Source organism: Tasmannia lanceolata, unplaced genomic scaffold (genome assembly GCF_043159265.1).
Source record: "Tasmannia lanceolata isolate RefF3 unplaced genomic scaffold, GAP_Taslan_0.1 ptg000003l, whole genome shotgun sequence".
NCBI lineage: Eukaryota > Viridiplantae > Streptophyta > Magnoliopsida > Canellales > Winteraceae > Tasmannia > Tasmannia lanceolata.
The window spans coordinates 47,742,244-47,886,422 of record NW_027518680.1 but is presented as its reverse complement, the minus strand read 5'-3'; the positions used below and the strand labels follow the sequence as shown (position 1 = coordinate 47,886,422).

At 39.3% G+C, this 144,179-nt stretch overlaps 6 protein-coding genes across 10 annotated transcripts; 3 read left to right on the top strand and 3 right to left on the bottom strand.

Moving 5' to 3' along the window:
• Positions 1–18,462: 18,462 nt before the first annotated feature.
• Positions 18,463–19,701, bottom strand: LOC143869843 (protein FAR1-RELATED SEQUENCE 5-like). The gene has a single exon (XM_077376400.1). The coding sequence runs from the start codon at positions 19,699–19,701 to the stop codon at positions 18,463–18,465; it is 1,239 nt and encodes a 412-aa protein (XP_077232515.1).
• Positions 19,702–24,112: 4,411 nt separating this feature from the next.
• On the bottom strand, positions 24,113–24,760 carry LOC143869841 (uncharacterized). The gene has a single exon (XM_077376399.1). The coding sequence runs from the start codon at positions 24,758–24,760 to the stop codon at positions 24,113–24,115; it is 648 nt and encodes a 215-aa protein (XP_077232514.1).
• A 35,712-nt stretch (positions 24,761–60,472) lies between these two features.
• Positions 60,473–61,712, top strand: LOC143862649 (putative long-chain-alcohol O-fatty-acyltransferase 5). Its single transcript, XM_077373720.1, has one exon. The coding sequence runs from the start codon at positions 60,539–60,541 to the stop codon at positions 61,625–61,627; it is 1,089 nt and encodes a 362-aa protein (XP_077229835.1). The 5' UTR covers positions 60,473–60,538; the 3' UTR covers positions 61,628–61,712.
• Positions 61,713–64,203: 2,491 nt separating this feature from the next.
• Positions 64,204–96,333, top strand: LOC143855290 (cell division protein FtsZ homolog 1, chloroplastic-like). Of its 2 annotated transcripts, none has more exons than XM_077365496.1 (6): positions 64,204–64,841; positions 76,355–76,454; positions 76,673–76,902; positions 94,561–94,638; positions 95,489–95,722; positions 95,882–96,333. In XM_077365496.1, exons 1-6 carry the CDS (start codon positions 64,602–64,604, stop codon positions 96,134–96,136), a joined length of 1,137 nt encoding a protein of 378 aa, XP_077221611.1. In that variant the 5' UTR covers positions 64,204–64,601; the 3' UTR covers positions 96,137–96,333. The 2 variants fall into 2 exon arrangements, with proteins under 2 accessions (XP_077221611.1, XP_077221610.1); XM_077365495.1 differs by having other exon boundaries at positions 64,208–64,841; positions 94,471–94,638.
• Positions 96,334–101,086: 4,753 nt separating this feature from the next.
• Positions 101,087–122,407, top strand: LOC143855274 (serine/threonine-protein phosphatase PP-X isozyme 2). The gene is made up of 8 exons (XM_077365494.1): positions 101,087–101,377; positions 108,509–108,661; positions 117,905–117,967; positions 118,048–118,133; positions 118,249–118,324; positions 118,411–118,679; positions 121,573–121,651; positions 121,735–122,407. The coding sequence occupies exons 1-8, from the start codon at positions 101,237–101,239 to the stop codon at positions 121,783–121,785; spliced, it is 918 nt and encodes a 305-aa protein (XP_077221609.1). The 5' UTR covers positions 101,087–101,236; the 3' UTR covers positions 121,786–122,407.
• A 3,548-nt stretch (positions 122,408–125,955) lies between these two features.
• On the bottom strand, positions 125,956–143,298 carry LOC143862627 (mannan endo-1,4-beta-mannosidase 6-like). Of its 4 annotated transcripts, none has more exons than XM_077373695.1 (6): positions 142,896–143,298; positions 141,952–142,149; positions 134,475–134,597; positions 126,909–127,120; positions 126,707–126,777; positions 125,956–126,604 (listed from the first exon to the last, which is right to left on the bottom strand). In XM_077373695.1, exons 1-6 carry the CDS (start codon positions 143,280–143,282, stop codon positions 126,363–126,365), a joined length of 1,233 nt encoding a protein of 410 aa, XP_077229810.1. In that variant the 5' UTR covers positions 143,283–143,298; the 3' UTR covers positions 125,956–126,362. The 4 variants fall into 4 exon arrangements, with proteins under 4 accessions (XP_077229810.1, XP_077229828.1, XP_077229802.1 ...); XM_077373713.1 differs by having other exon boundaries at positions 125,956–126,556; XM_077373687.1 differs by having other exon boundaries at positions 125,956–126,777.
• Between the last annotated feature and the right edge of the window lie 881 nt (positions 143,299–144,179).

Genomic DNA, 144,179 nt, shown 5'->3' with positions numbered 1-144,179 from the left:
GAGATTTTTTTTCTTTTTTTGAAAATGTTTATTTAATTGGGTCGAGGGGTGCAACTCCAGACTCGGTGAGTCAGCCTGGCAACCTCTTAGAATGGAACTGAGTAGTCCTTCAAACATCACACCCCCAAGTGGGACCCCGATAGCTCGAGTTACAAGCAATTAGGGAGTTAAGATATAGTTTTCTACCTGTCGATGCCTCTTCTTTCCCCTACTTCACCATGAATTTGGGGTAGAAATCCTTGGATAAGCTGTTCTTGGGATTGCTTACCCTTTTTGTATAGTATACCCTACCCATCGGGGCTGTTCTTGATGCTAACGGAAGATGGCTTGCTATCCGAGGATAAAATAAACCCAGTGTTTTTGTAGCATACCTATCCATTGGGGCTGTTACTTATGTGAATAGAGGATAGCGTGCTATACAAGGATAATATTTCATATACTAGACTAAGCTCAACGTTAACCCCCAACACACAGATTTTCCTCTTACTTACCTTTACTCCTGAAGTGGATTCAAAGCATTAATGGATAACGTTAAACTTGTTCAATAGATGGCCATCAAATAAAAGGTTGTCGTCAACAAAATGCAAATACGAGATCCAAAATCCAATTGGTAAAGTTGGAAACCTTCTATGAGACCCAAGAATTTAGCTTTACTATGAAACTAGTTGCAGACCCGTGCGATGCACAGGGCGAGAAAAAAAAAATACTTTAAAACTGTTTTAAATAAAGATGCATTTTAAAAGAGATCCGTGAGGATAAATGTTGATAACCCTATAAAAAAAATTAAAAAAAAGCTATATGTACGAACAAATTTGGAATTAATGGGCGAGAAAAATTATAAATCAATTTTTATAAAGTCGTAGAAGCATAAACCAATATATAAATTAATTGCAAAAAAAATGCCTTTTCTTTATGAAATAAGACATAGCACAATAAAAAAAGAGTACCTGGTGTCTGTTATAATGGTAGATTTTGAGCAGAAGATATAGGGAAAGTTGTAGAAATGGGATGGATGAAGGGTAGAGGCAACGAAACTATATTTAAATAGGTATGGTAGATTTTGAGCAGAAGATATAGGGAAAATTGTAGAAATGGGATGGATGAAGGGTAGAGGCAACGAAACTATATTTAAATAGGTGGAGTTCAGGACGCATTTCTGAAAAGACATAACGTATGGGTGGGTATTTAGAAATTATGGATGGAAGGGTTGTGATCCTTCGTAGGGTTTGATTGGAGAGAGAGAGAGAGAGAGAGAGAGAGAGAGAGAGAGAGAGTAAAATGGTTAGAAAAGCTCTGTGAATAGATGCATTAACAAAAAGGGCTGAAATTATGGATTGAAGGGTTGTGATCCTTCATAGGGTTTGATTGGAGAGAGAGAGAGAGAGAGAGAGAGAGAGAATAAGACGGTTAGAAATGCATTAAAAAAAAGGCTGAAGTTAAAAAAAAGAAAAAGAAGGCTGAATGCGGTATGCAGAGGGGTGCCACACCCTCAGCGTACCACATCCAGCTTTATATATATTATATAGTTACTCAGCGCCAATGCACCCAAACAAAAGGAAGTTAGCAGTTTCCCTTGCTTTACTTTTCTTGAAATTAGATGATCTATTATCCAAGATAAAAATTCATCATGAAAATTTGTATTCCATGAACAAAATTAGTTGGCTAAGGGAGACGAACTTGCCCATAAACTTTTCTAATTTACTACTACAATAACAAGCTCACATACTCCTACAAGGAAAAAGTAGTTAAATTCTTTAATCTCCAAAATTTTGTTACCTTTTGTAAGGGATTGTGAAGGCTATAGAGGATGGCGACAATCAGAGAGCTTGCAAAGACCATTACAAGACCAAATCGCTAGGACACCAAGCATTAGTGTCATTGATAATTTATTCAAAAAGGGAAACGGCAAACACATCCAAGATCATGGCTGTAACGTGCTCGAAATTAAAAGCAGGCAGTTTCATCCACAAAAGATAAGATTAAATCATACCACAAGCTCTTTGAGGAGCCTAGATGATGTACCAAGAGCCTATATGATGTTCCAACTTCCAATAAGTACGTTCAGCCTAATTTCAGGACCTTAACACCTTAAGACTAAAAGGAACCAGCTTTACTCCATTCGTAGAAGACCATGATGCAATTATTCTTCAAATCTACTCCGAAAGTATAATTCATAGATGGCTAAGACCACAGTAAATTATACAGTTCTAGAATAGATAACTATTGGCAGATGAATTACATCAACATCCCTTCCTCCAGTCATTACTGGTAGTATAGGAAATACATATTTCAGTCTCCCTTTGTAATCCACACATACAATCCTCAGTCTTGATCCCAAACGAGACATATACGCTCAAATCACTGAATTGTTTTTTCCTTGAAGCATTAAATCTGCCAATAGAATATACAATTTATCCAGGCATGTATTTTAAACTATTCATGGTGGGAAACTATGCCATATTATCATCAAAATCTCACAGTAACTCTGTAAAATCAACTAAAACCAAGACCACATCAAAACAACATATTAATTGATTGATTTCAACACAAAAACAATTCGATTCCGAAATAGTAGCTGAAGAGAAGCGGATCAGGAGTATCTGTCGCTGCTACATTTCTAGGGCAACCGGCAACGACGAAAAGAAAATAACCGAGATGCCTGGAAATCAAGCACTAACCAAGCGTACATGGATTACATGATCTTGACCGTTGATATGGATCCATGACGGGCCATCTACGGATGATCAAGTGATTTTGTGATCCGATCAATTGGTCGCACCCTGATCGGACGATCCTAGGTCATTGATTCAGAAAGTACCATCAGATCATCTAGGGTCGTGGATTACGTGAAGGTGGTACTTCAAAAGTTCCACCCTTGATATTTGATCCAACAGCAGCCTCTTAAAAAGTGGGCTGCTGTTGGATCAAATATCAAGGGTGGTACCGTTTTGACTGTCTGTTTTGATTATTGTAGTTTTTTATCTTATGTATGGGGATCAAGATCATGTTGTTCCCCTCATGATGTTCTACAAGATCAACAGTTCTGGGTCCACTTCTGCTACTTTTACGAGATCCGATCCGTTGGTCGGACAAGCAAAACAGGTCCGGAAAATTATTGTTAGGGAACAATGTGACCGGATGATCCTAGGTCCTTGATCCATCCAACCATTTTTAGGGTTCCACCAACAAGCGCTAAACCGTTGATTTCTTTAGTTATGCGTGGATCAAGATCGCATGGATCCCCTCATGTTGTTCTATACAATCAACAATTATGGACAATTATGGGCCCGCTTGTGCTACTTCTATATGATCTAATCCATTTGTCCGACCGGCAATCACAAGTTCGGCCCATTACCATTGAGAACTGTTAGAGTTAGTGTTCTAAAAGCCAGTACATTTCGTATATCTTGTCACATTAAAATTATAAAAGAAATATTTCATGACATTTATTTGGTATTATCAGATTAAATATGTGTGATGTGCTTATTATCTGACACATATTCTTCCTTAGGTAGCAAAGTAGGAATACCCTGCTCAAGGATTCACATATCTTAAGGAGCAGGGAGATATGGTATTCCGGGTCTTTGCAGACCTTAAAAGTTCCTAGTTGGGGTCGAGATTGGACATCTCCTCTTGTACACAACCAGCACCAGTCTTGTCTACATGCACGCGTCGTGAAGTGGCTTATCTCAGTCACTGTGGCAGTAGACCCTAAGCAAGAAGAGTGGGTGAAACAATATGGATTGCGCACTGAATAAGATCACACTAGAATAGCACGTGGACCTCAGTTAGTAAGGTAACTCTACCAGATAGGACCTTTTACATGTCCTTAGACCTGAAGGGTATATTGGTCTGTGGGTCCGGCCTTGATTCATAGCCTATCTAACCGTGGTCCTTCTAGAGATCACAAGAGGGTAGTACTAGAGTCTTGGATAAACCCACAAAGCTAATAGTGACACCCGACATGAAATTCTCCACCCCAACTATAGGTATATCGTCTGCAATTTCGGTCAGAGCAGTAGGGCTATAACGATAGCTTGGCCAAGTAGATTTGATAAATAGTTTATCAAATGTTTTATTAAAGGGAAGTGATATTTATACCCTTTTGATCACCAGGGACACCCAACGCCAGTGTACGTGGCAATCAAATCCACTGGATTCTTCTGAGCTCAAGTACATTACCCCCCCTTTGTGTACGTGGCAATCAAATCCACTGGATTCTTCTAACCTCAAGTACATTAGCCCCCCTTTAGTCATTGATACACTGGCGTTGGGTGTCCTTGGTGATCAAAAGGGGCATAAATATCACTTCCCTTTATTAAAACATGTTTTTCAAATGATTTTGCAAATGCATTTACTGGCCCTAACTGCTTAGTTGGAAGGTATACCGCGAGGGGTCCAGGGGTAGTAGTTGTCCACCTCCCCTTTGTGATTTCGCCCGGGGGTTACAACCCTTACAATAACAACAACATGATCGGATGATACTAGGTCCTCGATCTATCACCCCACTTCTATGGAGCAGTCAATAAAAGTGAACATTCATTTTTACATTTCTTTATCTTACGCATGCGATCAAGACCATGTGCCCCCGACGATGTTCTACAAGATCAGTAGATAGTTATGGGCCCCACTTGTGCTACTTATATGTGATCCAATCCGTTTGTCCGATTGGAGGCCACAATCTGACGACTTGCAATCAAGAAAAACATAATCAGATAATCCCAGTATTTGATCCCCCAATCCTCTTCAGGGTTCCACCAACAAGAGATAAACTGTGGATTTATTGGTTCTTTATCAAATCCACCGGATTTGAGTCCATAATGGTTCATCATGATGTTATACAAGATCAATGTTTTTTATTGTGCATACATGAGCTTGTATGTGACCTTAGAATTGATTTTGAGTCTAAAACGAGGGATTTTCGCGGCTGATTTTTACAGGAGAGAACAGCCCGCAGGCTCACTCTTCAGCACCTGCAAAAGTCAGCCGTGAAATGGCTTTATGCAAAATTGCCTAGCAAATCCCCTGAAACGAATTATTAGATTCAGGGCACAGATAAATTCACCCCTTTAAGTCCCATTTCCCCCCTTTGCCCGTTTAATAGTTGTGAAGCCCACAATCGTCTCTCTCTCCCCTTTAAGTCCCCATTTCCCCCCTTTGCCCGTTTAATAGTTGTGAAGCCCACAATCCTCTCTCTCTCTCTCTCTATCTATACACGAACTCTGGCCCAACAATGAATGATTTAGATGTTTGATCAAGGTAAGCCACACTGTACGAAAGTATTTCGATATTTGAACAAAGGTAAGCCACACTCTGTTTTTCAAATGGAATAGTTTGGATCTTCAAATTAACCAAACAAAAACTCACCTTTCCCAAGTGCCCAAGAAAAAATTATAGGACAGTATCATCCTATTGATATGATTTTTGGGGTGTTGTCTATTTACATTGGGCCCAACAACCTATTGCTTTGGACTTTCAAACAAGGTGAGCCCCACTCTATTTAGGAAAAAAAGTATGTACACCTACGCACAGACCCCGTATAACATTATTTATTAAAAAACTTAGGGCTGCAACTCGAGCCAGGTTTTACCCGACCCGCATCGACCCGACCCGAAAATAGCTTGGGTCGGGTTCAGGTTTCATGGGTTTTGGGTCGAGCCGGGTTCAGCATTCAAAAGCCCGCATGAATCTCGGGTCGAGCCGGGTTTGAAGGGGCCCGACCCGACCCGACCCGAGTTACATAAGTTATAGTATGTACATTTTTTTCTATTGTTAGTTAAAAGTTAAAGGGATAATTACATTTACACCCCCTCTAGTTTCTGACACATCCACTTCCACCCCTATAGTTTAAAACGTGACAAATACACCCTTGTAGTTTCAATTTGTTTAAGGTTCGTCCATAGATTGAAGGGTTAGGATGATCCGATGGAGCTGATTTTTTGGGCCCTATCTATGTCAGGACCCATCAAATGAACGCTTTGGATCATCCAAACAATGTGGGCCCACATTATTTGGATGATTTTTTGGTAGTGTTTGGATTCGGGTAGGGGCCCACATTATTTGGATGATCCAAAGCGTTCATTTGATGGGTCCTGACATAGATATGGTGTGCCCAAAAAATCAGCTCCATCGGATCATCCTAACCCTTCAATCTATGGACGAACCTTCAACTGAGGGGGCAAACCTTAAACAAATTGAAACTACAGGGGTGTATTTGTCACGTTTTAAACTATAGGGGTAGAAGTGGATGTGTCAGAAACTAGAGGGGGTGTAAATGTAATTATCCCAAAATTAAAAGTGAAAACCCACGCACCCACTGTTACTGTATGTGAGTGTAATTTCTGCTTCTATGAGTTGAGTTGATTCAGCATTGTTTGATTGTAATTACAACATTGTTTGATTACAGCATTGTTTGATTGTAATTACAACATTGTTTGATTACAGCATTGTTTGATTACAGCATTGTTTGATTCAAGTGTGATGTGAGTGTAATTACATCATTGTTTGATTCAAGTGTAATGTGAGTGTAATTTCTGCTTCTATGAGTTGAGTTGCCTTGCCAAACAAGAATTTTCCTTAAAAATTTTTGTCAACGTGAAAAAACCCGACCCGACCCGAACCGACCCGAGATTTATCATGGGTAGGGCGGGGTTTGGGAATCGTGGGTTTCCGGAAAAAAACCCGACCCGACCCGAGATATTTCTCGCGTAGGGTTGGGTTCTCCAAAACCCGACCCGCCCGACCCGAGTTGCAGCCCTAAGAAAACTCATTCGGGCCCATCTTGCCCGAGGATCCAAAACATTCGTTTGTTGCATCCCAATTTAAATAGGCCTTTCTCCCAAAAGACATAAACTGTTCAATTGTTGGGCCGTAACGTAAATAGGTTGTACCTTGAAAGTCACCCCCTATGCTGATCTAACACTCTAATCTATAGAGGCTTATAGGGCATAACAAATAAATGGTTTGGATCTTCAAACTGAAGGAAGGTTATCCCCTTCCGATAAGATCGCTATGCGCAGCGGAACAAAAATCGCATAGAACTTTAAAATTTTCTTTTTGATCTTGTAATTGCTCAAGGTCCTAGAATCTAGATTGGTTAATTATGTTAATCAAATATAAAGAAATACCTCTTAAATAAGAAATCAATGAACCACTCTGCTTGATCTATTCTTCGAACGGTTGCGATCGTTCTGAATGCTGCAAACCCCGCAAGTTGAACCGATGGATTCGTTGCTTTACTCGAACTATTGTGGATGTGAATAACTCTTATTCACCTCTTTAAGGTCTGATCTAATCAGTACTCTTATAGTAGAGAACAAAGAAATTGATTGAAAGCTTTTCTCTTTGAAACTTTTTCAATTGGAAGAGAGATTGAGAGAGAGAGAGAGAGAGGAATGAAAATGAATTTTCACAAGCGAGGGGAGAGGGGTGGACGAATTTTTGAGTATTCCTTCTTGAAAAATTCATGCAGCCCTCTCTCATATATAGAAAATAGAATGTTGGTTTAATAAATCCTTCTTTCTCTCTCCCAATTCCTGTCCAATTAAGAAACCAACTTGAATTGAAACTCCTCGAATGAATGTGACTCTCCCAAACGTCCAAGGGTGTGTGGGGATGCCCAAGATACACAGGAGAATGTGTATTAATGTCTCTCTCCAACCCTTGTGGCCTTATCTCATAAGAGTTGGTGTTGGAAACAAATTACTTGCTTAGTAGATCCTACAATTTAACAATTCTTATCCAACAAGGAGTTTAAGTGCAACTCAGAGTCCTTGAGCATTTGTGACTCTTTTCCCCAGGTCTCCAACTGATTTAGGCTTGTGGTGAGCCCTACCATGCTTATCCAAATGTCTAGTCCTATCCTAATTCCGTTCCAATTCCTCAACTTTTGCAAAACCGGTTTGGGAATAACTATCCTCATTTGGATTACACATTATTATACTTATTATTAATCAAATTAATAATACATAATATTGTATAATAATTAAATAATTAATTAACAATTTAATTAATTAATAACTCGCATCCAATGAGAGTTATTTCGGCTCCAATTTGTCGTCGAAAAATTCTCTTACTGTTTCTTGTTAACTATTAACAAAGACACACACACACACACACACACACACACACACACACACACACATATATATATATATATATATATATATATATAGGAAATATTTTCTGCACGATACCTCAGATAAGTTATCTGAGCAAGAGCTCAAAAAAACATATGGGCCCACATTGTTTAGATGATCCAAAGCATTCATTTGGATAGTCCAAAGATAGATATAGTGTGCACAAAAAAATGGTCCACAGGATTATCCTAAACCTTCGATTTGTGGTGGTTAAAGTGGATGGGTATAAATCTCCACAAATCTGTCCATTTTTAACCTCCAAAAATCGAAGGGTTAGGATGACCCTATGGAGTTGATTTTTTGGACACACCCTATCTATGTGAGGGCCTATCAAATGAATGCTTTGGATCATCCAAACAATGTGGGCCCACATGATTTTTTGAGCTCTTGCTCAGATAACTTATCTGAGGTATCGCTCAAAAAATGTTTCCCATATATATGTATATCTACATATATATGGGGAAAGTGAGTATGAGCAGTCGCTCATATAGCCTTATATGCGCAGTCGCGCTTATTGTTTAAATACCGTGGATTTCAAATGATCCTGACCATTCCCTGACCTTTTCAGAAACCAGCGAAAAATCTATTCAACGTTCTCTCTCCCTCTCTCTTTCTCGACAGAAGTAGAGGGAACCGTAAACGCGCCCAAAATCCGCCCTCTCCTTCGTTCTCGACGGTAAAATTTGCTATCTCCGCGCGGTGTTTTCTCCTCCAACGAACCAGACGTCGTTCTCCTCCCCATGTAAGTTCTATATTTCATTTTTTGTCTTTTTTTCCCTTTTCTAGGGTTTCAATTAGGCTTTTTTGGTTTCTAGGGTTTTAACTGTTAGGGTTTTTCTTTGTAGGTTTCTCCTCCAACGAACCAGACGCCATTCTCCTCCCTAGGTAAGTTCTATATTTCATTTTTTGTCCGTTTTTTCCCTTTTCTAGGGTTTCAGTTAGGCTTTTTTGGTTTCTTGGGATTTAAGGGTGATGTATTTGGGGAAAATCGTAAATCATTGATGGTTTCCTCTATTTGTTTCTAGGGTTTCTAGGGAAAATCGTGAATCATTGATGTTTCTAGGGTATTTTTGTTTCTCCATCGAAAATCATAATTTTTTTTAGTGAGAATGTAGGGAGATTAAAGCTTTAGACAGAGAGGAAACCTATTGGGCTTTTCGAAAATCATAATTTTTTTTTCAGTGGAAACCTATTGGGTTTTTTGTTTCCAGGATTTTAAGGGTAATGTATTTAGGGAAAATCATTAATCATGTATGGTTTTCTCTCTTTTAATACTTTTATCTCTTTTCCCCTTTCATTTTCTAATCCAAAATCATGAATTTTTTATGGGTATCCATTCCTGTTAGCTTGTTGTGTTGAAGTTTTACAAAAAAATTTCATTTCTGTTAGAGTATGAACTGAGAGGATTTCACTAGTCTTTCAGTGGAAACCTATTGGGTTTTTTGTTCCCAGGGTTTTAAGGCTAATGTATTGAGGGAAATCATGAATCATTGATGGTTTTCTCTCCTTTAATGATTTTATCTCTTTTCCTCTTTCATTTTCTAATCCAAAATCATGGTTTTTTTTATGGGTATCCATTCCTGTTAGCTTGTAGTGTTGAAGATTTACAAAAAAAAATTCATTTCTGTTAGAGTATTAAGTATTGGAGTTACTGTTCTTTGCTTCTATGACAATTGTTTTCGGTTATGCAAGAAGAAAAAAATACTCTTTTGCTCGATTTTGTTTAGAAATTTTATGTTTTGATACATTTCTGATTCAGTTCTTGATTACATGGCTACTTTTTTTTTTCCTTTTGATAGTTATGTTATTTCAATCTATACCTTTTGGTTAAATCATCATAGTGATATTTCTAGTTCATGTTATTTCCCTTGGCTTTATGCAAATTGAGAGAGACTCAATTAATGGCATCCTCTGGCAATAGTAGTTCTAGTAGACGTGGTATACGAATTCTCACTAGAAACTGTAAATGTGACAAAAAAACATCTGTCCAGATAACGCAGACGGACGAGCACGGCAATAGAGACCGCTTGTTTTATGCTTGTGCCTTCTTCTGTGTAAGTAAACAGTGAATAATTGTAATTTTTAATGGTAGGTATAGTTTCAAATTCCTAACTCTTATACACATGCAGGAAGGAAGTACAAAGAAGTGCAATTATTTCCTTTGGTGCGAAGATATGGATAACAACGAAGTTGGTTCGAATAGGGATGGTTTGGGCGAATTGAAGAATGACATAGCCAAATTGAAGAATGACATGGATGAATTGGAGAATGACATGGGCGAATTGAAGAATAACATTGGCGAATTGAAGAATGGCTTGGGCGAATTGAAGAATGACAAGGCGAATTGATAAATTTGTTAGACAAATTGAAGGTGCATGCAGGCGAATGCTTCAAAGTATTCGAGAATGAATAATGGTGGATTAAAATTGGAGTTGTGGGGTTGTTTATCTTTCTTTTTTTATCTTTTTTGTGTCTATTTATCACTAAGTGATCTAGGCCAGTGTTATTTATTTTCCCTTTTCTGAATGTAGGATGGATTGAATCTTAGTCTAATTAAATTACTTTAGTTGAAATTTCTACTCGATGTAGCTAGAACTTATCTATTTGATGTCCCCTTTCTTAGCTTCTCTTTCGTGAGTTATTTTTTTCATGAATTGGTGTTTGTTATACAGATTGGGTTTGGTGATGCATAATGAAAATGATCCACGTTGCCGACCCCAACTAGTTTGGGACAAACGCTTTGTTGAGTAGTTTTTTTGAATGGTACTTGCTGATTAGCGTCTTAGGCTTTTTTAAATGGCAATTTAGCAAGCCTTTTCCGCATCTAAGGCTTTACATCTCAGATTGCACTAAGATCTCACCATTTTAATGAATTTCATCAATTAAAAGAGCTAAATCAAGACTCAAGAGGGAAAAGGGAAAACAGAATCCAAAAAGGACATGGAACCCAGTGAGGAGGAGTGAGCCTGCTCTGTATCAGTATTTGATCACCACATTTCACAACACAATTCTCAGGGCAATCCAGGCTTAGATTGAAATGTTCTTCTCTACCTCAGAAACATTCAATCAATTACTGTAATGTACAACAGACAATAGTAAGAATTTTCTCCATCAGTAGCCTTTTCCCATCATAATAGCCATTCATGATCATTGAATCCAATCTTTGCAAACGAGCCAAATCTTCTTAGCACCTGTCCTGATTACATAGGAACACCATGAACAAAACACAGCGAAAAACAACAGTAGAATGAAAGGGACTTTTTCCCCATTAAAGCCCTGTTCGTTTAAGATTTTCCCAACCTATTGTGAGTCCTCCCTCTCCACAAGCTTCGGTCTCTATCCGTTGGGCAGCACCCTGATAACCTCAAAACATTTAGACATACAAAGACACATGAACATGTAGTATGTACAAGTTCCATGTTCTGATAAATAGAAGAATATTTCAAACTCAGAACAAAGCAGTTTGAAGTAACACATTTTTGCACTGTTTTTTTACCCAAAACATTTCCATATCTCTCAGAAAGCTTCATCCAACATAAAAACAACATACAAGCAATTTTTTAAAAGGAAGTTACACCTACAAATAAACCATGTTTTTACAAAATATCATCCAAATCATAATGAGGGCTCTTGGCCACCGTACAAACAGCATACAAGCAGCCTATCATCCAATATTTGCCCTGTTTATGGCAATATATGTTTTCCTGAATGAAATAATGAGGGCTCTTGGCCACCGTTGGTCACATTGAACAGAACCTTGGTCACATCTTTAGTTTAGAACCTGAAAAGAAAGACAAATAGTTAGAAAATTTAACTAGTAAATGGGACTGATAAAGTTGAGTACCAAATTTAACTACTAAATAGGAACTCTGTATATCATAAAAAATATATGAGTAGAGAGAGGGAGCCAAAACAAAATAGGAGCTCTGTATCAATAAATGTTTCCAAAAAAATCTAGCACATACCTAACCAAATTTGCAAAATTAGGAAGCAATATTCTCCTGCATTGACTATTCATGTTCCTCTCCCAACTCCTCTTCATGTTCCTTATCCTCTTGCCCATCCCTTGAAGTCGTCTAATTCCAAGCAAGAAAACAAATAATTCAAATGGAAAAAAATAAAACAAATAATTCAACCTTGCACCATTTCCACTTCTCATCAACACTCAATCCAACCTTGTATACTGCCACAGCGCCATTCTTTTCCAACTTCGCATGATAACAATCAATACTATCCTTAAACTCCACCTGAAATATATTAAACATTGTCTTTGTATAACACTTACTAGCTTCTGTGGACCCCGATCCAAGAGAGGCGAGGGGACGGGCCCCACACGCTCGAGTCTCAGGATCATCCACGTGAATGGAGAGCTCTACCAAGGAACTCTCGAAAGAAGAATGCCTCTCACAGCATGAGTGGCGATATAAGGTAAGATACCTCTCGATTCGGGGACTAGCCCAGATTCGAGGCGTACCTTAAACAAAGAAGAGTCGTCATCCAAGGAAGTGGGCCAAGGATCCCATACTATGCTCTGTTGCAACGGATAACCAGAGATTATAAAAGAAAGGTTCGTGCCTGGTTACGAATTTGGAAGGTCCGAAGAGCACCCCGTCCGCCCAAGTGCAAGCACCTGGTCTCTTATGCCATTTATTATTGATTTTGAAGAGTTTTGGGCGAAAGTCATATGAAATGGGAACGAATATCTTCGAGAAGACGTCTATCTAATCATGCATGTCTCGGAGATGAATAATAAGCACACACAAAAGAAATAAAATAAGTGTCACCTAGGGGTAGCTAGATTCTGAGTGACAAGCCTAAAGAGCTAAGTTATGAGTGTCATACCTAATTGGTGTCTGAATTCTGGTGCGCAAACACATGCATGCTACAGCTAAAGGTATAGGATCTGTACATGAAAGTAAGAAAACACAGCAAAACATATAACACAAATCAACTCTATACATGACTGGACAAGATGAATCCTAAACTCTAATGTGACTTGACTCGGACCAAGATGGCCGTCTATCCCAGCTGCTCTACGTATCCCGGCCTCGGGAAGAATCAGAGTCAACGTAGTTCGATGACCTATTCTAACTACGATGCCTAACCATCTAGAACCACTATCCTAGACTCGATCCACTAGACTCGACTGATTTTTAAGCTTTTTGTACGATTGCTTAAATTCAGGTGAATTGTAATTTTTAGGACTCTCTATATGCCCTAACTAATGCAAGTTGGTTAGCCTTAAGCTAATGTAGGTGGGCCCTACATCCTATGTGTATCTAGGCTGTGCAACCTAATGAAAATCATGGGCTGACTATATGCTTCCTAGTCTAGCCATCAGTTCGACTAAATGTCTAACCGATCGACTCGAGGCCTCCTAACTCTAAGGACACTCACACGATAGGACACTCCATATCAATACAAATCAGGACAGTCTCCTAACTCTAAAACACCCCAAATATCTAGGACAGACTCCTAACTCTAGGGGAAGATCTTTTTGAAAAGGTTTTGAATAATTTTTGTATTTTTTGAAGGTTTGAAATATTTATTTTTAAAGGTTTGGCTGGACTTGGGATATGAATCCCAAGCTGCACTACGTACCCTGTGGAAGGGATCAAGCCAACGTAGTTCGGAACAGAATTCCTAACTACTCTCCTAATGATTCAAGATTTTTGAGATTTTTGGCTTTTCAGATGTTTTGATGTTTTTGATATTTCTGAATGTTTTTGAGTTTTTGACACAAGATGACTGAATCCTATCATCATAAGGGGAGGACAGACTCCTGATATCCCGCAAAGGTTGGACAGCATCCTATGCTTTGCGGGGGGGAATGAACAGAATAACAACTCTGCAAGGGTTGGACAGCATCCTATACCTTGCAGGAGTGGATAAAAATTACATGATTTGATGAGAGGTTGGAAAGAATCCTAACCCCTATGATGATAGGACAGACTCCTGAAAGATTGACTCTCTAACTAAAGACAGACTCTCTAGCTAAAGACAGACTCCTATACGAAATGACTGACTCTTTGATTAGTAATTCTAAAAAGGAGGTGCTAATGAGACAAGGCATGTCTCTTAAAAGAGAGGGAGGACAACTATGACCAATGAGACAAAGCCTGTCTCCAAATGATTTGACATTTTTACCGAGACATAGCTTGTCTCTTTAAAAGGGGTGGGCTCCAAGTATCCTTATCATTGCCCTTGCAATGATAAGAAGGGTACGGTTTTTAACAGACCAAGTCGGTCCTTAACCTAAAGGAGGTGTTCTATTTGAGACTTGGATAGTCTCCTATGTATAACTCGCTAATGAGACAAAGCTTGTCTCCAAAGGATTTGATTATGTTTTCGTGAGACATAGCTTGTCTCCCTAAAAGGGTTGGCGCTTTAATAAGACAAAGCCTGTCTCTAAACGGGTTTGACATTCATGCTGGGACATAGCTTGTCTCCCTTAAAAGGTGTAGGCTCCAGCTAGCACTATCATTACCCTTGCAATGAGAGGGGATTCTAATGTTTAAGGGATGCACATCTAAAAGACTTTGGCAAGTCTTTTAAATAAGAGAGAGGAGTGCTACTTGGACTAAGCAAGTCCCCTAATAATGGGCTTGGGCTAACGCCTTCATCGCCCTTTTTCACAATGAGAAAGGGGGAAGATGCTACTACCATTCTGCAAGCCTCTAAGGATATAACATCATTTTTAATAATGAAATAAACTAAAATAAAAAAAGTGTAATATAAGCTCAATCCCTATCAAAGTATGATGATGGAAATTGGGTGCCTCATAAAGATTATAATGCAAAACATGTCACTTGGCAATACCAATATGTAAGAGTAATAATAATCAAACAATAACCTGATAAGTAAATGTAATCAAATAAACCTTCCTATAAGAATATTAAAGGTGAAAACTCTATCATTACTGCTGCTCATTCTTCCCAAGCACATGAATAGTGCACTCATAAAAGCATCTTACCTTAAGCAATATGAGAATCATAGCACATGCCAATGAAATATTCTTCAAAACCTAAGCAATATAACTAAAAGAGAAACCATATGCAACCCATTGTGTTGAACCTGACACGTTGCTGTGTAAAGAATATAGAGGTGAATGCCTTTTTGTCACAAGTTACAAAAATCAATGGTATTAGTGATCATGCGGTGCAAAAAGCTCTAAGGTTTGAAGGTGAACCATCAATAGTCTTTCAATACAACTACGAGCAGCCATCCAACTGAATTATACATGTCTGAACTTATCAAGCTATCTGAAATTTGCACCCATTGCAAAAGGACATTGGCATAATTTCAAGCTTGATCGAACCAAATTGAGTACAAGTATATGATATCCTGCTCAATCACTCAATTCATCTCATAGATTTAATTTCTATTAAAATCATAGGGTAAACACAATATCACGACAAGAACACAACATGGAAATTGAACTCAATTTACCAATCTAAAGTTAATGAAATCAAAGCAGGGGACCAACACCTATTGATATTTAAACAAATGACCCTGCTAGTATTATAACAAACCTGAGAAAATTAGTAGGCTAAATTAATCATATGCCTCTACCAGATCAAGTATAATTTGTACAAACTATCACAGGAAATTCTCACTGATCGATATATTCACAAGCATATTTAGAACAACTGTTCTTAAAACACTATTTGTAAACAATTTTGCATACATTTCAAGGCAATTTTGTACAACTTAAAATCACATACATCATGTAAAGCCATGTCCAGATTATATCCCTATACGTTTACAAAACATCCTGAAATAATTATTTCATGAATTATTTATTTCAAATCCTAAAACTATTTGGATCTCAATTCATTCATCCCAATCCGAAACAAAGAAAATTAAGAAAACTATGAATCATAAACAGAGATAAAAATCAAATATAATGCTCATGATTAATCACTAAATGACTGGAACAAAGAGAAAAGAAAAGAAAATAAATAAATACCTGAGATTCGGGATTTGTGAAATTACCTTCCCCTTCAGCTAGAACGAGATCTCCATTGAGATTTTCCTCAAAAGTTGGTTGAAATCAAACAAAGAGGATGAATTTTCGACAAGAAAATTAAGGTTTGAAGCAAAGATCCCCTTCTTCTCTCGAATTTCTTTATCTGATTCTATGAAAATAACCAGATCTGGTGTAGATCACCCTCAATTCACAGAATTTCATTTAGAAAATGAAATTGATCTCAAGATAAGATGAATTTAAGCCATATCTAGTCTGAATCGATAGAAATAATAGCAATCGGAGCTTGTATAGGGATGACCCGAGAAGAAGAGAATAGTTGGAGCTCAGGTAAGGTTCTAAGATATGAATCTAAGGTTTCAATGAAGAATCGGGTAAGAAGAAATACAAAGAGAGAAACAGAGACTGAAAATTTAAACTACAAAGCAAAGAAAAAAATCTGATCGGATTTTCACCAGATAGATGATCGAGAAGATGATCGAAGGAATCAAGAACAAAACTAAAGCAAAAGCTAGGGCTTGCAGGTTTCTTTAAATGATAATGAAATTAAAGAATCTAATTGACGCTTAAGTGAAGGGAAGAAGAAAGAGAAGCCGGATTTTATGGCATGTCTGGAGAAGATTGCCGGATTCCGGCAAAAAATCGACGGAGATGATAAGGATTCAACGAGAACTCCTCTCTCTCTCTCTCTCTCTCTCTCTCTCTCTCTCTCTCTCTCTCTCTCTTTGGAATTTTTCTTTAAATCTCAAGGATCTGAGATTCGGAACCTCTTAGCGGCCAAAAACATGGCCAGAATCTGGATCTGTCGGTGAGAATGATCTTGCCGGAGTTTGAAATCTCGTCGGAGCGGAGGCTAGCCGTTGATCGATCGGAGAAGATGGGAAAAGGGGTTGGGGTTTCATGGGGAAGCTTTCTCTCTTTCTACTCCCTCTCTCTGCTGATTTTCCTCCTGATCAAAAAATGAACTCCTTCTATTTATATATAGATGGAAATGATGGTGGCTATGGGGAGCTCTTCCCTCTCTCAAACCCTCTCTATGTGCTCCCTGCTCTCCCTCTGACTTTATCGCCTCTCTCTCTGTTTTTCTCTCTATTTCAGAGATTTTTTTATTTTTTTATATTTTTTAGAAAATGAGAGCCCTATCCTTTTTATAACCGATTGCAATAAAGAAGGGGTGTGCTAATATCAGCACACCCTCATTTTGGTGAGTGCACTCCTTCCCTCCCTCTTTGCTATTTTTTTTTTAAAAAATGAGATCCCCCTCAACAGACCCTGTTTCGATGGCTTTAGCAAAGAAATGATATATTCCACCCCATTGGTCCTGGACAGCCATATGCTTGCTTTTTATTCTTTTATAAGGGGGTCTAAGTAATAAAAGGAGGTACTAAAAATAAGATGCCCTATTTCTTCTTTGAACATCACTTTATAGTTCTCATGAATTTTTAGACCTTGGGGTGATGTAGATCTCATTTTTCCTAATAACGGAGGAAATTGATGGTCAATGAAGGTTCGGTGAGTATTGGTAGAAAATCAAAATTTATTTTGGGTTGCTGTTGAGATGGAATGTGGGTTAGGTCTTCTAGTGGGGTAAAGGGAATTGATGCATTTGACCCCCATTTCTTCTAGGACAGCCCCTTATAGGTGTATATTGCCTTGGTTTGTAAGAAAATTTTTTTTAGTAAAAATTAGAGCTAACTCCGTACCTCTTTAGTTACCCAAGAACACCCTCCTGCTGCTATTTAGGCAATGAATTAATCTGACAAGATAGACCTCATATTGGATAAACTACCCCCCTTCTGCATTTGCACTACACTTCCTATCCCGGCTCATTTGCTAGGCAAATCTTGACGGATTTCGATGAAATTTTACAGGGACCTTGGTGGGACCCTAACCTAGCTTAGGGTGAAATTTGGAGTTTTAAAACATTGGTTTTGTTAGGTTTTGTTCAAACATGGGAGGTTTAGGGTACGGTCAAAATGGGGTGTCTACAGCTTCTTCTTCCAATTTACTCCTTGAAACCAATACAACCTTTGTAGTTTTAGACTTGAAATCTTCTTGGGACTCAGCTCTACGACGTTCAATAAGTGCCCTTTCATATTGTTCTACGAATTCTTTTAAGCTTGTATTCTGATTTACATATCCATCAAAGAAAGAACTGATGCTTTCACTGCGCGCACTAGATGTCATGCCAGCAGTGAATGTGTCTCTGAAATATGATGGCAACCAGTGAGTCTGTACATCCCACATTTTTGCTAACCATCCGTCTCCCTCAATCTTATATTTCTGAACCAAATTTTCCCATGCTACCTCACAGTCTTCTTTTTGTCTTGTGTAAACTCATTTCTTGTAATCCTTGGAAAAGTCATTAGTGGAATCTCGCACTAATGGAACATGCTCAAGCAAATGCTTACTAATGTGCCAAGAGCAAAATCTGTGCCCAGTATTTGGAGAGACGCTTCTGATAGTATTTCGCATCGCCCCATTTATATCTATTATAATACAACCAGGAGCTCTCCCAAACATACAATCCAACCACTGGTCAAATAGCCATGTAAATGTCTCTTCTGTTTCATCTGCTAGTAGTGCACATCCAAATAGGATGCTCTGCCTGTGGTGATTTACACCAGTAAATGGTGCAAAAGGCATCCTAAACTTGTTCGTCCTATACGTGACATCAAATACAATGACATCATTAAAGGTTAGATACGCATCTCTAGCTCGTGAATCGGCCCAAAACATTGATCGCAAGTTACCATTAATATCCAACTCCATTTTTAAAAAAAAATTTGGGTCTTCTGATTGTTTTGCTTGGAATTTCTTTGCTACCCAAACGCCTTCATGGCCCATATTATTCACCCTGTATTTTTTCAAATGGCAAACCACCTGATTTGTCGTTAGAGATTGACTCGATGTAACACTAATGGCCTTCGCAATATTAGCAGGATGTATCTCAGTCTTATTCAGGTCGTCTATCAAATTCTTATATGTGTGGTTCTTGATAACTTTGTTATGCGAACGATGCATTTGTCTTCTGGGTGGAGAAGTAAGCTCATGACAATGTACATCTTCAAAAGCTTTGACATTCCACTTCCCATCTTTGAATGAGATTTCCATCTTCGCTTTACAACCTTCCCTTACAGTCCGACGTGGCTTCACAACTCTATCAACCACCACATCTTTACCTTTAGTTCTTTTGAACCCCGCTCTATCACAAACAAATCTCTTAAATATCACTTTATTTGTTTTCTTCGACTTATAATTCGATGATTTTTGCACTCCAAAACCTTTGGCCAATCCATATAAATTATAAAACTCGTATGCATCATTTTCACTATCAAATATCTGACCCAAAAATGGTTTGTTAACCAGATTCCTCTCACCATCATCATCAATATCAACACATTCTACACCTCCCTCTTCATTGGGGTCTCCCTCCTCATCAACAAATATATTTCCCTCACTTTCATCATTTCCTAACACAAATGCTTGTGACGAGGTATCACCAACCATAATCAGTCTATTGGCATCAATATCGTCAATTGATAACCCAATACCTGTACAGTCTCTATCATCCATTAACTCTAGTACACTTCTTCAATCCCCTCACTTCAACATAATCAAGTAACATAAAAATCATATAAGCCAAATCAATGTAAAAAAGATAGTAATACATCAAAACATACACATAAGCACAATATATAGAGTTTGGACAGTTGAGTATTCATAAAGCATTTCACCTAGCCACTACGTATGAATTAAATGCTTGATTAAGTTTTGAATACAAATTGAATCGATATGGCAGTAGAAAAAGTGACAAATCTGAGAAATCCCAATCAATTCAAAATCTTCTCCGCATCCAAACGGCCCTTATGGTCTATTCAAATCACCAACTAAGCAATAGAAACAATAAAAGAAGCCATTTTACGAAAATTCCAAATCACAAAATACGAAAATTCGAAATCTCAAACAGTAGAGACCAACATAACTCCAAAGGAGGTGGTTTGCCGAAAATTATAGTATATGGATAACATCAGTAACTCCAAAGAGTCTATTCTATCATAACATCAGCATCGAAATCACAAAACCCATTAAAACACCAATCACAGAAGCCATTAAATCTGAAAAAAGAAAAAGAAAGGTGTTGAGAGGAGAAGAGATTAGAGAGAAAAGGAAGAAGTTAGGGTTTACTCCCCCTTACTTTAGTATTTATATATTAAGAGAACATACAAAGACCACTATGCCCTTAGGCTATGCAATACACCTTCTAACACCCCCCCTCAAGCTGGAATGTATATATTGTACATTCCAAGCTTGTTACATATGTCACTCAATTTTGTATAGCTTAAGGGCTTTGTGAACACATCTGCTAACTGATCAGCAGATCTCGTGAAAGAAACATGAATCTCGCCTCTTTGTATCCTTTGGCGAATGAAGTGGCAATCAACCTCTATATGCTTGGTTCTCTCATGAAAGACCGGATTGGTAGCTATATGAATTGCAGCTTGATTGTCACAATACAGCTGAGCTGGAGCAGATGAAGAGAAACCAATCTCTGAAAGGAGAGAACGTAACCAAATAAGCTCCCTGCTAGTATGAGACATAGCACGATACTCTGATTCGGCACTCGACTTGGAGACTATGTCCTGCTTCTTACTTTTCCACGACACTAGATTGCCACCAACAAAGGTGCAATATCCAGTGGTAGATCTCCTATCTGCTGGAGATCCTGCCCAGTCTGCATCACAGAAGCCTTCTACCCGGGTATGACCATGCTTCTTGAACATGAGTCCTTTCCCTGGTGCTTCTTTCAAGTAGCGAAGAATCTGAATCACTGCTGCCCAGTGAGAAGTACGGGGTGAGCTCATATGTTGGCTGACTGAGCCAACAGCAAATGATATATCTGGACGAGTGACTATAAGATATATGAGCTTACCCACCAGCCTCCTATATCTGCCAGGGTCATCTAATAAATCTCCTTCTTCTGGAAGAAGTTTTCCATTTGGGTCCATGGGAGCAGACGCAGGTTTCACTCCAAGGTGACCTGTCTCCTCAAGAAGATCTAGTACATATTTCCTCTGTGAGAGGGAGAGACCTCTAGTAGAATATGCAACCTCAATGCCAAGAAAGTATCTGAGACGACCCAAATCTTTGGTTGAAAACTCGTTCTGCAAGAAGGTTTTCAACCTGCGTATCCCCTCTGAATCACTGCCTGTAATGATGATGTCATCGACATATACTATCAATAGCACACAACCAGTAGTGGAATGAGAACTGAAGACGGAGTGATCAACTGCACATTGCTTCATGCCATAGTGCATGATAGCATCACTGAATCGTCCAAACCAGGCTCTAGGAGACTGCTTGAGACCGTATATAGACTTCCGCAACCGACATACTGAGGAGGACATCGCCCCCTGAACAACATACCCATGAGGTTGCTCCATATACACCTCCTCAGTAAGCTCACCATGTAAAAAGGCATTCTTGACATCTAACTGATGCAGAGGCCAGTCATGTGTAACTGCAAGAGATAGAAGAACACGAACAGACGGAATCTTAGCGACCGGCGAAAAAGTCTCTAAATAATCAACACCAAAGGTCTGAGTATAGCCTTTTGCCACCAACTGCGCCTTAAGGCGCTCAATAGTACCGTCAGGTAAGTGTTTGACGGCATAAACCCAGCGACAACCAATTGGTCGAGCCCCAGGAGGAAGAGGAACTAACTCCCATGTCTTATTGGCCTGGAGGGCCTCCATCTCAAGATCCATGGCCACACGCCATCCCGAATGATCAAGTGCAGCTGGTAAAGACTGTGGCAAAGAAACAGAGGACAAAGAGGAAACAAAACTTCGAAACATCGAGGTGAGAGAATCATATGAAATAACAGAGGAAATCGGGTGAGTAGTACTGTGAGAACGAGTACGAGAAGCAATGGAAGAATCTGAAGTAGGAGTAGGAGAGATAGGTACCTGAGATGTGGGGATGTGATCTCCGACTGCAAGGACGATGGCGCAGGCGGAGGAGGATGAGCTGTAGATCTCGGTCGACGAGGATGAGCTGTAGATCTCGGTCGACGAGGGTATGTCTGCGGAGGAGCGGGAGGAGGAGCCTCAGTAGCCTCAGGAGCCTGCAGTGAAGAGGAGGGATCACAAACAGGAATAGTCTCAGGAACTAATACAGGAGGGGAGAAGAGAGGAGCCTGAAGGGTGGGGAGGGGAAGAGGAAGGTCCGAGTCAGGACCTGTGGAAGGAGTCTCATGAGAAGATATAAAGTAGGACTCAGACTCGAAGAATGTGACATCAGCAGACACAAAGGACCGACGTAGGAGAGGACTGTAACAGTGATAACCTTTCTGGGTATGGGAGTACCCAAGAAAGATGCATCGTTCAGCCCGAGGGTCCAGCTTATCAAAGCCAGGACCAAGGTGGTGAACAAAACACACACACCCAAAGACCCTAGGGGTGATAGAAAAGGGGTCATGACCAGGGTATAACACATCAAAAGGGGAAGAGCCACCAAGAACCGAGGATGGAAGCCGGTTGGCAAGGTGGCATGCAGTAAGAACAGCATCACCCCAATAGCTCTTGGGAACTCGCATCTGAATAAGAAGAGAGCGAGCCCCATCAAGTAAAGAGCGCATCTTCCTTTCAGCCACACCATTCTGCTGAGAGATGTGAGCAGAGGAAGACTGGTGGAGAATACCCCGACTGGAAAGAAAATTCTGGAACCCATGGGTAGTGGAGAAATATTCTCTAGCATTATCTGTGGGCAAGCATTTGAGGGTACAATCAAACTGATTTGTAACCTCAGAATGAAAAGTACGAAAAGCAGAGAAAACCTCAGAACGATCATGAAGCAAATACAGCCAAGTCATGCGAGAATAGTCATCAATGAAAACAACAAAATATCTATATCCAAAAATAGAAGGAGTTCTCAGGGGACCCCATACATCAGAGTGCACTAAAGCAAAAGGGTGCGAGGTCCGACTAACAAGCCTAGAGGGAAAAGACACACGGTGGTGTTTTCCAAGTTCACAGGCCTCGTACTAAAAAGACTGAATAGGAACAGAAACTATAGAGGTGCGCCGTAATCGCTCAATGCATGGATGACCAAGGCGGCAGTGCCACTGGTAGGCGTCGACAAAACTGTGTAAAATGGTACGGGGGGGACCTCCATCCAGCCGATACAACCCATCTACCTCACGTCCTTTACCAATCGTCCTCCCAGTCGCAAGATCCTATAATAAGCAATAAGAAGGATAAAATGAGACATAGCAGTTAAGATATTTAGTGAGCTGACTGACTGAAAGTAAGTTAAAGGGAGACTGGGGAACACAAAGCACAGAGGAGAGGGTAAGACCAGGGTAGGGAGAGGTACTCCCTGTACCAGAAATTGGAGTAGTACGGCCATCAGCGAGGGTCATAGACTGAGAGGAAAGAGGGTGAAAAGACCTGAGTGATGATAGAGTACCTGTCACATGGTTCGAGGCTCCCGAATCAATGATCCAGGAGCTCGAGCTACTAAGAAGAGAGGCAGGAGTGCTACCTGACTTTGCAAAGCCAGCACTAGGAGGATGGGCGGCCAAGCGTAGGCGCTGGAGCTCATCATAGTCGGCCTGAGTGAAAGACTGTACAGCTGGGCTGGAGCCGGAGGAAGATGCTCGAGGATCAGAGTCGTCCAGAGTAGAAAGGTGCGCTGATCGCCCGAACAGAGATGGCGGCAGGGGACAACGCTCAGGATGTAGCACATAACAGGTCTCATCACGGTGGCCCTCGCGCCGGCAATGTGTACAATATGGACGAGGTCGGCCACCATATCCCATGCCACTAGAGAAATCCATACCCATGGTACGTCCGCCACGGCTAGAGTCACGGCCACGGCCTCGGCCAAACATCCCACCACCACGGGCAGGACGATCTCCTACTGCATATGTCGCGGTAGCATGACCATCAAAAGTAGCAGGAGTAAGAGAGGCTCCACCTAGACACTATTGTGCCCGCTGATAGACCTCCTCGAGGGAAGGCATAGTGCCAGAACCATAAATCTGCTGGCGAAAAAACATAAACTCGAGGCCCAAGGTCTCGAGAAACTGAACAATTCGAAGCTGATCCCGCTGCCGAGCGGCGACGTCTAAGTCAGTCGTCAAGGGCAGAAAAATGTCAAGCTGCTGACAGTGAGAGACGAACTGACCATAGTATGTAGAAAGCAGGGTGTCACCACGCCGAAGATGCATCCACTCAGAATATGTGGCACTAATACGGGAGAGGTTACCAACGCCTGAAAACATAACCGCAGTATGATCCCAAATCCTCTTTGCAGTCGGAAGCTGCATCATAGTCCCTGAAATCTGTGGGATCATACTCTGCCAGAGTAAACTACGGATATGAGCATCATCCGTTTCCCACTGTTCATAAGTGGGATCCAAAGCCGCAGGAGGGTCACGACGTATGGTGTAGACCTTCCTTTTGGCAATGAGATAAACTTCCACCGCCACTTTCCAATTCATGTAATTGGAGCCATCAAGCTTGACCGTGGTCATCGGGAGGAAGGAGGCATCACCCGATGAAGGGAAAATAGGGGTAGAAGAAGAAGAGGTTTGCCCGAGAGAGGGATTGTCTACAATAGAAGGATCCATAGAAGGAACGAAGGCAAAATAGACAACACACGACGTCAAAGTAAGGGACAAGAGAAATGAGAAGGCCTCTAGGGCATAAAGAGACCACTAAGTGTGGTAAGAGAATGTGGCGCGACTCCGACGAAGGAGAGGAGAAAAAAAAAGACATAATAGGGCCTCTAGGGCATAAATGGAGAAGATGAAAGGTCGGAGTCGCGGAGCGAAGAAGAAAAGAGGGGCGAAAGAAATTTAGACCATAGAGAGAAAGAGGGTTAGAACTTAGGGTGGTAGGGTTAGGGATTTAAGGTTTCATGAGGGATAGGAAATGGGATTAATAGGGAAAAATGAGGGTTTTAATGAGGGAAAGGAAGGGAATGGTGAAAATGGGAAGAAAGAGGAAGAGATTGGGGTGGAAGAGAGAGAGAGCGAGGGAGGATGAGGAGGAGGAGGAGCTGGGGCGGAAGGAAAAAAAAATTGGCTGGGGCGAGTGGGAAGGGTGGGCGAGAAGAAGGAGAAAAAGGAGGAGCGTGATGGAGGGAGGGAGGAGAGAAGAAGGAGAAGGGGAGCTTCTCCAATGGTCCCTAGGGCACAAAAACCCCTAGGGCTCTGATACCATGTTGAGAGGAGAAGAGATTAGAGAGAAAAGGAAGAAGTTAGGGTTTACTCCCCCTTACTTTAGTATTTATATATAAAGAGAACATACAAAGACCACTATGCCCTTAGGCTATGCAATACACCTTCTAACAAAAGGAAATACAATAATATTTTTATCACCATAAATAGTACAAAAAACTCAGTAAGAGACATTATTATCATCAAAACATTATTTTTCCCAAATACATTTGACATAACCCTCAAGGAAAACCACAAAAACCGTATAATGAAACCCTAGAAAAAAACCCTGCTAAATCAAACCGTAGAAAAGGAAAAAGAAGGGAGAAATAAACAAACTCTGCTAAATAAAAAAATCCTACAACTTACCTGCCGTTGAATCACGTCGAGATTAGAGATGAGAGTGTCCGAGTGGAGATAGGGGAGGGTTTTTCCCTTCGGCGAGAGGCCAGAGAGGAAAAGGGTTTCCACCGTCGAGATCGTGAGAGAGAGAGAGGTTAAGTCGTCGGCGAGAGGAAAAAGGGTTTCTGTCTAGAGCCAGGGTGAGACGAATTCGTCGACCTTCGATGAAAATCCACGTGGAGATGGCGGATTTTCAACGTCGGCAGAGAAGGGGAGAAGAGGGTTTTGGGCGATTCTAGGGTTACTTCCAGCAAGAGGGTTTTTCTCCGTCTGCTTCCGTCGAGGTCGAATAGATTTTTCATTTCGTTTATGAAAGGTCAGGGAATGACCAGGATTAAAAGCAATCGACGGATATTAACGCATAAGCGCTTCAGCGCATATAAGGCTATATGAGCGGCCGCTCAGTCACTTTCCCCTATATAAGGCTACACACACTTAATTAATATCCACATTGATAATGGATCATATTCGTCCGTGCAATTACATAAAATGCGGAACCCTGGTCCGTTTGGATGTTATCGAGTCATTCAAGTTATGAGTGGGATCGTCCCAGGTATCCGACGATTGATCCTACAGAACCCTATCGTGGGCCCCACTGCGATCTCGCTCTTTAGTTAAACTACACTCGCATTACGTCAATGGCTTCCATTGAGTATCACTAGTGGTCTTGAGGGTTTGCTCTAAGATATAGCTCTATCCAAATGTGGCTCTAAACTAGAATCACTATTAAATAGACTAAGACCCTAGATCGAGCCGACAGACCAATAAGATCCCTCAGGTCTAAGGACATGTGAAGGGTCATGTATAGAAGAACAACTTTATACTTTTTTGCCCACAAGTTGTTCTTTATTTAATCCGGTTCGGTTGCGCGATCCAATCGTCGCACCCACTCTTCTTGCTTAGGGTCAATTACCCAGATGGCCGAGATAAGTCACTTCACGACATGTGTATGTAGACGTCGGTGTAAGTTATTTCACCCACGTTTTCACATAAACGTCGGTAAAACCTTTTAGCGACAGTGAAAAATACAGCGGCGTTTTTTGACATATATAGTGACGGTCCGGAACGCCGGTGAAGGTCAACTTTCTTGTAGCTCTAGAATTATTTTTGTTAGGTAAGCTGAGATTGAACCTCCGATCCCAAGGTTGAAGAACAAAACCTTAACCAATTGAGCTAGAGGCTCAACCTCTATGGCTCTAGAATTTGTTGGTCTCTATGTTTAAAAAAGACAGATGATTGATAATCTTCAATGTAGAGGTCTTTGATGTATCACCAACGCATGCATCATGTGTTTGACATTGGAGGAGTTGTGAGATCACCTAATTTTGAAGTATTCATTTGCAGCTTTACTTTGGCATCCCCAATTTATATCGTTTGACCTTGTATTGGCTATGGTCTGATCCATTCCTTGTAAGAGGTCGAATCAAGTCGTAGTGTGGAACCATGAACTAGTGGAAACACTGTTGTTTATGCGTAAAGAGTAGATCGAATGGATTTTTAGGCACAAAAGGCTAAGAGTTTAGAGAAATAACAAAAATGATTATCTGGAGGTTAAAGAGGAGTTTAGGGCACTGTTTGGTTGCACAAAATCCTGGATTTTGTATGGGTTTTAGGTGCCATGTCATAAAAACCTTTGTTTAGTTGGCATTAGTGGAATGAAATCCCTGAAGACTACAAAGGATGTCTCATGGTTGTCTCCTTGTCTGGTGACGTGTCATGCTAGCAAACTCCCAACAAAAACCACCTTTGGGATCTCTCTCTCTCTCTCTCTCTCTCTCTCTCTCTCTCTCTATATATATATATATATATATATATATATATATATATATATATTGGCAATGGCACCCCCTACCACTACTTTACCACTATTCTATGAGGTTGACAACTAAACACTACACTACATACCACTATTCTACGAGATAATTACGAGGAGACTCCACTATTGGTAGACACGTTAGTTTTTTGGCACAGACCAATGTTGACACGTGTCGACACGAACACTGTGTAGACACGTGTCGACACCAGTTTTGACACGCCACAGAATTTTCTAAAGAGAAAAGTATGGAATGCGGGCATTAATTAAGGAAAAATTCGGATTTCGGGTACCAATTAAATTAATTATTAAACACGGGTGATTCTTCAAAAACGGGTGGGAAAAAGACCCCAATACCCTTCTGACAAGCCCCCCACTTTCGCACCTTTCTAGGGTGCACTTTACTCCTTTCCTTGATGAAGGAACCAAAGTAGAGTGACTGAGACCAACCTTTTCAGAACATCATATAGTAGGCCACCATTTCAATGGCACTATCCACCTATGCACCCACATCACAAATGGAAGAGCCTGTAGTAGATCCAGCATTAGCAGCAGCAGTCGTTGCATAGGCATCATTAGCAGCAGCACCAGCAGAGATACCAATAGCAAAGGCGGAGTCAGTAGCTAGAGAGGTAGGTCAGGCAATTCCATTTTGGGAGCCGAGCTGCCTGCCATGAAACTACTTAATAGTAGATTAATAGATCACTTCGGAATGGCATATACATCACACATACTCATGTAAAGACTATGGGTTTCTAGCAAACCACTGCTACATCTATTTCATTAGGAGCTGATGATCTTTTAACAATACCTTCTAAGGGATCGCTAGTCCAAGATGCTGAACAACAAAGTTTGTGACGAACATTAATATGTAAGCCATATTTGCTGATGATTTTATTGAGACACGTAATAAAGTAGCTACTTTAACGACTTATGGATCTACATTGTTTAGCTGTTTAAGCGACTTAGGAGGATCCTGTGTAAAAGTAGTTCCCGATTTTCCATTTCTTTCACTATTGAATCAATGAAGGCCTTTCTCCTACCAAGGGTCGGGGGTCCCCTGATGTTTAGGATTCAAAATCTGCTTCCTGCATGTCGGGGATGTACTTTTTTGCCACCACTCTCCTCGGTCGATATTATCCAGGTTAGTGATAGTTGTTTCTACCATCGACAAATAGAATCCATCAGACCCGGATCGTTGAATGATCCATTTACCATCCTTTCATAGGAGTCAAAAAATACTATGATGGTTCCGTTGCTTTATATATTTATCTTGTCTGTGATTCGGCAATCCCAAAGTTTCTTTATGATCCGATCAAATAAGGAAAAAATGATCTTTTTTTTTCAGAACCAAGATAGAGTCCTCGTATGTTGGTGCTTCCTTGATTCTCCTTTTCAATATTTTAGTATTTTCTTTGTAGGGAAAATCCCCTTATATTTAATGCATCTCACCCCCATTTACATCGGCGCACTTCCCAACGCTTCTTTTGGTTTGTCTGAATGTGTATTTGAACAGACAAAACCTTGGGTTCGTTTCAATCTTGGCCGTCAGAAATAACCAGAGGAATGGATGCTTAACACGTGTGAAAAAACTTTTTGGAATGCTGGCGCCTCTATATATAGCTGGTTTGGTTTGGATTTGAAATTTTCCTTTGAACCCAGAGTCCCTTGGGTTTGTTTAAATCTTGGCCGTCACCAATATGCTTAAACGGTCGGATCCACGACATGTGGTCATTAATAAGGAACAGTGGCGTCTTCTAATGATACCGCCGGCATTACTGAAATTTTTAAACCAATACCGTCCCAACCTTTGCGCTCTCCTATCATTTCAACAGTTTCCATCTCTCTGTATTTACCCTCTTCTTCATTCCAACTCTTTCATTTCTACTGTTTTTTTAACCCACCATTCCATTTGTTCATCAAACTTCCTCTATTCATCAAATCCTCTCCCCTCCAATCTAGAGGCAAAATGGCCGGTTCAAAGAAATCTAAGAAGGCCTCACCTACTAAACCAACTCCTCAGGTTCCTCCTGTGGAATCACCAGTGAAGCAGGGAAGGATGAAGAGATAGGTAGGATTTTTTACATGTTTAATGTTAAACTGTAAAGTATTGTGATATCTGAAACAAATGGGGACCCCACGGGAGTAACTTCCTTTTGTAGGTATATTTAAAGAGGAGTATTAGCTCTCCGGTGGGATAATCTCTATAATAATATTTGGTTAACTAGGAAAAGATCATTTAAAATATCGGTGGCGTTATCACCTTTCTGGTGCCGTTATCGCATCACCTTTCCTATCATTAACTGGGTAAATAAAATACTGGTGGCATTTCATATTCCCGGTGGCATTATCGCCTCACCATTCCTATCATTAACTGGGTAAATAAAATACCGGTGGCGCTATCATATTTCTGGTGGTGTAATCTCATTTCCGGTGGCGTTACATCCCTTACGGTTGCGTAATAATGAAGGATTAAGCACACTGGACCTGCACCTATGGATGGCATATCAATAAAAGATGTCAAACTATCACAACTCGAAAATCCGTCCAAGAGAACACCGCGTAGGAGACTTGGTCTTGTGGGACCCGATCTTGAAGCGGGCGACGGGATGAGACCCAGCGGCCTCTCGATCTCCACATGAGTTGGAAAGCTCCACAGTGGCTCTCTCAAATAATACCCTCACAGCATGAGTCTATGGCGTGCGATACCACTTGATTCGGAGTAGGAACTCAGAACCAAGTCGTACCTGACTATAACATCCCCACACAGGTCCAAGGATCTGATGGGAAGCTGAAAAGAAGAGTGGCCATCCAGGATTAGGCCTGGAACCCATAATGATCTCTGTGCAATGGATAACCAGAAAAGGAAAGGGTTATGCCTGGTTCGAGTGAGGAAGGTGTTAGGCACCCCACTCGCCCGAGTAACTCTATCTCTTATGCCATTTTTATTATTTTTGAAGAATTTTGGACGAAAACGTGTAATGGGAACCGGCATCTCCAAGAAGAACGGACTATCTAAGCATGCATGGACCGGGGATGGGCAATCACATCCACAAAAGGAAAAAACATCCATGACCTAAGGAGGGTCGATATCAGTATCACCTGACATTGGAATGAACACTAGAGTCCGACGTCTCCCCCTCTCAATATACATGCCATGTTCAATGAGTCAAATAAATCCTCACGTCACTCGTGGGGAGGTGGAGAAGACTAGTACCAATCCAATATCAGATAACCCTGATACCTGTCTCCACTAATCCTAACTCATCACATCTAGAAAAGCAGTGAACAATCACATGCATGCTACAGCTAAGCAGGTAAGCAAGTGATATATGAGCAAATAAAAAGATAATAAGCAGGTAATCAAGAAATAAGCAGATAATGACAAGGGAATAAAATCAAATCATGCTACAGCTAAGCATGTAAATAAATATGTGATCAAGATATAAAGCAAGCAAGTAATTTTACTGCTAAACATGTGATCAAAGCAATAAGGAAACATATACTGCTATAGATAAGCATGTGATCAGAATAATAAAGCAAACAATAACTAACAACATGCAAATGAACAAATGAGTATAAACATACAATATAAGCAAAGCTATGCCTAAACATGTCAACAGACAAGCCAAATAATCAAAGCATCGATAAAAAGGGTTTGCGGAAGAAAATTGGCTTGTAGGCTCGAGAGGGCAATCGTCCTTACCTACAGCCTCTGTCTAATGAAATCAACTCTCCTAAGAGTGTTGACTTCAAAGTGGCGTCGACAATAACATTTTCTTGCTTGTTAATGGTTGAAAACTGCTTTTTCCTTAGGTTTTCGAAAACCATCTTATTAACTTTGAAAACAAGCTTTGAAAAAGGTTTTTGTTTGTAGGATTTGAATGATTTGAGAAATTTGAAATATTAGAAGATTTTTGTCGAATAATTTGAAAATATTTGTTAAAAAGGTTTGGCTGGAAATGGGAGGACTCAAGATGCCTATGTACCCTGTGGAAATGGATCAAGCCAACGTAGTTCGGAAACTGCTTTTCCAAAATACATTTTTAGTATTTTTTAGCTTTTCGTGTCTTTTAGATTTTTTATGTTTTTGTATTTTCCTATATTTTCACCCTTTCAGCTAAAGGAAACCTATAAGACAACACCCCGTGATCCACAGCCTGGCAGAGTATCAACACTAAGGACAGAATCCCTAGAGCCTAAGGGGGAATCCCTAAATAAGTGAACTAGAGTTCCAACAAATGAATTGATCACAAGAAGGTATGACTAAGCTAATGTCTAAAGAAGAAAAGGAGTGACCAGCATCCTAACTAAAGGACTGACTCTCTAACTAAGGACAGACTCCTAAGCTATATGACTGACTCCTAGACTATAAGCTCTAAAGAGAGGTGCGAACTAGACTAAGGCTCCTAGAAGAAGGGAAAATAGCTAGGCCACTAGTGAGACTGTGCAAGTCTCCTAAGATAGGCTCCAAGTAACCTTATCATTGGCCCTACAATTATAAATAAGAAAGGATTAGAAAGACTAAGTTAGTCTTTATCTAATCACAGGGGGTGATCTATTCACGAGACTAGGACAGTCTCCTAGGGGTAACTTGCTACTGTGACCAAGATAGTCTCCTAAAGGGGTGGGCTCCATGTGTCCATATCATCGCCCTTTCTAAGTTGACTAACACTCACTCTACAGAAGGCAATCTAAACGCAAAGGGAAAAAACAAGCTGATCTCATACAACTTAATAAACATGGTAATGTCGATTCTCGGAGTTCTAAAATATATTGACATGGGTATAAGGGTACAGTGCATCAACATTATAAGAATGAAATTGATTATACTAATACTCAACCGAAGAGGAGTGTCATTATCAGATTGTGAAAACCTATGCTTACAAAAATCAGTTGAACAATCAAAGAAAAGTTTGAGAGCAAATGTAAACTTAATTGATGTCATTGATCAAAGAACACAAGAAGAAGCCATGCTAATTTGATATACCATCAAAACTTGATAGCATTGACACAAAACAGTATAAGGCTCTTTTATCGACACCAACTCATTTTAACTCCTCTAATTAACCTAAGAAACAAACACTATTCTCATCTCTGAGATAAGCTAATAATATAAAGCCAATTACCACGAGATTCTAAAGGGTTACCTAGGAGAAAAGATTTACTAAGCATATGAAAGACAAATGGTGTTGTTTCAGTTGATTCAATTGAGGAACAAACAGAAAGAAAACAAGGAAATGAGTAATAATAATAAATCATAAAATCTACACCATCCATGGGAAAGAGTAATAAAACAAAGATAGTAAACACATAACCATAACCAACAAAAGCAAACAGTGAAAACCATCACAAACCTACAGACAATCATAGAAACTACATTACTCTAATTAGCATGAATTAGAGAAAAATGATTACCTACGATTGATTCAATAAGAAGGCTCTGATGATATTATGGAATACCGCTAATTCATAATTTCCCCCGCCGAAATGAAAATTTCTCCCGATGATCTCTCACTAGAAAACCCCTCTGGCAAGCTACAAAGAAGCCTTTCTCTACTAAGTTCATTCTTTCTATTGCCGGAGTCCACCAATCTTCATTCAAAATCAATGAAGAACAAACAAAACCCCAATCAATCTGTTCTATTTACCCGGAAATATCACCAGAATTCTATCCTTGGCCTTTAAATCAGCCTTACTCTTTTACCGGACTGGTTTGATCTAGCACTATTTGAAGAAATTCAATCTCGCTTCAAATTGTTTCGAGAGAGTAACAAATCTGCTACCAAGGATCGAGATCAGGGATATTTCGGATTGTAGAAAGAGAAAGCTTCTTTTTTATCTAAATCAGACGAGATTTCAAACTGCATGGGAGGTTTCATAAAGAAATTTGGCTCTTACAGTGCTCAATCGGTACTAGAACTTACTATTCGAGAATCCAAGGAATTCCAAAGTCCTAGCGGAATAGTATATTGAGTTATCAAGTTTGTCCTATCAAGATGAGAAATCTACCATTAACGAAGCTCTGATACCTGAAGAATCTGATAGTGAAATCTCTTTGCTTCTTTGCCGCAACTCATCTTCAGATGAAGGAATTCGAAAGAGTTTTGAACTGTGTTAGGATTTTAGGTACCATCTAAGTGAACAGAGAGGACATGCACCCCGGACAAAGAAAGAGTTTTTCAATTACAGGCATTCATCTGCCAGAAATGTTATTGAGCGAGCTTTTGGTGTTCTTAAGAAGCGTTTCCCCATACTAACATGCGTAGGCGAACAAATGTACGCCTATGAAAGGCAAGTTGATATTGTTATGGCATGTTGCTCTGTGCGCAACTTCCTACGAGGCATGATGCCGAATGATGCGTATATTGCTGAGGTTGATAGGGAACTAGCTGAAGTAGAAGCTAGAAGTGCCCCCCGCCGCCACCGACAAGCTCAACAGGAAGATGATTCTGAGGCAGAAGAAACTGAAAGTGGACCACGATTGGGCCGAACAGCCGATGCTAGGGAAGGAAATCGGATTCGGGAGCAGATTCGTAGTGACATGTGGAATGATTACCGCGCGGCCCACTGATGTGGAAATATTTTTTATGTTTTCACATTTGGATTATGTAGTTATTTAGAAACTCTTAAGTCAAGTATTGTTATGGTCCTCTAAACTCTAAACTGATGTGGTTATCTAAGTTTTATCTTATTGCTTATGGTACTGTAATGGGATTTCATGCATGTTTGTTTTTTATTGTTTCAGTACAAGGTTTTATGTGTTTGTTTGACGTAATATGAATGTTGTTATGGATTATAATATCATATTGGTACATGAGGCATGTAATGGAAACATCCGCTGATGATGGGAAGGGAAAATACGCGGCTGATGACGGGAAGGGAAAAAATGCATCTTGGACATTTGAGATGGACTTGGTGTTATTACATGCCCTAAGGCATGAGGCCATAGGGGGGCAAAATTCCCAACGGCTCCAAGACGAGTGCGTATAAGTATGCAGTATCTGAAATTAATCAGGCATGCGCTACTGATTTGACATGTGAACAAGTGAAAAATCATGTTAAGACCATGAAAGCCAACTACAAAATTGTGGCTGAGATGCTGGCCACTAGTGGCTTTGGATGGGATGAAGAGAAAAAGAAAATCGTAGTTACAAGGGACGTTGCCATGGAGTACTTGAAGGTATTAATTAGAACCATATGCATGGTTTTCTAAGTTATATAACGCAAACCAAAATCAGTGAACTAATCTTCTTTTGTTTTGTTCCTAGTCTTACCCTAACAGGAAGAGGTACTTCACTCAGCGTCATGATTTTTATGAGGAGATGATTGAAATATTTGGAGATGAATATGCACATGGAACCTACAAAAAAACCAACAGGAATGTTGCACGGGCTTGTGACAAGGAGGCCTACATCGTCAACATGGCTAATGACGAGAATGAATACCCACAACACATTGCGTCTCAATATGATGTTATGGGTACTAGGTCTCAGTACGAGTACATGCCTAGTGATATTCCGACAGAAGAATTGCCTCAGGTACCTTCCCCTCGTACGAGTTCGCCACCAGAGGTCGGTTAGCGGTCGCAGCGCACTCAGGCACCTACTCCAATGGAAACAAGTGCCGCTGCATGTGGAAGTCGATCTTTTGGTTCTTCTAGGAGGAAGAAGAGAGGTGTGTCTGACATGAAGGAGTGTGTACTAGATTTCACTCAAACCGTCAAGGACATGGCTTCCACCCTTCATGCTAGGAATGAGAGGGGTGATATCCAATGCCAGAAGCTGATGGAAGCATTACAGGAGATACAGGGTGTGGACCCCAATCCGAGGAATAGGTGGGGGACGAGCCCCCAGCGGCCTCTAGGATCATCCACGATGTGAAGGAGAGCTCTACCAAGGAATTCTCGAAACAGATGCCACCCTCATAGCATAGCACGAGTGGCGATATAAAAAGAAATAGATATGTCTTGATCCGGAGCTAAAGCTCGAAACCAAGACATATCCAAAATGAACTCAGAGTCGCCATCCATGGATAGGCTATGGAACCCCAAAATCAAATCCTCTGTGCAATGGATAACCAGAAATATATATGGGCTCATGCCTGATTACGAATGGAGAAGGTCCGAAGAGCACCCCAAATTCGCCCTAGTGCGAACACTTGGTCGCTTATGCCATTTTTTATTAACTCCAAAGAATTTTGGGCGAAAATCACGTGAAATGGGAACAAAATATCCCCTGGAAGATGTCTACCTAATCATGCATGACCAAGGGATAAAATAATAAGCACATGCCAAATAAATGGAAGAAGTGTCACCTAGTCACAACTAGGTTATGAGTGATATGCCTAATGGGTGTCTAAGTTCTGGTGGACAAACACATGCATGCTACAGCTAAAGGTATAAAATCTGTACAAGAAAGTAAGAAAACATAGCAAAACACACAATCATAACAAATCCTAAGACTCTAATGATTAAGCCCGAGTCCTCGGATGGTCTGATGTTCATCCAAAGAAGCATACGTATCCCTGCCTCCGCAAGAATCAGAGCAACGTAGTTCTTCACGCCTATTCTAAGCTATGATGCCTAAGACACTTAGACCTCTATCCTAGACTCGATCTAAAAGACCAGACTAGTTATTAAAGCTTCTTGAGCGATTATTTAAATTTCAGTGAATTGCAGATTTTAGGACACCCTATATGCCCTAACTAAATGCAGATTAACCCTAAGCTAATGCAGGTGGTTCCTACAACCTATGTGTAACTAGGCTGTATTTCCTAAGGAAAACAAAGGGTTGACTAACGTATCCTACTCTAGTCATCAATCGGCGATGTGGATCGCCGACTGATTGGATGGAGGCATTCCTATAACTCTAGGACAGACCCCTAACTCTAAAACAAGCACACAACAAACAAACAATCAAACACCCTATTAAAAGAAACTCCTAACTCTAAAACTCTCTATCTAGGAGAAACTCCTAACTCTAGAGGAAGATCTTTTGAAAACAAGGTTTTAAAGGTTTTTGAAGAAGGTTTAAAATATTATTTACAAAAGTTTGGCTGGACTTGGGATGTGGATCCCAAGCTGCACTACGCACCTCGTGGAAGAGGATCAAGCCAACGTAGTTCGAAACGAACTCTCCTACTATGCTCCTAAAATTTTTAACTCTTTAAATGATTTTGAATTTTTCAAATGTTTCTTGGATTTTAAGATATTTCGAATGTTTCGAGTGTTTTTGGATTTTTAGAATGTTTTCACCCTTTTGGTCAAAGACCTAAGGGAATACACAAATCAACACCCTAGGGTCAACAGGGGAAACCCCTAAACCGGGTAAGCTAGCTATTAAGGATAACGAAATGATCTAAGATCCCAAAAGACAAAGCTCTAATGAGACTGGGCAAGTCTCCTATACACAAAGGACAGGTGAGTCAAAGACTCTACAATAGCCACCAAAGGACAAATGAGTCAAAGACTCTCTAATAATGCCACCTAAAAGGACGAATGAGTCAAAAACTCTCTAATAATGCCACTTAAAAGACAAATGAGTCAAAGACTCTCTAATAAAGCCACCAAAGGACAAATGAGTCAAAGACTCTCTAACACTCTATAAGGGGGAACAAATAAGACATAGCATGTCTTTTAGCTCAAAAGGAAGACAAATATGAGAGGTTCTATAAATGAGGCACTGTATGCCTCTTATGGGCACCTCTCCATTATAACCAAGGTTAACTCCCTAAAGGGGAGGCCCTAAACAATGAGGCTTGTCCCCATAGGGGAACTGCCTAGTGAAACAACCATGTCTCCTAAAAAGGAACTCACTAATGAGACCACAATGGTCTCCTAAATGAGAGAAAAAAAAATCTATCTAAAAATGTCTAAAAGACTTGGAAAGTCCACTAAGTAAAGAGGGGAACACTACTTGGACTGAGCAGGTCCCCCAAGGATGGGCTTGGGCTAACGCCTTCATCGCCTTCACAATGAATATGGGATCTCAAAGAAACCAAGCGAGGAAATGTACTAAACACAAAAAGGCAAATAACAAAGTCTAAAACCTACATTACTTGATGTCAAACTTGATAAGCATATCAATAATTTGCCAATTATGAGACAACAGGACCAAAACCGCTAAGAATTTAAACTTGATGAAGCTTGCTTAAAACAGTATTGTGCGGGAATGCATTCTGAGTAGCAAAGGTAATGGAATTAAACTAACCATATTCCACTTATTTAACCATTTAGATTTTTAATGAAGAATCTCAGCCTACAGGCTATGACTCATGACCATGAAGGAACCACTTCCACACATCAAATGAAATATGAGAACCCCAACCTACCATGAGACTTTTATTAACAATTTGCAACACTATCACCCTCTTATTTTGACTAGAGAATCTGATAACGAAATCACTTCAAATGCATACTACGCCAAAGATATGAATTAGTGTTTCAAAACAAATAAAAAAAAAACCGTTCAGCTAACAAACTAAATATTTAACATATAAAATTAATCCCAAAACAATCAACCCATCTCAACTTTTCATACCCTGAAACATTATCATCATCTGTTAATGTAATAAATGGTAAAGAAATGACACTGATTTTCATGTTTTACCACTAATGACTAACTAGATTATGCGCAACATGATCAAACAATCAGTTTAAATTGCATGCTACAATTCTACATACATCTCCCAACAAATGAGCTAGCTATATTATGTCATATCATCACAGATTCAGCTGAACATCATGAGCTTACACATAGACACAACTGAGATGAAAGGGGATGTATGTATGATGGTGCAAGATACTGAAGAGGATAAGAATATGATCACTTGAGTTACTAAACAAAAACTCATAGCAAGAACACTCCCAATCAGATAAAAACTGTGGCCAAAGAGTAAACCTAGCTGAAAGTAATAATGACAAAGTATCTACATTCAAGCTTTAAATATTATAAATTTTACAAAATCAGTTTAAAGAAGATGAAAACTACCAAAGGCTCATTTTGATGAAAATTCATATAAGCTAAATATTCCATAGGGCGCAGCATCAAAGGAACAAGCATAGGAATCATACTCCAACACTACACAGGGATTCCTAAATTAGAATAACACCTCCGTACTCACTCAAGATACACTAGGCACAAGATTGAAGTAACATTTGGATCAAATGCAGCCTTCAATGTTAATTATGTGAGTTATGAATCTATTAGCAAGGACAAAGACTATACCATTACAAGAAGAGCAGCTCAGACATCATTCTACCACTATCCAATGAACAACACAAGATAGAATAAGAGAACAAATACAAAATGTTCTATAACAGACCTTTGCACACATGCATATTGACTCAATGCTACAGAAAAATGTGCAAATATATCCCTACTAAAAGTCTTTTATAGTTAGGTAAAACTTAAAAGGCCAATAACTAGAATCTTTTATAAGGGGACTCTGTCAGCTTAGAAAGAATTACTCAACAAAACTTGAGCAACTTCATTAATAGAAAGATCTAAAGGCTGCGGGCTATATGTATAAACAGGTTCCAGGTTATGCAACAAACACAATATATGCAAATCCTTCTATAATTATAGCATGCTAATGAAGATCCCACGGGGCAGAATTACATACAGATTATGCATCTTGACATAAAATAAATAATACTAGTATTCTGAATGAGAACAGATTACATTTATCTCTCCAAATACAACATCACTTATTCAAAGACGGTACCAATGAGTGCATTTATCTTTATTTTAAATCCTTTCCAAGTTACACACATGCTCCTCCCCCCCCCCCACCTTTTTTTTTAGTCATAAAACTGAAATGAAACAGACCGTAGCCCCATTCCAAGGAACAAGAGCAAATCTCAAAGCATTATAAGTGTAAATGTCCTTGAATGGATAATATTACCAAAATCAATTGATCTGCAACTAGATGGGGATAATCCATTAAACCCCTAACCATTTGTTATTGCAACGAAGATCCTTAGACCAAATATTTGATAAATAGCAGCAACACAATTTATTAAATGCAGAGCACAAAATCATTAAATGATATCATAAACCCTTTGATGAAAAGTGGTTCAACTAACAGTTGACATCATCAAGTATTAACAACAAAATGAAAGACTAAGATGGGCATTATCATATCTTGACAAAGAAAATGCTACTACACCCATTTTAGCACCTGATCTTATTAATTTTCAAAGAGAAATAACATAACAATATTTATACATCAAAGCAAAATCTCATATCCGAGCAGTTCATGGATTTCTTACTGTGTTGGAAAACTACCAAATCAAACCAATGAAAATTCAAGATTATATTAAGAAAATTTGTAAAAGACCTTTTGATTCATCAGACAGGAAAGATTCATAGCAAAATCAATAACTCTATTCATTCACCATTTCATAACATAGTCCAAAAAAATGAGACAAACATAAAAATCATTATCTGAATTTTGACAAAGACATGTGAAGAAATCAAATAGGGATCGAAGATATACATATCAGATCTAAACTACTGCAAATAGAAAAATTACAGAAGATAAAATAAAAGCTTACCTGATTGTGATTATGACCAAAATTATCAATATAGCTCTTTATAACGATCGGATGATGTGAAACCCTTCAAATCTTCAAATTCCTACCCTAGATCTTCCTAATCCTAATCGAATTACTCCTTTGTACAAATCCAAGTAAAAACAAGGAGATCAAGCAGTGTATTGTAAAATTAGTGAAATAAAAGAGTTATTAAGGCCAGTAGAGGGATCCAATGAATGTTTTGCAGGGCGAATGATCAGAAAATTGCAAAGAAGGGCGAAAAACGATGGTACGAGTATAGATCTAAAATTCCTGAGGCCAAACACAAGGTTTCTAGGGTTTATAGCAATAGAAATGACAAAAATGAGCTAGATCTAGGATAATGAGCTTTAGAGGTGGGATTTCCGGCAAGATGACCGGATTCCGGCAGAATCTTGCCGGAGAAGATAACAAGGGTTTGGGTATTTTCTCCTCTGCTCTCTCTCTCTCTCTCTCAGATCTTATTCTTTTCTCAGATATAATTCATTTTCGCACCAGATCTCTTCTTATCTCCAGATCTAATCCTCAATTTCTCTGATTCTCCTGATCTCTCTTCCTCTGTATTTTCTGCAGGAAATGATAAACAGAAGCGGTGGCAGATATGGAAGATAGCCGAGGGTTGCCGGAGATGCGGCCGGAGAAGATGATCGGTTAGGGTTTCAAGGTTAGAAATGAGGCAATAAAAGGAAATCAACAAGGTTTTTCTAAGATTTGAACAAGAGAAAATGAACTGGAGCACTAGAATCCAAGCACAATTGCCGGAGGTTGGACGAAATCTGGCAGATCCGATCTGATAAGGTGATCGGAAAGAAAAGAAAAGAAATGGGGTTTGGGATCTCTCTCTCTCTCTCTCTCTCTCTCTCTCTCTCTCTCTCTCTCTCTCTCTGTTTCAGCGAGAAATGAGCATCCCTGCTTTTTTCTTTTTTTTTTATACTAGAACCGGGCTGCTGATATTGGCACACCCCCATTGATGGGCGCACGAATAAGTTGCGCCAAAAACAGGCTATATCACCCCCCTTTTGCAACAAATAACACATTTGCCTCCTTTTCCTTTCATGGACAGCCTTCATCTTGATTAATTCAACCCCCTTATTGCAGTTACATCATACACCTTACAACGCTCGTCTTATTTGGCGGACCTGCTCGGATCTCAACAAAATTTTGTAGGGACCTTGGTGGGACCCTAACCTAGCTTAGGATGCAATTTGAGGTCCCCACTTGGTGATTTAACGAGGTTTTGCATAATCGATGCGAACTTGGGTCCGGTCAAAATGGGGTGTCTACAGAGGCCCTTGACCGTGGTGACATATGTGACATTTACGACTACTTGGTTGTAAATGGGAAAGAGGGTCGTCGGTTTCTGAACCGCCCGAAGGACATGCGTGTGTGTTCGTGAACAAGTTCCTTCGTCGTCGCTCTACTGTCCGCCATTCCTCCGACTATGGCCTCTAATGGTGCTATTATCAGCAGTTGTTTTTTATCATGCTTTGTTTGTTGGGATATGTTGTGTTCCTCGCAGTCGTTGGTACTATGCCATCGAACTTGTTTCTGTATTATGTGGATTTGCTTGTTATTTGTTGTACGTCCCATTCCATGTTATGTTTGGGGCTCCGTTTATTTGTTGTGTTTGTTGCACTCGTTGGTACTATGCCATGGAGCTTGTTTCTGTATTATGTGGATTTGCTTGGTATTTGTTGTACGCCCCATTCCATGTCGTGTTTGGGGGTCTTTTTATTTGTTACGTAGATATGCTTCTTCTATTTGTTACATGGATTTGCTTCTATTTTTTCTCTTAGTCATTGAATCCTGCATGACTTTTTAATACCTTATTTTCTATATTGTTGTAGTATTAGAACAACATGTAGAACTTAGTTATGGACAGGACTTTGCTAGCCGGCATGATGATTCAGATTACAGAAGGGAATAGAGGGATGGATGGATTCAACGACGTGGCGTTTAACAATGTCATCATCCATCTCAACAATTCCCATAATTTGCACCTTACAATATCCCAAATCATGAAGAGGTTGAGAACCTTGAAGAAAAACTACAAACAAGTGAAGACTTTATTGGAACAAGGAGGTTTTCATTGGGATTCAACTACAAAGATGATTTCCATCTCCAATGAACTCGGCACGGCACATGTGACGGTACGTATTTTAATGTAGGTTTTTTATATTTTGGTCTCCTATAAATGAAAAATCCTACATCTCTTATTCTATTTTCCCATGCAGTATAACCCTGCAGATTTGACCATGTTGGCACGACAACATGATTTGTTTGAGGAATCCCATGTAGTCTTCGGGGATGATTACGCAACTGGACAGTGGGCCCGTTCAGTAGGATCGGTTAGCAGACATAATGGTCTCAACTAGTAGCATGTGTAATCTAGTAGTGTTTTCTTTGATATGGGTAAATTGTACTAATGGCTTCTTTTTTCGAACTAGTAGAATATTATGTAACTGGAGAGAAACAAATGTACTGCAGTAGTGTTGATATTTATTTAGACTTTATGGCTCCAGTGTTGCTTTCTGTACTGGCTCTTATCGCTCTTATTCTGTTCATGGATCTTATTATGTGTATGGTTCTTAGCCATGTAAACGTAATAGATGTTATTTTGTTTATGTGGACTTTATGGCTGTAGTAGTGTTGCTTTTTGTACTGTTCTTGTTGGGCCTTTTTGAGTTATGTAGTTATTTTTAATTGTATTTCTGCAGGTTAATGGCGAAAACCAAGTTCTATGTGGTTTTTAAGGGAAGGCAGGTAGGCGTATATGACAGTTGGCAACATTGTCGTGTTCAAGTTAATGGGTTTAGTGGAGCGTGCTTCCGTTCCTATAGGAGTAGGGAGGAGGCAGAAGCTGACCTTAATGCTTTTTCCATGGAATTAGTGGCCCTGGGAAAGATATGAAAGAAGAGACCAACAGTCCTGCAGATTCCCAAGCCTCAACAAGTTCTGTTGTGACGGGTTCCTCTTCCACTTAGGTTTGACTGTGTTGATTGTTAGTTTGCTCTTGCGTCAGCTGGGTGTAGTATGTCTATTTATCTGATCTTAGATATTGTATTGGCTTGGCTTCTGTACATTTAAACTTTATGATCCTAGTCACGGATCTTATTTTGCATCGTGGGTTTTAGATGTACTAGTTGTTATTTTTGCTTATCTTGGAATGGTAAATACTCTTGGGTTTGTATGGAAATCCTTTGTAGTTAAATTTGTGTGCTTTTCTTTGTTTCATCTATGACTATATTATCTAAGTGGAGATCGTATTCTTGAATGTCATTGGCAGAAATCTGGGGCATGTAATTTGAAGCAGAAATGTCAAAATTTGGGGATATTGGGTATAGGTTCAAATGTACCGAGGAGGCCAAATGTGGTCCGAATCGATTCCAAACAGAGCCCACAACATTTGCCCCGATTTATGGTTAATCAAGAAACATGGATCAAGTACACTACATATGTGGGCCCAATAGGGCATGTAATTTGAAGCAGAAATCACAAAATTTGGGGATATGGGGTATAGGTTCAGATGTACCGAGGAGGCCAAATGCGGTCTGAACGAATCTAAAATGCATTCCATGTCGTGAGGCCTTTATTTTTATGAACCCTCCATTTCATAGTGTTTGCCCCATATTTTCAACCAAATGACTGTACAGCCCACGCCATACCATGATCCAAATGTAAATAGCTTGCCCCCGAAACAAAATTTCCATGCGATGTTCCTTACCCGTCTGATGTATAGATGTCTGATTTTATGATGTTTTTGTATAGATTTAAGGGATAGGATGAAGCCATTGACGCCCAAATGTGTTGGGGCACAACCTATCTAGATTGTGGCCAACCAATGGACGGTTTCAATCATCCAATGGTGTGGGTTGTACACTCCAATCTCAAAAATAGGGGATCAATATTGCAGTGAAAGGGCATGAACTTATTAATTGCAGAGATTAATCCAACCGTTCAGAGTGGGCCTGGCATTGTTTTATAATTTTTTCCCATTGGATGGGCGTGTCGATTATTAAGACCTTAATTAGGCGTGATTTCCCATCGGGTGGGCGTGGTCGCAAATTAACACAGTACTTAGGCCTAATTTCCCATCGGGTGGGCGTGTTCAAAAATTAACACAGTAATTGGACGTGATATTGTAGTGAAGGGGCATGAACTTATTCTTAATTGCAGAGATTAATCCAACCGTTCATAGTGGGCCTCGCATTGTTTGATAATTTCTTCCCATTGGATGGGCATGGTCGAATATTAACGACGTAATTAGGCTGCTCGAATATTAACAACGTAATTATGCGTGATTTCCCATAGGATGGGCATGGTCCAAAATTAACGCAATAATTACCCGTGCTAATCGGTCAGTTATTTTCGTGTATTTAGAACCATCCAATTTCGTCAAGTTATTATTTAAGATGTTTATTTTGAAAAGGGAGTACTAAAATTTTGACCTATTCTTCCTACAAACTTCCTGCAACCAAATGCCTTCTTTTCACGTTTCCACCTTCTTTCCTCACCATATTCCTGCAACCAAATGATAAGAAGCTGTCATTTCCAACCATACTCCTTTGACAGGACAACCAAACAACACAAATTAATATTTCAACTGAAATTCTCTTTGACTCCCATTCCACCCAAAGCCTCTTTGACTTCTTACTTGCTACCACCCCCACCGAACATCCAAACAGAGAAATGACCCGAAGATTACTTCAGGTCGAGGACTAAAGCCGAGGTAGATGACAAATTTCCTACAAGAAAATCCAAATCTTTTAGCTCAGGTAAAATAATATTGTTCACTTCAGTTGTTCTCGGAAAGACCCGAAAGTCACTTTAGGTCAGGAGACGGAGACCGAAGTAAATGATAGAATTCCCACTAAAACACTAAGCCACTTAGCTCGGATAAAGCAATATTGTCCACTTTGGATCACTATAATAGATTAAAAGAGACAAAAAAAGCTAAACAATCTTGGACGAACCCTTACACTTGAGGATTTTCAAAAAACACTTTCATTCATAAAATTCCTTCACATTACATTGGAGGGATTCAAGGCCAGAAATAATAAGGGCAAGGTCGACACAAAAAGAACACAAAGAAACTCAAACTTCAGGTTTCTCCACATGCTCGGCATCAATCTGATCAGAGGTCTCCTTAGTGGCTTGCTCAACTGTCTGCTAAGGAATCCCTTCATTGTTCGGCCCCTCCGTCTCCTCATCATTCTCTTCGTTTTCGACGGCCATCTTGAAATACAGGTGTGACAACCCAAGAGGAGGGTGAATTGGTCAATTAGAAATTTTAGGCTTAATTAAGGAAATATTAAAAATTAATCTTGTAATTAAGCACTAATTAATCTAACCCATGTTCAAATAGATTTATCAATAGAAGCTAAGGTTTAGACATTCTAATCACGCCCATTTACTAACCCTTGTTCAAATGAATATCATAATGCAATTAGGGTTTAAAACATTTAACTCAAGTGCATTTACTTACCCTTATTCAATTAAAGCATAGACATAAGTAAGGTTAGAGATTACCAATCACCACACGTTCAAGAGAGATGGAGAGAGAAAAGAGACATCCACAAGGAACACAAGATTTATAGTGGTTCGGTCTATCACAAAACCTACTCCATTCTTCCAAGTTTACCTCATTGGGATCTCCACTAAAATGTTAAAATCGTACACTCGACTTCTCCATCTCCAAAGGGAACAAACCCTTTCTGCACGAAGCCTTAGTGAGGTGACACACCCTCGCACATGATTCACCTTTCTTCACAGGCTGAATCAGAGACCCTCGTCTTCACCTTTCTTCACGGGCCGAAGAGGAGACCCTCGTCTTCACAATTCTTACCGGGCCTAAGAGAAAACCCTCACATGAAGAACAAATAAAATGAGAAATCACTCAATGCCTCTTAATAGGCGGATTAGAACTTTGTGTAGCTCACAATCACTCCAAGAAAATATAAATGTAAAGCCCTATGGAGTGCCTCTTGATAAGATGTAGAAATGGAAGATCAAAGAGGTTTTTGCTTTTGAAATAAAATGTCGAAGCTCAAAGAGAAATGGGATTTGATCTTTCTCAAATGTCCAAAAGCTTATAGAGATAGGTTTTAATCATGTATATATAGTGTATTTGAAAATATGACCGTTTGGGGTAAAACTATAAATAACTGGCTTAAAAAAGTCAAGCAGAAAACGTCCCAACGACTAGTTTGCTCGACCGCGGCGGTCGACCGAGCTATCACGGTCGCCCGCCCTTATCAAGCGCCCTTTTATATTTTCAAATTACTTACCGTCGCGGTCGACCGGCCCATGGCGGTGCTCAGAGAGAGCTACCTGTTTGCTCGAAAATTTAAGCTTAAAAACCTATCTGCGGTCGCCCAGATTTACCGGTTGACCTACCCGATAATTTTTCGCAAGTGCTGGAATTCCAGCAAGCTTGCCGCGGTCGCCCGGGAGACCCCTGGTCGACCTGCCCTAGTTAAAATTCTATTTTTACTTTAAAGCTTAGGAGCTTTTTGGCCATGGTCTTTGGGCTTGAGTTCTAGGTTTTCAAACACATTTTTGGGTATGTCGATAGTTTTCAAAGATGTAAAATGTTAAGCATAAAAACCATTTGAAAACATTTTGAAAGTACATTTAAACATAAAATCAAGAGGACTCCAAATACATTCTAAAAATAAGAACCTTGAGTCTTCTTGGAATGTCTTGACTCCTTTGCACTTTCTTGGACTTCTTTAGCTTGAGGTGAACACTTTCAACTTGTCTTGCTCTTGTGACTTGTCCTCCAATCTTCAATGCATGTTGAGGTACATGAGTTGTCACCATGGCATGTTCAACTCCAAGCTCCTTGTTGACACTTGCTTGGAACTTGTGGAATCTTCATGATGAGCTTCTTGACTTCATCATCTTCAAATGAGGATGTCTTCACTGTAGGTGCAAGCTCTTGGTTCCTTTGTCTCTTGATCCACAAGCCATGTGTTGTGAAGAGTTGTGTAATGGCGATTATGACATGAAATTTATGTATACAACACAACACCTCAAAGCAATACATCGGTCCATAAATGCTAATCAATTTAGTTTGCTAGCATCAAAACAAGAAGGTAAGGTGAATGATTAACCCATGGGAACCCTTAGGCTTACATTCTCCCCCTTTTTGATGATGGCAAATAAATTGATTAGGGAGGCAAGAGATATTAAATAAAGAGATGAATATGCATTAAATACAATAAACAATTAAGCAATGCTCCCCCTCACTATATGTACAAGAGTAATAAATGAATGTAAAGCATGTGGTGCATATAAAATATGGACTACCTAATCAATTCCTAAAAATCTCCCCCTTTTGGCAAGAGCAAAAAGGTAGGGATATGTAAGTGAAAGTGCAAGTGGGGTGTCAAGATAAAGAATAACTCATAAGAGTTATTCATAGTGTATATGATGTGTCAATGAAGCTCATATGATGCTTATCAAAATAGAAAACAAAGTAAAGAGCATGATAAGCAGTTTTTTTTTATATTATTTTTTATCAAAAATTTTTTAACTTTAGCACAAGTATGGGGGAAATAAACCATGTGAGCACATCACAATGGTCTATATAAACATGAATAAGAAACCATTTTGCTCTCCCCCTTTTTATTTGTCATTGGCCCTAGGTGAAATCTATGTAATAAGGCATGACAATGAACTATGATTAAGAAGGTGATTTATTTTGCTCTTGGACTACATTCATATTAGGGTTGTGTTGATGAAATGTAGACAAGTCTCTTCCAGAGTACGAATATACTCTGAACTATAATATAACTTTCAAGTTTGCAAGTCGTTTATCCCTAGAATGCTAGAGCTCCCCCTGACTATGTGCAAGAATACTGAATGTAGTAGTGTAAGGCACATAGAACAATTGATTTGGGCTAACACCTTTAACCATTTATTATTGATCCATTCAAAAGAATTTTGCATTTTTAGAATGGGAATGGAGGAATATCAGACAAAGGATATGGAAGTGAAGAAAAATAGTCTGATACAAAAATGCGCATGGATATAAGAATAGAAAATTTAAGTCCAAGACTCATCCATGGCAAGAAGATGTCATATATACGTATGATAGAACAAGATGAAGTTCCATATACATGAACCTAAAATAGAAGAGATTTAACAATTAATGCTCAAGGTATAATACCATGATTACTCTCCCTAAGAACTTATCATGTGTATGAGATGTCTAAAATGAAAACACACATGACAAGAGGAATCAAACATAGACATGTGGAATGACAATATAAGGCACGCCTATGTTTGAGGATGGGCATAGATAAGGTGAATTACTGTAAAGTACTCCTATGACCCATGAAACTGTAAAGGATATGATTAAAGAAAAATAGGTATAATGAATGTAAAAAGCATAGCCTTTGGACCTTATCATGATAATATATTTTCATTCAAAAATACATGATAAGAGATTACTTCATAGACAATGAGATGATCATCTCAAGCATTGTCCAATGAAGAAGGGTTCTAGAGATTTTTCAAACTCTAGAACAAGAAACTTATCATTGGCAGAGATAGAAACATATAAGTATATCCAAGATAAGTATAAGGTCTGAGAAGATATGGCACTGAGGCACAGGCAAAGGGACCTGATGAAGCAAGCTGCCTCTAACCTGAGCTAGTACCTCATCCAGCCCCACCCTTTGAGGAAGCTGTGCCTTGTCTTCCTCCACCAGTTTTAATTAGGGCTTTCACCATGTCCAACGCACTGAAAGCAGCCATTTCTGCACCGTGAAAGGAAGGAAAATGAGTTGAAGTATAAGAGGCCGGTTTAAAAAACATAATAATCGAAAGAAATAGGAAATAAATACAGGACGCCCTAAGACACATACGTGCACTAGAAGCAACTGTTAGCCCAAGGGGTCCCTAGTGCGACCCTAATCATGATTTTGATGATAACAAACCCAAATTGATCAAAGTAGGTTTGTACTAATGTTTTATCTTTGAAAAGAATGCCCAGGCAACAAAAGGTATTGAGAAGGAGAATTCAGAGCAACATTGACAAAGAGCAAGTCAAGTCAAGATCAATCAATCAAGATGGACCAAGATAAACCTCCTGCATGATAAGTCACAATTCAAGTTTGTCTCTTCAAAGATCAAGACCAAGGTTCAAAACTAGGAGTGAAGTTTGATCAAGATGGAATTCATGCAAGTCAAGGGAAGTTGAAGATCAAAGTCAAAGCATGAACATAGAAGGTCAAGCCAAGCTCATTTAACCATGGGACAAGAGATCATACAAGCTTAGATTGAATGGAGATCAATTTCAAATATGGTTTGCAAGAATTTTTCAAAATAGTTTTAAAAATGATTCTTAAATTGTAGACACCCCATTTTGATCGTGCCCTGCACCTCCATGTTTTGTGCTTAACTTTTTCAAATCAGTGTGTTAGGACCCTAAATTACACCTTAGGCTAGTTTAGGGTCCCACCAAGGTCCCTGTAAAATTTCGTCAAGATCGAGTGCGTTTGCCTATTAAACGAGACGAGGTAAGTGTCGTGTTGTAGGTTTATAAGGGTAGCGATTTAGCCAGAAAAGGCGGTGCGCTGGAACCTGGAAAATCAGTTCAAATTTTCTGTAATGGGTTGGCCAGGGAGATACGGGGGGGTATACAGATTAGTGTGTAACAAAATTAGTTAGGGGAGAATTTTAGGAAGCTTCCTTGGTTAGAGAGCTTTTGATCTCAGCCCTTCATTGATGAAGGCAGTTTAAAAGGCTAGGATCAAAGGAGGAGAAGATATTTTTCATAAAAAATTTCCCCCTGTTTTCTACTTTGGCCGCCTCTTATAAAATAATAGTTGTTATAAATTTGCCAAGGGGGGCTGTCCTGAAAGGAATGGGGGTACAAATATGTCATTTCCCTTTTCACCTTGGACCACCTCTTGCAGGATAAAAATTGTCGAAAATTTTACTAGAGGGGGCTATCCAAGTAATGAGTGGGGGTATGAATTTTGATTTCCTTTTTTCTTTAAATACCCAAACAGAATTAGGGCAAAGAGGAGGGAGCCTCATTTTCGTCGGAAACAAAGGGAGATTACAGAGGAGAGGGAGAGAAAGAGAGAGAGAGAGGGGTTTCATTGGCAAAAGCAGAGAGGGAGAGAACGAGAGCTGCTAGCTACTATCCCCTCCACCAAGCCACCACCAAACCCTTGAAATCCGTCCACCTCCGACCACCACCTTCCTCTTCCTCTTCTTCTTCTTCTCCGATCACCTCCACCTTCTCCTCCTCTGTTCAGCTCCACCAAGCCACCACCGAACCTTGAAATCCGGCCACCAACCCTACCTCTACTATCTTCCCTATCCCTACTAACCCTCTTCTCATTACCCTAAAACCTACATCTATCAAAACCCAAAACCCATCTCCAACCGGCAACCTCCATTAAACCCATTTTCATTAAATCCGACCACCACCTCCTACCTCCACTAGCCACCTTCTTCTTCACTCCACCACTATCCACCATCACTACCTTCATCTCCAAACCCATCTCAATCAACACCGGCCGGAATCCGGCAAGACCATCTTCTCCGGCCGGTCGCCATTAAATCCAGCAATAACACCCCATTCTTCCTCTGTTTTGCAGGCCCAAACACCACTAATTTTGTCAGTTTTACAGCCCATTTCACATCAGATTTCTTGCAATTCTCGTCCCTATTTTTTCCATCAGATTTCTGTCCACTTTTGTCCCCATTTTCCATCAGATCTTGGGCCATTTCCAACCTCCATTTTCATCACTTTTGGGTAGCAGTGCAGGCCTCCATTTCATCCACTTGTTTCACAGCCTTCATCTGTACCCCCATTGCCGACCATTTTCGCCTGTTTTGGACACCAAATTCCGGTGGATCCGAGCTCCGCCATCAACTTCTCTTCTATCATTTCCAATGCCGGCACCGATGCTCCGATGAGCATTTAACGATGGCAATTTCACCCAATACAGGTAATGCTCTGTTTCAGCTCATCATATTTGTAATTTTTGTTTGAAAATCTGTTGAAGGGGGATGGTAATATCTCGTAAAATGCCAAAAATGTGGACAATGGATTGCATGTCTGTCCTTGAGCTCATTTTGGGTTGGTTATTGCTACTTAGCATGTGGGATTAATTTACTAGGCACTGTTTTGTTGTTGGCTTCAATTTGGATTAAATAGAGTCATGTACCGAAGGCCTTATGTGGGCATAAGAGAAGTGATTTGCCAATGCTCACGAGTTTGGGTTTTGAGCAAAATACATGGAGATGGGTTTAATTTTATATGTCACGGTTTCACCTTGTTTCTGAAGTGCTGAAATTTAAATGCTTAGAGGATTAATCCAATATGTTTCTGTTTCTCCAAGGGTATTGAATGGTATGCATGCATAGTGTTTGGGTAAATGTGTGTGGCCCTCTTGTTGGAGGAACTTGAAATCAACTGGCATTTGTTGAAAGTCACACAAGATAGCAGCCTTCACATCAATGGGATTGTAAAATATAGACGGCATGTTAGTAGTATGAAATAAGATGGTTTGAAGTGAACATGAGAATAGGATAGTGTCTATAGTAATATCTTTTGACTATTGATGTTTGCATTATTTGGTTCAGAAATGTCATGAAATCTACAAGTCAGTGAAGACAGTTGCACAATGTACACGTTATCTGTAATCTTCTTGAGCTTTGTCAATGTCAAATCAATTTAGGCACTAGTACCAAATCAGTTTTTCACTTCACATTTTGTACTACAAGTCACGCAAATTCATCCCATGTTTAACGCAAATAAGAGTCCATGTTTAGCATTTCAACCCATGAATATGCTCCCTGTTTTAGTACATTTCAACCCATAAATATGCTCCCTGTTTTAGTACATTTCAACCCATAAATATGCTCCATGTTTTAGCATTTCAACCCATGAATATGCCCCCTGTTTTGAACAGGTTCAACCCACAAATCAGCCCCTGTTTTACCCCAATTCAGCCCATGGTTAGCTCCCTGTTTTGGCACAATGTGAGCCTGTGGTTCAGCCACTGGCAACACAATTCTGTCCATGATTTAACCCTAGCTTGGTGCATATTTTGAGCCCATGGTTCAGTCCCAGCTTTAACACAATTTGGCTCATGATTTGGGCCCATGTTTTGGCATAATGTCAGCCCCTGATTTGACCCCAGTTTTGCATCAAGTGCAGTCCCAAAATTACTCCATGTTTGATACACAATGGTGTCCATAACAGCCCCTTCTTTGCCTATAGCAGCCCCTCTCTTGTCAAGACAGGGTAGTGACCATAGCAGCTCTTTCCTCTTGTATAGCAGCCCTTTAATTCCTATTCGAGAGAATCACTAGGTTTTTGGTAAAAAAAAATATATAAGTATGATGTGCAGCTGGCCTTGATGAGAATGTGTGTACATGTGTGTTTATGTGTGACTATGTACCTGTGAGTGTATGTATATGTGTGCGTATGCGTGTGTGTGGATGTCAATGTGAAAGAGTTGTGTCTTATTAGAAGCGCGTAGCTGCTGTCCTACATGTGTAACTGTTGTCCTACACCGCGTAACTGCTGTCATGCACCGCATAGTTGCTGTCCTACACTGCACAACTGCTGTCCTACATGCATAATTGCTGTCCTACATGCATAATTGTTGTCCTACATGTATAACTGCTGTCCTATGTGCATAATTGTTGTCCTACATGTGTAACTGCTGTCCCAACAGGTTACATGTTCCATGTTTGTGATTTCGGGACAGGATAAAGGCACATGGTTGTCATCTAATAGTGCATATCTGTTGTCCTGCACTGTGTAGTTGCTGTCTTGCAAGTTACATGCTCTATAGTCGTGAATTGGTTGGGATAAAAAGCACATAACCGCTGTCCTGTAGGTTGTTCCACTCTTAGCCATGATTTATATTTTGTTAAAAGCATGTGGTTGCTGTCCAGTTATGAATTTTTTCTTTTCTCGACCTCAAATGCTCAAAACTTTCAAAAGCAAACATATCAATTTTGTAGATCTCGTCGAGCTGGTCAGTTCGACGTATGGCACCCCAAATTTGGTCAAAAGACAAGGGAGTTATGCCGTTTAAAGTTTTCAGTCCATAATGATGTTTTTGTTCCAAGTTTTTTAGAAATTATCGTGTTGAGTAACTTTTGGGCTGCTTCTGCTTGGAATTGTTCGAAACTGTCAACTGGAAAAGTTTTCGTTATAATATTTCCTAAAACTGTCTTCTTGAGCAAATTTTTCCATAAAGGCCTTTTAATATGTCAAAAAAATACTTACAAGCTTCAGTTTTCCTGAAAAAAAAACTGTCATTTCTGCAACAGCAGCTTGTTGGTCATTTTTAGGCTATTTCAAGTCTGTTTCGTCCGAAGCCGTAAAAGACAAAAATGTCTTCACAAGATTTTCTATTACTTTGTCTTTGAGCGAAGTTTTCCAGAAGTGATGTTTTGAGTGTCAAAACTGAGCACGAACATTCAGTAAAAACATTAATATGTCTTTTAATGGTCATGGATCGGAATATGATATTTTCCGGCCACTTCTGGCCAGATCCAAACGAAATGGTCAATTGAGAGAATGTCATTCATGCTGAGATCTACAATTTTGATTAGTAGAGTTTTTGATGGGTTTGATATTTGAGGGGTCCAAAAGTCAGTACAAAGTTGCATTTTTCACATTATATGTCATAACTGTGCCATTTCTTAAAAATCATGGACAAAATGAGCTCTATTCAATTTTAATTATTGTTTGGGATGTTTTGAGCTTGCTAGCAAGTTTTAAATCATATATTAAATCATTTTCATGAATTGTTTGGCATGTTTGACCAGTTTTTTTGAAAAATTACATGTCGGGTGGAAATTTCATCTTTTTATTTTTAGATTCTTTTGAGCCTGTATTGATTCTAATGTTTGAATTGGGATATGATGAGCATGCTAGCAAGTCACAAATCATGTATTGATCAATTTTCATGATTTGCTTTATATTTTAGAGCCTTATTTGCGAAAATTGCATGTTGTGTAGAGTGCTTTCAATTTATTTTTTATGCTAAATGAGTGGAGCCTGTGCTATATGTCAACCTAGACATCTAAACTTCTAGGATCACTTCCAAATCATGTCCAGACCTTTCCAAATTTCATGAGTCTCATTTTAGGGGACACACTTTGTCTGATTTAGAGAATTTCCCATTTAGGAGGCTTACCTAACCTCATGTTAGAGTGGCCTCCTCTTTTAGAGCGAGTCTTTGACTTGGTAGTGTTATTATAGAGTCTCTGACTCATTTGTACTCCCTCCCTAGTATTATTAGTTAGGAGTTTTTCTATTAGAGACTAACTCAGTCATATAGAGCCTTCCCTGCTTGGGATCTTAGATTGTTTTCTCTGTTCTTGGGACACTAACTTTCTTGTTGTGGTTTGTCTCTTTGAGACACTAGTTGCTTGTTCGGGATTTCCCCCTTTAGCTTTAGGGTTTTGCCCTAGTTTGTGGTTGTACTTGCGTGTTCCCTTTAAGAGTGAAGACATTTAAAGGTCCGAAACATTAGAAAAGCTTTAAAATCCAAAAAACATTAGAAATTTGAAACTAAAAAAAAACATTCAAAAACTTTAAAAATATCAAAAACATTGAAATATCTTAAAATCAAAAACATTTGAAAATCTTAAAAAATATAAAGTGTTAAAGTTTTAGGAGCATATTAGGAGAGTTCGTTTCGAACTACGTTGGCTTGATCCTCTTCCACAAGGTACGTAGTGCAGCTTGGGATCCATATCCAGCCAAACTTTGTAAATAAATCATTTAACCCTTTTAAAAATATCAAAAATCTTCCAAAACATTGTTTTTGAAAAAATCTTCCTCTAGAGTTAGGACTTTGTCTTAGATAGGGAGTTTTAGAGTTAGGGTTTTGTCTTTGATTTGTTGTCTGTTTGTTGTGTGTTTGTGTTAGAGTTAGGAGTTTGTCCTAGTTAGGAGCGCATCCGTCCCGTCAGTCGGCGATTCACATCGCCGACTGATGACTAGGTCTTGGATACGCTAGTGATCCCATTGTTTTCCTTAGGACGCACAGCCTAGTTACACATAGGTTGTAGGAACCACCTGCATTAGCTCGAGGCTAACCTGCATTTAGTTAGGGCATATAGGGTGTCCTAAAATCCACAATTCATTGGAATTTAAATAATCGCATAAGAAGCTTTAATAACTAGTCCGGTCTTTAAGTCGAGTCTAGGATAGATGTCTAGATGTCTTCGACATCGTAGTTTAGAATAGGTGCGAAGAACTACGTTGCCTTGATTCTCATGGAGGCGGGGATACGTAGGCTTCTTTGGATGAATATCAGATCATCTAAAGACTCGGGCTGAAGCATTAGAGTCTTAGGTTTAGTTGATAGTACTTTAGGGCTTGTGTTTGCATATTGATGATGATTTTCGCATAAGATCATGATAGTGTGTGTTCATTTCCTTGCTTACCTACTTGCTTAGTTGTAGCTCTTACCTGCTTAGCTGTAGTTCTCACATGCTTAGCTGTAATTCTCTATCTTTATTAGGTTACTGATTATTATCCTTTACTATCATCTACTGATGTTTGCTCATTGCACAGGTTTACCTTCTTAACTATAGCGCTTTACTGCTTTTACTACAATTGCTATCTGTCATTTACTGCTTTCTAGATTAGATGTGTTAGGATTTTATATTATGCGCTATGTATTCGCCCAATTGTAGATAGGCGCTATGTGCACGCCATAGGTTTTTATTATTGCAATTGCTATCTGTCATTTACTGCTTTCTAGATGAGATGTGTTAGGATTTTATATTAGGCGCTATGTATTCGCTCCATTGTAAATAGGCGTTATGTGCACGCCGTAGGTTTTTATTTCATTATTCTGTTATTTGCCTGGCATTTTGTTTATTCCTTATTTCATTTACTATTCATGATTAACTGTTAATTTTAGATTTCATTTCCTGTACATCCTATACCTTTAGCTGTAGCTTGCATGTGTATGTCCACCAGAACTTAGACACCAGTTAGGCATGTCACTCACAACCTAGTTGTCATTAGGTGACACATCTTTTATCTTACTTTATGTGTGCTTATTATTTCATCCCTGAGTCATGCATGATTAGGTAGACGTTCAGTCGGGGATATTTTGTTCTCATTTCACATGATTTTACCCAAAATTCTTTGGAGTTAATAATAAATGGCACAAGAGACCAAGTGCTTGCACTCGAACTAATTGGGGGTGCTCTTCGGACCTTCTCCATTCGTAATCAGGCACGGACCTTTTGTATCTCTGGTTATCCGTTGCAGACAGAGCATTTGTTTTGGTTCCATGGCGTATCCATGGATGACGACTCTGAGTTATTTTTAGGTACATCTCGGTTTCGAGCCTTGGCTCCTGATCAGGACATATCTCTTTCTTTTCATATCGTCACTCGTGTTATGCTATGAGGGTGGCATCCATTTTGAGAGTTCCTTGGTAGAGCTCTCCTTCACGTAGATGATCCAGAGGATGTAGGGACTCGTTCCCTCACCGTTCCTCGGATCGGGGTCCACATAAATGGCCTTAAATTTCACCTTAAAACCCACTTAAATCCATCAAGTAAAAGTATTTTTAAAGGGGTCTAAACATCTTCAAAATATGCTAATTTTGATGTTAATCATCCCCTAAAATCCCATTTTGAATCATATTAAAAGTGAAAGAAAAACGGAGAAGAATACGTAACCTGAAAATCCGTAGATGGAAGCGTAGAGCTCTACGCAGGATCTACGAAAATTCAGGAAGCAATTTTTACAACCTGGAAATTGGTAGACGTCTACGTACGCCGTACAGAAAATAGCCGTTGGGTGTTTCAAAGCTACTTCCAAATTTAATTTTTTGGGCCTGTAAAATTACCATTTTAGGCCTAGTGACGACTTTGTTGTGTGGTAAGGATACAATAAAGCTAGAGGAAGTCACAGCGTCACTTTTATCGAATGAGATGCCAAAGAAACATGTTCTTGGTGTAAGTGAAGAGCATGGGTTGGTTGTTCATTGCGGGAATCAAAGAGGAAGGTCATCTTACAGGGGATCGGGAAAAGGTAGGTCAAGATCCAGGGTCGGCGGAAAGGGCGTGCAATGTTACCGTTGCAAGGAATATGGTCACATCAAGCGGGATTGTCCAAAGCGAGCTGACAAGGTGGACAATAGTGCTACGAATGCTGTGGTGGCGGGTGCACAGAGCAAAGTGTTTGGAGACGTTCTCACAATCTCCACGGGTAATCACACTTCTCCTCATGATGAGTGGATTTTAGATTCAGGGTGTTCTTCATGTATGCTCTAGGAGGAAATATTTTGATATGTTTCAGGAGACAAGGGCGGGTATAGTGTCTTTGGGTGACGGGGGCTACTTGTGACGTCACGGGTGTTGGAACGGTGAAGATCAAAATGTTTAATGGAGTGGTTCGTACTTTGGGTGGTGTGGCTTATGTCCCAAAGCTACGGAAGAATCTAGTGTCTCTTGGCTGGTTGGACTCCAGGGGTTGCAGGATTTCAGCTGCAGGTGGAGCCATGAAAATCACACGCGGCTGTATGGTTGTGATGAAAGGCGAGAAGTGTGGCGGGTTATATCGTCTGGTTGGGGACACGGTGACTAGTGTTCCTAAGATCTCGATGGTTAGTTGGAAACAGAGTGGTAGCGCTTCCACGCGTAGGGTCTCTTTGCAGTTGATGTAGAGACAGGTTTCCAGGTTGCAGACAATGGTGAGAATGTGACAATACCTGCATTGGGGAGGATGGATCGAGATCCCTCTCCAAGGTTGACTGAGTGAGTCAACGAGTTGGTAGCTACACATGTGCATTGGCCGTGTTGATCGTATCGGAAGGAGTCAGAACCAAGGTGATTCGAGGGTGTGTAGCTGGTACTTTGAAAGGCCAATGGTGGTTTGCAGCGAAAGCGGACCGGTGGCGACATCAATGGAAAAATCTTCAGGTGGCTTGGAAATAAACTAAGGTGGAGATTGTTGAAAAGTTGCCTTATTTCCCACCCATCGTAGGTGGCTTGGGTGGGAAGGCAAGAGGCAAGTTAGAAACTTAGGTTTTTTAGGTATTGAAAAACCTAAGTATAAATTCTTCTTTTAAAGAGAAGAGGAGTGCAGCAAAAACACAAAAGGGTTGCAACTAGTACTTGGCCGTGGAGTGAGAAGGTGAGAAAGAGAGAAGGAGAGAGAGAGAGAGGAGAAGAAAAATGGGTTTCTTCCTCGGGTGTTCTTCTTGGGTCTTTTCTCGGGTTCCTCTTGGGATTTTTCTCGAGTAATCTCTTGTACTGTCTTGGGTTGAGAAGCAAGGAAAGGGTTACGGGTTTTTGGGTTTGAGATTAATCTATTGTAATCCTTATATTTTGTTTTTCTCATAGTGAAAGATCTTGTTTCTTGCCCGTAGAGTAGGCTTGGCCGAACCACATAAATTCTTGGTGTTCATCTTGTGGCTTGCTTGTGTTTATTTTACTTTTCCGTTTAATTTGTGCACAATTGGATTGTTTTGCCCAGCGGATTTTCTCAACAATAGTCTTTACATCAGCATTACATCATTTGTTGTAGTCACTGACTTAAGCATCGAAGGGCCTTCCCGGAGAAACCATTCCGGGTTGGTTGTCTGACTGTCTGTTACTTTCTGCAGAGAACAACACAGCATAGGTACCTTGCCTCCACATCAGCTCTTTCAAAGCCACATCAGGAGATCACCAATTTTGAACGCAATATACCTCATTACATATTTTGTCTTATTCATATAATTTATTGCCTACCAACCTCATTACAAATTTTGTCTTATTCATATAATTTATTGACTACCAAATCCTAAAGACTAGCGATGTTGGCACTACAATGTTTTAATAATTGCATAGTCTTCTCGGTTTTAAACAGCTGTCAAATGTTATTACAATTCCGAAGAACTCAAAAAAACTAATAAAAAAGAAAACGAAAGTTGAGTCTGTGCAATTATTAAAACATGGTAGTGCCAACATCCTTAATCAATCCATAATTATAAATCCATTTTCATATTTTTTTTGCCACACATATGTAAATATTCATTTTATAATCCAATCCGAATGGATTTGAACCCCAAAACAGAACTTAATAAGATCCAAAGATTTATCGGATTAGGATGATCCCATCCGGATCCAGCTAGGGACAGCTAATAATTATATTCAAAGTGGGGATTTAAGTCTGACTTTTGCACATCAGAACAGCCACCTAAGTTGAATTAAATGAAATAAGACAAAATCTTCTGAAAAGTGAGCCTGTGTGGCTGTTCTCTCATGCAAAAGTGAGGTGCCAAATGCCTTTATGAGAAACTCCTTAGCATATTCCTTCAAAGAGAAAAACTAATAGCACGCCCATCTCTGCGCGACGCAGCTGCTCTCTTTCGAAGGAAAAGATAGCGGACTTGTCTCTCAAAATAGAAAGAAAGATATCAATAAGGGAAAAATACACTTAGACCCCGTGTGGTTTCTGACACATTCAACTTAACCCCTAATGTTTAAAAAGTTACAAGTAGACCCCTGTGGTTTCAATTTGTGTAAGGTAGACCCCCTTAGTTGACGATTCGTCGACAGATTGAAGAGTTAGGATGATCCAATGGAGCTGATTTTTAGGCACACCCTATCTATGTCATGGCCCATCAAATGAATGTTTTGGATCGTCTAAACAATGTGGGCCCACTATGTTTTTGGTAGTGTTTGGATTCGGGTATGGGTCCACATTGTTTGGATGATCCAAAGCGTTCATTTAATGGGCCCTGACATAGATAGAGTGTGCCCAAAATATCAGCCCCATCGGATCATCCTAACCCTTCAATTTGTGGACGAACCGTCGACTGAGGGGGGCCTACCTTATACAAATTGAAATCACAAGCGGTCTACTTGTAACTTTTTAAATATTAGGAGTTAAGTTGAATGTGTCAAAACCACATGGGGTCGAGTGTATTTTTCCTTATAAATAATGTGCAACCCTTGCTTTAATAATAGGATTCCTGTCCTATTTCCACACAAAGTATACTAAGAAAGTCCTTTTCAAAACAAAACATAAAGTATACTAAGAAAGTAAACTATCCTGAGAATGGACGCTAAATTAAGCAATTACCTCAGCCTCCATTAATGCATGTGGGCTCCACAAGCCTTATACGACCTAAAGGGACATAATATCAGCACGACCATGTTTTAATAATTGCAACAACCTAGCTTGTCCTTTCTGTTTTAATTGGCTTTTAAAGCTTTTTGGGAACTGGAATGACTTTTGACAGCTCTTGAAATAATAAAAGACAAGATGAGATAGTGCAGATATCAAAACATGGTTTTGATGATAACATTTCCCCTACCTAAAATATGAAAGAAAGAAGGATAATAGACCAACAAGAACGCAGGGGAGAGGAAAAAGAGAGAGGAAATGGAGGAGGAAATCAAGAGCCTAATCAAGGTATGGTTTTCAGTCATTGCATCATTGGGTTATTGCTATTTCTTAGTCACCAAAATCCCTGCAGGCAAAACAAGGCTTCTCTCTCTCCTCCCCATCTTTTACCTCTTCTCCATTCTCCCATGGTCATTCTCCTCAATCCATCTCAGAGGAATCTCATCTTTCTTTCTTATTTGGCTAGCAAACTTCAAACTCCTCCTCTTCTCCTTCAACAAAGGCCCTCTCTCATCCCACCAAACCACTTTCCTAAATTTCATCTCCATAGCCTCTCTTCCCATCAAATCCAAACAAGACCCATCTCCAAATAAAGATACCAAAGAAAACCCATCTCCCCAAAAACCTATAAAATCCACCTTTCTCAAGAAATTTGATATTGCTCTCAAATGCCTAGTTCTAGCCCTAATAATCCACCTCTACACATACAAGCAGCATTACCACTCAAAATTCCTTTTGGTCCTCTATTGCATCCATCTATACATATCATTAGAACTTGTTCTAGCAGGGGGTGCAGCCATGGCTCGAGCCATGGTGGGCCTCGAGCTCGAACCACAATTCAACGAGCCCTATCTCTCTACCTCTTTACAAGACTTTTGGGGGAAGAGGTGGAATCTTATGGTCACGAGTATTCTACGCCCCACCATATACGACCCAATACGCCGTATATCTCTACCCACGCTCGGGAAAAGTGGAGCCCAGCTTGCTGGAGTGGGGGCCACCTTTGCTGTCTCTGGTATCATGCACGAGGTCATGTTTTATTACCTAACAAAGGCGGAGCCCACGTGGGAGGTCACGTGGTTCTTTGTTCTCCATGGGTTCTGTACTGCCGTAGAGATCGCGGTTAAGAGGAGGTTGAAGACCGGCACGTGTCGGTTCCCGGTTTTTGTGTCTAGGGTGCTTACGATTGGGTTTGTGGCGGTGACTGGCTTTTGGCTGTTTTTTCCCCAGATTGTACGGATCGGTGCGGACGATGTAGTGGTTGAGGAGTGTAGTGTCTTTTTGTTGTTTGTTGAGGAGAATTGTCGGTATATAGTGTCATGGCTTGGGTCATTGCTAGGGATGTAACCGGGTTATTGTGCCCACTGGGTCGCGTGGGTAACGCGCCCACCGTTATTTCGAAGTTGAGTTGATACGAGTGCTTGTTCTCTCACTTCATCGTTTTTTTTTTTGTCTTTCTTTATTTTTGGAAGACTTCGAAAATGGAATTGCTAGCGTCCATCGCAAAAGGCAAGTCTCATGTCAGACCAGCCACCTCGTGAACGAAGACAACAAATACCTTTTGTGATAGACGCTAGGTCTGTCTCATGTCAGACCAGCCACCTCATGAACGAAGACAACAAATGCCTTTTGCGATGGACTAGCAATTCCCCTTCAAAAATTTTAGTTTGTTTTGATCACGAGAACAGTATGAGTTTCTTTTTTTTTTCTTCTTCTTCTTTATGATAATAACGGGTAAAAACTGACGAAATACCTATAGGCTCCGTTTCTTCCGACGTAAAATTTGTTTTATGTCACATGAAACAAATTGAGCATAAAACAAATTTTATGTCCATGTCTACGTCGAAAGAAACGGAGCCTTAAGAATTATTTTAAAAAGAAGACCATCATCTAGGAGTGTCAACAGATCCATTTGATTGGATCAACTTGTGTCTTAGTCGTGATCCATTTAAATCTCTTTAAAAATCCGATCTGATTCGGAATGTTATTGAAATCCTACTTGTGCCACGATCGCAATACATTTCAAATCAGACCGTTCATGAGAGTGTCCTAGTAGGTCTTATTTAAATGGGATTTTTGCTTATTAGTCCCTAGCATCAAGAATATTTGCTTATTAGTCCTTGAGAATCTCATAATGTCCAAAAGGCTTTACTTTTAAAAAGTAATTGCCACCAAAACAAAACTTAATTTCTCGAATAAATTTCTTACTTGCCATTTTCTTTTTCCTTGATTGCATTAAATAGCCATTATATAAGTCGTTCAATACCATAAAAGTAGGACAAGCCTCTATCCAATATAGACTCCTAAGCAATTAAGACTCCTTCGAAAGACTGAAATAAAGACAATCCTACCAACAACTAAAATCTAAACTAATTTATTCTAGCCAAGTGGGACTCATATAAACACTTAACATCCTCCCCCTTGAAATCAACCTTCTCCCCAATGCTGAATTATTGGTGAAAATAATTTATTCCACCGGGATCCCAATTCGTGCTGGACATGATTTTGTTGAACAACACAAGTAACGTTGGACTTCCATCTTCAAAAAGAACGAGCACGATCTTTTGAACTCCAATTTTGAAATCTCTTGTGATCAAACTTTAAAGGAAATACGATTTTTCATAACGGTTCTTCGAAGCGATGGATGAACGAATGAGTAAACAAACTCAGGATGAGCCTTGGAATGATGTTCAACTAAATCATCTTCGCCGGCATCAATTTGCGCATTTTTTAGATTTAGCTTTTATTCTTCTCGCATTTTTTTTATTAGCATGCTAATTTTGTTCATGCCTTACGGAAATCGTCATTGTTCTTCAATAACTTCTGAAAAATATTGCAAAAATCACCACGCATGGAATCCCAAATCTCACCACCCATGGCACCGGATTGACGGCTCCAATACCACTTGTTACGAACCTAATCCAGTTCACAATGGATTGATATTCTTAGAGGGAAGATCGGCCTCTTGACCCGCTTCGAGAGAAGGGTCCTCCTCCTTTGTGCCATGAAAATACAACTTTTTGGAATAATTTTCTTGCTTGCTATTTTCTTCTTCTTTTATTACATTAAATATCCGTTACATAAATCGTTAAATACCATAACAGTAGGACAAGCCTCTATCCAATATAGACTCCTAAGCAATTAAGACTCCTTCGAAATATTCAAATAAAGATAATCCTAGCAACAACGAAAATCTAAACTATAATTTATTCTAACCAAGTGGGACCCATATAAGCATATAACACTTTGTGGCTGTTTTCTCATGTAATTAAGTTCAAGGAACCTAATTTAGGCCGTATTTGTTTTAGATTTTGAGAACGAACTGCTAGGCTAAAACTTATTACTAGACTCAAATTTGCATTTGTGAGCAAGGTTTTAAATTTTGGACCCTGAAATTCCAAGTTTCGGCCAATACCGAAATCAAAATTGGGTAAACTTGAAACATTACTTTATTTCAACTGAAATTTTAGGAAGATCATGTTAAAAACTATATTTTAGCCATTATTTAATATTTCCCTGAAATTTGGGGCCAAATTACCAAAATTTCAGGCTGGATACAATATTGCTTTTTTTTTTGTTTTTTTCGTCGGATTTCGAACGAAATTTCAAATTTTCGGTTTTAGTGAGGACCGTAACGCTCTGAAACTGAAACCGAAATTTAAAACCTCGTTTGTAAGTCCAATAATCAGTCTTGGACTCACAAGGCCTTATGAAATGCAGTCCTACATAGGGACAAACAAGCTATCCCAACTGCAAGTCCACACAGGGATTTTTTGTAATTTTCCTATTGGTTGTTAACTTGCTACATGTTGCTATTTGCAGAGCATGATTGGATGGTTAAGATCATTCGATCCATGTCATTTTGAGTACTATTTTATCTGTGGTGGCCCACCGAATGAACCATCCTGACTAGCATTTCGTGTGCCAGAGTCCCTCGTCTCACTTTCTTCACTCTCTCATGCCCTAAAACCCTAAACCCAACCAAACCCACTTTCCACTTTATCTTCTCAATCTCCCCTTCCCCGTTCTCCCAATCAAATCTCTCCCTAAACCCTTCCCTTCTTCACTCTGTTGGCCTCTGCCCTTCAAAAATGCTACACCCTTCTTCAAATTAAAAGGGCATTTTCTTTCTTACTCCCAGTTTTCCAAATGCTGCACCCTCTGAGACCCATCACCAATTCCCTTTTCTAAGACCCTCTATCTACTCATTTCACCCCCATTTTCTCCCATTCATTTTCTTTCAGAACTTGTTTTTTCTATCTTTTATCTTTCTTCCCCTTCTTTTGTACTGTTATCTGGCCTTGAAAAACCAGTTCCAGATATGGCTTCCCTTCAACTTACAAACCCTAATCAACTGTTGTATTCTCCTTCATTCTCTAGAGATCGATTCGGCGTCCATTTGACTTCCAAGTTTCCCAGGGTAAGTTCAAGGAGCCGAAACAAATGTGGGTTCTGTTGTTCTTCATATTTTACTCCAATGGAGTCGGCGAGGATAAAGGTCGTTGGAGTTGGAGGGGGTGGAAATAATGCAGTTAATCGGATGATTGGAAGCGGACTACAGGTTGGTCTTCTTTTCTTCTTCTTCTATTCAAATTTTTGTTGAAATTGAATGTATACCTGCTGATGTTTCGGTCTTTTATTTTTTTCTTAGGGTTATAGACAATTTATTTAGGTTTCTATTGAAACCCATTTAGTACATCTTGATATTTTCGTGTTTTTTCTCGGTTCAGATTTTTTTGAAGTTGAGATGGGTTTTTATTTTTCTTTAGAATTGTTGAGAGGAGAAGAGTTTAGAGAGAAAAGGAAGAAGTTAGGGTATGCTCCCCCTTACTCTAGTATTTATATATAAAGAGAACATACAAAGACCACTATGCCCTTAGGCTATGCAATACACCTTCTAACACTCCCCCTCAAGCTTGAATGTATATATTGTACATTCCAAGCTTGTTACATATGTCACTCAATTTTGTATAGCTTAAGGGCTTTGTAAACACATCTGCTAACTGATCAGCAGATCTCGTGAAAGAAACATGAATCTCGCCTCTTTGTATCCTTTGGCGAATGAAGTGGCAATCAACCTCTATATGCTTGGTTCTCTCATGAAAGACTGGATTGGTAGCTATATGAATTGCAGCTTGATTGTCACAATACAGCTGAGCTGGAGCAGATGAAGAGAAACCAATCTCTGAAAGGAGAAAACGTAACCAAATAAGCTCCCCGCTGGTATGAGACATAGCACGATACTCTGATTCGGCACTCGACTTGGAGACTATGTCCTGCTTCTTACTTTTCTACGACACTAGATTGCCACCAACAAAGGTGCAATATCCAGTGGTAGATCTCCTATCTGCTGGAGATCCTACCCAGTCTGCATCACAGAAGCCTTCTACTCGGGTATGACCAAGCTTCTTGAATATGAGTCCTTTCCCTGGTGCTTCTTTCAAGTAGCGAAGAATCTGAATCACTGCTGCCCAGTGAGAAGTACGGGGTGAGCTCATATGTTGACTGACTGAGCCAACAGCAAATGATATATCTGGACGAGTGACTGTAAGGTATATGAGCTTACCCACCAGCCTCCTATATCTGCCAGGGTCATCTAATAAATCTCCTCCTTCTGGAAGAAGTTTCCCATTTGGGTTCCATGGGAACAGACGCAGGTTTCACTCCAAGGTGACCTGTCTCCTCAAGAAGATCTAGTACATATTTCCTCTGTGAGAGGGAGAGACCTCTAGTAGAATATGCAACCTCAATGCCTAGAAAGTATCTGAGACGACCCAAATCTTTGGTTGAAAACTCGTTCTGCAAGAAGGTTTTCAACCTGCGTATCCCCTCTGAATCACTGCCTGTAATGATGATGTCATCGACATATACTATCAATAGCACACAACCAGTAGTGGAATGAGAACTGAAGACGGAGTGATCAACTGCACATTGCTTCATGCCATAGTGCATGATAGCATCACTAAATCGTCCAAACCAGGCTCTAGGAGACTGCTTGAGACCGTATATAGACTTCCGCAACCGACATACTGAGGAGGACATCGCCCCCTGAGCAACATACCCAGGAGGTTGCTCCATATACACCTCCTCAGTAAGCTCACCATGTAAAAAGGCATTTTTGACATCTAACTGATGCAGAGGCCAGTCATGTGTAACTGCAAGAGATAGAAGAACACGAACAGACGGAATCTTAGCGACCGGCGAAAAAGTCTCTAAATAATCAACACCAAAGGTCTGAGTATAGCCTTTTGCCACCAACCGCGCCTTAAGGCGCTCAATAGTACCGTCAGGTAAGTGTTTGACGGCATAAACCCAGCGACAACCAACTGGTCGAGCCCCAGGAGGAAGAGGAACTAACTCCCATGTCTTATTGGCCTGGAGGGCCTCCATCTCAAGATCCATGGCCGCACGCCATCCCAAATGATCAAGTGCAGCTGGTAAAGACTGTGGCAAAGAAACAGAGGACAAAGAGGAAACAAAACTCCGAAACATCGGGGTGAGAGAATCATATGAAATAACAGAGGAAATCGGGTGAGCAGTACTGTGAGAACGAGTACGAGAAGCAATGGGAGAATCTGAAGTAGGAGTAGGAGAGATGGGTACCTGAGATGTGGGGGGTGTGATCTCCGGCTGCAAGGACGATGGCGCAGGCGGAGGAGGATGAGCTGTAGATCTCGGTCGACGAGGATGAGCTGTAGATCTCGGCTGACGAGGATATGTCTACGGAGGAGCGGGAGGAGGAGCCTCAGTAGCCTCAGGAGCCTGTAGTGAAGAGGAGGGATCACAAACAGGAATAGTCTCAGGAACTAATACAGGAGGGGAGAGGAGAGGAGCCTGAAGGGTGGGGAGGGGAAGAGGAAGGTCCGAGTCAGGACCTGTGGAAGGAGTCTCATGAGAAGATACAAAGTATGACTCAGACTCGAAAAATGTGACATCAGCAGACACAAAGGACCGACGCAGGCGAGGACTGTAACAGTGATAACCTTTCTGGGTACGAGAGTACCCAAGAAAGATGCATCGTTCAGCCCGAGGGTCCAGCTTATCAAAGCCAGGACCAAGGTGGTGAACAAAACACACACACCCAAAGACCCTAGGGGTGATAGGAAAGGGGTCATGACCAGGGTATAACACATCAAAGGGGGAAGAGCCACCAAGAACCGAAGATGGAAGCCGGTTGGCAAGGTGGCATGCAGTAAGAACAGCATCACCCCAATAGCTCTTGGGAACTCGCATCTGAATAAGAAGAGAGCGAGCCCCATCAAGTAAAGAGCGCATCTTCCTTTCAGCCACACCATTCTGCTGAGAGGTGTGAGCACAGGAAGACTGGTGGAGAATACCCCGACTGGAAAGAAAATCCTGGAACCCATAGGTAGTGGAGAAATATTCTCTAGCATTATCTGTGCGCAAGCATTTGAGGGTACAATCAAACTGATTTGTAACCTCAGAATGAAAAGTACGAAAAGCAGAGAAAACCTCAGAACGATCGTGAAGCAAATACAGCCAAGTCATGCGAGAATAGTCATCAATGAAAACAACAAAATATCTATATCCAAAAATAGAAGGAGTTCTCAGGGGACCCCATACATCAGAGTGCACTAAAGCAAAAGGGTGCGAGGCCCGACTAACAAGCCTAGAGGGAAAAGACACACGGTGGTGTTTTCCAAGTTCACAGGCCTCGCACTGAAAAGACTGAATAGGAACAGAAACTATAGAGGTGCGCCGTAAGCGCTCAATGCATGGATGACCAAGGCGGCAGTGCCACTGGTAGGCGTCGACAGAACTGTGTAAAATGGTACGGGGGGGACCTTCATCCAGACGATACAACCCAGCTACCTCACGTCCTTTACCAATCGTCCTCCCAGTCGCAAGATCCTGTAATAAGCAATAAGATGGATAAAATGAGACATAGCAGTTAAGATATTTAGTGAGCTGACTGACTGAAAGTAAGTTAAAGGGAGACTGGGGAACACAAAGCACAGAGGAGAGAGTAAGACCAGGGTAGGGAGAGGTACTCCCTGTACCAGAAATGGGAGTAGTACGGCCATCAGCGAGGGTCATAGACTGAGAGGAAAGACGGTGAAAAGACCTGAGTGATGATAGACTACCTGTCACATGGTTCGAGGCTCCCGAATCAATGATCCAAGAGCTCGAGCTACTGAGAAGAGAGGCAGGAGTGCTACCTGGCCGTGCAAAGCCAGCACTGGGAGGATGGGCGGCCAAGCGTAGGCGCTGGAGCTCATCATAGTCGGCCTGAGTGAAAGACGGTACAGCTGGGCTGAAGCCGGAGGAAGATGCTCGAGGATCAGAGTCGTCCAGAGTAGAAAGGTGCGCTGATCGCCCAAACTGAGATGGCGGCGGGGGACGACGCTCAGGATGTAGCACATAACAGGTCTCATCACGGTGGCCCTCGCGCCGGCAATGTGTACAATATGGACGAGGTCGGCCACCATATCCCCTGCCACTAGATAAATCCGTATCCATGGTACGTCCGCCACGACTAGAGTCACGGCCACGGCCTCGGCCAAACATCCCACCACCACGGGCAGGACGATCTCCTACTGCATATGCCGCGGTAGCATGACCATCAAAAACAGCAGGAGTAAGAGAGGCTCCACCTAGACACTGTTGTGCCCGCTGATAGACCTCCTCGAGGGAAGGCATAGTGCCAGAACCATAAATCTGCTGGCGAAAAAACATAAACTCGGGGCCCAAGGTCTCGAGAAACTGAACAACGCGAAGCTGATCCCGCTGCCGAGCGGCGACGGCTAAGTCTGTCGTCAAGGGCAGAAAAATGTCAAGCTGCTGACAGTGAGAGACGAACTGACCATAATATGTAGAAAGAGGGGTGTCACCACGCCGAAGATGCATCCACGCAGAATATGTGGCACTAATACGGGAGAGGTTACCAACGCCTGAAAACATAACCGCAGTATGATCCCAAATCCTCTTTGCAGTCGGAAGCTGCATCATAGTCCCTGAAATCTGTGGGATCATACTCTGCCAGAGTAAACTACGGATATGAGCATCATCCGTTTCCCACTGCTCATAAGTGGGATCCAAAACCGCAGGAGGGTCACGACGTATGGTGTAGACCTTCCTTTTGGCAATGAGATAAACTTCCACCGCCACTTTCCAATTCATGTAATTGGAACCATCAAGCTTGACCGTGGTCATCGGGAGGAAGGAGGCATCACCCGATGAATGGGAAATAGGGGTAGAAGAAGAAGAGGTTTGCCCGAGAGAGGGATTGTCTACAATAGGAGGATCCATAGAAGGAATGAAGTCAAAATAGACCACACACGACGTCAAAGTAAGGGACAAGAGAAATGAGAAGGCCTCGAGGGCATAAAGAGACCACTATGTGTGGTGAGAGAATGTGGCGCGACTCCGACGAAGGAGAGGAGAAAAAAAGAAGACATAATAGGGCCTCTAGGGCATAAATGGAGAAGATGAAACGTCGGAGTCGCGGAGCGAAGAAGAAAAGAGGGGCGGAAGAAATTTAGACCATAGAGAGAAAGAGGGTTAGAACTTAGGGTGGGAGGGTTAGGGATTTAAGGTTTCATGAGGGATAGGAAATGTGATTAGTAGGGAAAAATGAGGGTTTTAATGAGGGAAATGAAGGGAAGGGTGAAAATGGGAAGAAAGAGGAAGAGATTGGGGTGGAAGAGAGACAGAGAGCGAGGGAGGAGGAGGAGCAGGCGCAGGGGCGTGTGGGAAGGGTGGGATAGAAGAAGGAGAAAAAGGAGGAGCGTGATGGAGGGAGGGAGGAGAGAAGAAGGAGAAGGAGAGCTCCTCCAATGGTCCCTAGGGCACAAAAACCCCTAGGGCTCTGATACCATGTTGAGAGGAGAAGAGTTTAGAGAGAAAAGGAAGAAGTTAGGGTATGCTCCCCCTTACTCTAGTATTTATATATAAAGAGAACATACAAAGACCACTATGCCCTTAGGCTATGCAATACACATTCTAACAAGAATGTTTATGGGTTTTAATAATTTAATGTTTTAAAGTTCAAATACATTTTATTATTTTCTAATTTTCAGGTTTTCTTCTAATGTTTTAAATTTTAAACACATCTTATTTATTTATTTTTCTAATTTCAGGTTTTCGTCTAACCTTAATTAATACATTTGACCAGATCCAGTTTCGTTTTTTTTTTTTTTTTATTTCGCTTATTTCTTGAAATTCCGATGTACAATTTTTCAGATGAACTGCTTTGGGTTTTCATTGGAACCTAATTTACTCTTTTTGATTTGTTCCTCTTTTGTTTTGGTTCAGATTATAGGAAACTAAGATGAGTTTTCTATTGAAAGTTCTTTTTTGGCATTTTGACATACGAAAGCTTAGGGTGAAGGAGTGCAATTATGTATGATAAAAAAAATCATGAAAAGTTTTTATCTTTTATCTTTATACTGTTTTTCGGCGAGATGTGGGGAATTGTTTGTGCCCCATTCCTAGTAATAATATGTATATTATGAAGCAGGCTACTAGTCCTTTTTTTTTGTTTCAAAAAAATTTGGAGTGGTGTGAATGGCTCGGGAACTGGTTTAATTCTGTCGAAATACAAGAATGAACACTAGGATTTACTTACTGTAATTCTGAACAAATGTCCGCAAATGCGAGTTTTTCCTCGAATTCTTAGGGGCAAACAATCTAAGCATGTAACCAATTATACGAGATCAATCAACAAGCTTTTGATGTGAGAACAAAAGCGTGAGGTTCTAGTTCTGCTCAAGCAGTGTCAGCAAACCAGGAATTTAAGATTTTTTTCCAAAACTAGAAACTTGTGAAGGTCGGCTAAACCAGAAACTAGTGAAGTTTCAGCTAAACCAGAAACTAGTTAAGCTTTGGGGAGTTTCGGCTAAACCAGGAAGTTCTGATGTTTCTGTCGTTCACATTCGTGACTAATCAATGTGTTACAGTATATGCCCAATACATTCAAGACCGAACAAGGTGTTAGTATATGCCCTAAAAGGAGGTACATTTGTTGTATTGAAACCAATTTATTAATGAAAGATTTATTTCATGACATCTTATTGGGTAATATAATTGAATATGTGTGATAAGCTTGCTTTTGACACCTGTTTGTCCCTAGGCGACAAGGTAGGAACATCATGCCCATGGATTCACATATCCTAAGGGGCGGGGATATATGATATTCCAGTTCTTTGTAGACCTTAAAGGTTTCTGGTTGAGGTTGAGACTGGACATTCCTTCCTATACACGACCATCATTGATCTGCCTCCATACACGAATTGCGGTGGCTTATCTCAGCCACTAGGGTAGTGGATGCTAAGCAGGCAGAATGGGTGCGGTGAATGGTTCACGCACTAAACGGGATCATACTAGAATATCCTGCGGATAAGAAATAGGGATAAGACTGTTCTACCCTGACCAGGACCCTTTATATGTCCTTAGACCTGAGAGGTCATATTGGCCTGTGGGCCTGCCTTATGGTTTTGGTCTATTTCAGAGTGTTTCTCATTAGGGATCACTTACGGGTAATACTGATCAATAGGGATGCCCAAAAAGGAATCCTCCACCCCTTCGTGAGGAAAGTCATTTACAGTCTCAGTCACAACAGGGGCCTTCTAAAATACCTGGCCAGGCGGTTTTGATAAATGGTTTATCAAAATGTTTATGTTTTGAAAATGGAAATTTGCAAATGCATTTGTGGGCCCAGGCATGTGAATTGAAAGGTAGACCATAGGGCAGGTAAAGGGGTAGTAAATGCCCATCCCCATGGGGCCCAACCCAGTAAGTGAGGACTTGGAGGAAGGACGTACACATAAGATGTGATTAGGGGTATTAGATGATCTCATGGTCATCTTCAGGGTTATGTTCTGGTGGGGGCCACTTGCCCAATGTGATCGTAATGTTGGCTACAGAGCGAGGTCGTAGTGTGGCCCATCTTGGGTTCTGCAGGATTGACTGTTGGATCCCTACGATGATCCCACTCACAACTCGCTTGACCCTTGATGATCCTTGGAGGATCAAGGTCCCGAATTTTTAGATTGCATGGATGGATGAGATCCATTGTATGAGATACATGAATGATTTACATCGTAGATATGGTGTATGTGTTTTTGTGCATATACATTTTATAATATCTAATTAATTAATTAGTGAGGGATAAATAGGATATTGATTTGTACCATTCAAAAAAAAAAATAGGATATTGATTTCCTATTGGTAATTTTCAAAAAAAAAAGAAAAGGATATTGATTTCCTATTGGTTTGTTAATTGCCTAATATGATTGGTTGATTTGAAATAAAGTGATAAAAAGGAAAGAGAGAAAGTTTCTTAAAACTCTTTAGTTGATAATAATGGAATTAATTATAAAAAGAAAACAGTGCGGGAATTGGAAAGGGATATTTGGACGTTTTTGGCATTATATACACTATCAAATTCGTTTTTCACGACTAATGGCTTGTAGAGAGCAAAAACATCCAGGCCTTCTTCCCCTCTTCAAGTTTCTAAAACCCCTCAACTTTCTTTGTGACTTCTTTGATCTCCACAGCCCCCTTCTAGTTTAGAACTTGAACAAGAAGAATAGTTCTTCAATCCTCTTTCCTGTGGCAATCAAAAGGAAGCCACTTATTCTACTTCCGGGGTGGCGTTCTTTGAGAAAGAGCGAAGCGAAGTGAGGAGTAGATCAAGAAGAGGTTATCAGTTCGAATAACCAATCTGGTGATGTTTTCTCTGTTCTCCGTATTTTATTCTTATTACCATGAATCGGAAAAGTTATTGTTTGTATAAGATTTAGGCCTTTCCGCCGCGCCTAAAATCTCTTGTTTGATCGGGCTTCATCCGATCCCCAACCAACACAAGGAGGCGTCATTTCTGTGGCGTCAGGTTCGTCTCAAGAGAAGACGGAGAGGGCCAATCGAAATTCAAACTGGTTTAGTTTACTGCAATTGAAGATGATCTCAGTTGCAATAGGAACAACACAACCAAATGATCACTTGAATCGTGAATAAAGAGCAGTTTGCCCAGGGATATTTAAGGGTTTCAGGTGGAAAAGCTTGGAGCAGAAGTTCAGTAAAAATTCTGTAGTTCCATGCTAAGTCGATCGTCCGAGAACTAGAAACTTGATCTACTATTGTTCGGTTTCTGTTGTGATTGTTCAAGCTCGATTGCAATTTAGAACGTGCATGTAGCAAGGCAAAAAAACAGAGATCGGTAAAGGAAACTCACGCAAAGTTTTGAGAACCGATTCTCAACAATGCACAAGGTAAAACAAATAGAAAACTCTTTATTATTGTCAAACTTTAATGGCATGATCTCTTCTTTCCAAGCGAGTGGATTTATATAAGTTGGCAATCGCCAAATTTTTTTTTTTTTTGTTGAGAAGTGACAGATTTCGTTGATATTGGAATAGCATTAGGGACCAGGAGTCCCATCCTGCTTTACAAAATATCAGAGATAGCTGGAATGGGCATACCCGAGACCATTAGTAAGAAAGCAGTAAAGCAAAGCAAAATATAAACATTTCTCTTCTTCCCTTCTTCAAACCTTTCGCAACTCTTCTTTTCAGACTCTAAAAAGATCTTTCTACCCCTTCAAAGTTCAAACTTCCTTTCAAAGTAAAACCCACAACTACTATTCACTTATCAAGAGCTTGAATTAAAACTCTGAATTAGTTGCCGCACCCCAGAAAACGTAGCAAAGCAAAAGGGTCCAGAATAATAACAAGTCTAAGCGAAAGACATAGTCTCTCAAGCCTAAACTTGTGGGAGTTGTTGTTTACTGAACTCAGACAAATTTGATCCCCTTTGCTATATAACCATGATATTCGATCCTTGAAAATCCTCAAATCAATAAACAAGCTCCATAAAGCTTTCCCACTCTTACAACTAACAACCGCTAGATAAACTTCAAGCAAACTACTAAACCATTTTTAGACAAGAAAGACACAGAGGAAGGATTACACCCTGAGCGAATGACACAAAGATCTCTCAAGCCCAGGGGAATCAACTTGCTGACTACGAACTCTTTTCTTGCATTTATCAGATTGTTGAAATCACTTTTCTCCCTTCACTTATCTTTTCTCCTATTCTCTTTAGTTCTCTCCCTTTTTTCTTTCTTCTTTTTTCTTCTCTCTTTTTTTTTCTTTTTTTTTTAACCAACTGCTAAAGACCTAGAAAAACTCACCATCTATCTGCCAGGGCCAGAAGGCCCTTCCATTAGGGTTTGCTACCCTCGGCCTCCGATGCTTCATCATTTCTCCCCACCTCCTGTGCCATACAGGCCTCCCTTCTTTCCTTCAAATCTTTTATCGCCATTAATAGTTGGTTAAAACTGCCCACGCTACGCCAAATCTTTCTCAAACTAGACTACATAATTCGACTAAAACCGCCCACGCTACGAAAATTTTGACTAAAGCCCTAAACTCTAAACTTGTATAACAAGTAATCCTCATAAGGAAAACACTCCACTCCTAAATAATCAAACTCCCCTTTGCAAAACCTGACTAAAAAAAATTTGATCTCTATTTGTTCAGCCGACTTAAAATCAAAATGAAAAATTTGTAATGCAACCTCCCTCACTCGATCAGGCAAAAAAAAACACTCCCATCAATTAAATAAAACCATGGTTTTGAATTCCCCAAAATGACCGAAATGTTTCTGTTTCCATCCCCATCGAAATGAAATCTCAATGAATTCCTTCCACATGGACCTGGCCATTGTTTCCACCTAAATTCCCAAAATTCGATCGAAATGGTCGGAATGACAAAAAAAAAAAAAAAAACAGAAAGATGTTATGATTTATTATTAATTTCATTTTATTAATGTAGAGAATGTTATTTGGTAGGCAACCACTACACAACTAAGTAACCGTATCTTATGCATGGGATGTCAGATCGACATGAGACCAATAATGCCTCGTAAATCTATGCTGTATTTATGTAGAGTTGGAATCCTTGGAGGAGACACTGGTCATTGCACTTTCCTATACTTTATTACATTGTACTTTTTTATTGACTTTGCTATTCCAGACATGTGCGACAACACATGTAACTCGGTGTTTGAAGGGGTTAAGCCATTATGGATAATTTTATTTCTTATGTGATGTTTTCTAAGTACGTATTTGTGCTTTTTCTAGCATTTCTCAAATCATCTTAAAATTTCATCATTTGTGTATATTTCCATACATTTATATGATTTTACAAGATTTCAACTGAAACCGAAATGTTTCCGTTTCCGTTTCGGCTGAAACTGAAATTTAAAACCATGAATAAAAAAACTTTTAGGGACTTCTGTAACAACAACCAGGACTCCTAAACTTCACACGAGACTCTTTCGTTCTTTATGTGATGAAGATGAAATCGATGAGGGCCATCACTCTTGAAGCCCCATTGATCTCTTGACAATCTTGGGGTGATCAGCCTTTTGAGAATTTTCTCTTGTCATAGTCTTCGCCTGATTGACAATATGGACTGTCCCTTTATTGATCCTCTGGTCTTGAGCAGTCCGATCCTTGGCTTGGAAGAGTTCAACAGCTCGATCATGGATCTCAGCTTTTCGACCGTCGATCTGCGGAGATGCACTTTCATCACATTTTCTTTCAGTTTTTTTCTCAGCTGTTCAATTTTCTTGTTTTGTTATGTTTAGGCAAGTCTAGCTGGTTTTTTTTTTCTTAGCCATTTGTACTTCCATTATGCTCTCGATTTGTGTCTACCAAGGTTTTAAGAATTTGTTTTAATAGCTGAATGATAAAATCCAAAATACTTGATTCCACCCTCTTATTCTATCTTTTCAGTTCCTTTAGGAGTGCATGTTACTTTTTCAGTGCCAATTTTGGCATTTTAGGACGTGCCTCGTATTTTTGCTGTTTGAAATGAAAGCCTATAAATTTTTAAGTGCAATCTTTTAGTATGCATTAATTGCTGAAAAATAAGAGTAAGAGTTTGTTGTTCAGAGATAAGTTTGTATTTTGGCAATGAGAGTGTCACTTAGAATCTTGGCTCCTATGCTCAATTATACACCCTCAATCTCTACCCCAGTTTCACATTTTTTTTTTGAAGCTCACATTTAAGAGATTGTTAATGTTGGCATTGCTTGTTTCAATCTCAGGGTGTTGAATTCTATGCCATAAACACGGATTCACAGGCACTATTGAATTCGGCAGCAACAAATCCGCTACAAATTGGGGAGCTTTTGACTCGTGGACTAGGTCAGGCACTCAGTATTGATGATAAAACTTTCTGCCTATCTGTGCTTCTAAGTATCTTCAGCACTCAAATCGTCTTTATAACATTTGTTCATCTGTCTTGTACAATTTTTTCTTAAGCTACAGCATTTGTGAAAAAAACAAGCCTATTTTTCTTCATATCATACGATTGTTTTATTCCTTTATTAGGATCACTACATTTTTCCTGTTCAGAGATGCAGGTACGGGCGGAAATCCACTTCTCGGAGAACAAGCTGCAGAGGAATCCAAAGAAGTTATAGCAAGTGCTCTCAAAGACTCAGATCTTGTATTTATAACAGCTGGTATGGGCGGGGGCACTGGATCTGGTGCTGCTCCAGTTGTAGCCCAGATAGCGAAGGAAGCTGGTTATTTGACCGTTGGTGTAGTTACATATCCTTTCAGCTTTGAAGGTCGTAAGAGATCTTTGCAGGCAGGTGCCATTTTATCATTGTTAAATCCATGTAATTACATTGTCATGTCTTCATATCTTGCTTTCATTGGCATTTTATAATTTTAGAAGAATTTGTGATGACTCCCTTAAGACTTCTCATCAGTCTCGCACGTGAAACCCATATTTGTTGTTCCTTACTTTAATTCTCCGAGTGAAACTATGTTGCACGAGTAATTGATATGTTACTATGAATTGTTTGCTTCCTGACTCTAGTTTTTCTAAACTATCTGAATTGTTACCAGATCCCCATGAGTGTTGAAATGCAAGATTTTCAATTATGTTGGGCATTGGGCAGCAATATATATGAATTAAGAGATGTTTTGTTTAATCAGAGTTATAATTTGGATCCTTGGAGCAACTCATCGCATCTCCTGTACAACATTTAGGAACTACACGTTTGATAATTATTGTAGGGTTGTTGGACTCAGAATTTTACAACAAGGGCAAAATAGTAAATCCCTTGTTAAAATGAGAAGAGAGAGAAAAAGGGTGGTTACGCATCACCTTATCCCTAAAAAGGGATAAATATAAAAAAAAGTGAAATCCCTAAATTTTAGGAAATAAAATGACTCTCGCAAAAGAAGAAGTGAGTCTCCCATTTTCAAAAAAAGAGTTACGTAAGTCCCCGCAAAAAGAGAAGTGATCGTGGAATCCCAAATAAGGGATAAGGTGTCACACACAATGGTTCCGAAAAGAGGAAGTGAAGATCATGAAGTTGAGAAAAAATGGGGTGAGGTGGCAGTTGCTAACCACTTAAGAGAGTTCTATAAACAGACTCAAAATCCTTCAGAAAAGGGATCGGATCTTTGCGAAAGAAAGGCGACGTGAAGAAAAGAAGAAGGAGAAGAAAGAAAGGTGAGAAGAGGTTACTGGTTAACAGTATTTTCCTTTTTTTTTTTTCTCTTTGCAGGCTTCTCCCAAAAAGTTCTAGAAAGGAGACCAAGAAGAAGACCTTTCTCCTTCGGGAGAAAAGAAGAAAATCCCTTTGGAGAATCTCTCTCTAAAGGTCCTTTTAGGATTTCTTTCCAGAGGCTCCCTAAAGGGAGAAGACCTTTCTCTTTCGGGAGAAAGATGATAAAGACGACGGTTTCCCCAAGAGATGAAGATGGCGGTTCCCCCAAAAGAAATAAGACATTTCTCCTTCAGGAGAAGAAAATCCCTTTAGAATCTCTTTCCCGAGACTCTCTAAAGGTCCCTTTAGGATCTCTTCTTAGAGACTCCCTAAAGGGAGAAGACCTTTCTCTTCCGGGAGAAAGATGATAAAGACGGTGGTTTCTCCCAAGAGATGAAGACGGCGGTTCCCTTTGAAGAAGAAGACCTTTCTCCTTCGGGAGAAAGAAGAAAATCCCTTTAGATTTCTTTCTAAAGGTTTCTTTAGGATCTCTTTCCAGAGACTCCCTAAAGGGAGAAGACCTTTCTCTTTTTGGAGAAAGATGATAAAGACGGCGGTTTTCCCCAAAAGATGAAGATGACGGTTCCCCCAGAAGAAAGAAGACCTTTCTCTTTCGGGAGAAAGAAGAAAATCCCTTTAGAGTCTCTTTCCAGATACTCTCTAAAGGTCCTTTTAGGATCTCTTCCCAGAGACTCCCTAAATGCAGAAGACCTTTCTCCTCCAAGAGAAGGATGATAAAGAGGACGGCTCCCCAAAGGAAAGATGAAGAAAGTTTGGGGAATTGAAGAAAGTTACCAGGACAAAGGAATTCCACTATAAAGGATTTGTTAACAAAAAAAAAATTAGATCTTTCTAGCGGATAATTAACAAAAGTTGTATTTAGATAGGGAACCTCTTGATGGACAATCAGAGGTGTTTTCTTCTTCAAGAAATGTAATTAACGGCCGATAAAGCTGGAAGTGTACGATCCCAACCAAAATGAATAAAACCTCTTTTCACAAGAGGGAAATTTGATCCCAATTTATTTTATGTGTGTGATCTTTTTTCATGCATGTGAAATTTGTTGCGAACACGCGTTAGCTATATTCCTAGGATATGGATATCTGACATGGAGATAATACGGAATTACGGATATTGTCATGTGAACACGACAAAACCCTTTGAATTTTAAGTAATCAAATGTTGAAAATTTTAATAACGCTAAAAGGGAATTTTCAATTTTAAGAAAAAAAGTGAACATAAGCACATAGTTGAAAATAAGGGAGAGATATGAGATTAGGAAGGGAAGAGAAGGCGATTGGGGAGAGAAGTAGAGAAGAAGAGATTTTGGGAGAACGGAACTCATGAGATTTTTCCCTCTTTATTTCAATGGAATGGAAAAGACAAGTTTGCCCTAGTACTAGTGGTCAAAATGTGTTCAAATTGTTGATGTATGGTAACATACAAAGTGCAAATCTCTCTGAAGGCTAGCTCCTTATTTATGACGTGTCGATCCACTTCAATATGTTTGGTTCTGAACTGACAATGCTAATAGCTGTTTTGTTGTCTAGTACAGTTTTATGACACCTATGTCACAAATATCTCTGATATTTTCAAAATGTAGCATTTTTATCGTGACATTTTGATAAAACGACAAAATCCCAAAATAATCCTGAGATTTTAAAAATATAGTGATATTTCCATTTTTATTAAAATATCACGATATTTTTACTATGTTTTATTTTTATTTTTTTATATATTTTTTAAATAATTTTATTTTTATCATTTTTTCCCGATAAAAACCTGAAAAAATAATTTTTTTATTATATCCCGAGAAATTCCCGAGAACGATATTTGTGACATAGCATGATACAATACTCGCCTTCATTGTCAAAAATGGAGAACTTTGATCACAATATTCTCCTCCAATGTCAAAATGGAGAACTTTGATCTTTTTGTCGAACTGTGTATGTATTATAGCATGGAAAGTTCTAAAGATTGAATAGTTCTTATCTTTGTCACACATCAAATAAAGCCATGTACATCTACTTCAATCATCCACAAGAGTAACAAAATTGGTATATCCCAGCCCATAAACGTTAGTACTAGGACCCCACATATTTTTATGCACAAGAGAAAAAGGACTAGAACTTTTATAATTATCACTTGACGGAAAAGAGGATCGACAATGTTGTGCCAATTTCCATTTTCGTTTCAAAAATGAAAAAAAATGCCAATTTGCATAATTGATGCAAGACATTTCTAGGGAAGGGAATGCTCTCCGTGTAGGAGGTTTTGACAATTTAATTTTAGCAGCGAATTAGTTGGAATAAAATTCGAGAATTTCAAGTAAAACCACTTTGAAAAATTTCAGATTTAGAAGAGTGGATATATTTTGCTGGGATTTGCTAGCGTCCATTGAAGAAGGCATTTTGCGGATGGTCTATTGCATCTGACAGCAGCCACATTCTCAGTTTTCAGCAGATTTTGTCTTCATTCACGAGGTGGCTGCTGTCAGATGCAACAGACCATCCGCGAAATGCCTTCTGAAATGGATGCTAGCAAATCCATCAAAAGAAAGAAAGAATGAATATTTTTATTTTTTTTACCATTCGAAAGGATCAGTAAAGATCCAACCGCCAGATCTCTTTGTAATTTTAGAATGTGGTAGGAAATTATTTTTAGGTGAGAATATCAAAATTTGAGGTCAAACAAAATGCAAAAACTCAAATCTATGCAGTTTTTCTAAATCTGTAGGATTTTGAATTTTAGGATCTGAAACTGATTATATATCACAATATGACCTTTGGATGGATTAGAATTTGAATGTGATAAAGGATGATGGAAAAATGTTATATTTAAGGACTAGCTAAATTCAATCTGATGTAGGCCAAATAAGTGGCATATTTGCCCATTAGGACTTTTAGGGATTTATTTCCGTATTATTTAGTTTCTAGGATTTTTATTTCCATGTCTTTAGTTTAAGACTTTTATTTTCCATTGCCTATATATAGGCCACATGTATTGGGATTTTAACTTTTGATGAATAAAGATTGATTGAATTTTCTCCCCTAGTTTCTTCCCAGATTTCTTCTTCTTCTTCTTTCCCCTCTATTCTTTTTTTTTTTTGAAATGGCAAATTGAATTCATTAAGAAAGGAGAGGGCCGAGGTGGACCCCACCAAAGAATACAAGAGATAATATAAATACAGAAAAAAACAAGAAGACCCTCAAGGAGGAAGTCAGTCAAACCACTCCAACTCAACATGGCAAACCCCACCCTTAGCCAAAGAATCCGCTTCCCCATTTGCAGATCTCCTGACATGATTAAAACCAATAGAGGAACTCGAGATTAGATCATCTATTTCATCAAAAATAGAAGAAAATCTCCAAGGCGGCAACACTGCTCCACGCATCCATCTAATCACATTGAGTGAATCACCTTCCACTATAGTACGATCCATACTCATTCTATCAAGCCTTTTGATACCTTGATATGCCGTCTTCACCTCAGCCTCCGAGGCATCACAAACCCCAAGAGGATCGGAATATGCCCAAGTAACATTTCCGCAATCATCACGGCGAAGACCACCGACCCCAGCCGGACCGGGGTTCCTAAGACTTGACCCATCGAAATTAACTTTGAGCAACCCATCAGGCGGAGCCTTCCCCCTATTCTTCCTCATCTCTTTCTCCTCTTCTTCTCTTTCTCCTCTTCTTCTTCTCTTTCCTCTATTTCTCTTCCCGGTCTTCTTATTTTCTCTCCTGGTCCTACTTTGAATTTGGTATCAGAGCTAAAGATCCAAGTCAGCTGCGAATTGATCCCTGCGGAAATCCCGGTCTTCTGCTATTTCTTCCTCTATTCTTCTTCTTCTTCTTCCTCTCTTCTTCTTCTCATTTTCTCTCCCGATCCTACATCACAATCATCCATCAAAGAGATGCGTCCAATACAATTTGTCTACAAATATTGAAATTTCTAGAAAACCGAGTTTTTAGTGAGATACATCTTGAGTAATTTTTCTGAAGATCTGAGATAGGATTTGAAATTCAAGTATCCAGAAATCACTCTATTAACACCTCTTTTTTTTTAAATTGACATATCTATTCATAATAGCATATATACAGAGATTGGGGATCAGTAGTCCCACCCTATTACATAAGAGAGAAACCCAAACCAGAAACCAAAAAATTCCCCAAAAAAAACCCATGATATGCTGCCCAAACCTTACAATCGAAAATTGGAAACAAGGGAAGAAGATGACCCGATACGCGAAAGACCAAGGTTTCTCAAGCACACGAGAGATACAGTTACAGAACCCTTTACCCACCATCATATCTGAAATGTCATTCCAATCAAGACGAGAAGAAAATTCCAATCCAAGAGATAAGACAACACCCCCAAGCAGCGAAGGACCCAGGTCCCTCAAGCACACTCTGTTGGTGCTAATATGCCATCCTTGTCCCATCGGTACCCACTAAACACAAGTACAGAGACCATCATAGAAAACTCAAAACTTCTTCCCAATCGATATTACTTTGAAACTCTATTTACAACCAGGGCAAATCTTTTCATCTAATAACCTATAAAATGAATGGGTTGGATGAGTCAAACAACTATGGGAGTGGTGGTTTCTGAGCTCGAGCTCAGGCTGAGCTAGAGCTCATAATACACCATCTCCCATAGTTGTTTGACTCATCTAACCCATTCATTCTATAGGACCTCACATAGATAGGCTATTCCTAACAAACCATCTCCATACCATAATCCTAACCATTCAATCTATAGAAGAACATCTTCTAGCCATCCATTTTAAACCTCAACAAATCATAAACCTAGCCATAACCTGCAATCCTAACCATAACCATAATCCTAATCATAACCTATAGAATGAATGGGTTGGATGAATCAAACAACTATGGGAGATATGGTTTCTGAGCTCTAGCTCAGGCTGAGCTCGAGTTCAGAAACCTTTTCCTAATATATATATATATATATATATATATATATATATATATATATATATATATATATATATATAGAGGAAAAGGATTGTACGCTCGACCGTACCTAAAGTTAGGTACGGTAGAGTGCCAAATCACATGGTCCCCCATTTTTGGTGGGCATCTAAACCATTCATTTGCAAGGCCCCATCATAGATAGGGTGCATACCAAAAATCAGCACCATTGAATCATCCTAACCCCTCCAAAACTGGAGGCCAAAATGGGCAGATTTGTGGACAAACACTGTCTGTCCATTTTGGCCTCCACAAATGGATGGGTTAGGATGATCCTATGGAGCTGATTTTTGGTATGCAGTCTATCTATGATGAGGCCTTACAAGGTTTAGATGCTCACCAAAAATGTGGGACCCATGTGATTTGGCACTCTACCGTACCTAACTTTAGGTACGGTCGAGCGTACAATCTTATTCCTCATATATATATATATATATATATATATATATGAGAAAACGGTTCCTACACACATGTGTAGATAAGTTATCTACACACTAGCTTAAATTACAGCGGGGGCCACATTATTTGGGTGATCCAAACCATTCATTTTTAAGGCCCTCTCATAGATAGGGTGTCCACAAAAAATCAGATCCATAGGATCATTCTAACCATTCGAACTTTGGAGGCAAAAAATGAACTAATTTGTGAAGGTTTAAAGACATCCATTTTACCTCCACAAATCGTAGGGTTGGGATGATCCTATGGATCTGATTTTTTGTAGACACCCTATCTATGCGAGGGCCTTTAAAATGGATGGTTTGGATCACCCAAACAATGTGGGCCCCCACTGTATTTTAAGCTAGTGTGTAGAGAACTCTCTACACATATGTGTAGGAACCGTTTTCTCTCTCTCTCTCTCTCTCTCTCTATATATATATATATATATATATATATATATATATATATATATATATATGAGAAAACGGTTCCTACACATATGTGTAGAGAGTTCTCTACACACTAGCTTAAAATACAGTGGAGGCCCACATTGTTTGGGTGATCTAAGCCATCCATTTTAAAGGCCCTCACATAGATAGGGTGTCTACAAAAAATCAGATCCATAGGATCATCCCAACCCTACGATTTGTGGAGGTAAAATGGATGTCTTTAAACCTTCACAAATTAGTCCATTTTTTGCCTCCACTTTTCGAATGGTTAGGATGATCCTATGGATCTGATTTTTTGTGGACACCCTATCTATGTGAGGGCCTTAAAAATGAATGGTTTGGATCACCCAAATAATGTGGCCCCCACTGTATTTTAAGCTAGTGTGTAGATAACTTATCTACACATATGTGTAGGAACCGTTTTCTCTCTCTCTATATATATATATATATATATATATATATATATATATATATATAGCTGCGTTGGAGTTTTGGAAAGGGTGAGGAAGGAGCTATCTAGACCCGTTCGCTCTCTGGCATACGATACAACGAGTGGATACGGGTGGGCAAAGTGGTGTGAAGTCGCCCAACTCGCCTATCCTCCGAGTCTGAGTTTGACGTATCCAAGTATCGTAAGAAACCATCTCCATACTATCATCCTAACCATTCAATCTATGGAAGCCCACTTTCCAGCCATCCATTTTAAACCTCCACAAATCAACAGTTACCATGATCCTATGGAGATGATTCCTCAAGGACATAAGGTTCTATGGAATGAATGGGTTGGATGACTAAAACAACTATGGGAGATGGTGTTTTCGAGCTCTAGCTCAGGCTAAGCTCGAGCTCAGAAACCTTTTCCTAATATATATATATATATATATAATATAATCCCAAAATGAAGCTGTAATCGATGAGTCTTATGGTATCCAAAATGAAGCAACAAAAAAAATTAGATTGGATATCTCATTATGTGAATGGAAAAATTGTGCATTGATTTCTTTATCAGTTTATCTTGACTCATTTTTATTAGATCTTATATTGAAGCCTACAACGGTTTCTCATGGCTTCAAGCTCATTGAAGATCAAGAAAGAATATATTTTTATCTTGGGAATTATATAATGTGGTTGGGTAAATTTCAGTTAATGATCTTTCTTCGTTACTTCAAAACTAGAGGACGAGTATTTTTAAACCATGAAAGAATGATGGAGGCGAAGACCACCGAAAGCATGTGTTGTTTGAAAGATTCAAATCCGATGACGGATTTTCTCCAACCCGGGGAGACTGATGCAACCCAAATCCTACGGGTTGATTTGTTTCTATTTTCTTGCATATTATTTAGGCTAAATTTATTTCCATTTTCTTTCATGCTAATTATGATTGATTTATTTCTATTTCCTTGCACGACCAAATAAGGAATTTGTCCATTCCATGCATGGCTAAATAAGGTCATTTAGGATTGAGTTTACTTTTTATATTCAGGTTGCCTTTAATATGAAGGTGGCAATTTTAGATGTTTCTTTTGCTTGTATGAGATTCCATTTTTAGAATTCCTCCTAATTTATAGAAGGAGGTGGATGAGACATGTAAGGACCAAATAAAAACTTTGATTATTGAATGAAATTTGCCTTTAGGCTTTTGAGTTCTTTTGAGAACTTTTGGTTGCTTGGATTAGCACCTGCAGGAGTATTTTCTAGTTTCGCTCTGAGAAACTCTACTTCGACGGGATCGAAGTAAATCACATCCCCTTCGACGGTGATCGAAGTATTCTATTCCCTACGACGGTGTTCGAAGGGCCCCATTTTCCTTTATTTTATCAATCTTGCATTCGCTGCTGCGCCACGAAGAGCGTCCAGATTCTTGGACTGCATCAGTTGGTATCAGAGCTGACTCCTTCCTTGGGTTGAAGAAAAAGTTTGGTAGCGAAGTTTGCATGGATACGTGATGGCTACAGATTATCTTCGATCACTTAAAAGAAGAGTTTCCGAATGCCAAGATTGGGACGTAACATCACATTTGAGATCATTTTATTATTATTTAGAGGAAGAAATCATAAATTGGGAGTCACCACCAATTTATGATGAATATTCAGAGGATGGATATGTAATCTTTCCTAAAAGTTCTAATGGTGATTTATTGACGTTTGATGGTGACAAAGTGACCAACAATTCACTGGAAGACGTAATCGATGAGTCTTATGGTATCCAAAACGAAGCTATAATCGATGAGTCTTATGGTATCCAAAACGAAGCAACAAAAAAAATTAGATTGGATATCTCATTTGATGAACCTATGAAGATTGAAGAGATATGTGAATGGAAAAATTGTGCATTGATTTCTTTATCAGTTTATCTTGACCTATTTTTATTAGATCTTATATTGAAGCCTACAACGGTTACTCATGGCTTCAAGCTCATTGAAGATCAAGAAAGAATATATTTTTATCTTAGGAATTATATAATGTGGTTAGGTAAATTTCAGTTAATGATCTTTCTTCGTTACTTCAAAACTAGAGGACGAGTATTTTTAAACCATGGAAGAATGATGGAGGCGAAGACCACTGAAAGCATGTGTTGTTTGAAAGATTCAAATCCGAGGACGGATTTTCTCCAACCCGGGGAGACTGATGCAACCCAAATCCTACGGGCTGATTTGTTTCTATTTTCTTGCATATTATTTAGGCTAGATTTATTTCCATTTTCTTTCATGCCAATTAGGATTGATTTATTTCTATTTCCATGCACGACCAAATAAGGAATTTGTCCATTCCATGCATAACTAAATAAGGTCATTTAGGATTGAGTTTACTTTTTATATTTAGGTTGCCTTTAATACGAAGGTGCCAATTTTAGATGTTTCTTTTGCTTGTATGAGATTCCATTTTTAGAATTCCTCCTAATCTATAGAAGGAGGTGGATGAGACATGTAATGGGACTTTGATTATTGAATGAAATTTGCCTTTAGGCTTTTGAGAACTTTTGTTGCTTGGATTAGCACCTGCAGGAGTATTTTCTAGTTTCGCTCTGAGAAACTCTACTTCGACGGGATTGAAGTAAATCACATCCCCTTCGACGGTGATCGAAGTATTCTATTCCCTACGACGGTGTTCGAAGGGCCCCATTTTCCTTTATTTTATCAATCTTGCATCCGCTACTGCGCCACGAAGAGCGTCCAGATTCTTGGATTGCATCAGTTAGTATCAGAGTTGACTCCTTGATTTGAAGAAAAAGTTTGGTAGCGAAGTTTGCATGGATTCGTGATGGCTACAGATTATCTTCGATCACTTGAAAGAAGAGTTGCCGAATGCCAAGATTGGGAGGTAACATCACATATGAGATCATTTTATTATTATTTAGAGTAAGAAATCATAAATTGGGAATCACCACCAATTTATGATGAATATTCAGATGATGGGTATGTAATCTTTCCTAAAAGTTCTAATGATGATTTATTGACGTTTGATGGTGACAAAGTGACCAACAATTCACTGGAAGAGGTAATCGATGAGTCTTATGGTATCCAAAACGAAGCTGTAATCGATGAGTCTTATGGTAATCCAAAACGAAGAAACAAAAAAAATTAGATTGGATGTCTTATTTGGTGAACCTATGAAGATTGAAGAGATATGTGAATGGAAAAATTGTGCATTGATTTCTTTATCAGTTTATCTTGACCCATTTTTATTAGATCTTATATTGAAGCCTACAACGGTTTCTCTTGGCTTCAAGCTCATTGAAGATCAAGAAAGAATATATTTTTATCTTGGGAATTATATAATGTGGTTGGGTAAATTTCAGTTAATGATCTTTCTTCGTTACTTCAAAACTAGAGGATGAGGATTTTTAAACCATGAAAGAATGATGGAGGCGAAGACCACCGAAAGCATTTGTTGTTTGAAAGATTCAAATCCGAGGACGGATTTTCTCCAACCCGGGGAGACTGATGCAACCCAAATCCTACGGGCTGATTTGTTTCTATTTTCTTGCATATCATTTAGGCTAGATTTATTTCTATTTTCTTTCATGCCAATTAGGATTGATTTATTTCTATTTCCATGCAGGACCAAATAATAAATTTGTCCATTCCATGCATAGCTGAACAAGGTGATTTAGGATTAAGTTTACTTTTTATATTTAGGTTGCCTTTAATATGAAGGTGGCAATTTTAGATCAAGGTTACCGGGAACACGGTTCGTTCCAGTACGCGGTACGGGAACGGGTACGATAGTAGCTTGGTACGCGGTACGATGAAAGTAGGCTAAGTCGGTTGACTATTTTAGCTCGCGGGTCGATTTGGAGCACAAATCTGGGTCGCTCTTGTACTCTATATATAATTTCATATATTTTTTACAAGAATATCATTTTATAGTCCATACTACATATATTTAATAAACAAAACCAAAAACCTCATGTATGCCATATATATATATATATATATGTATATATATTCAAAATGAAAATTCCAGTTCCAACGCAATCCATAATATATAAAATTTGAAGATCTCCGAATATCACTAAATTAAGTGCCAACATATATTGCATTCTCAATCTTAAATGAAAGCAAACAGAAAATAACTACCCGGTTATGAAATAAGAACATAAAAATATGAACAAACTAATAAACTATTGTGCAACTCTCTTTTCCTAGTCCACCGAAGTGTTCCCTCTCTCTATGCATCGCTCCCTTTCGCGCGGATCGCCCTGGTCGCAATTTTTTGTGATCCGGGTCGCAAACGACCCACGTTTCGAGTCGGCGACCCTGGATTGCGGGTCGGAGGGTGGGAGGGCGATCCCGGTAACGTTGTTTTAGATGTTTCTTTTGCTCGTATGAGATTCCATTTTTAGAATTCCTCCTAATCTATAGAAGGAGGTGAATGAGACATATAATGGGACTTTGCTTATTGAATGAAATTCGCCTTTAGGCTTTTGAGAACTTTTGGTTGCTTGGATTAGCACCTGCTAGGGTATTTTCTAGTTTCACTCTGAGAAACTCGACTTCGATGGGATCGAAGTAAATCACATCCCCTTCGACGGTGATCGAAGTATTCTATTCCCTACAACGGCGTTCGAAGGGCCCCTTTTTCCTTTATTTTATCAATCTTGCATCCGCTGCTGCGCCATGAAGAGCGTCCAGATTCTTGGACTGCATCACCCTGTCTATGGTGGGGCTTTGCAAATGAATGGTTTGGATCACCACAAAAAATGTGGGACCCGTGTGTTTGCGCCCTCGAGCGCACAATCGTTTTCCTTTGTGTGTGTGTGTGTGTGTGTGTGTGTATGGAAATGGTTTGCGTGCAGCTGCACAGATAAGCTATCTGTGCATGACTGCACAAACCATGGGGGCGCCCCATTTTTTGGGGGATCCAAAGCATTCATTTGGAAGGCCCTTCCATGGATAGGGTGTGTACCAAAAATCAGCCATTTAGGATCATCCTAACCCTGCCATTTGTGGAGGGAAAAAATGGGCAGAAACAGTGTTTGTCCATTTTCCCCTCCAACTTTGATTGGGTTAGGATGATCCTATAGGGCTGATTTTTTGTACACACCCTATCCATGGAAGGGCCTTCCAAATGAATGCTTTGGATCCCCCAAAAAATGTGGCCCCCACTATGGTTTGTGCAGCCACGCACATATAGCTTATTTGTGTAGCTGCACACAAACCATTTCCTCTCTCTCTCTCTCTCTCTCTCTCTCTCTATATATATATATATATATATATATATATATATATATATATATATATATATATATATATATATATATATATATATATGGGAAAGTGTTCCTGAGCTCGAGCTCAAAAACACATGTGGGCCCACATTTTTGGGGGATCCAAAGCATTCATTTGGAAGGCCCTTTCATGGATAGGGTGCCTACAAAAAATAGCTCCATAGGATCATCCTAACCCTTGCATTTGTGCAGGGAAAAAATGGGCAGAAACATGGACACACAGTGTCTGTCCATTTTCCCTCCACCTTTGATTGGGTTAGGATGATCATATAGGGATGATTTTTGGTACACACCCTATCCATGGAAGGGACTTCCAAATGAATGCTTTGGATCCCCCCAAAAATGTGGGGCCATGTGTTTTTTAGCTCGAGCTCAGGAACACCTCTCTCTCTCTCTCTCTCTCTCTCTCTCTCTATATATATATATATATATATATATATATATATATATATATAGACACACACACACTGAAATGATTATTGTATGAAAACTCTTATTGAGCATGTGGTATGATTTTTCTGATTTTGAAAAGTTTTAAAGGCATATATGCATATGATTTGCTAATTTAGCATATCTAGAATGTTATGTGATTGTAGCTGTACGATGCGCTTGATTGATTGACAGAAACCCGGATAATGGTCAAAACTCACTCAAGGAAAGCTCTATGGGCCTCTTGATTAGAAGCTCACTCCCCGGGGGGACCTCCATGGGCCCCTAGTGGATTAGAAACTCACTCCCCAGGGAGAGCTCCATGGGCTCATGGTGTATCAGGCCATTTTTGAGGTTTCCGCCAAGGATAATTGTTATTATAACATGTAAAGCTATACAGTCATGCAGAAAAAAAACATGTAAAGCTGTACGCTATGTTTTGATCATTATATTATATCATGATATGAATCAGTGTCTCATTGATGAATTGTAATAGTATTTCCTATTAGACTGGAGTACTGGACTTGTTTGTGGATCCTGAATATAGATTGTAATTAATGTTACATTTGATAAATTTTGATGTGATGTTGTGATTAGGTCGAAGGAGTGAACGTGTTGTCGAGGGATCGGTGTCGTGTTGGGGGCACAACAAGGAATGATCATATTGACTGTAGGGATTGATAGGAGGGACTATTATAACAAATTTAGGACTATTATGAATATGATAGGACTGCTTGTGGTGGATGCTTAAAATGGTAGGTTGAATAGGGGTAATGTATGGTGATAGATGGGGGGTGAAGGTGCTCTGGACTGTAGCGAAAAAGTTGGGACAGTAATAATTCGTTCGAGCTGTATTGGATTGATATGACTGTTAGGACGATGACCGATTGATGGAATTGTAGCTAAACAGTTGGGACATCAATACTTTGACTCAGTGGACTGATAGGACTATTAGGTTTGATGACCGATCGATGGGAATGTTGGGACTGGACTGTAAACACTTTTGTATTGGCCGAATAGCTGAGGAGTGCATTTAGACTGGGGATAATGTTAGGACTGCAGGTATAAGTTCAAGCAGGGCTCTGAGACATTTGACAGGTAAAGGAAAGGGACTCGTTTGATGGCTTTGGTTTAATATTAAGGATTGCAGCCCTGAATTTTAGGATTCTTCAGTCTATGGGCAGATCAAGGAAGGGATTTGCAAAGGATTTGTTGAGTAATCAATGGAAAGGAATAGGTGCTTGGGTTGTGGATCGGGAATAGGGGTTATAGGTAGGGAACAAATGTGGGAGCAAGGATGGTGATCAATTGGTTTTTTTTGTTTTTTTTTGGAAAAGCGCATTCCTCCACCGAAACCGACCCCTTCGCACCGTGTCCCAAAGGAACGGCGGCAAAGAGACGGTCGTGATCAATTGGGTTTTGATCAGTAACGACAAACAATTACAGATCAAGAGAATCAGGAAATATGTTTAGGAATTCAAGGATTGAAACATAGTAAATCAACCTAGGATGAGAGGGGAAGAAGATGACCTAGAGAATCACTCTAGGGTTCATAGGAGTCATACCTAGACTTGAAGCATCACACTCCATAGCATAGAAGAGCTGCAGCAACCTTCTGTAAAATTCATTCCATATTCTATCTTAAATGGGGCCAAAGACCTTACATATATAGAAACTTGGACTAAGACCAACTAGGACTCTAGTCAACTTCAATATGAACTCTTATTTACTGGAGATATGGACTTTTAATTACTTAAGGCTTAGACTCTTAAAATAAACTATACCGAGCAATAGGACTAATAAGAAAAAAACAATTAAGATTTTTGTAATATTTGATGGGCCCTACTTTTATGAGGCATTCATTTAACTGACTTAAGTGATTTTATAAGAAAAAAGACTTTAGAACCTTATAACTTAAAAGAACATGAATAATACTAATACTAAATGATACTCTTTGAGCACCATTGGACTCCATCTTCCCAATTAACTCCATAATTCTCGTGAAAGATGCTCCCCTTGAGATTTATTCTCGAAAGCCTTAGTTCATCTGCAATTCATGACTCATTGACACCAAAGAAGGATGAATCATGGAGAATGTGCGTAGTTAGCCATGCCATCAACAAAATGGGAGGGGGTGTGTAAGACATCTAAAGGTGGAGGTTTAGGGATAAGTAGAATCAAGGGACTAATTTCGCTTTGTTGGGTAAATGGATATGGTGATTTGGTAATGAAACATCTCATCTTTGGGTAAAGGTAATTGGAAGCAACTATGGTGCCACTCCGTGGAATTGGTCTTCAGGAGATAACTTTAGATTTAAAGGATTAACCATCTAGAGAGATATTATGAAATTCGACAATTTGTTCTCAGCTGGAGTTAAGTTGAGGGTTTATTCGGGCAATAGAATTTGATTTTGGCACGATGCATGGTGCTTGGTTACCTTTAAAAGATATGTTTGTAGACATATTTGTCGTTGCTTCGAATAAGGACAGTTTTGTAAAGGAGAATATGGAAAGGTGTCACAGCAGTGCAGTTTGGAAGCCTCAGTTTAGAACTTAGAAGGAATTTCTTCGATCGGGAACTACCATCTGTGGAGAGGTTTTTGGAACTACTGGAGGGGAGGGAGGTTATATAAAGTAGGACAGTGCAGACAAAACGGTTTGGATATGGAATACACCTCGTGAATTCACAGTGAAGTCCTATCATCATCTAGTGACTAGTCTAGTGTCCTCTAGGGTGGCTAGAGTGTGGACTATCCCAGTCACCCTATCCCGGTCCCCCCCAAGAGTGCACTTTTGGCTGGGCAGCCCTCAAGGAAAGAATTTAGACGATGGAATTCCTTAGAAAAGGAAAATTCTCATCATCAATCATTGTGCTCTTTGCATAGAGGCGGGGGAGTCTGTCAATCACTTATTCATCCATTGCAGGTTTACTAGAGGCATGTGGAGTAAACTAATAAGCAGATTCGGTATTTCTTGGGTTTTTTCTGGAACTCTACTAGATTTATTGTCAGAGTGGACATCTAATCCATGGAAAGAAAGAGGTAAAACTCTATGGTATGTTTCTTTCTTTGCCACTTTATGGGTCATTAGGAAGGAAAGGAATGCTAGGGTATTTAAGGGAAAATCAAAGAGCTCGTCTTACCTATTTGTTAAAGTATTTGCTTTAACTAGCTCTTGGGCAAAGACCCTCTCCTCATTCAAGTTTGTGTCTGCCTATGACCTATGGGAAGGTGGAGGGACATTATTTTAGCGTGGAAATGAATCAGAGACCGGTTCAAGAATGGAAGCCCCTTCCCTCGAGACTTTTAAAGCTTAACTTTGATGGCTCTAGCTTGAGGAACCTCGGTCCTGCAAGCATTGGGGCTGTTCTCAGATCAGAGTCTCGGGAGGTGATTTGAGCATTTGCTGGGCCTATTGGGACGGCTGACTCTTTAGAGGTAGAGGTGCGCGTTGTTTACTAAGGCATGGAGTTGGCAAAGAAGTGCCACCTTGATTATTTAGTGGTAGAAGGAGATCCATCTAATGTCATCAATAGGCTAAATGGGTCTCATAATCCTCCCTGGAGATTTGATAGGTTTTTTGATGAGATGTTAGATTGGGTGAGGCCTATGGAGATTGTGTTTTCACATGTTCGGCAATCTGTTAATCAGGTCGCGGATAGCTTAGCTAGAGGAGTCTTTAAGGATTCTCTGGCGCTTTATGACTTCTGCCGTGATATTCTCTTCTGTGCACTCCTTTCGGATGTTGTGTTTTTCTTTTTTCTTGGCATCTCTGTCCTCCTTATTTATAATCTTGGTTACCATTTTCAAGAAAAAAAAAGTTGCTTCACTGGAGACCACAATGTTATATAAAAATAGAGTCTCTCCTGCAGTCTCAAACAGTACCCCAGCTTCAACTGCAGCAAGCTTCTGCAGATCTAACAGTCCTGCCATGGAAAAATACCTGAATGTCCAAAAACGTGCTAGCTTGTAAGAAAATTGCTTGTTTTCATTCTGCAACAATTAAAAAAATAAAAAATACTCCCGTCTGTTACTCCATAACTGGAAGTTATCGTTTTAGATTTGGTAGTTTGTAAAGCTTATTTGAGTGTATAACATTGTTTTCATAGCCGCTTGAGGTATACGCCTCAAGGCCCAAGGCCCACCTCTAGGTGAGTCGTTGAAAAAATGCCTTCAGACGTTAAAACAAAGCACAATGTCTAAAAGGCATTAGCCTTGGAGGGTCGAAAGCATAAAAGGCTTCGCCTTTCACTTGAGGAAACACACCAATGCATGCGTGATTTTGACGATACGAAACTCTGAAAATTTGGTTTTTCACCCTTTGTAATCTTTCTTTCCCCTAAACATTCACTAATCTTTAAGTTGGGTGAATTATGATCTAATAAGACCCAAGAGAGGGCACTGTCAAAAACTGCATTTCTCCGTTTAGAAAGGATAAACGCTTCTGGTCTACTTTTTTTCCTCGTGAGACGGAACCTGGTGTACAGGTTTGGAAGGTTAGATATTTCAAATTTTTTCTATTATGTTCAGAGTTTCTTGTGGCTCTCTACCATGTTATAGTCGGTGACGACCAAAACCAATTAATTGTCTTGTACTTTCATCTTTTTATTTTTCAGGCACTGGAAGCGATTGAGAAACTACAAAGGAACGTCGATACTCTCATAGTTATTCCTAATGATAAGTTGTTGGATGTTGTCGATGAACAGACACCCCTTCAAGATGCTTTTCTTTTTGCTGATGATGTTCTACGGCAGGGGGTGCAAGGAATTTCGGACATTATTACAGTGAGTGGCTTGCAACATTGTTTCTCCATAGTGAAAATGGCTAACTGTTTCTAATCTATGTTGCATCAGTATGGTTATGTGTCTCGTAATCTGAAACGGATTTAGTGTCAGATTCGACAATCTTCAAAAGCGAAGATTCGCTTGTTCACCATAATATTTTAATCAATTCTTAAAATTTAATTTTTTACATAATCATATAATTGATATATTAGAATTTTAAATAGATTTAAGGGCGGTCCAGTGCACGAGGCTCCCGCCATTGCGGAGTCTGGGGAGAGCTAGATGTACGCAGCCTTACCCCTGCTTTGCAGAGAGGCTGTTTCTGTGACTCGAACCCGTGACCACCAGATCACAATGGAGCAACGTTACCATTGCGCCAAGGCTCGCTCTCTTTAAATATATTGAAGTAAATATAATATTTTATTTCCATACGAAAACTTACTCTTAGGATCGATAAAACCCAAAACATGCAGTTATTGTAAAGTTGTGGTAGTAGGGGTGCAGTTTGGGTCAGGTCGGTTGAGTTTTGCTGAAAAAATGAGTTGGATTCAACCCAAACTTGACCCGATTTTATGGTAAAAGCTCAACCAAAATTCCCAAAAAAAACAACCAGAGTTGCACCCCCTACTAGTGTTAAAAACAGATAAAAGATATCTAGAAGTTTTGCTGAGAATCTTGAAGTATTGTAATCCAATGCATGTCCGACACGTGTACTTCACCCATTCAGGAGAATCCGTGTGAATCTGTGTAACATAGGTTCTAATGCTAGTATCTGAAGTTTTGATTTTTTTTGTCCAGCTGATTATCTTATACACCAGAGCAAACTGGGAAATATTGCCGCATTTTGCAGATACCTGGCCTTGTAAACGTGGATTTTGCAGATGTGAGAGCTGTCATGAAAGATTCTGGAACTGCAATGCTTGGAGTTGGTGTCTCCTCCAGCAAGAACCGTGCAGAAGAAGCGGCTGAACAAGCAACTCTAGCCCCACTAATCGGGTCATCGATCGAATCCGCAACAGGAATTGTGTATAATATTACTGGTGGAAAGGACATTACCCTACAAGAAGTGAATAGAGTATCCCAGGTGCCCCACCTCACTTTGACTCTTCCAGACAAATAAGTTCAGATTTATTTTAGCAGATTGTCCTATTTATGAATGGCATTCCTCCAGACACAAGAGCTTATCTGTGTAGTTCTTTGGGTGTTTTTTCCCTGATTAGAGCTGGTTTCCCTATATTTGTAGGTCGTTACAAGTTTGGCAGATCCTTCTGCAAATATAATATTTGGCGCGGTTATAGATGATCAGTACACTGGTGAGCTTCATGTGACAATTATCGCAACGGGTTTCTCGCAGTCATTCCAGAAAACTCTCTTGACAGACCCAAAAGTAGCAAAAATGGTTGAAGTCCAAGAAGCAAAGGCCAAGGGAATATCCCACCCCCTTAAGACCCCTGCTTCACCTTCTCTTCCATCTCGATCTAGAAAGCTATTCTTTTGACCTTATTTTCTGCTTCTTCCTCATTTATGCTTTTTAGCTTTGGAAATTTTTTTAGGTAACTTCTTAATGTTTTGAATCAGATGTGCCATTTTCTCTGTTAGAAATATGTGAAGACATCTAGGTGCTGTTTTCCTTGTTTCAGTAGTGTGTGAAGGCAGCATTTTTACATAAGAAAGTATGTCATTTCTTTGCAGGAATTTTTGAAGATCTGTCGATGGATATTTGATGCAAAGTTAGGCGGCTAAATTCGAAAATCCAGCAAAAAATTAGAGAAAACAATGGTTAGTAGTAAACCCACATTTCAAAAATAAAGGTTCTTCAATTCTCAAAATATAGTCATAGAATAATAAAAGGCTATTGTTCTTGGCACTTCCATGTTTTAGATAATTGCACTAACTCATCTCTGTCCTTTATTAGTTAACAGCTGTCAAAGGTTATTACAGTTCCCAAAAAGCTCTCCGAAGCCATTTAGAAAAGAAAGACAAGCCAACTTTGTTCAATTATTAAAACATGGTGGTGCCAATATCAGTACCTAATAAAATCCTCTTCTCAGAACATAATAGGTCTATACAATTTTTAAGATTTTTTAATTCAAACATCCAATCAATTTTATTATAAACTCATGCCAGGTATCTTTTGGATTTCGAGAATTGATTTTGAGTTTGAAACTAATTATGCGACTCAATTAAATGGAGTTTGGCGTCCAATAATCAGTTTTGGACAATCACTTCTCAAAATCCAGTAATCCGTTTAATTGGATGGATCTTGATGGCAGTAGAGACCAACCCTTATAAAAAAAAAACTAACTATTAGTGATCCACTCATAATAGAACCTTAATCAGTTCAATTGAATTGACCAGACATGATCAGTGTTGAGAGAAGAGATTAGAAGATGGAGAGGTAACCTATGAGAAAGAGAAGAGAGAAAAAGAAAGAAAAGTAAGTTGGAAGTGTGCTCTCATGCGGATTTCCATTGCAGAAAGAGAAAAATAATGTTAGGGCCTGTTTGGATACCTCATGCATTTGTATTTTGATTTGGATTTGAGTTTTGGATACAAAACACATCAATCATCTTCATGATCATGTTTTAAGAGAGAGAGAAAGAGAGGGAGGGAGGGATGTCTCGCTGCTGCCGGAGCAACCTCGAGGAGCAATGATAGTGACGGAAGTTGCCACAAATATTGATTTCCAAATAATGTCTCGCAGGAAAGATTTGAAAATCGGAATTTTTTGCACTGTTGTAGCTGATTTGGAAATCTAAGGATCTGATCTAGCTAAAAATATCAACTAGATTTGAATCTAAGTCTTGCTGGTATCCAAACGTGGCCTTAAGGAATTGCTCTCTAAAGAGCCACAATTCCAAAATATAGGAGAACGATTAGGATTTGTCTTTGTTGTGGTAGTCTAGTGATGATGTGGTGGTGATTCTGAAACCTCTGAGCTCTGTGATCTTCTCAAGTCTAGTTGAAGAACGTAGCTCTTGGGATGTGGTTAGTGCAACTTATTTGTGGAACATGGATCTATTGATGGGGAAAATGAATCAATCTTGGATAAATTGGTTGTTATCTAATGGCCGGGGAGTTTTTTTATATGCACCATTCATTCGATGTATGAGAAGCTGGATTTGAGCTTTTAGTTTGAATAAATTGGTTTCTAGAAACAGCATTGCTGCCTCTTAAACCTGGGTGTTGCTTAGATGACTCCCTAGATCAAGGTAAGCAATCTGCCCGCAAGAACGAACATTAGAAAGCCACCTAGTGAACGTTTGGATGTGTGGATTTTAGAATCTTGGATTTCCTCAAAATCTTGGATGGAAGACGAGAGACCATCCGTCGTTATCTGATTTCTTGCATTTCTTTCTGTTGAGCGGGAGAGATTTCTAAAACTTGGATGTCTTAAAACCCATGATAGTGGATTGTAAAGTCTAGAATTTTACACCACTTTCAAACTAAAACCAGGATTCTAAAATCCACGTATCCAAACAGCCCCCAAGAGTGTAGACACTGTGGAGGCTCTCCGATGTCTAAGTCAGCAATGACAACATATACGAAGGGTGAGTTCTCTTCTCTGAATGCTCAACACAATTAAAAAATGGTTTCAAGAATCCGTACCCTTGAGCCTTGGTTCCTTTATGTAGAGTGAGAGTCCTGACCAGTTAAAAAAGTTGCCTCAAAAGATAGTGGGTCTTTTTCCTGATTGGTTCACTTTCTCAGAACTCCAAGTTTCCAAATTTATCTTTGGCGGATGCAGGCTCCAGCTTACACCCTGTTGGAATTATAGGAAAAAAATTTCTAGTGGAATTTTTTTTTTTTTCGTTTCATGATTTATTGGGAAATGATATAATCATGAGTAATTTAAAGGGAGATTATCCTGAATTGAAGGTCCATCTAAGTAAAAATTGAATACGGATAGTTCAAGTTGTCGAAGTTAGTGCCCTAAAAGTCGGTACATTTCATATATTGTGTCACTTTGACATTAATAAAGGTTATATTTCATGCCATCTATTGGGTATTAATTAATTGAATATGTGTGATGCGCTTATTATCTGACACATATTTGTCATCAGGTAGCAAAGTATGAATGCCATGCTCAAGGATTCATAGATTTTAGGGAGCATGGAGATATGGTATCTCGGTTCTTTGTAGACCTTAAGTTTTCCTGGTTAGGGTCGAGATTGGACATCTCCTCCTGTACACGACCAGCACCAGTCTTTGCGTATATGCACGTGTTGTGGAGTGGCTTATCTCAGTCACTTGAGTAGTGGACCTTAAGCAAGAAGAGTGGGTGCGATGATTGGATAGCGCATCGAATAGAATCAAACTAGAATTGCCTGTAGACATGAGTTAGTAAGTTATTCTACCAGATGGACTTTTTACATGTCCTTAGACTTGAGGGGTCATATTAGTCTGTGGGCCAGCCTTGATTCTTGGTCTATCTAACCTTGGTCATTCTAGTGAACATCAGAGGGTAGTACTGGAGTCTTGGACAAACCCACGAGGCTAATAAGGTTACCCGACATAGAATTCTCTGCCCCAATTACAGGGATATCATCTATTGTTTCGGTTAGAGCAGTAGGCCTATAAAATAGCTTTGTCAAGCGATCTGATAAATGGTTTATCAAACGTTTTATTAAAACACTTGTTTGAATCCTTCTGACGTGAAGTACATCAGCCCCCTCTGTAGTTATTGATACACGGCTGCTGGGTGTCCCAAGTAATCAAAAGGGCCGATATATTACTTCCCTCTATCGAAACCGATTGTGTTTTAGAAGTGTTTTCCCCCATTTTAGACCTCTGTCATCGATTGCTACCATTGTAAGATATTGGCACCCAATGAAAAGATTTAAAATAAGAATCATCGTCCGCATTACTTTCTAAAACGGAAATTTGTGCCTTCCTATTGGAGCGCATGGTGGGACCTACAACAAACAAGGGATGGCCCCATATGATGTCACGCAAGAGGGCTGAACCTTTATTACTTAAACAAGTAATTATCTATTATCAATTTCTATTAACTTTCTACTTTAGTGGAAAATGTTAAAATGTTACTTTTCTATCCTGACTAAAAGACACTTTTATTGGGCTCACTTTTGTCTAATTTATGTGATAAGATACGTTGATCTGAAAAGCAAGCAGTAGGTTAGCCAAATGACAATTTGATCACCCTGATCGAATGATTCCATGCCCTGGATCCATCATGATTCCATGCACATCCATGTCCTCATGTGCAAATCTAAAATTGATCACCACCGTTGATCCATCCCACATTTTCCTAGTCCTCTTTATTACAAGATGACTAAAATTAGACGAGTTTTAAGCCAGCGAAGCTGACCATTACACCGCCCCAACCAAATCTCCAACAGTAGTAGTGATGGAGATGGGAAGTGAACACTATGGCCCACACATATTCCTGCATTGCCAGAAGGAGAATGAAATGAAAGGTAGGGCTTTGTACAATCAGCCTTTTATAGTCTGCCCTAATCTCCACCTTGATTGGTACTTAATCCCCCTCATTTAACCCAGCATGGATGGCCCACAGCCAAAACATCGTTCTCGCCCTATGTATAAAGTATAAACTCATATTTTTCAAAAAATACGGTACGGCTCACATCATAGGATGATCCCTACCGTTTATTTATTGGGCCACAATGTAAATGGATTATACCCCAAAAATCATTTCCATAGGATGATCCCAACCCTCCTATCTATAGACGAACTGCAAATTCTGGAAACTTCTATAGATAGAGGGTCAGAGGGTCAGGATCATCTTATGGAAATGATTTTTGGGGCACAGCCATATTTATTTTGTGGCCCATCAAATGGGCGGTTTGGATCATCCTCTGATGATGTAGGCTGTACCGTTCATGTTAAAAATACGGGTTTACGGGGCGAGGCGTCACATAAATTCTCGATGATTGTAATATATGGACCTAGTTATATGTGGAGATTTTATACGGTGTAAGCCCTTGTAGTCCCTTATTTTTCTCACTATAGGATTATGATAGGCCATAAAGTAAATAGGTTGTGCCCAAAAGAACATTTCTATGATCTCAACCCTCCGATCTATAGATGAACTCCATATTATGGAAACCTCTATAGATCGGAGGGCTAAGATCATCCTATGGAAATGATTTATTCGGCACAACCTATTTATGTTATGGGCCGATCATATGGACGGTTTGGATCATCCTATAGTGAGGTCCGTACAATACTTTAAAAAAAATAAGGACTATAATGGCTTATGCCTATAAAATCTTCATGTGCACCATTGGGCATTCTTTTTGGCGTCCATTTAGATATTTAGAGATGCAGTGCATCCGAGTGGGGACGAAGATGTTGAGAAGTTTTCGATGAGATTGAAGATGCCACGTGGAGAAAGAAGATTGGGGAGGGCTACATGAATTGATAGTCCTAGGGCAAGCAAGTAAGCTTGGCCTCTATTAAAAGAAATCAAAAGCATAGATATAGTGAAGAGGTAGAATGAAGAGGAGAAGGGAGCTTTGATCAAAGGTCAGGAGCTCCAAATCTCTTCTTCTAGATTCTTTATATTGAGAGAGAGAGAGAGAGAGAGAGAGAGAGAGAGAGAGAGAGAGAGAGAGAGATGTCAGACCTGGACAGGCAAATAGAGCAGCTTAAGAAATGTGAGCCTCTCAAAGAATCAGAAGTGAAGGCTCTTTGCCTCAAGGCAATGGAAATCCTTGTTGAAGAGAGCAACGTACAAAGGGTCGATGCCCCAGTCACGGTAACTCTCTCTTTCTCTCTTTCTCTCTTTCTCTATTGCCTTATAAGATGAAAAAGGCCTATTTTTCAGATGACCCATCTTAATTCTTTATGTGAATCTTGATGGGTTTTTTTTTTTCTTTTCTGCAGCTTTTTTGTAATGGGTTCTTCTCTTTTTCCCTTTTCTGGGTTTTATCTGATTGGTGGGAAGTGAATAAAGAATTTTTTATTCTATTTTGCTTTTCTGATGTGAGGGTTTGATTATTTGCCCTATTTTAGTATAGGATGAGTTCTGTATTTTTAGATTTTGATGTTTACTGGATGTTATTTTAAATCTCAGCCTTTTTTTCCCTTTTGTTTTAATTTAGGGAATCCCTTCTTTAAAAAAAAATAAAAATTGAGTTCTTTATGGGCGAACAAATTCATATTTCTTTTTTCGTATTGCAGTATCTCATTACGATCCAAATGGAAGTGTCTTGAAGGAAAATGGATAGGATTTTGATTTGGGGCAGGGATATGTGGCTATGTGTATGTGATTGAATATGTTCTTTATTTCCTTGATTTGGTTAGATAGGTGTTAGTACTAGTAGAGTCATGTGATATCTTTGATTTTGGTTAGATAGGTGCTAGTATAGTCATGGGATAGCAGGAGACTGTGTTGTATCAATTCGGGTACGTGTGTTGGAATCCGACGCAGGTATAGTATCGGATTTGGCAAACCTCAAAAAGAAAGATTCGTGGATTTGCCAAAATATTTTAATTAATTCTGAAATTTTAATTATAATAAATAATATATTAATTTTTTAGTAGTTCGAGTAAATATAATGGAAGAAATTGATCCATGTAGACGAACCCAACTAGTGTCAGGATTAGACTTAAGTCAATTTGAGCCGGGTAGATCCTTTCACCTTTTTTTCATGAAAATTTTCTAAAAGGATTCATTAGCCGACCCCAACTAGTTTGGGACAAAGGCTTAGTTGAGTTTAGCTGAGTTGAGTTGAGTTGAGTTGTTGAGTAAATATAATGTTTTATTTTCATATAAAAAATATAAAAAACTTACAATTAGGATGGATAAAACTTAAACATTGCAGTAATTGTAAGGTTGTGGTAGCAGTATTCAGAAAAAAACAATTAAAAGAGACCTAGAAGTGTCTGTGAATCCTAAAGTATTCGAATCTTAGTCGTGTCCAACACGTATTCTTCACCCATTCAGAAGAATCCATGTAACATAGGTATGAGATGTGTGAGAGATGCAGGGAGGTTGGGTCACTAGGGTTATCTTGTAGGGAGACGTGGGAGAGTGTGTGTAGGCTACTTGGGCTTCTACATTAGGTGTTCATTGAGAGAATTTCGCGAAGGGGTGGAGTACTTATACAAGTTGTTTCCTTTTTATTTATGAAGCTGAACTGTAGTAATGGAGGCGATTTCACAGTTAGCAAAAATCATGCATAGGAGGTCTTGGCTCTCCTTGAATTGAACCACTATTCTTTTTTCTTTTACAACATTTATCCTTTAAAACGTCAAATTTCTTGCCGAGGTACAAAATGCGGAAGTGGTAGGGAAGGATCTACAAAAGATGTTTATAACACCTTGGTATCAAAGCCTAATCTGACCATGGTGAATGACTATTCTGAGGACCATGATGTTGAGCTCAAGAGGATGAGGGCCATCAAGACAACAAAGGGATCTTCCAAAGCTTATGAAGCAATGAGTTGCATTGAGCACCAAGTATGATGACCTTCCTAATCAGTCGTGAAGCGAAGTCAGTGAATACACAATGGCTAGAATTGGAGTTCAGATGGTAAGAAACAAGACCGAAAATACAAGCTTGATTGGTAATGTAAATGCTATGCAGGGGAGGGCAATTAGATAAATTTTTTCATCTTTTGATAGGGATAATCCCTCTAGGTGGGTTTACCAAGCCGAGCAGTTCTTCGGCTATTTCCAAATTCTGTGGGACCATTGTTGACCATCTCTTGATTTCGCATGCAAGGTGAGGCTCTGCAATGGTACCACTGGTATGTAAAAGCACGTGGGGGACTATTAACCTGGGAAGATCTCATAGAGGCCATGAATACTCGTTTCGGTCTAATTGGATTTGAGGATTTTACCGGGGCATTGGCCAAATTGAGGCAGACATCCTACTTCAGGAGTATCAAGCGTAATTTGATTGATTATCCAATCGTACAGATGGACTGAAAGATGAGTTCCTCATCAACTGCTTTGTCTGTGATTGGAAAGATGAGCTTCGGTTTGAAGTTTGGATGTTCCATCCTTACACAATGATGGCGGCAAACGATAATCAAGCTTCATTTTAAACCAGATCCACTTTTAGATCAATGGTTAGGATCGTTTGATGGGAGTCATGGGACTAATTGCAGAAAATTAGTTAAGGAAGAGAAAGGAACAGTTGCAGAGGAAGGTAAGAAGGAAGAAGTGAATGCAAAATGCTTATGTCAAATAAATACTAGGGCTTCACACTAGTAGTTTACCCAAGGCATCCCACTGAGAGCTTGATCAGGGCATCACAATTGATCGGTAGGTTAGATTATCACACCAATGGAGATCATGGCATCTCACCTTGGATAGTAGACATCACATCCGCCCAATAACAAATAGTTTTTTTTCCTCAGTTCATTCATTCCATGCATCATACTAAAATGGCCATTGGCTGACACCTTTTATAGACCTCGGATCCTAGGGCTTCCAAGCGTTGCGTGGGTTTTTCCTATTGTTTAGGAAGCACATGTTTATCCCCCACAACATGGATGTTGCCTTACGAAGTTGGGAGTCTAGTTTGACTGTTTCAAAAAAAAAAAAACTCTTAAACTTGGACAATATAAACTAACATAGGATTCTTTATTTAAAAGAGAAATAAACCAAAATAGAAACTTCCCTAACTATACTTGACTATCTAGACTTAGACTAACCAATTAAGAAACTATCCTTTTGGTTTTACCCTAACTAGACTTGACTATCTAGATTTAGACTAACCAATTAAGAAACTATCCTTTTGGACCTTTTGTTTTATTCTCAAACCGGTAACATGGACTCTTAATAATTAAAACAAACCCCCAAATTAAAAAAATCAATCTTGCAGCAAAGTCAAGTGCCCCCAACTTACGACAACTCAAAGAAAGGGTATGTTTTCTCCTTCGACTATTTAATCAAAAAATACACATTTGCCCCCGCCCCCAGTAGCTTCATTTCGTGGTTTCGATAATCGCTAGGTGGTCCACTTGGGTGATAGCACGTGCTGATAAAACAATGTCTCGTATCCTCACTTCATGCATGTGGTCCCCATCAAGAGGCGTTGGAGACTATTGCGGATGTGAGGAAAGCTGCCTCGTGGCAATCTCTAAATCGATGCCGATGTGTGTGGAGGAGGTGAAAATATGGCCACTTCCGATCCTTATCTACTACAGATAAAAAAATGGAAGAAAAGCGAATTAAACACATCCAAGCATCCTTCACAAGACTGGGTTTCCTTTTACAAAGGAAGAATTCTAGTAAGACCCACTTCTTCTCTAGGAGAATTTCTAACAGAATTTTATGACAGCCCCACGGTTAGACTTTCTTGGTTTTAAAAGACCCTCCACCGACTCAAGAACTCTTTCTATTGGCCTGGGATGAAAGAATCAGTTAAACAGTATGTTCGTGACTGTGACACGTGCCAACGCTAAAAGTGTTAGAATGTGTCACTGGCTGGACTTTTACAACTCCTGCCAATTCCCACTCAGATCTAGGCAGATATCTCTATGGATTTCATAGAAGGGTTGTGAGTTACGCAGGGAAAATTTGGTTTATGGTAATGGACTGCTGTTCAAAATATGTACATTTCATCACTCTATCACATCCATACACAACAACAATAGTGGCTCATTGTTGATCGTCAATGGTCATGACCTGATCTTTATAAGCTTATTCTGGAATGAACTCTTCAAGGTGCAAGGAAGCTGACTCAACTTTCATGATATCATCCTCAAACGGATGGGAAACAGAGTTCTTAAACATATGCCTAGAAACCTATATTTGTTGCCTTTGTAGTTTGTAGCCATTGCCCCTGGGAATGGATGAAGTGCTTAACTCGGGCCTAGTATTGGTACAACACCATGTGTCACTCGACCACTAAAATACTCCATTTGAAGCATTGCATGGTGAACTTCCTCGTACACTATTTCCATATATTTTGGGCTCAACAAAAAGTAAAAGGCCATTGAGGATGAATTTAGATCAAGTGATCGTGTGTTACAAATCATAAAAGACAACGTGGAGCAGGCCCAAGCTTGTATGAAGCTCCAATCTGATCTACATTGGACGTATAGCGAGTTCAATGTTGGAGATTGGGTATACTTAAGGTTGCAGTTGTATAGACCAGTGTCTGTTGGGTCAAGAAGGCCACAAATATTATCTCCTTGGTATTTTGTTCCATATCAAGTGATACACCACATTGATCTGGTTGCCTACAAGCTTGAATCGCCCAAGGATTCGAAGGTTTACTTGGTGTTTCATGTCTCACGATTGAAAAAAGGTTGGATTGGTTGTGGTAGGCGAGATATCTCCTATTTTATTTGAAGAGAAAGAATGAATTCCATAATGTGTTTTAGGTCGTCGCATGGTGAAGCACCACAACTGAGCTGTCATTGAACTACTTATCCAATGGAGGGGAGCAGTCGAGAAAAATGCTACTTGGGAGAACTATCGTTCGCTTGTCCAGCATTACCTTGATCAAAACCTTGAGGACAAGGTCGTTCCTAGGAAGGAGGAATGATAGGATATTGATGAAGGTGCATCCAGCTGGAATTCTTTAACCAAAGATCGATCTATCATAGACCGCCAAACCGATGATCAGACGGCTCAGATTGGCGATTGGCTGACGATATTGTGGAAGATTGTCTCCAGAAGGCTAATCATCCCAAGATCGTTAGAAGAAGCGACTACAAAATCAACGGTCTGTATCAAATCCATTAGGAGAGAGAAAATGAATAATTTGAGTATTATTATTATTATTATTGTTCATCTTGTGGTCAAATAAGGGAACATACATTTTGTGTTTTCCTTGTTTAGTTGGTTGATATGTTAAACGTATGAAGGGAACGAACGGAACTGAAGGGACTCTTTTCATGACAAGCTGGGGCAGTCAATGTGGCTCTCAGTTCCCTATGCTCTTGTCTGGCATATGTGGAATGAGAGAAACATTAGGATTTTTGAAAGAAACGAACGGAACTGGAATTATGTTGCACTATCGATCAAACTTGCTATCATATGTTGGTCTAGAACGTCAGGCGTCATTCCCTATCCTACTGGGGCTATTCTTAGAAACTTTAACACCGTCGTCTTGGAAAGGAGGAGCTGATAGCAGATATCTCCCCAATGGCAGCCACTGGATGATGGCTGGTTCAAACTTAATTTTGACGGAAGTTCCTTTGGAAATCCGGTAGGACAGGTATTGGGGGTGTAATTCGAGATTCTTTTGGTTGCACAATTATGACTCATTCCGGATCGGCGGGGGTGTGTGACGCTAATGAGGCGGAGGTGCGTGCATTATTGTTTGGACTGAAGTGGTACCGAACTCACAATATTGGGCCTCTCATCATTGAAGGGGATTCAATGAATGTGGGTCGCTTGGGCGTCAAACCGCGGAAGCGGGCCATGGACACTATATCAGATCCTTGATGAGATCCGAGATTTATTCCAAGTACTTCATCCCCTAATTGTGCACAGGAGGAGAAGTCTAACTCGATGGCGGACAGGTGGGCTAAGGACGAAGTTGATCTCCCTAATACCATTGTAACTTGCTTCGATTTATTAGGAGATTTATTGGGGTTTTACAACACTTTTCTCTTGTAGCAGGGACATCTTGTCCCTCCATTGTAGGCTACTATTGTTTTTGGGTAATAAAATCTTCAATTTTCAAAAGAAAAAATGTTAAACTAATGAGAAAGAGAGAGATTTTAGGAGAAATTTTAGGAGAGAAATTTAGTAGTGAGATTTTAGGAATACTATAGGTTGGACGTATGAAAGAGTTTGTGTATTAGGAGTTTTAGAAAAGAAATTGTAGGAAGCTTTAGTCGATTAAAGTTCGAAGGCTTAATTGTAGTAAGAGAAGTCATTAGTTGCTCTTATAAATTTGGTTTGCGTATCCTTGTTTGGGTGGAAGTCAGCCCCTGAAATGTCTATAAATATGTATGTCGGAATGATGAAAAGCAAGTCTTTTGAATATGAAATAAAATTTTCATTCCCTGGATTGATCTTGGAAAGGAGGCAACCTGAAACTAGATTTCAGTTTTCACCTTTCTTTCCCACTTCTTTTTTCTTGTTTTTATGCAATAGTACACCAAGAAACTTATCGAGATGTTCTTCATCAACAGTTCAGTTTCCTGAACTTCTACAGTCGAGTTCTGTTTGCATCACTTGAACGAGTTACGGGTGTTGGCCTACTGCCTTCTTGGTTGGTTTTTATAAGGTTTTGGTTGAGCATACTTGCCCAATTGTTTTCCTGAAGAACTGCCCGCAAACTTCACTTACTGTTGCTTGCTGAACCCGTTATGTCACAGAGAGACTTATGCTACTTCACGTTTCCAGCAAGTTTCACTGCAGCTATTCACTGATCATACAACCAAAAGCCCATACTGTTAACCCGTAAGCACCTTTCCCCTTTCTCCTTAGAAGACTTCCTATATTCTAGCCCCTTGAACCCATAATAGCCTATACCGGAAACCCCTTTATCCTTTCAGGTGGTTATTATTTTGTGCTTTTATCCTCTTAGGTCTCAATAAATTTTCTTTTTTAAGGACATCTTCCTTTTGTTGGTCATTTTCTTCATCCTTAAAACGTCTTCTATGCCATTTGGTTGACTTGAATCCATTGCTCTGTTGTTGCGCTTGTTTGCCATCTGTAGATACAAAGAAGAGAAAACACTAAAGGGGAGAGAGTGTAAAGGAAATGAAAAACGGAACTTATTGAATCCTTAGGACAAATTTCTGGACCATTTAGGAATATTGTTTGGTCCATTCAGCTTTCATTAGGAGTACTGAGAGTTCTTTCTTGATTTACTTAAATAAACAATATTGCTTTTATTGTTTGTATATTGAGAAGTGCAATTTAAAAATATGGAAACAACTTAACTATTGTTGATTGTGTTGTTTATTAGATATGTGGTGACATCCATGGGCAGTTTTACGACATGAAAGAGCTGTTCAAAGTAGGAGGCGATTGTCCAAAGACAAACTACTTGTTTCTTGGAGATTTTGTTGATAGGGGGTTCTACTCTGTCGAAACATTTCTGCTTCTTCTGGCTTTGAAGGTACTTCCCCTTTAATTATCTTGAAAATCATATTTTTGTTGAATGTTCAGATGCAATCCACTTTTTAGAGTTCAATGTTGTTTACTTTTAAAATATTTAGATGCGTCTTCTGGCCCCATAATTCTTAACAAGATTGGAATGATTTCATTCAGTTCAAATGCACTCTTTCATTTAATTGGATCTCTTGGTAGGTTTAGAACTTCCAACTCCAAAAATTCTTGAGAAATTTGAACTTGGGTGACTATTTAGTGTCTTTTATTTATTTAATGTGAATGATGATAGCTCCAATTGGTAAAGACTATGTTCTTTTACCCTGCGGTCGAGGGTTCGATCCCAGCTTACCTATCAAAAAAAAAAAAAAAAAACCCTCCACAAGTTTTCTTAAGGATGACTATGTAGCTTCTTTTATTTATTTTTCCCACCCTTTAGTTCAAATGCTCACTCTTATGGTCTCGGGATGGCCCTAGAACTTCCAACTCCAAGGATAAATTTCTTAAGAAATTGGAACATTCGATTATTTCATAGTATTATATAGTTATTAAGTATGACTATGGTGCACATGCATTGGGTGATACCGGCTTCTTGCGAGTACTTGTCTTAATGATGATAGTTGAAAGTCTAAAATTTGGGCATATGGCCCCTACTCGCCACCCTATTGCATTTTTCTAAGTTATGTGTTTCTATGAGTTTCTACGTTTATTTCTTGATGACATGCCTGATATCAAATTTCATCCATTGACACCTTCTCTAGCAAGACAATCTGCTACCTCATTTGCCTCATGCCCATTTTAAGAAATCAGCATGAGAATCCATGTGTGACCATGTCTAGGATCTCATCAATGATTTAGGACAAGCGTCAAGCGTATGTACATCTTTTCAAAGCCCAAGCTGTGGCATTAGATGCTTTGCCATCAACCACTAATCGAATTGATGTTATCATGATATATTGTAGATTAAATAGATGCTTAATATAACATGTTATACATCTTAGTATATCACAATGGTGTATGTTTTTCTTTGAACTGCTAAAATTTGTTGATGAAAGAAAGGGACTGACCTGGTCCACTACAACCAAATAAAAGCAAACCAATAGTTACATCGGGTGCCCGTCTAAAAGAAAGGGACCCAACACTATGTTGTATGTTTGGTTTATGATGGGGACATCAACAATGTGAAAGAATTCAAGGTTTACGAGCGCAGACGTGGACGAGACTGATGGTGGATACTCCATCATGGGCCACATACATGGGCGCCCTTTTTTTATTAATTTTTTTGAAAGTTGACATATTTTCATTGATACTATAATAATTACATTGGGGACCAGGAGTCCCATCTGGCATTACATAGTATCAAATAAAACTGGCCAGAGCATACCTTGAGCCAGAAAGACTGGCCACAGACATGGGCGCCTTTTTTTTTTTTTTTTTTTTGAAAGTTGACATATTTTCATTGATACTATAATAATTACATTGGGGACCAGGAGTCCCATCTGGCATTACATAGTATCAAATAAAACTGGCCAGAGCATACCCTGAGCCAGAAAGACTAAGTATAAACAACAAAAACTGGGCCCTTTTTTTCTGAACCATGTCGTATGCAATTCTTACACTCCAATCAATTAAAAAAGAAGCTTTCCCCGACCGTGCCGAGCCAACTACCCTGCATTACGATCATTTCAACCTACATCCATCATCTTCTCCAACTACATCCACCACATTCCTTAGCTAATAGCAGCGAAGAAGAACAGCCATGCAACATTGCCTCGACAAGCGAAAGACCATGGTCTCTCAAGCTATTGAGCATCTAATACTTTCCTCGGCGCACTTGGAATCTGATGTTATATGGGACAATTACTTACTCCTGCCATTTCTCTAATCCACCATTCTAAAGTATCCCCTTGACACCAACCAACAGAACTGAGGCCAACTTCCTAGGTTCCACAAACTAAGTAACAAAACACCCAGCTTCCCCTTTGAACATCCCATTTTCTTTCCTGCCTCTATTAAAAATTGAAAACGACAAACATAACCATATCTAGGAAGACTCCACTAATAGACAATTACAATGCTCCCCAACTAATGAACTTAGGTTACCCAGGTACTAAGGAAATTAGTAAACAAAGACTCACTAGTGTGATTCAAATAACTAACCACTTGAGCTAAGGTCCCTTAAAGTCATATTTCGGATTCCATTTCAACCTTCTTGGCTCTTTCTTTTTTCTCCCTTGCAGCTCTGGCTTCCATGTCTAGAAACATTTCTTTAGTCTTTTCTAGGTCCTCTTGGTATGAGATACCATATACATCTCCTATTCTTAAGAAATCATTAAATCCCTCTGGCTCTCGATGTCCAAAATCCTTAGGCTCATTAGGCTTTCCAATTCGTTGACCATCTTCCACATCTAAATTGCCTTGTACAACACCAGCAGTAGCAACCAGGCTCTCGCGCCTATTTTCCAAACTTAGAATCGCCAATTGTTTCTCCTCTTCCCACAACCGCCTTAGGGTGCGCCTTTCATTTTCTAATATCTTACTAAAAATGGGAAAGATTAAGGAGAGGCGTATGAAGCTCTTCCTCACTATTCATCTTGGACGGGTTAGGAGACGTACCCTAGCTACGACTAGATTCTTCCTTTTCTTTTATCCATTATTTTTTAAGAGGTCTTAGTGATACCTCACAAGGGGTAGGCGATTCCTTTCTCGCCAATTTTTCGTTATGGCTGAGGTTTTTCAGAAGATCTAGGTCCCCATCTTCCAAGATAAAGTCACCATTGCTCCCATTGATTACACCCCGAGACCGATCCTTACTTGCCATACTTGGGCTAGGCGAATTATCAAAAGTTCGTAGGAGCTGCTGAGGTTCAGGATTAAGTTTTTTCTTCATGAATTCCTTTTTTTGGTACATACACTTAATCTTTCTGTTCAATACAGAGAGGCCACCTCGGGTGGCTAAGAGGCAAGCATCCTGCCTGAGTCCTCTACTTGATTTACCTTTACCCGTACGCTTCTCAACGTAGCTCTTGCTTTCCCTAAGAAACCTATTTTTTATTTTTAAAGACTTTAGCTCCTTAGCCGACCTTAACAAAAAAGAGTCCGCAATATCTTTTCTACCAGCCTTTCCTTTCATGTCACGTGGGGCGGAAATTAATGACTTTGGTGCGATCCTTCCATTAGGTTGACACTCAGATCCCCTCACCATAGCCTCCCTACTTTTTGACGGACCAGGTGGGATGTCAGTGGGGACAGGCGAGTAGTTGAGCAATTCAAAATTCAAATCGGGGTTCACCAACGGCTCCCTATCGTGGTCAGAATTGTCCACTGCCACCTTTTCCAGTGAAGAGACCACCGCCGGTGGGCCTTTATCGGGGGACAGCTAACCAGAGCCCTAAAAAACAGCCCAAATTGTCTTTACTGCTAGATTCCTCCACCACCGACAATGCCAGGGCATTAATACTATCCTCAGAAACCATCTTAACTCCCACCGAATAAATGGTAGAATCTACCCTTAAATTGATGGATGGAGGGATCGATTTCCAGAAGGGGGAAATGACCAGGGCCGAAGCAAAGGCCAGACAATGGTTATGATTGCCAAAAAGCTGGGTCTCGAGGACTTGACCCAAATGAAGACCAAGGATCTCCACCGTAGCTGAAGACCATGCATGAAGAGGGATATCATAGAATCTCAACCGAATGGTTCTAGCACCCATATTATATGCCTAGAACCAGGGTTGAAGAGAAGAGAGATATCCCCCGAGAGCATCACCTCCACGCCGAAGGATAGAGGTGTCCTGGACCTCGGATTCGAAACGAAATAGGATATCCACAGGGTTAATAGAGAAGGGCTTCCGCAATTCCGGAAGACCCCAGAACTTTTTGGCCCAATCCCATACATCTTTTAAGAGCCAGGAACTAGATTTCAGACTCCCAATGAGGCAGCTCTTAAGGCTTCTTTTTATTTCCTCCACCACAGAAGCTGGGATGTCCAAAACTTGCACGTCGTCATCCATGACGACGTGGGTATTTTTGGGCCTCCACACTAACTTGGGATTCTCTCTGTTTTTAGATTCCGAGCATTTTCTGCATATGATACGTGATCCAAAGTTTTTGTAGTTACATTTTAAGCACATCCAGTCATTACCAATCGGAGTCGGCCTGCGATTGGACTCCACCGCTCTACACCCAGGAGCCTTCCTAGCCCCAAAGTCCAACCTCCTCCCTCTGGTATCCCAATCTTCAATACTTCCTAGCGAGCCCGCATGCGATCTTGGGGGGGGTGGCCTTTGGGGCCATTGGGGCCTAACTAAACTTGCCTCTTGGCCTAAACAAGGACCTACGACAGCATGGATTAAAAACCCCAAGAGATTCAAAAACTTCCAAAGCAGAGTAACCGCCATCTAAACATGCAATAAAAGGCTTTGGTATCCGCTCAAGATTAAATTCACAAACACAGAAGAAATCTGACGATAGCTTAGACTCGGAGGCTCCCGGAAGAATATTCCGGCAGCTTCTAAAAAATCCCTTATAGTCATCTTTGAATCCACACATGGCAGAATGTTTAGTTTAGCATTTTTTCGGTATGGGAACTTTGTTTTTTAAACTATAGTTTTGCACTTTTGCCCATATTGCCTTTTTTTATTATTTATCTTTTATTTTCGTCATTTTATTTGTACCCTTCTTTTTAGGCATCAAATCTCATCCGTTTCATCATTTTGGCGTATTTTTGGTATTATTAGAAAGTTTTTCAATTACCTATCTAATGAGCCAAAGATCACATGATTTGGATATGATTTGAGCAAGTTATGAGTGTTTTTAGGAAGTGGTATAGGTCTATTAAGGGATTACTATTTTAGGTAAGTTTTTAACTTTATTCAGTTTACTTTGGATTAGATGAATGATTGAGATTAGTTGCTTAGGTCTTAAGTTATCTTCTAGGATTTCTTTTCTTATAAATGCATCTTATGAAAGCAATGTAAGGGACTTTTGAATATTGAATAGAATTGACGCTTTGCTTGAAGTCATAAATTTGGGTTTTCTTCTTCTCTCTTCTTCTTGGTGGTTCGGAACCATCCTTCTCATCTTTTCTCTTCCTCCCAACTCTTTCTCTATCAAATCTCCACAATAAGGTTAGTACGTCAATCTTTTCAGTTTTTTCTGTGCTTTGAACCTTAAAGTTGAAAAAAACCAAAAACCATATATCTTGTTTGTTCTTCAAGATCTCAATCTGAGATTTTGAGGGATTGATTTCGTGATTAAACTTCAGCTAAAACACTCCAGATCCCTTACCCCAAGCCCCTTTTGAGCCTAGTTGAGATTTTTACCATTTTCAAGCCTTAAAACTAGTTTTTGAGATCCCTAGCCTAAACCTACCATCAAAACCCCTCCATAAACATAGATTTACTTCCTTTTACCTTTCTAGATCATAACTATAATTTGGACAGCAGTATAACCCCAAAAAACCAGATTTGTAAAATTACTGAAATACCCTTTTATTCTAAATCTGGACTGTTTTGAACCCCACACTGCTGTTGATTAATTTTCTGATGTTCTTCATTTATTAATACTATTTTCATGCTTGTTTACATCTAATTCATCGGTATTTGCATTAGCTGTTAGTTATTTTAATTGATTGCATGCGTAAAACCTAGTTTAGGACTAATTTTGCCAGTAACAATCCACCTAGAGGATCTTTTACCTATTGATTAATTTGCATAACGTTTATTTCTTGTTAATTGTGATTTTTCTAATTATTAAAAGCGTTTAATGTCTCGTTATTGCTGCTGCCCCGTAATAAAATTAGAGCTAAATCAGCCCTAGATTAGTTCTTTAGGTGTTTGAGTCTTCCGTGTTAACCGTAAATCTTTCCTAAAGCCTTTATCCCATTAGGAGCTAGGAAGCACGTGTACTCTCCCGGGGCTCGTACCTATACCCGACACGTATTGGGTGTGGGTACGCCCTGGGTACGTACCCACATTTTGAAAGAAAAAAAAAACCCAAATTTGGTTGTTGGGTGTGTGTCGGGTGTGTTTAGGGTGCGCACCCACTCGTACCTGACACTTCCTGCTTCTCCTAGCTGGTGTAAATCCTTCCTGCTTCTTCTCTCTCCTCCCCTGAGAGAGAGAGAGAGAGAGAGAGAGAGAGAGAGGCCCCCAAACCCTCTAAGGCTTGGGCTGCATTGCCCCCTGCAAGCCCCAACCAGCTCAATGCATAGATAGACCCATGTAGCTGCTACAAAGTGTACAATCCAAGCATGATGATAAATCATCAACAGAATACGAGGCACTTGCACAACAACACAGATTATTATATTTGATGGGTTATGATTTTGTGTCACGGGTTCGAGCCACAGAGTCACGGGTTCGAGCCACGGAAATAGTCTCTCTGCAAAGCTGGGGTAAGTCTGCGTACATTTAACCCTCCCCAGACCCTGCAATGGTGGGAGCCTCGTGCACTGGGCCGCCCATGGGTTATGATTTTGTGAATTTTTTTTATGTGGGAAATTGGGGAATCTATTAAACTTGTTGATCACATTAGTCTCTATCTATATACACTATATTATTTAGTTGGTAACTTGGTATCGATAGATACTTTATTTTGTTACTGGACTATGGTTTGGATGCAAGGTTTTAAATTTCGGCTTCGGTCATCATGGAAACAGAAACATTTCGGTTTCAATGGAAATCTTCTAAAATTTTGGAAACGTATGGAAACATATGCAAATGGTGATTTTTTTTAAAATTTTTTAAAAAACATATGCAAATGATGAAATTTTAAGACGGAACTTTGGAAAATGCTAGAATCAGTACAAATACATACTTAGAAACCATCACACAAGCAAGAAAGCCATCCACAATGGCTTAATCACATTAAAAACCTAGTGACATGCATTAGTGACATGCATTCTCTCACATGTCTGGAATAGTATAGTCAATAAAGAAGTTCAATGTAATGAAGTATAAGAAAGTACAATGACTAGTCTCCTCTTCAAGGATCCCAACTCTATGTCAATACCACATAGAGTTATGGGGTATTATTATTCCCTTGTCGATCTGAAATCTCATGCATAAGATACGGTTACTTTGTATTGCAATTCAATGGTGTTGCCTACCAAATATCATTTTCTACATTAATGAAATGAATGATAACATCTTTCCGGTTTTTTGTCATTCTAACCATTTTGGTCGAATTTCGAAAATTACGAGGAAATAATGACTTAAAAGGAAATTATGTAGATTTTGTTTCCGTGGGGATGAAAATGGAAACATTTTGGTCATTTCTGGGAAATTTCAAGGAAATTTAAAACCATGGTTGGATGAGGATGTTTTGTTGGAAATGAAGCATATATTTTTTTCTAGAATTTTTTCAGTTTTTCATAATTTTTTACCTTCTTATTTTTATTTAAAAATTCAGAAAAATCGTTATGCTTACGCCTCATGCCTCAAGAGGAAAAACTCCCCGCCTTTTGACTTTTGACACTAAAAACAGTGTTAGTTACCACTCCATTACTAACCACTTGAAGCTGTAAATGTATGTTTGTTATTGGCAGTTGAACAATCTGCTAGGCCATTACAGCGGCCTCAGATGGGGATCTTTAAATAACTTCTCGAGTGAACTTAAATATCTAGTTTGTAATCCTAGTCCACCATGCATTTTTTTTTGAATGGTAAAACCAACATGTAGTTTCATTCTTCTATTCCATAAGGATGATACCTTCTCGACCAACTTTATCGATAATATCTATGCAGGAGCATGTGTGGAAGTCCATGTTTGGCAGGCATGAAAAAATTTCCATGGAATATTAATTTATCCAGTGGTGATAGAGGGCAAGGAGGGTGGGAGAGGAAAAGAACTGGGAGGGCACGAGTGAGAGCATGAGAAGTGGCTGATAAATAGGTAAAAGAAAAGCTCTACTCAAAATCGAGTTTTTCTTTTTTCTTATTTTTCATCTACTTCGCACCATCTCTTCATTCTTGCACTCTCAATTCTCTCTCTCTCTCTCTCTCTCTCTCTCTCTCTTACCACTTGGAAAATTAATACTACATAAAAAAATTCCATGTTTGCCAAACATGACCTAAATGTCAACAGGATTCTACATATGAACCAAAATGTTTACTTGTCTTGTTTCTTAAACAGTTTGTTTTGTATTAAATGATTTAGAGGACAATAAACAAAAAGATATTAATAGCAGACAGCCTATCTAAAGTTTCAGACCTTCAATGAATTTGTGAAAAGTAGTTGTAGGATATGTGATCCATGGAAAGTTTTCTTTATATATTATAGCACTCCGAGTCACTTCATATGATGATATTGAAGTAACAAATGCACTTAAAGGACTCCTCGGTCCGGAGTTAGATATTAGCAGTATATTGCCCCTGTGATTAAGATATTTTTGGAGGTTTGTGATTTGATGTTTCTCCATGGAACATCTCATCCCATTTGCTCTTATTTGTATTCAGTGCTTTGTATTTTTTTTTTTGTAGTGAAATTCTTGTTACTTACTACTCCCGAAAAGAAATGGGATGGCAACCGTTTTTATGCATGGTTCTTCAATATAGGTCCGGCCGACACAATATTCCTAAAGTCACCTCCCGTGCTTATTTCACTAGTTGCTACTATTTCTTTTTTGTGTTTGAAGTCAGGGGGTCTGAGCCCATTCCTTTAAGGAGTACAACTCAACTCAACTCAACTAAGCCTTTGTCCCAAACTAGTTGGGGTCGGCTAATGAATCCTTTAGAAAATTTTCATGAAGAAGGTGAAAGGATTTACCTGGCTCAAATTTACTAAGTCTAATCCTGACACTAGTTGGGTTCGTCTACATGGATCATTTTGTTCCATTCTACCTATCCAAGGTCATGTTCTCTGTTATGTTCCTCGCCCTCAAATCTTTCCTTACTGTTTCTACCCAAGTGTTTTCGGTCTGCCCCTACCTCTTTATACTCCATCATTTTCTTCCATTCCTTTAAGGAGTAAAGTTTCATTATTTTGGTTATGTCTCATGGGGGCAAAGTGTAGCCTATTTGTGGTAAATAGTACTAGACACCTTTTTTATACCTGGCACTGATACCAATACAACCACTCCCTCTCGTCTTCATGCTATCTAAATTCAGTAATCTGTAGGAATTGCCCTTGCCATTCTAGAGAAAGCACTTGTGATCACCCTGTTCTTCCTTAAGATGTTTATGTTCTCCATCATGCTTTTATTTCGTCATTGGTGAATCAAAAGTTTGAACTAAACGTATGGGGACTGCAGGTGAGGTATCCAGATCGGATAACTCTTATACGAGGCAATCACGAGAGTCGGCAAATCACACAGGTTTAAAATCTCGAAGCCTGGTTTGCATTTCTTTCTTCTAAGATTTCACCACGCAAGCCATTGACTCTCCTCCTTACCAGGTATATGGATTCTATGACGAGTGCCTACGCAAATATGGCTCTGTAAACGTGTGGAGATATTGCACAGACATATTTGATTACTTAAGGTTTACTATTCATTTCTCGAAAATCTGCATCTATTGTTTCAGACATCATCTATAGACTTTCTTCACTTGACATCTTATTATTTCTTGCTTATTTATTTGTTTATTTTTCTTACAGTCTATCAGCACTCATTGAAAACCGGGTTTTTAGTGTCCATGGCGGTCTCTCTCCTGCCATAACTACATTAGACCAGGTTGGATATGTATTACATTATGGCTACTGTCTGGTTTTTCCTGTTAAGGTTTTGATTTCTCAGACATTAAATTATACATTCAACAGATTAGAACAATTGACCGGAAACAGGAAGTACCGCATGACGGTGCCATGTGTGACCTTTTATGGTCAGATCCTGAAGACATAGTCGATGGTTGGGGTTTAAGTCCTCGAGGTGCTGGCTTCCTGTTTGGGGGAAATGTTGTCACTTCATTCAACCATTCAAATAGCATTGATTATATATGTCGCGCGCATCAATTGGTGATGGAAGGATATAAATGGATGTTTAGCAACCAGATTGTGACTGTCTGGTCAGCTCCAAATTATTGTTACAGGTACCTGTATTATGTTTCTCCTTTCTTTACCTATTTATGAACCTTCATTAAGGGTGCTGAAACGTATTATCAAGGTTTTAAATTTTGGTTTTGGTATCGGTCGCTACGAAAAGGAGAGGTTTTGGTTTGAGTTGGAAATTTCAGTGGAAATCATATAAAATCATGGAAACATATAAACATATTTAAATGATAGAATAAGCACAAATACACACTTAGAAACAATCTCACAAGACATCCATCCGTAATGATTTAATAACATCGAACACCTAGTGGCATACGTTTTCTCGCATGTCTGATAAGTTAGTATAGTGGAGTAGCGGTCCTATCCTATCAAGGCAACAATTCTACACTAGAGCTTCAGAATCTCATGGGTATTTCAAGGTTCTGTCAAGTAGACAATTGTACACTGGAGTAGCGGTCCATTCGGCACAGCTGGGTGAATCTTATGGAGGTTAGTTCCGTATATGCTCATTTGTCATTTATTTGAAGATAGAAAGACAGTATGGGAGCATAATAAATGAAATTAAAGTAGACTCGGCTGCTTTGGGTAGAAGTGAAAAAGTTTTATCTTCCTACCGTATGTGCGATATCTTAAGAAATTGGATGGTGACCATACTTGAGAAGAGGACTAGAGCGAAAGTTTCTAATAAGTGGAAATTTCCTCCCCATGGTTGGATAAAATTTAACTTTGATGGGAGCGCTAAGGAAACCTGGGGAGGGAGGTAATAGGGGGAGTCTTTCGAGATGAAAATGGCAACACTATTGTATCCTTTTCTAGACCTGCTGGAATTTGTGGCTCTAATGAAGCGGAGGCGTGGACCCTATTATGGGGCCTTAGATGGTTTGTGAATCATAGTTTGGGGCCCTTAATTATTGAGGTGACTCGCCAAATGCTTTTGATTGGGATCAAAATAAATTATCAGGCCCGTGGGAGTTGGCAAATGTCATCATGGAAATTAGATATCTATTCGCAATAATACAACCTGAATTCTTGCATATGAAAAGGTTGGCGAACGACGTGGGGGATCGTTTGGCGAAGGATGGCGTGGACATGGAAATCATTGGACTATATAAGCAAAGGGAGGAAACAGGTAGCGTCACATATTCATTATGTTTGTAGGGGATAATGAATTGTATTTACTACTCATAGTTGTCAAACTCTTACTACTCATATGAGCCAAAAACTCTTACTACTTGTACAAGCCATCTCCCGAGTCGAGTTGAGTCGCTGGGCTTTCGAGGCAAGTCGCATTAGTGGCTCGCCTCTGTTAAAGACTCTTATGAGTTGTCTGGTGACTCGAACGAGTCGCTGGGAGTCGACTCGAAAAAATAAGACTCTTACAAGTCGAGTCGAGCCTTAGCTTTCTTGTTTTGATGGTTGAAAATTTGGAAGTTGGAACTTAGAACTTAATTATTTTTGTGCATGCAAGTTACAAGCGTATAGTTATTTATATTTTTGGATTAGTGCTTTATCTATGTGCTATTGGGTTATATTTTTTACATGCTTCTTCTTTTGATATATAATTATATTTTTTTTCAACTACATTTCTTTTCTTGTCAAAAACTCTTACGAATCACGAGTCATAAAATTAAGAAATCGAGTCATGAGTCGAGTGACGGGTTGACAACTATGTTACTACTTGTGGGATGCCTCGTCCCTTTGTCATGTACTACAATCTCTCTTTCGTTGAATAAAACTGTTACTTTCATCAAAAAAGAAGAAGAAGAGCATATACCACATATTCTTATAAATATGAAAACACATTAAAAACATACCGATATAGTATACCACTAATGCACGTGATTTCAGTGTCATTTCGGTGGGGATAGAAACAGAAACATTTTGTGGCAGTTTCGGCAAAAAATTAAAATTATGAAGGTTATTCTAAGGATAATTAAAAGTTTAAAACTATGCTTATGATGGTGTTTGAATCGAAGCATGAAGTATAATTAAAAGTTTAAAACTATGCTCGTGATGGTGTTTGAAGAAAGAAAAATAGAATCATAGCATGAAGTAACACGCAGTGTATCCCTCCTAGCCACCATATGGGTTTTGTGGAAAGAGCCCAATGCGAGGGTGTTTAAAGGTTATTCTAAGGGAGTGTTGTTCCTCTCCACCAAGGTCACAGCTCACTATATCATGGGTGATGACTTGACCTATTTTCTAGTTTGTGTCGGCCTATGTCCTATGGTATGGGTAGAAGGAGATTTGTAATGATATTGTTCGGGCGCCTAAGATCGTTCAAGCTTGGGTTCCCCCTGCTAGCGGATATCCAAAGCTTAACTTAGACGGGTCTAGTTTGGGGAATCTTGGGCCGTCTGCCTTTTTTTTTTGCTTCTTGCCAATACAAACATTAACAATGTGGTGATTGAAGGAGACTATCTTAATGTAATTAGATGCCTCGAAGGGTTCTCACTTCTATGTAATGCAAGTAGGGATCCCTGGTCCCCAATGTAGTTTTCATAGTATCAATGAAATTGTCAATTTTCAAAAAAAAAAAAAAAGGGTTCTCACTCTTTCCCTGGAGGTTCACCTGTTTCTTTGACGAGATGTTGGACGGCGCTTCAGTTTCTTTCCTTCATATTCGTTGGTCGGCTAATGATGTTGTTGGTAGGCTTGCTCGAGAGGGGGTTTCTTGGGCGGAGTTGGGAGTTATTTGATCAACTTCCCCCTTGACGGCCCTCCCCTTTTTTTGATCCTTTGTATGTTCATGCTCTTAGTTTTTGATTCCTTGTATGGACAACCTCGGTCTTTTATTGGAATGAAATCTTTTACCATTTTTTTTAAAAAAAAAAGGTTACACGCAATGAGACAGCACTAGGAGTTTTAGATGCACATACTCTTTTACTTGAATCAATGGGTTTGTGTCCCTCATTGTTTAATATGCTTCAGATGTGGAAATGTGGCTGCAATTCTCGAGCTGGATGAGAATCTGAACAAGCAGTTCCGCGTGTTTGAAGCAGCCCCACATGTAAGTACATCTAATCTGTCTCTTGTTTTCCATTATTTGAATAAATGCCTTCTTTTCTGGGTGTTGAGAGACTTGTAATGCAGGAATCAAGAGGGGTTCCTTCCAGAAAACCCGCACCGGATTACTTCCTCTGATACTGAATTCTTTCAGGCGTGCTTAAAATTGACCACAAGGTCATCAGAGATTAGCTATGTGAATGTATAAAGATTCTACTTGTGGGCCCCATGCGAAGGTGTTTCCTCTGATGGTCATCGACATTCACATGGTACTTTTTGGTCCTAAATCGGTTTGGATTGGCAGGGTTGTGATCTCTTGCTTTTCTGTAAGAATATAAAATGTATTTTATTACATATATTTTTCATTGATATTACAGCCCCAATCCCAATGCTATTCATCTTATAGCAAGGGAAAGAAGGGATTGGTGTTAGATAGAGAAAAAGGTGGGTCTCCCATCTGTTAAAGACAGGCATTTGAGGCACTGTGAAGAAGGAATTTACCGGTCTTTGATGCTCTGACATTGAAAGAAATTCCAGCTTGGAAGTGAAAGGTTTGAATTATTGTTTTATTCTGTTTTGTGCACAATTTGTTAGCAGTTGCCACTTCTTTGATCATATTCTTCTCTTCCCTTTAGCCTTTGCGAGCGCTCTAACTGAGTTCAGTGATCTGATACTTGGGTCTTGATTGGTAAGGGAAAATTGTCAGGAAACATGAGTTTTCTTGTGATAAATGGCAAATATGAAGTGTAATTTGTGGGCCTTCTCAGTCGGTTATCTTTTTTCCAGATTATATCCTAAGGGTGGCTGTTGTACCTTAATAAATTCATGAAAAAGAATGTTGCAGGTATGTGTAGCCCGGTCTCACACAATCTCATGTAGTTTGAGACTCTGTTGCCTTGCACCAACCCTTCAAATAGAGAGAGAGAGAGAGAGAGAGAGAGAGAGAGTTCACTTCACACTAAAATCTTTCCACTAAGGCGTTTCAACTGTTCAATCAGTGGGTACCGTTTAATAATAACAGCAAATTCCAAATTCAACTATTCAAGAAGCAAGGTCTAACTAAACAGTAGGAATTGTGTTTGGTGTGGTTTTGAGCTCCGATTTCTTCTACGGGGCTGCCCCTTCCTAAAAGACACTTAGGGGCCGTTTGGATATGTAGAATTTAGAATCTTGGTTTTCCTCCAAATCTTAATTGGGAGACGAGAGGAGATCGGCTGTCGTTTTTTTCTCACCCTTCTTTCCATAAGCAAGAGAGCAGGAGATCATCCCATGTTTTCCAGGTTATAGAAATCTCAGGATGTGGGTGAGATTTCTAAAACTTGGATTTCTTATTAAAATACAAGATTCTAAAGAGAAGTCAAGCGGTCGGTCTCCTTCTCTCGTCTCAACTACGATTTTGAGAAAATCCAAAATTCTAAAATCCGCTTATCCAAACGGCCCCCTATTATCCACACGCCTGCTATTACATGGTCAGATCCATTGATCGAAGTTGTAATCATAAGTTGGCCAAATGGCTCTCCTCACCTAGACAATAGAGTCCAAGTGCAAGGTCGATTTAGGAAGTCATTTGTGGATTTCTGATGGCATCAAAGAATCTACATGAATTGATTGATCAATTGGGTCAAATTTATCAAGTGGTATTTCAAAGGCTAGATTGATTCATGTAGATTGTAGATTGATCCATTGCAGGGCATTCATGCATTAATGAATGAAGTTGAATGATGGATTTCAAAGGCTAGATTGATTCATTTCGATTGGAGATTCATCCAGTGAAGGGAATCGATGAATGATGGACAACACACATTTATTAGTAAGAATGATGTTCAATCAACATTGATTCACAACCTACATTGTCCGTTCTAAAAAAATATGAAGATATAGTCTTAGAAATCAATGGGAACATGACAATTAGTTCTATAAAATTGTAGGTGATATAATCTATGTTATTGATGGAGAAAAAGGTATCGAAGATGAATGGATGTAATGAAAGAACGAATTTGAAATCAACTTCAAGTGTTTCTTGAAAACAGTTATTTTGAAATAGAGATTGTTTCCAAGTATAGTACCATTTTTGAAGAAAAGGTATTCAAGAGAGGAAATTTAATGCCTTCCATGTCAAGATTAGAGGTCTTTGATCAACTCAACTCAACTCAACTCTACAAAGCCGTTATCCCAAACTAGTTCGGGTCGGCTAAATGAATCCTTTAGAAAAATTTCATGAAGAAGGAATCTACCCCGCTCTAATCCTGGCTCTAGTTGGGCTCTTCTACGTAGATCATTTTCTTCCATTCTATCCTATCCAAGGTCATGTTCTCTGTTATGTTCCTTGCTATCAAGTCTTTCCTCACTGTTTCTACCCAAGTTGTTCTTGGTCTACCCCTATCTCTTTTTACTCCATCAATTTGGCACGAGTCGCCTCTTCTCGCTGGAGCATCCGAAGGCTTACGTTGGAGATGTCCAAGCCATCTTAAGCGGTGCTCTCTCATCTTCTCCTCAATTGGTGCTCCCCCCACCTTTTAACGGATGTCTTCATTTTTAATTCTATCTAACCTTGTGTAGCCACACATCCATCTAAGCATATGCATCTCAGCTACACTCATCTTATGCACATGCTGCTTCTTAGTGGCCCAACATTCTGAGCCGTACAGCATGGCTGGCCTCACAGTTGTCTTATAAAACTTTCCCTTCAACTTGGTAGGGATTTTACGAGAACTCCTGAGACAAACTTCCACTTCAACCAACCTGCTCTTATTCTATGGTTAACATCCTCCTCAATCCCTCATTCCTTATGTAGAATTGATCCAAGATAGCGAAAGATATCCCTCTTAGGTACCTCATGTCCAGTCATATTTACTACATCCTCGTCCCGCCTCATTACATTACTAAAGTTGCATTCCATATATCCTGTCTTAGTCCTACTCATTCTAAGACATTTGGATTCCAAAGTAGTTCTCCATAACTCTAACTTAGCATTTAGTCCTGCTTTGATTTCGTCGATTAATACTATGTCATTTGCAAAAAATAATTCTTGGTAAATAAAATCCGACCAATTTGAATTTTTTTTCCAAGAGCGACGAGAGGGATTTTATATGATTGGAAACAAATGAGGATGAAAATTTATTGTGTATTATTGGGTGCCAACGTAAATTATGAAGGAAAACTCAAAATCAGTAACTTCCTAATTATGCTTGATCGGTGAGAATTTGAGAAATTAACATCCTCAAGACTTTTCCTAAGATGGGTGGCGATCATGATTTAGGAGGCAAAAATCGAAGAATGAGCCTACATCAAAAGTTCGTTGTTTTTTCAAAAATAACTTGCAAAGGTTGGACTATTAGTTGTTGGCACGGGTAGATCCAAACTCCAGGGCGGATTTTTCTCTAACCTGGAATTATGTTAAGGCAAAGTTCATGAACAAGCCTATAACGCACAAAGGATGGATGAAACATCATGCTAACGCAAATGGTGGGCTCTAAGGACCACCAATCATAACTTAAATTGATAATCTGTGGCATTATGACCATTTTTATGATTTTTTTTTTAATTATTAGCTAAATTTTAAGTAGGTTTTGGTGGGTCTTGGGTAAAAAAATGTTTGTAGTGTTTTTCCAATAGAACTTGTAATCTTTTTATTTTGAGAAGCTTTTAAGTTGAGAAAGTGGTATATTTAGGTTGGGATTAGTAACTTATAATATGACAAGGATCCCTAAATTGATTTTAGCAAGTAATCATTCAAAATACTTATAATATGACAAGGATCCCTAAATTGATTTTAGCAAATAATCATTCAAAATAAATGAACTTAAAAGTTTGTATAAGTTGAGAAGTTCATAGTTTTAGAAGTTGGTGCTCTAGTTTTAACATAGACACCAACATTAAGACACTGTTTTTGTTTTGAGCTGCTCTAAAGTAAAATTTAGGTTTTATATAGGTTGATCCAAGGACTGACATTGATCTTGTACCAATTTTTATGATTAAACCAAGGTTTTACAGTTTTTTGAGGTTATATATATGAACTTTTGATGTACTTTTCAAGAGGCTTGAAAATAATGATGATGATTTACCAATATTTTTGTAATAGCACTTTGATAATCTTTTCATCTAAGTTACCATCGTTTTATCTCTCCAGTCCATTATATTGTTTGTGATTGTTGAATTCACTAACAAGTTTTTTAATTTGGTAGATTCCAAGTAGCATACTAGCAATCAGAGGATAAAAACAATATTACATAAAAAGTAACACTTGAGCCTTGATTCCAACAATACAATATAGCGCGTATCACCTGTCAACTGATGCATACAACCATATTTAATAAGGCTTAAACCTGACACCATAGTGAAATAAACATGCATACAACATGTACACTGCTTTAATGTTCCAAGTATAATTGCAAAATAACTGAGAATGTCAAATTCAATAACAAATGAAAGAGCAATTAGTTGACCACTGTCAACTAATCACTAAAAAATCTAGAATATTTCCTTTTCAGATAAATAGATTTTTTTTGTAGATACAACAAATACTTAATATGTTTACTGCATTCACATGGAAGCTGGTATCGACATATGTTGGCGCATGCAAGAACCTTCATTCTTTGCTGGTAAGAACAACATATCAATTTCCAATCACAGCACAATCCAACTTCCAAAATTTCTTTTTAAACTCAAATTGTTGAGTTTGCTCTATGTAAATCCCAACTAGTCCATATTCATTGTCAATAACTTAGTCCAGAACAAGGACCAGAGTGATGTATTTTTCTATTCATTTCACCTTTTTCGAACATATGCCGTATTCTGCAAGATTGTTCGAGTATCAGCTTATACGTGGATGGGTGTTCCCATGCTACCAGTGAAAATTCATCGCTGTACTGCTCCACTCCTTCAACGAGTAACTGCCAAATCAAGGCTCCTGCTCCAGCTTGCGTCTTATTAGCTGACTCGTATATTTTATCATAAACTATCTTCAACAAAAGATTTCTATCATATAATCCTTGTTTTTTTCCTTGCAAAGAAAACCCAACCTCTGTAAAAAGAACTGGCTTTTTCAGTACATACTCACCATCACTGATATGGGAGTCCATCCAATGTAAAAGATAATTCGCTTTTTCTTCCAAGGTTGCATTTGGGATCCTACAAGAGACTCCACATGTTCAAACATTAGGTTGTTAAGAAAGAAGAGGAAAAATCAGAAAAAACAGTATACAAATTATCTCTCAAGCTATGCTAACTGACCAGCTATTTAAAAAAAAAAAAAAACTGACCAGCTATCAGGATATGCATGAACTGAAGCAAAATCAATATGTTCAGTTGCTGAATTCTGTAAAAAATCTGATCCAAGTGAGGCCGCCCACTGCCCTGGATTTACTTCTGATCTTTCAATAGTTTTTGGCCCGTAGAACCCTTCAAGTCCAACAGTCACAAGATGTTTCTGGTCCAAACTCTTGATATATGCAGCCATCTCGGCAATCCAACTCTGTTAACCCAATGTAATATAGTTAGTGATTGGATCTTTGATGAGGACCATACATCACAAAGTAGAAGAAAGGCGTAAATATGATGATGAGGCCCATCATTAGCGCTTTTGTTTTTTTTTCTTTGGTTCATAGTGATATAATTATTATTTGGGATTTTAATTTTAAGTAATTGGGATGGGAAAGTGTTTTGGTTAGGATTTACTATTCACAATTCACGTGTTACTATCCACATCACTATTCACGGCACTATTCACATCCGTTTTTTTTTGAATAAATTCACATCCCTATTCACAAAACAATTTAGTTTTTATTTTAATTGGGTTTTAAGTGGGAACCTTATAGACTTAGGGTTTTAAGTTAGAGGGGCTTACATGTCCTATGGTTTGAGTTATAGGAAGAGTGTAGAAGTCTAACCTAAAATATGATGCCCTAGGATCCAATATGGCGTGATGCACTGGAGCTCTATCATTCCTTTCGTCTATCTAAAGGTATTTCTCATTTTTTATCTACTTTACTTCGTATTGGAAATTAGAATCCAATGGTTAGATTTGACTGAATTTGTGGTCGATTGTTGAAGATTAACCTAGATCAGATATTTGAGGGTACAAAGGCTAGATCTGGTTATATTTCTGAAAAGTTCGCTAAAATCTTAGATTGGCTAGATTAGCGTGAAGTTTACAAAGCCAAATCCAAAGGTTAGAGGACATCCTCCTAGTTCTGCATTAATCTTGGTATCAAAACTACAATAAATAGAGTTTCTTTCACGTGGCTTCTACATCAATTTGGCATCAGAGGTTCGGATGACTGCTCACAATAGTGGGATCTATAGGGAAGGTTAACTAATGATATAAGAGATGGGGTTAAGATATCGTAATACAGCAGGATTTACAAGGGAAGACTGACCACTGATCAAAAGATGACTTATTGTTAGACACAGCTGAAGGGCTTAGTATCTTGGAAACCCATGTGGTGGAGACATCGGGGGAAAAATAACATTTTGCAATATTGGAGGAAGAGGCAGGCAAGGTAACCCAACACCTACTACACTCCTAGGGCTACAAATGTCTAGAAAAAACACACAGCAGACTTCGTACAAGTACGCTGGTTAATGAGATACCTAAATGGGATGAATTGGAGCATGTGGAATACACAGAAGACATCATCAGTATGGAAGTGCGTATTATGGAACTTTATAGCAATACGCTAATAGATGCCTGTCTACGAATACAGACAGTTTTAATGGTATGAATACAATTGTCATCTAATATAATTTTCATGGTATGAATACAATTGTCATCTTCCAAAAAAAGAAAGAAAAGAATACAGATAGTTTTGCAAATGTACCTTGCAATGAAAACATACAAAATTTTGCTTTCAACTACTATTATTCAATCATCTTTGTGTGGCTTGATCAACCGTAAGGAGCTCAATTTTAATCGACAGACAAAAGTTACAACTATTATCCAAAGTCGATTCTGCCAATGTTTGGCTCTCTCATATTACTTGAGAAAGATGACAATAATCACTAATTTTGTGTTTCTGAGAAGAAAAGGTTGCTAATAGAGAGCTAGCAACTTAATATGGACACAAAAGAAACCAATGCTCTCCATGTTCCCAAAATAAAATTGGAAAATTGCGTTGAAGAACTAACTAGGCAATTACGAGAGTAGATTGGAGAAAGCCACAACAAAATATAATGCACCACTGCGATCTACTTTACAGGATATGAAATTTCAGTTAAAGGAAGTCATAGGCACTGCTAATAAATGAACGAGAGGCGGAAAAAGGAGAGCAGACCAAATTCGGCTACTATTCATTTCGCATACAAAGAATGTTCATGGGTTTACAAAGGGACTAGCGAGTCGCCAAAATTACTGTCAATGGAATTGGAATTCGAAGGACAATTTCTAGATCTCTACTACATGGTCAAGGGAAAAATAGATAAATCCGATAAAGCTACAGGAGATGGGCCAACTTCTTGTCTACCAGTAGTGTTGAAGCTTAAAGAATACATTGAAGATGCATTCAATGATTGCAGGTTTGAGACATGAATGGACCAAATCTACTTTTTCATTCAAAAAAAAAAAGAAGAGTTGTGCAATGAAAAGATTACATCTATTAGTAGTGATTATTAGAAGTATCTTGTTCGATGAAAATATCGTGATTGGTGAAAAGGACAATCATTCCCTACATGCAGATCATTGGCGATGAGTTCCAACTTCCAACTAGTTAATCATGACTCCTATCACCACTACCATTCCCCATACTTGATAGAGTCAGAGTATTTTCAAACAGTGGAGAATGATTTTTTTCTTTTTCTCTTTTTTTTTTTGTGTGGGTGGGTGTTTGTGTGTGTGTGTGTGTGGGAGGGTATTATAGTCTTTGTATCAAGTTGCCCTAGTTTGGCCTATAAATATATATATCATATTACATGGGAGCTCCTTAGTGGAGACTCTCCATCCTCTCCATTCCTCTTCTTCTTCCTCTTACCCTAATTCTAACATGGAATTAGAGCAAAGATCATAGGGAAAGGAAGAAGGAAGGAGAAGAGTACATGCCATTCTCTCATTCCATCTCGTGCATTTTTCTCCCATGCGCATTTTCTCATTCATTGGGTTTACAACGCTTGTTTTTCTTCTCCGCATTTGTGCATCCCAACATTCATAAAAATCTCCCCTCAAATCCCTCAAATCTCTCTTCCTATATTCTCTCTCTCTCTCTCTCTCTCTCTCTCGCCCGAAATCCCTCTATCCCTAGGCAACCTATGTTCCTCACAATCCAAAAACAAACGAAATTCGTAAAATCTCATCCCCAACCACCCCTTGTTTGTTGATGTATCTTCCTCCTTTTATTCCCTCCCCAACACCCTTTTCCATCCCCAAAACTCCACCCTAACCCTCTATTTTCTTTTTTCTATATTTTTTTGGCTTCTATGGCCTTTCTCTTGAGGTCAAAGGTGCACCCCAAGTGTTTGATGAAATGTCTAAGAGGGATATTGTCCTTGAAGTTCTTTTGTTCATTGCAAGTTGAAGGCCTTCGGCCTCAACTTGAGGGGGAGTGTTGTCATGTAGTTTTAAGGATGGAGCGTTGTCTTCTCTAGTTGTCTTCTCACTGTCTTTTCTTGTTTTGTTGTTGTCTCCAGATTCAGATGTCTCGCCTGAGGGGGAGCGTTGTTGGAAGTCTCTTTATGTTTTTCATCCTTCTTGTTGTTGGTTGGTTGATGGTTGTTCTTCTTCGTCTATGTTGTTGTCTTCTCTAGTTGATGTAGTTCATCATTCTAGTTGTTTGGTTGCTTTTTCGCATTGTTAGTTGTCTTCTCTAGTTGATGTAGCTCATCATTCTAGTTGTTTGGTTGTTTTTTTCGCATTGTTAGTTCTTCTCATCGTTAGTTGTTCCTTCTTAATTTTGTTTGTCGGTTATATTTCTAGGCCACGGTGTCCCCCGTCGACCCTATCTCTCCGGGCGACGGTGTCCCCCATCGTTGGTCGGTTGTCTCTCCAGGTGACGGTGTCCCCTGTTGGCCTTGTCTCTCCAGGCAACGGTGTCCCCCATCAGCCTTGTATCCCCAAGCGATGGTGTCCCCCGTCAGCCTTGTCTCTCTGGACGACGGTGTCCCTCATTGTTGGTTAGTCATATCTCTAGGCGATGGTGTCCCCTGTTGGCCTTCTTTATCGGGGCAACGGTGTTCCCCGTTGTTAGTCGGTTGTCTCTCTAGGCGATGGTGTCCCCCGTCGTTGGTTGGTTTCTCTTACCCTTCTGGTTGTGGAAGTTCTTGTCCTTCTAATGGAGTTGGTGCTGCTCAACTGATGTCTCTGCTCGTGGTACTTCGTCATTGCTCATGTGCTCGCCTTTGGTGTACCTATTTTGCTCGTTGGATCATTGTTGTTTTCCTATCGTGATACCTCTGATCAATTGCTTGTGGTATGGAGATTAGTTCGCCGTGCTCTGATTCAGGGGGAGGCCTTATTTTTATCGCTCTTGCAATAGTGCTGCTTCAGGGGGAAATGTTCTTTTCTTATGGTTGTTGATCTCGCTGTTGTACTCTTGTGGCCATTGCTAACTTTTTGTTATGTTTTTCATTATGTATTTATCACACCAGCTTGAGGGGGAGTGTTGTACCAAGCTGGCTGTGTGTATGAGATTGTTTGCCTTTTTGTTGTATGGGTATTTTTAGCTGTTTGTTATAGTTTTCTATGTAGCAAGCTGGAGTTCAATAGTATATACACTCCAACTTGAAGGGGACTGTTGAAGAGTGTGTAAGGGTAGTTTAGGTATTACGTATGTGTTAGGGTATTATAGTCTTTTTATCATGTTGCCCTAGTTGGGCCAATATCTATACATCATATTACATGGGAGCTCCTTAGTGGAGACTCTCCATTCCTCTTCTTCCTCTTACACTAATTCTAACACTTTGAGGCTCATCATTAGTGTTTTAGGATTTTTTTCTTTCTTTAGGTAATAGGAATATCTCTTTTATCCTAGTAGGATATAATTGTCTTTTGGATTTTAATTTTAACGTAATTGGGATGGGAAAATGTTACTATTCATGTCATTATTTACAACATTTTTTAAATTTTCGTTCTATTTTTATGTGGAAACATTCTAGAGTTTGGATTTGAAGTTAAAGGGGGGCCACATGTCTTTTGTTTTGGAGTTGTAGGAAGAGTCTAGAAATTTAAGTGAAGGTCTATAGAAATGATGTCAAGCCTCAGGGCTACAACATGTTATGCTTATGAATGAAAAGACTTATTGCTTTTTGCAAACTCGTTGAGAACCCCTCTGCGAGGGATTTTGGTGTGATGCCTTAATACAACCTATGGTGTGATGCTCTAAGATCTAGTGGTGTGATACCCTAGAGTTCTATCCTTTTCTTCTTCTATATAAAGGTATTTCTCATCTTTTCTATACATCATGTTAGAAACTAGAAATCTCATTTGGATTTGTGTTTTGAAGATTCCATTTCTCATGGAATATTATTTTAGACTGGGAACGTGATACTAAACCAAGTTTAATCATGAACCCCATGGCTGGATTTGATCAATCACAACCATCTGTGGATTATTAAGATTAACCTATATCTGAGATTTAAAGGTAGATCAAAGACTAGATCTGATTCTACTTTTAGAAAGTTTGCCAAAACCCTACATATAGATTAGATGAATGTTAAGAGGAAATGTCTCTCTTAATTTTGTATCATTTTTGGAATCAAAACTACAAGAATTAGAGTTTCTTCAATGTGTGAAATACAGGTGTGACAATCCAAGAAAGGGGGGGGGGGTGAATTAGTCAATTAGAAATTTTAGGCTTAATTAAGGGGAGATTAAAAATTAATCCATTTAATTACGCACTAATTAGTCTAACCCTTGTTCAAATATGCATGTTAATAAACGTTAGGGTTTAGACTTTCTAATCATGCACATTTAACTAACCCTTATTCAAATAGATATTATAAATGCAATTAGGGTTTATACATTTAATTCAAGTGCATTTACTAACCTTTGTTCCATTAAAAACAATAAACAAGTTAGGGTTAGAGATTACTAATCATCACACGTGCAAGAGAAGGAAAGGAAGAGAGAGAGAGACAATGAACACAAGATTTATAGTGGTTCGGTCTATCACAAGACCTACTCCACTCTTCACGTCCGCGCGTGAGTTCCACTATCTCGATCCTTCTTTAAGGCCGGATCAATGAGCCATTACATGACTAAGCTTTTCCATTCTCAAGGGCCAAAGCAAAGCCTATCTGCACGAAGCCTTCGGCGAGAGGACACACCCTCATATGCCGTCTTCACCTTTCTTAACGGGCCGAAGAGGAGACCCTCGTTTTCACGATTCTTAACGGGCCGAAGAGAAGACCCTCAATGAAGAACAAAGAAAATAAACACTCTCATGCCTCTTGATAGGCGGATTACAACTTGTAAAGCTCACAATCACTCCAAGAAAGTACAAATGTAAAGCCCTATGAAGTGCCTCTTGATAAGATGTAGAAATGAAAGATCAAAGAGGTTTTTAGCTTTTGATTAAAAACTTGAAGCTCAAAGAGATTTTCTCTTTCTCAAATGTTCAAAAGCTCATTTAGATAGGTTTTAATCATGTCTATATAGTGTATTTGAAAATATGACCGTTTGGGGTAAAACTGTAAATAACTGGCTTGAAAAAGTCAAGCAGAAAACGCCCCAACGGCTAGTTTGTTCGACCGTGACGGTCGACTGAGCCATCGTGGTCACCCGCCCCTATCGGGCGCCTTTTTATATTTTCAAATTTCTTATCGTCGCAGTCGACCGGCCCCATGGCGGTCGTCCGGCGAGGTCAACCTGTTTGCTCAAAAAATTTGGCTCAAAAACCTATCTGCAGTCGACCGACCCACGACGGTCGCCCACCTAAACCCATGACAGATTGTTCTGTTTGAAACAGACACATATCCGCGATCGCCCGGATTGACCCGGTCAATCGGCCCGATAATTTTCAAGATGTCCTGGAATTCCAGGTATCATCCTGCGGTTGCCCGGCATAGCCCGATCGACCGGCCCTGTATAAAATTCCATTTTTACTTTAAAAGATTAGGAGCTTTGGGCCATGGTCTTTGGGCCTAAGTTCTAGGTTTTCAAACACATTTTTGGGTTTGTGTATGGTTTTCAAAGATGTAAAAAGTTAAGTATGAAAACTATTTGAAAACCTTTTGAAAGTGCATTTAAACATAAAATCAAGAGGACTCCAAATAAATTCTAAAAATGAATACCATGAGTTTTCTTGAAATGTGTCGGCTCCTTTGCACTTTCTAGGACTTCTTCAGCTTGAGTGAACATCTTCAACTTGATGTGGCTCATGTGACTTCTCCTCCAATCTTCAATGCATGTTGAGGTACATGAGGTGTCACCAATGGCTAGTTCAACTCCAAGCTCCTTCTTGACACTTGCTTAGGGAACTTGATGGATCTTCATGATGAGCTTCTTTACTTGAACATCTTCAAATGAGGATGTCTTCACTGTAGGTGCAAGCTCTTGGTTCCTTTGCTCCTTGATCCACAAGCCATGTGATGTGAAGAGTTGTGTAATGGCGATTATGACATGAAATTCCTGTATTCAACACAACATCTCAAAGCAACACATCAGTCCATAAATGCTAATCAATTTAGTTTGCTAGCATCAAAACGAGAAAGTAAGGTGAATGATTAACCCATGGGAACCCTTAGGCTTACACTATGGGTTCTATATTATTTTTTTGTACCTTAAAGGAAATCAACCAAAAGAGATAAAAAATTCACAAGGTTCTTCCTAGAAATGACGAGTCAGAACTGAAGTAAAAGAAAAAGCAGCAAACGTAAACAAAGAGGATGCAAGTAATAATTACCTGAAGAGCAGGACCAGATGAACTAGAAAGGCAGCGGGGCTCATTCATGAGTTCCCAAGCAAATATGGCTGGCTCTTCAGAATATTTGACTTTGCTAAAGGAGTTTGTTCTCTTCAAAATTGACTGCAATATGTAGAAGAGAATAAAGTTCAAAAGAAGCACCAAATAGGGCACTGATGATATCAAGAACTGCACAATGATTTTTAGGACTATGTTATTTTTTCCTATTTCAAGTACTATATTAATCAGTAACATATGAACAATAGAAGATTACACAGGTGCATTTCTTGTGTACATAATTATTTGTTCAAAATAGAAAAAAGAAAATTAATTCACAAGCAGTTGCAGATATGGTTTCAGCTCATTCCAGTTTCAAGGTTTAAATTGGTGCAGACAATTCCTCCTTTGCTCGCATGTAATCAGATTTTTCTGGAAAATACTAATTTTGCTGGAAAAGCTCTCTCTCTCTCTCTCTCTCTCTCTCTCTCTCTCTCTCACACACACACACACACACACACACACACACACACCTAATATTAGGCTGATGTCCCAGCTAAAAGTTTTACTGGAAAATTTATGTCCAGAAAAAGCTCAATACCATGTTTGACATTTTTTTCGTTTAGAATAGAAAATGGAATGTTGAAGGGAAAGTTTTATAAGACAATTGTGAGGCCAGCCATTCTGTACGGCTCAAGAATGTTGGGCCACCAAGAAGCAGCATGTGCATAAGATGAGTGTAGCGGAGATGCGAATGCTTAGATGGATGTGCGGCCACACAAGGTTAGATAGAATTAAAAATGAAGACATTAAGATGGTTTGGGCATATCCAACGTAGCCCTTTGGATGCTCCAGTGAGAAGAAGTGACTCGTACGAAGTTGATGGAGTAAAAAGAGGTAGGGGCAGACCGAAAACAACTTGGGTAGAAACAGTGAGGAAAGACTTGATGGCTAGGAACATAACATAGAGAACATGACCTTGGATAGGAGAGAATGGAAGAAAATGATCCATGTAGACGAACCCAACTAGTGTCAGGATTAGACTTAGTCACTTTGAGCCGGGTAAATTCTTTCACCTTCTTCATAAATTTTTTCTAAAGGATTCATCAGCCTACCCCAACTAGTTTACGACAAAGGCTTAGTTGAGTTGAGTTGAGTAGAATAGAAAATGGAACGAACCATTCAGAAAAGAAAGAAAGAAAATGGAACGAATACAAATGACGGATCTGGTTACAGAAACAACAAAAGCAAGAACAACAACTAGTCATCAGAGAGCATCCCCAATTGAAAAAACATCATTGAAAACTAAGCCAGGCCAAGAGACACCATTAAAGTCCAAAGACTCGACCTCAGCATTAGCCAACCACCGGATATGGCTTAAAAGAAATCAGAAATCTGATGAATCGCAAAACAAGCAATAAAATCGCAATAGCATCCGCAAACCTTCACAGACACTCTTAACTTGAAAGTTATCCATCTAATCACATAAGACACCCTCAACATTTGACATAATGACTACACAGAAAATATCGTGCTACAATTTTTCAGGGTTGCAATGAAGCTAAGATGATGTTAATGTATCAATCGATCAGTCAATTCCCCTGCTTGAGTAAATTTCTAGAAGTCCACAAAAGCCTCAAAACAGGCTTCCCTTATCCGCGATAAAAATAAGGATGGAAAGGTCATCCAGCATGTAAAGACTTAGCTAAGAATGCATTGGTATCCCTTAGTGAACATAACCATATTGTTCCAGGAAAGTCGCACAAAAAATTAGTGTCATGTAATTCATATCCACAGGGAAGCTACGAGATCGTTTTCCCTACAAAGTGCAAATACAGTTGCTGAATCTGTGGGCAATTAACATGTAAAACATAAGAACATGACAGTCTGTAGGTGCAGTTATAGGTATTAAAATGATCAATCAATAGACCACTTATAAAATTTTACTCCAGTATTTTTTTTTTGAATGCTAAAATTACATTTAAACGTCGCCTGAGAGAATCAACTTTAAAGAATACATAAAATTTTACAGTATCTGCGCCTGATGGTTAGGTATGTTAAAGAATACATACTGATGAACACCACGTCCCCTCCATAGCAAGAGAATCAACTTTCATTTGCCTTACTCAAACAAGGGGTCAATAAACATTTAGCACAGCCATTAAATCTCTAATTTTGTAAGTGATGAAAGATAAACTTCAAGACCTATGATCCTTTGACAAAGCCTATTCATCAGATTTAGCAGATCTCCTTCCATGATAAGAAATTCCAAAAAAATACAAATAAAAGATGACCAAATGCTCCAACATAAATTCAGGTTCTTCATTATAGTCTCTAACCCAAAAATTAAAATAAATAAATAAACAAACCTCACATCCTAATCATTTCTAATGACACCTCCAAGTAGATTAAAGTATTAAACCCAAGATTGTTTCTTGAACTTCCAATCAAAGTTGAGGTTCAAATAACCCTCCATATGTTTTTTCCAACTCAACAATGGGTTCCCTTTTCTCTCCCCACTATCGGCCCTTGTCTTCCTATCCCTTAACATGATCTTAACTATGGTAACCAGAAATTCTATCTTCATCAGGGCCCAAGCAATGATAAATGATGTTTTCAATCTTTTCCTTAAACGTGAGCTCATCTCTAAAAGTCATGTTGTCCCTACCGCCCCATTCTTAATCACACTGAGAAGCGCCATCCTTAGAACGAACCTAAATAAAGAGGTTACAATATTACATGCAGATCTGGCTGCACCAATTATATGATTTGGACAAACTAAATCTTCCAATACAACATTAAATAATGTAATGTTACACAATTGTTAACTTACGAGGCGTTTAGTTACTCAGTTTTAAATTTAGGGAGATGGGGAAAATGTAATTTAGGAGCACTGAAGGTTTGTAGTAGTGTGGTTTACAAGATTTTGCATGGGCTCACAATATAGGGTGCTAGAGTTAAGGGTGCAAGTGTTCACATTTAACTTAGGGCCCGTTTGGATACCTCCCATTTAGTATTTGGATTTGGAATTGAGTTTTGAATACAAAATGAATAGATCCGGCAGCTCATGTAGAGGGAGACAAAGAGCGAAGGGAGGGGAGAGGTTGAGGAGCAAAGAGGGTGAAGGAAACTGCCAGATCTGTGGATTTCCAATTTCTTATTTCCGCAGCAAATTTCGAAATCTGATTTTTTTCACTGTCAGCTGCTGAATTAGAAATCCAAGAATTTGATCCGATCCAAATTACAATGAAAAAAGGGCTGCAAATGTGAGAAATCCAAATCAAAATCTTCTCGCCATCCAAACGGGCCCTGATGGTAGTTTAGTATTTTCCTTTTGTGTCTTTTCTTGGTATTTATGAAGGGCATACTTCTACTTTTATTTCTCCTTGTAACCCTTCTATTATAAGAATCCTGGGTTGGGTTTAACACACATATAGTCACAGCCAAAACTCCTCTCCCTCTCCTTTCTTCTTTTCTTCCTTGTCACTCTCAATCTTCATCCTCTACTTCATATCAGCCAAGTTTACCTCCTTTTCCTATGATACAAAAGGTAAGGTGCTAACATCAGCATGTTGCAGGGCCGACGGTAGCCACATTGTTGTCTGCAACATGTAGATCATATAGGTATGTATTAATTCATTCTTTTAAGAGATTCTCTTATTGTAAAGCCCATTTTCAAGTTTGAAGGGCGTCTGATGGGTGTGAAAAAAGATTTGAAGGTTTAGGCAGAAGGTTAACAGATTCCTGCAAATATACGTTCTTGGGATACAAATCCTCTCCTATTTAGGTGGTTTGCACCTTATTATCTCCCATTACATGTTGTTTGTAATCCAAGATCATTTGAATGGGTTCCAATGAATATTTCTCTCCATTTCTGGAACTCTGAATGGGATTTTTCCCTCTATTTTATCATTTGTGCACTATTTCAGCCCCTATGACCGTGTAAATGTCGAGGTAAAGCAACACAATCCCTTATTTGTGAATATTGGGTTCTTTGTTTTGGTTTGTGGTTGCATCTTTCTAGTTCATCTACATTTGTAATATGGATGAAAAGAAAGAAATCACTTCAGCCCCTATTTGAAGAGGTATTTATGATGTTAAAACCTCTCAGAAAACTCTTGTTATATTTCAGGGATATAATTACAGGCAATGAGCTCGATTGAATAGTATTTATACTGGACAGAGAAAATGGGATTATATTTATGGCACTATGCAATATTGTCTCTCCTAAAGCATGGCCAGTCAGAAGGTGACGAAAGTTTCTGTTATTCCTGAACGCTTTGCCTCAGTGACTAACAGTTCATATCTTGGCGTCACAGTGGGATAAATTGGATTCCATAGGCCATTAAATATGTGTTTCGGGGGTCTCCTTCCAATTAAAAAATGTCTTATTACCTGTTGCCTCGAAGAAAAAAAATGTCCATGTACATAACCTTTTTTGAGGATTCCCTGTATTTTTCTCCCCTTCGCAGGAACTGTATGCTGTAGGGAGGAGTTCATCATTCATGGCCCCTGTTCAAGAGGCAAACCATATTTTTTCTCGCCTCTTGGATCTCTCCATAGATGTTCTCACTTCCTGTTTCTGGACTGGATCCTCAATTGGGCAAACGTACTACGAAAGCCGAATATAGCTCCCTCTTGTCCGCCTTACCCATCAGTATCTTGCCCCCGAGCCAATTTCCTCATGTATTCCTTCTCCTATTGCTTCTCTTGATTAATATATTGCTTTTCATAAAGCCTCGTTTTTGTACTTTGCATCCTATTGCTAACTTATGCATCTCTTTCAACATCTTATCGTGCTTTTGTTGTAACCTCTGCATTTGTTTCAATTCCCAAGACTGTTACTATAGCAATGCCTCAACCTCATGACCTTCAGAGTAATCACACTTGGGATCCCCTCCTTCTTAGAAAGAAATTGGTTTGGCGTCATTGGGTTTATACTTTCAGGTCTATTGAGCACTAGAAGGCTCGCTTTGTGGCGCAAGAGTTCAATCAAACCTACGGCATTTATTTCAATGAGATATTTGCTCCCATTGCTAAGGTGATTTCTATTCACGTCATGTTCTCTTGCGGCTCAACATTCTTGGACTCTCCATCAACTTGATGTGAAGAATACTTTCCTACATAGTGATCTCCAATAAGAAGTCTATATGGCGCATCCTGGCTTTCTTCTTAAGGGGGAGAAAGGTGTCATTTGTACTGTGCACAAAGCTATCTATGGTCTAAAACAATCTTCCAGAGCTTGGTTTGAAAACTTAAGCATTGTCATTTTTTCCATTGGGTACACCTGGAGATCCTCAGATCATATTGTATATGTTGATGATATTGTTGTTATGGGCAATGATCATCAAGAGATTGCCAAACTAAAGATATACTTGAAGATCTTTGATATCAAAGATTAGGGGTGGTTGAAATATTTTTGGGGGCATTGAAGTTGCCACATCCTAGAAGAAAATCGATATTTCACAATGAAAAAATAACTCAAGATCTTTTAGATGAGACTGACATGTTAAGGGCTCGACCAGTTGTGTCTCCTATGGATCAGAATCATCATATAAGTGCAGACAGAGGTGAACCTCTCAAAAGTGAAGCCATGTATTATCAGCTTGCTGGGAACATAATTTACATGAACATGAATCGCCTAGACATATCCTATGTCGTAGGCATAGTTAGTTCATGCATCTCCACGGACCGGTCATCTTGAGAGTGTTTACTGGATTCTTCACTATCTGAAATCTAGTCCAGGAAAGGGGATAACGCACAAGAATAATGGTCACTCAAGGGTGGAAATCTTTATTGATGCTGATTGGACTAGATCTTCCAATGATAAAAGATCGAGCATCAATTATTGTGCCTTCATAGGTGATAATTTGGCTTCATAGAAAGCAAGATATAGGGTTCCAGATAATGACACTTCTGAAGTTTTATGGATTCGCACCTTACTATCTGAGTTAGTGATGAAAGTCTCTCTTCCATTAAACTTGTATAGAGACAACCAAGTCGCAATTCACATTGACAACAACCTTGTTTACTATGAAAGGACCAAGCAAATGAAAGGTGATTGTAACTTTATTCATGAGAAGGTGGCTTCAAAAGTTATCGCCACTCGTCATGTGAAGACTAAAGACCAAGTGACAGTTCTCCTCACAGAGGCCTTGGGAAAGCTAGACTGTGTGACCTTTGAGATTTGTAAGCTTAAATATCACCTGAAAGAAAACTTAGACATGAAGGATCACAAAGAACTACTGTGTTTCCTATGTGTAGAGATAAAAAGAAAGAAAGATTGGTTTCAATGCAAGAGAAGTATGATACTAATCGTCACAATACATGTTCATATGATGGAATGTTAACCAGTTGACATCCAAGCAGTCTACAACAAGGAGTTCAGTGGTAACATAGGCAACAAGGTAAAGGATATTCTTACCTACCAAAGTATGGTCGGAACACAAGAGTAACTTGCTTTTAGGAGACCTGATATTACGTATGCAGTGTGGTTGAAACAAGAGTACGTTGAGATCATTGATTGGTTTATGGATCTAGTCAGGATAAAGAGGCAAAGGTAGAAGGAATATTCTGATATTGACTTGGGTAGTGATTAGGATATCAGTAATAGTGTTATGTATAATGGTGAACAATTGCTTAATTTCATGCTGTAGAAAGAAACAATGTACAGTTGCAAGGTTCAGTGTTTAAGCAGTGTATCGATCTATGGATCCACCACTGTGAAGCCCACCTGAATTCGGCATATTTTGCAGGAGCTTCACATTGACTCTGGTTGTCATGCTCTCTGTTGTGAAAATCAAAGTGTGATCAAGTGATCACAGAACCCATTCTTTTAGCAAGGACCTATAGAGATCAACTGTCATTTTATACGAGATAAAGTAGAGAGAGGTGAGATTTTTCATCGGTATGTTTTGAGTCAAAATCAAGTTGTACATTCTTACAAAGGGCCCATTACAAATCATCTAGTTGAAAAGCTTATTATGTTCAGAAGAACGCATCAGCTTGAGGGGGAGGGTTAAAATATGCAACTTCATCCATACATTACGGCTCTTACTGCCCTTTATTATGGTTATTTATGCCTTTTGTGTACAAGTATATAATACAATGGAAACACTGAAATGACATCCATTAAATCTCTCCCACAAGACTTGTCTCCTCTCTCCTCTTCTCTCCTTTCTCAAGTAAAGAACTATAAGATTTAATCAGTCTTTACAGTTTCATCTTATAGGATATGCTAGGTCAATGGTCATCAATCAGTGTCAAAAGGAGGGAATTTCCAACCCAATGTTACCTCAAGGAATGTTTGTATAACCATAAATCTTACTCTTAAGCATTTTCTCTCATATTGTGGGATGTTTTCTTAGTTGCTAGTTATAGCCGTGTTTGCCAAACTCATAATCTAATATTAAAAAACATTCTATAATAAACCAAAGTCAGAAAGCACCATTGCAAGATAAATTAGGGTTCAAAAACTTGCCTTGATGTAATTCTTAAAGTAGCCTTTAATAATTGGATGCGAGAAAAATGAATCAGTTGAAGATGTCACATTGACTCCCGCTTCCCTAGCCCATCTTACATACTGATCTTTCCCACCAAATGCATTCAGACTATTGACAAGACTAAGTATCAACCTAATCTTATATCTTCTTGCCTCAAATATCACAAAATCCAATGCCTGAAAAGGAGAAAACAAATACACCATTGTTAACAGTTTATCAATGTTGAAGCATAAATGATTAAGTGAAAAATACAGATACACCCCCTCAACTTTCTGACATTTTCAACGATCACCTTGACTTTTCGAAGTCATTAACGACACCCCCTTAGTTTTCAATAATGCTTGTTAGGTGATGGGGTGGACGGGAATGAAGAAATTGTAGGGTGTCTTTGATGAATTTTGAATTATAGGGTGAAAAGTCAAGGGGTCTACTTCATGGACCGTGAAAAGTCAGGGTGTATCGTTGATGACGGGTGTATCGTTGATGACTTTGAAAAGTCAGGGTTATCTTTTAAAATGTCAGAAAATTGAGGGGGTGTATCTGTATTTTTCCCATTAAAAATTCACGGCCAACACAAAAGAAGGTACTCATTGTATCACGTGTAGGGCAACTCCAAAAAAGAGGGGTCACACGTGAGTGGGAGTGTTAAAGTATAGATGATTAGGTAACACCAACTCCAACGGCTTAAGCTTTTAGAGCAATTGGTGGCATTTTCAGCTATTGCATCAAGACAGGTCATGGGTTCAAAACCCAACAACTTCTTGATATTAAAAATTCACGAGTATGACAAACTCAGAAGAAGGGTCATATGTGCCACATGTACAGCAACTCTAAAAAAGAGTTGTCACACCAGAGTGGGAGTGTTGAAGTATAAATGATTAAATAACACAACTCTAATGGCTAAATCTAACGAATGTCACACCTTAAAGACCCTCTCATCAAAGACGCCTGGATAGATCTGAAGTGCTACAGAACCATCAGCCCCGCCGTCACTGAAAGCCCAAGTCCGGCATACGGTCATACCCATCTCGGCACCTCGCCGGAGCATTTCCGACACTTTCGATCTGGACGAAGCCCGCACGCTCTCTTCCATAAGCCAGTAGGAATTCCACCCGTTCACGAAGAAAAATTCCCCATTGCCTTTGTCCACGAATCGGGAGGAATTCGTTCCGATGAAACTCAATTTGGGTTGCCACAGAATGATCGGGAAATGGATTTTGTCGCCAAAATTTAGGTAAAGAATGGCGGTGACAGAGAGGATGCCGAGAATCGGTCGTGAATAGACTTTGCTCCTTTCCCCGTTCCACATTTTCTCTCTGGCTTGTTCAGACTGCCAGTTAAGAAGTGGGAAAGAAGAGGTGGCAGTACAAGAATGAGAAAAGTATGGAATGTAGGCACAAGTTTCGAGGAATTACGGATTAAGGGTACCTTGTAAAACTAGCATCAAACACGGGTGATTCTTCAAAAAATGGGCGGTAAAAAGACCCCAGTACCCTTCTGACATTATCAAAGTTGCTAGGGGTGGCAATGGTTCGGTTTCGGTTCGGTTCGACCCCCAAACCGAACCAAACCGAAATTTGAATCGGTTTGGTAAACCAAACCGAAAAAAACCAAACCGAAATCGAATTTTCGGTTCGGTTTCGGTTCGGTTCCGCCAATTTTGCCACCCCTTACTCATAATCATTGGAAATATTCGGCTTCGGATCGGTTTGATCCCCAAACCGAACCGAATCGAACCTAAATTTGAATCAAACCAAACTGAAACCGAATTTTCGGTTCGGTTCCGGTTCGGTTCGGCCAATTTTGCCACCCCTAAGTGTTGCCCTTCCTGACAAATTTACAACCCAACCTAATCATTATTTTAAAGTAATATTTTATTATTTCTCACTTATCTTTTGGGCGAAAATGGCTACGTCATTGAATACTAATGGGATGTAGTGGAGATTGAGAGATAGAAAACAACTACGTTATTGAAAACAACTAAAATTTTGCTAATACACGTAGGATATTGAGAGATAGAAACAATTTTACTAAAATCATGGGACGTAGTGAGATTTTTTCTCCAATAAATAGAAACAATACATGGGATATTGAGTAATAGAAACAATTTTGCTAAAAACGTGGGATATGGTGAGATTTTTTCTACAATCCAAATATATCACCTTATAAAGAGAGTTTTACGTTTTTTGAGGAGGGGTGCCACGTG

What these genes read in the sequence shown, in the direction of transcription:
- LOC143869841 (XM_077376399.1), bottom strand. Translation starts at nt 24,760, where the DNA reads ATGGATCCTTCTATTGTAGACAATCCCTCTCTCGGGCAAACCTCTTCT.
- LOC143862649 (XM_077373720.1), top strand. Translation starts at nt 60,539, where the DNA reads ATGGAGGAGGAAATCAAGAGCCTAATCAAGGTATGGTTTTCAGTCATT.
- LOC143862627 (XM_077373687.1), bottom strand. Translation starts at nt 143,282, where the DNA reads ATGTGGAACGGGGAAAGGAGCAAAGTCTATTCACGACCGATTCTCGGC. An exon ending in CATCTGGTCCTGCTCTTCAG is followed by an intron (nt 127,121 to 134,474) that starts GTAATTATTACT and finishes TTGGGTTAACAG; the next exon opens with AGTTGGATTGCCGAGATGGC. An exon ending in CATGCATATCCTGATAGCTG is followed by an intron (nt 126,778 to 126,908) that starts GTCAGTTTTTTT and finishes AGTCTCTTGTAG; the next exon opens with GATCCCAAATGCAACCTTGG.
- LOC143855274 (XM_077365494.1), top strand. Translation starts at nt 101,237, where the DNA reads ATGTCAGACCTGGACAGGCAAATAGAGCAGCTTAAGAAATGTGAGCCT. An exon ending in AGAGTCGGCAAATCACACAG is followed by an intron (nt 117,968 to 118,047) that starts GTTTAAAATCTC and finishes CCTCCTTACCAG; the next exon opens with GTATATGGATTCTATGACGA. An exon ending in GACATATTTGATTACTTAAG is followed by an intron (nt 118,134 to 118,248) that starts GTTTACTATTCA and finishes TTTTTCTTACAG; the next exon opens with TCTATCAGCACTCATTGAAA.
- LOC143869843 (XM_077376400.1), bottom strand. Translation starts at nt 19,701, where the DNA reads ATGGATGATAGAGACTGTACAGGTATTGGGTTATCAATTGACGATATT.
- LOC143855290 (XM_077365495.1), top strand. Translation starts at nt 64,602, where the DNA reads ATGGCTTCCCTTCAACTTACAAACCCTAATCAACTGTTGTATTCTCCT. An exon ending in GTCGTAAGAGATCTTTGCAG is followed by an intron (nt 76,903 to 94,470) that starts GCAGGTGCCATT and finishes TTTATTTTTCAG; the next exon opens with GCACTGGAAGCGATTGAGAA. An exon ending in GAATTTCGGACATTATTACA is followed by an intron (nt 94,639 to 95,488) that starts GTGAGTGGCTTG and finishes CGCATTTTGCAG; the next exon opens with ATACCTGGCCTTGTAAACGT.